The sequence below is a fragment of the Schistocerca piceifrons genome, unplaced genomic scaffold (assembly GCF_021461385.2).
Source record: "Schistocerca piceifrons isolate TAMUIC-IGC-003096 unplaced genomic scaffold, iqSchPice1.1 HiC_scaffold_1887, whole genome shotgun sequence".
NCBI lineage: Eukaryota > Metazoa > Arthropoda > Insecta > Orthoptera > Acrididae > Schistocerca > Schistocerca piceifrons.
This window is the reverse complement of record NW_025727775.1, coordinates 66346-210524: the sequence shown is the minus strand read 5'-3', so window position 1 is coordinate 210524 and position 144179 is coordinate 66346.

Sequence of the window (144179 nt, the reverse complement as noted above, 5' to 3'; positions counted from 1 at the left end):
TCCTCCCGCCCTGTGGTGCAACTGATGTCCCTTTCTCCAAAAATGTACTCAATGGGACCGTAATGTTGCAACCACACACAAGTTGACCTGCTGTGAGGAACTACCGAGTTAGTACATTTCAAACATGAAAAAGGTCATTGTAAAATCAACATGAAAAACCAAAATTCCAAAAGTATAAAACACAAAAAAATGCTTACCGAAGAGAGAAAATGTATCGTGCCCAGCACCCTTCTCCCGCCCTGTGGTGCAACTGATGTCCCTTTCTCCAAAAATGTACTCAATGGGACCGTAATGCTGCCACCACACACAAATTGACCTGCTGTGAGGAACAACCGAGTTAGTACATTTCAAACATGAAAAAGGTCATTTTAAAATCAACATGAAAAACCAAAATTCCAAAAGTATAAAACACAAAAAAATGCTTACCGAAGAGAGAAAATGTATCGTGCTCAGCACCCTCCTCCCGCCCTGTGGTGCAACTGATGTCCCTTTCTCCAACAATGTACTCAATGTGACCGTAATGTTGCAACCACACACAAGTTGACCTGCTGTGAGGAACAACCGAGTTAGTACATTTCAAACATGAAAAAGGTCATTTTAAAATCAACATGAAAAACCAAAATTCCAAAAGTATAAAACACAAAAAAATGCTTACCGAAGAGAGAAAATGTATCGTGCTCAGCACCCTCTTCCCGCATTGTGGTGCAACTGATGTCCCTTTCTCCAACAATGTACTCAATGTGACCGTAATGTTGCAACCACACACAAGTTGACCTGCTGTGAGGAACAACCGAGTTAGTACATTTCAAACATGAAAAAGGTCATTTTAATTTCAACATGAAAAACCAAAATTCCAAAAGTATAAAACACAAAAAAAAGCTTACCGAAGAGAGAAAATGTATCGCGCTCAGCACCTTCCTCCCGCCCTGTGGTGCAACTGATGTCCCTTTCTCCAAAAATGTACTCAATGGGACCGTAATGTTGCAACCACACACAAGTTGACCTGCTGTGAGGAACAACTGAGTTAGTACATTTCAAACATAAAAAAGGTCATTTTAAAATAAACATGAAAAACCAAAATTCCAAAAGTATAAAACACAAAAAAATGCTTACCGAAGAGAGAAAATGTATCGTGCTCAGCACCCTCCTCCCGCCCTGTGGTGCAACTGATGTCCCTTTCTCCAAAAATGTACTCAATGGGACCGTAATGTTGGAACCACACACAAGTTGACCTGCTGTGAGGAACAACTGAGTTAGTACATTTCAAACATGAAAAAGGTCATTTTAAAATCAACATGAAAAACCAAAATTCCAAAAGTATAAAACACAAAAAAATGCTTACCGAAGAGAGAAAATGTATCGTGCTCAGCACCCCCCTCCCGCCCTGTGGTGCAATTGATGTCCCTTTCTCCAAAAATGTACTCAATGGGGCCGTAATGTTGCAACCACACACAAGTTGACCTGCTGTGAGGAACAACCGAGTTAGTACATTTCAAACATGATAAAGGTCATTTTAAAATAAACATGAAAAACCAAAATTCCAAAAGTATAAAACACAAAAAAATGCTTACCGAAGAGAGAAAATGTATCGTGCTCAGCACCCTCCTCCCGCCCTGTGGTGCAACTGATGTCCCTTTCTCCAAAAATGTACTCAATGGGACCGTAATGTTGCAACCACACACAATGTGACCTGCTGTGAGGAACAACCGAGTTAGTACATTTCAAACATGAAAAAGGTCATTTTAAAATCAACATGAAAAACCAAAATTCCAAAAGTATAAAACACAAAAAAATGCTTACCGAAGAGAGAAAATGTATCGTGCTCAGCACCCTCCTCCCGCCCTGTGGTGCAACTGATGTCCCTTTCTCCAAAAATGTACTCAGTGGGACCGTAATGCTGCCACCACACACAAATTGACCTGCTGTGAGGAACAACCGAGTTAGTACATTTGAAACATGAAAAAGGTCATTTTAAAATCAACATGAGAAACCAAAATTCCAAAAGTATAAAACACAAAAAAATGCTTACCGAAGAGAGAAAATGTATCGTGCTCAGCACCCTCCTCCCGCCCTGTGGTGCAACTGATGTCCCTTTCTCCAAAAATGTACTCAATGGGACCGTAATGTTGCAACCACACACAATGTGACCTGCTGTGAGCAACAACCGAGTTAGTACATTTCAAACATGAAAAAGTTCATTTTAAAATCAACATGAAAAACCAAAATTCCAAAAGTATAAAACACAAAAAAATGCTTACCGAAGAGAGAAAATGTATCGTGCTCAGCACCCTCCTCCCGCCCTGTGGTGCAACTGATGTCCCTTTCTCCAAAAATGTACTCAATGGGACCGTAATGTTGCAACCACACACAAGTTGACCTGCTGTGAGGAACAACCGAGCTAGTACATTTCAAACATGAAAAAGGTCATTTTAAAATCAACATGAAAAACCAAAATTCCAAAAGTATAAAACACAAAAAAATGCTTACCGAAGAGAGAAAATGTATCGTGCTCAGCACGCTCCTCCCGCACTGTGGTGCAACTGATGTCCCTTTCTCCAAAAATGTACCCAATGGGACCGTAATGTTGCAACCACACACAATGTGACCTGCTGTGAGGAACAACCGAGTTAGTACATTTCAAACATGAAAAAGGTCATTTTAAAATAAACATGAAAAACCAAAATTCCAAAAGTATAAAACACAAAAAAATGCTTACCGAAGAGAGAAAATGTATCGTGCTCAGCACTCTCCTCCCGCCCTGTGGTGCAACTGATGTCCCATTCTCCAAAAATGTACTCAATGGGACCGTAATGTTGCAACCACACACAAGTTGACCTGCTGTGAGGAACAACCGAGTTAGTACATTTCAAACATGAAAAAGGTCATTTTAATTTCAACATGAAAAACCAAAATTCCAAAAGTATAAAACACAAAAAAATGCTTACCGAAGAGAGAAAATGTATCGTGCTCAGCACCTTCCTCCCGCCCTGTGGTGCAACTGATGTCCCTTTCTCCAAAAATGTACTCAATGGGACCGTAATGTTGCAACCACACACAAGTTGACCTGCTGTGAGGAACAACCGAGTTAGTACATTTCAAACATGAAAAAGGTCATTTTAAAATAAACATGAAAAACCAAAATTCCAAAAGTATAAAACACAAAAAAATGCTTACCGAAGAGAGAAAATGTATCGTGCTCACCACCCTCCTCCCGCCCTGTGGTGCAACTGATGTCCCTTTCTCCAAAAATGTACTCAATGGGACCGTAATGTTGGAACCACACACAAGTTGACCTGCTGTGAGGAACAACCGAGTTAGTACATTTCAAACATGAAAAAGTTCATTTTAAAATCAACATGAAAAACCAAAATTCCAGAAGTATAATACACAAAAAAATGCTTACCGAAGAGAGAAAATGTATCGTGCTCAGCACCCCCCTCCCGCCCTGTGGTGCAACTGATGTCCCTTTCTCCAAAAATGTACTCAATGGGACCGTAATGTTGCAACCACACACAAGTTGACCTGCTGTGAGGAACAACCGAGTTAGTACATTTCAAACATGAAAAAGGTCATTTTAAAATAAACATGAAAAACCGAAATTCCAAAAGAATAAAACACAAAAAAATGCTTACCGAAGAGGGAAAATGTATCGTGCTCAGCACCCTCCTCCCGCCCTGTGGTGCAACTGATGTCCCTTTCTCCAAAAATGTACTCAATGGGACCGTAATGTTGCAACCACACACAATGTGACCTGCTGTGAGGAACAACCGAGTTAGTACATTTCAAACATGAAATAGGTCATTTTAAAATCAACATGAAAAACCAAAATTCCAAAAGTATAAAACACAAAAAAATGCTTACCGAAGAGAGAAAATGTATCGTGCTCAGCACCCTCCTCCTGTCCTGTGGTGCAACTGATGTCCCTTTCTCCAAAAATGTACTCAATGGGACCGTAATGTTGCCACCACACACAAATTGACCTGCTGTGAGGAACAACCGAGTTAGTACATTTCAAACATGAAAAAGGTCATTTTAAAATCAACATGAAAAACCAAAATTCCAAAAGTATAAAACACAAAAAAATGCTTACCGAAGAGAGAAAATGTATCGTGCTCAGCACCCTCCTCCCGCACTGTGGTGCAACTGATGTCCCTTTCTCCAAAAATGTACTCAATGGGACCGTAATGTTGCAACCACACACAATGTGACCTGCTGTGAGGAACAACCGAGTTAGTACATTTCAAACATGAAAAAGGTCATTTTAAAATCAACATGAAATACCAAAATTCCAAAAGTATAAAACACAAAAAAATGCTTACCGAAGAGAGAAAATGTATCGAGCTCAGCACCCTCCTCCCGCCCTGTGGTGCAACTGATGTCCCTTTCTCCAAAAATGTAGTACGCAATGGGGCCGTAATGGTGCAACCACACACAAGTTGACCTGCTGTGAGGAACAACCGAGTTAGTACATTTCAAACATGAAAAAGGTCATTTTAAAATCAACATGAAAAACCAAAATTCCAAAAGTATAAAACACAAAAAAATGCTTAACGAAGAGAGAAAATGTATCGTGCTCAGAACCCTCCTCCCGCCCTGTGGTGCTACTGATGTCCCTTTCTCCAACAATGTACTCAATGTGACCGTAATGTTGCAACCACACACAAGTTGACCTGCTGTGAGGAACTACCGAGTTAGTACATTTCAAACATGAAAAAGGTCATTTTAAATTCAACATGAAAAACCAAAATTCCAAAAGTATAAAACACAAAAAAATGCTTACCGAAGAGAGAAAATGTATCGTGCTTAGCACCCCCCTCCCGCCCTGTGGTGCAACTGATGTCCCTTTCTCCAAAAATGTACTCAATGGGACCGTAATGTTGCAACCACACAAAAGTTGACCTGCTGTGAGGAACAACCGAGTTAGTACATTTCAAACATGAAAAAGGTCATTTTAAAATAAACATGACAAACCAAAATTCCAAAAGTATAAAACACAAAAAAATGCTTACCAAAGAGAGAAAATGTATCGTGCTCAGCACCCTCCTCCCGCCCTGTGGTGCAACTGATGTCCCTTTCTCCAAAAATGTACTCAATGGGACCGTAATGTTGCAACCACACACAATGTGACCTGCTGTGAGGAACAACCGAGTTAGTACATTTCAAACATGAAAAAGGTCATTTTAAAATCAACATGAGAAACCAAAATTCCAAAAGTATAAAACACAAAAAAATGCTTACCGAAGAGAGAAAATGTATCGTGCTCAGCACCCTCCTCCCGCCCTGTGGTGTAACTGATGTCCCTTTCTCCAAAAATGTACTCAATGGGACCGTAATGTTGGAACCACACACAAGTTGGCCTGCTGTGAGGAACAACCGAGTTAGTACATTTCAAACATGAAAAAGGTCATTTTAAAATCAACATGAAAAACCAAAATTCCAAAAGTATAAAACACAAAAAAATGCTTACCGAAGAGAGAAAATGTATCGTGCTCAGCACCCTCCTCCCGCCCTGTGTTGCAACTGATGTCCCTTTCTCCAAAAATGTACTCAATGGGACCGTAATGTTGCAACCACACACAAGTTGACCTGCTGTGAGGAACAACCGAGTTAGTACATTTCAAACATGAAAAAGGTCATTTTAAAATCAACATGAAAAACCAAAATTCCAAAAGTATAAAACACAAAAAAATGCTTACCGAAGAGAGAAAATGTATCGTGCTCAGCACCCTCCTCCCGCCCTGTGGTGCAACTGATGTCCCTTTCTCCTAAAATGTACTCAATGGGACCGTAATGTTGCAACCACACACAAGTTGACCTGCTGTGAGGAACAACCGAGTTAGTACATTTCAAACATGAAAAAGGTCATTTTAAAATCAACATGAAAAACCAAAATTCCAAAATTATAAAACACAAAAAAATGCTTACCGAAGAGAGAAAATGTATTGTGCTCAGCACCCTCCTCCCGCCCTGTGGTGCAACTGATGTCCCTTTCTCCAAAAATGTACTCAATGGGACCGTAATGTTGCAACCACACACAAGTTGACCTGCTGTGAGGAACAACCGAGTTAGTACATTTCAAACATGAAAAAGGTCATTTTAAAATCAACATGAAAAACCAAAATTCCAAAAGTATAAAACACAAAAAAATGCTTACCGAAGAGAGAAAATGTATCGTGCTCAGCACCCTCCTCCCGCCCTGTGGTGCAACTGATGTCCCTTTCTCCAAAAATGTACTCAATGGGACCGTAATGTTGGAACCACACACAAGTTGACCTGCTGTGAGGAACAACCGAGATAGTACATTTCAAACATGAATAAGGTCATTGTAAAATCAACATGAAATACCAAAATTCCAAAAGTATAAAACACAAAAAAATGATTACCGAAGAGAGAAAATGTATCGTGCTCAGCACCCTCCTCCCGCCCTGTGGTGCAACTGATGTCCCTTTCTCCTAAAATGTACTCAATGGGACCGTAATGTTGCAACCACACACAAGTTGACCTGCTGTGAGGAACAACCGAGTTAGTACATTTCAAACATGAAAAAGGTCATTTTAAAATCAACATGAAAAACCAAAATTCCAAAATTATAAAACACAAAAAAATGTTTACCGAAGAGAGAAAATGTATTGTGCTCAGCACCCTCCTCCCGCCCTGTGGTGCAACTGATGTCCCTTTCTCCAAAAATGTACTCAATGGGACCGTAATGTTGCAACCACACACAAGTTGACCTGCTGTGGGGAACAACCGAGTTAGTACATTTCAAACATGAAAAAGGTCATTTTAAAATCAACATGAAAAACCAAAATTCCAAAAGTATAAAACACAAAAAAATGCTTACCGAAGAGAGAAAATGTATCGTGCTCAGCACCCTCCTCCCGCCCTGTGGTGCAACTGATGTCCCTTTCTCCAAAAATGTACTCAATGGGACCGTAATGTTGCAACCACACACAAGTTGACCTGCTGTGAGGAACGACCGAGTTAGTACATTTAAACATGAAAAAGGTCATTTTAATATCTACATGAAAAACCAAAATTCCAAAAGTATAAAACACAAAAAAATGCTTACCGAAGAGAGAAAATGTATAGTGCTCAGCACCCTCCTCCCGCCCTGTGGTGCAACTGATGTCCCTTCCTCCCGCCCTGTGGTGCAACTGATGTCCCTTTCTCCAAAAATGTACTCAATGGGACCATAATGTTGCAACCACACACAAGTTGACCTGCTATGAGGAACAACCGAGTTAGTACATTTCAAACATGAAAAAGGTCATTTTAATATCAACATGAAAAACCAAAATTCCAAAAGTATAAAACACAAAAAAATGCTTACCGAAGAGAGAAAATGTATCGTGCTCAGCACCCTCCTCCCGCCCTGTGGTTCAACTGATGTCCCTTCTTCCCGCCCTGTGGTGCAACTGATGTCCCTTTCTCCAAAAATGTACTCAATGGGACCGTAATGTTGCAACCACACACAAGTTGACCTGCTGTGAGGACCAACCGAGTTAGTACATTTCAAACATGAAAAAGGTCATTTTAAAATCAGCATGAAAAACCAAAATTCCAAAAGGAAAAAAAAAAAAAAAAAATGCTTCCCGAAGAGAGAAAATGTATCGTGCTCAGCACCCTCCTCCCGCCCTGTGGTGCAACTGATGTCCCTTTCTCCAAAAATGTACTCAATGGGACAGTAATGTTGCAACCACACACAAGTTGACCTGATGTGAGGAACAACCGAGTTAGTAAATTTCAAACATGAAAAAGGTCATTTTAAAATCAGCATGAAAAACCAAAATTCCAAAAGTATAAACCACAAAAAAATGCTTACCGAAGAGAGAAAATGTATCGTGCTCAGCACCCTCCTCCCGCCCTGTGGTGCAACTGATGTCCCTTTCTCCAAAAATGTACTCAATGGGACCGTAATGTTGCAATCACACACAAGTTGACCTGCTGTGAGGAACAACCGAGTTAGTACATTTCAAACATGAAAAAGGTCATTTTAAAATCAGCATGAAAAACCAAAATTCCAAAAGTATAAACCATAAAAAAATGCTTACCGAAGAGAGAAAATGTATCGTGCTCAGCACCCTCCTCCCGCCCTGTGGTGCAACTGATGTCCCTTTCTCCAAAAATGTACTCAATGGGACCGTAATGTTGCAACAACACACAAGTTGACCTGCTGTGAGGAACAACCGAGTTACTACATTTCAAACATGAAAAAGGTCATTTTAATATCAACAGGAAAAACCAAAATTCCAAAAGTATAAAACACAAAAAAATGCTTACCGAAGAGAGAAAATGTATCGTGCTCAGCACCCTCCTCCCGCCCTGTGGTGCAACTGATATCCCTTCCTCCCGCCCTGTGGTGCAACTGATGTCCCTTTCTCCAAAAATGTACTCAATGGGACCGTAATGTTGCAACCACACACAAGTTGACCTGCTGTGAGGAACAACCGAGTTAGTACATTTCAAACATGAAAAAGGTCATTTTAAAATCAGCATGAAAAACCAAAATTCCAAAAGGAAAAAAAAAAAAAAAAATGCTTCCCGAAGAGAGAAAATGTATCGTGCTCAGCACCCTCCTCCTGCCCTGTGGTGCAACTGATGTCCCTTTCTCCAAAAATGTACTCAATGGGACCGTAATGTTGCAACCACACACAAGTTGACCTGCTGTGAGGAACAACCGAGTTAGTACATTTCAAACATGAAAAAGGTCATTTTAAAATCAGCATGAAAAACCAAAATTCCAAAAGTATAAACCACAAAAAAATGCTTACCGAAGAGAGAAAATGTATCGTGCTCAGCACCCTCCTCCCGCCCTGTGGTGCAACTGATGTCCCTTTCTCCAAAAATGTACTCAATGGGACCGTAATGTTGCCACCACACACAAATTGACCTGCTGTGAGGAACAACCGAGTTAGTACATTTCAAACATGAAAAAGGTCATTTTAAAATAAACATGAAAAACCAAAATTCCAAAAGTATAAAACACAAAAAAATGCTTACCAAAGAGAGAAAATGTATCGTGCTCAGCACCCTCCTCCCGCCCTGTGGTGCAACTGATGTCCCTTTTTCCAAAAATGTACTCAATGGGACCGTAATGTTGCAACCACACACAATGTGACCTGCTGTGAGGAACAACCGAGTTAGTACATTTCAAACATGAAAAAGGTCATTTTAAAATCAACATGAGAAACCAAAATTCCAAAAGTATAAAACACAAAAAAATGCTTACCGAAGAGAGAAAATGTATCGTGCTCAGCACCCTCCTCCCGCCCTGTGGTGCAACTGATGTCCCTTTCTCCAAAAATGTACTCAATGGGACCGTAATGTTGGAACCACACACAAGTTGACCTGCTGTGAGGAACAACCGAGTTAGTACATTTCAAACATGAAAAAGGTCATTTTAAAATCAACATGAAAAACCAAAATTCCAAAAGTATAAAACACAAAAAAATGCTTACCGAAGAGAGAAAATGTATCGTGCTCAGCACCCTCCTCCCGCCCTGTGTTGCAACTGATGTCCCTTTCTCCAAAAATGTACTCAATGGGACCGTAATGTTGCAACCACACACAAGTTGACCTGCTGTGAGGAACAACCGAGTTAGTACATTTCAAACATGAAAAAGGTCATTTTAAAATCAACATGAAAAACCAAAATTCCAAAAGTATAAAACACAAAAAAATGCTTACCGAAGAGAGAAAATGTATCGTGCTCAGCACCCTCCTCCCGCCCTGTGGTGCAACTGATGTCCCTTTCTCCAACAATGTACTCAATGTGACCGTAATGTTGCAACCACACACAAGTTGACCTGCTGTGAGGAACAACCGAGTTAGTACATTTCAAACATGAAAAAGGTCACTTTAAAATCAACATGAAAAACCAAAATTCCAAAAGTATAAAACACAAAAAAATGCTTACCGAAGAGAGAAAATGTATCGTGCGCAGCACCCTCTTCCCGCACTGTGGTGCAACTGATGTCCCTTTCTCCAAAAATGTACTCAATGGGACCATAATGTTGCAACCACACACAAGTTGACCTGCTGTGAGGAACAACCGAGTTAGTACATTTCAAACATGAAAAAGGTCATTTTAAAATCAACATGAAAAGCCAAAATTCCAAAAGTATAAAACACAAAAAAATGCTTACCGAAGAGAGAAAATGTATCGTGCTCAGCACCCTCCTCCCGCCCTGTGGTGCAACTGATGTCCCTTTCTCCAAAAATGTACTCAATGGGAACGTAATGTTGGAACCACACACAAGTTGACCTGCTGTGAGGAACAACCGAGTTAGTTCATTTCAAACATGAAAAAAGTCATTTTAAAATCAACATGAAACACCAAAATCCCAAAAGTATAAAACACAAAAAAATGCTTACCGAAGAGAGAAAATGTATCGTGCTCAGCACCCTCCTCCCGCCCGTTGGTGCAACTGATGTCCCTTTCTCCAAAAATGTACTCAATGGGACCGTAATGTTGCCACCACACACAAATTGACCTGTTGTGAGGAACAACCGAGTTAGTACATTTCAAACATGAAAAAGGTCATTTTAAAATCAACATGAAAAACCAAAATTCCAAAAGTATAAAACACAAAAAAATGCTTTCCGATGAGAGAAAATGTATCGTGCTCAGCACCCTCCTCCCGCCCTGTGGTGCAACTGATGTCCCTTTCTCCAAAAATGTACTCAATGGGACCGTAATGTTGCAACCACACACAATGTGACCTGCTGTGAGGAACAACCGAGTTAGTACATTTCAAACATGAAAAAGGTCATTTTAAAATCAACATGAAAAACCAAAATTCCAAAAGTATAAAACACAAAAAAATGCTTACCGAAGAGAGAAAATGTATCGTGCTCAGCACCCTCCTCCCGCCCTGTGGTGCAACTGATGTCCCTTTCTCCAAAAACGTACTCAATGGGACCGTAATGTTCGAACCACACACAAGTTGACCTGCTGTGAGGAACAACCGAGTTAGTACATTTCAAACATGAATAAGGTCATTGTAAAATCAACATGAAATACCAAAATTCCAAAAGTATAAAACACAAAAAAATGCTTACCGAAGAGAGAAAATGTATCGTGCTCAGCACCCTCCACCCGCCCTGTGGTGCAACTGATGTCCCTTTCTCCTAAAATGTACTCAATGGGACCGTAATGTTGCAACCACACACAAGTTGACCTGCTGTGAGGAACAACCGAGTTAGTACATTTCAAACATGAAAAAGGTCATTTTAAAATCAACATGAAAAACCAAAATTCCAAAATTATAAAACACAAAAAAATGCTTACCGAAGAGAGAAAATGTATTGTGCTCAGCACCCTCCTCCCGCCCAGTGAAAACTGATGTCCCTTTCTCCAAAAATGTACTCAATGGGACCGTAATGTTGCAACCACACACAAGTTGACCTGCTGTGAGGAATAACCGAGTTAGTACATTTCAAACATGAAAAAGGTCATTTTAAAATCAACATGAAAAACCAAAATTCCAAAAGTATAAAACACAAAAAAATGCTTACCGAAGAGAGAAAATGTATCGTGCTCAGCACCCTCCTCCCGCCCTGTGGTGCAACTGATGTCCCTTTCTCCAAAAATGTACTCAATGGGACCGTAATGTTGGAACCACACACAAGTTGACCTGCTGTGAGGAACAACCGAGTTAGTACATTTCAAACATGAAAAAGGTCATTTTAAAATCAACATGAAAAACCAAAATTCCAAAAGTATAAAACACAAAAAAATGCTTACCGAAGAGAGAAAATGTATCGTGCTCAGCACCCTCCTCCCGCCCTGTGGTGCAACTGATGTCCCTTTCTCCAAAAATGTACTCAATGGGACCGTAATGTTGCAACCACACACAAGTTGACCTGCTGTGAGGAACAACCGAGTTAGTACATTTAAACATGAAAAAGGTCATTTTAATATCAACATGAAAAACCAAAATTCCAAAAGTATAAAACACAAAAAAATGCTTACCGAAGAGAGAAAATGTATCGTGCTCAGCACCCTCCTCCCGCCCTGTGGTGCAACTGATGTCCCTTCCTCCCGCCCTGTGGTGCAACTGATGTCCCTTTCTCCAAAAATGTACTCAATGGGACCGTAATGTTGCAACCACACACAAGTTGACCTGCTATGAGGGACAACCGAGTTAGTACATTTCAAACATGAAAAAGTTCATTTTAATATCAACATGAAAAACCAAAATTCCAAAAGTATAAAACACAAAAAAATGCTTACCGAAGAGAGAAAATGTATCGTGCTCAGCACCCTCCTCCTGCCCTGTGGTTCAACTGATGTCCCTTCTTCCCGCCCTGTGGTGCAACTGATGTCCCTTTCTCCAAAAATGTACTCAATGGGACCGTAATGTTGCAACCACACACAAGTTGACCTGCTGTGAGGAACAACCGAGTTAGTACATTTCAAACATGAAAAAGGTCATTTTAAAATCAGCATGAAAAACCAAAATTCCAAAAGGAAAAAAAAAAAAAAAAATGCTTCCCGAAGAGAGAAAATGTATCGTGCTCAGCACCCTCCTCCTGCCCTGTGGTGCAACTGATGTCCCTTTCTCCAAAAATGTACTCAATGGGACAGTAATGTTGCAACCACACACAAGTTGACCTGATGTGAGGAACAACCGAGTTAGTAAATTTCAAACATGAAAAAGGTCATTTTAAAATCAGCATGAAAAACCAAAATTCCAAAAGTATAAACCACAAAAAAATGCTTACCGAAGAGAGAAAATGTATCGTGCTCAGCACCCTCCTCCCGCCCTGTGGTGCAACTGATGTCCCTTTCTCCAAAAATGTACTCAATGGGACCGTAATGTTGCAACCACACACAAGTTGACCTGCTGTGAGGAACAACCGAGTTAGTACATTTCAAACATGAAAAAGGTCATTTTAAAATCAGCATGAAAAACCAAAATTCCAAAAGTATAAACCATAAAAAAATGCTTACCGAAGAGAGAAAATGTATCGTGCTCAGCACCCTCCTCCCGCCCTGTGGTGCAACTGATGTCCCTTTCTCCAAAAATGTACTCAATGGGACCGTAATTTTGCAACAACACACAAGTTGACCTGCTGTGAGGAACAACCGAGTTAGTACATTTCAAACATGAAAAAGGTCATTTTAATATCAACAGGAAAAACCAAAATTACAAAAGTATAAAACACAAAAAAATGCTTACCGAAGAGAGAAAATGTATCGTGCTCAGCACCCTCCTCCCGCCCTGTGGTGCAACTGATATCCCTTCCTCCCGCCCTGTGGTGCAACTGATGTCCCTTTCTCCAAAAATGTACTCAATGGGACCGTAATGTTGCAACCACACACAAGTTGACCTGCTGTGAGGAACAACCGAGTTAGTACATTTCAAACATGAAAAAGGTCATTTTAAAATCAACATGAAAAACCAAAATTCCAAAAGTATAAAACACAAAAAAATGCTTACCGAAGAGAAAAAATGTATCGTGCTCAGCACCCCCCTCCCGCCCTGTGGTGCAACTGATGTCCCTTTCTCCAAAAATGTACTCAATGGGACCGTAATGTTGCAAACACACACAAGTTGACCTGCTGTGAGGAACAACCGAGTTAGTATATTTCAAACATGAAAAAGGTCATTTTAAAATCAACATGAAAAACCAAAATTCCAAATGTATAAAACACAAAAAAATGGTTCCCGAAGAGAGAAAATGTATCGTGCTCAGCACCGTCCTCCCGCCCTGTGGTGCAACTGATGTCCCTTTCTCCAAAAGTGTACTCAATGGGACCGTAATGTTGCAACCACACACAAGTTGACCAGCTGTGAGGAAAAACCGAGTTAGTACATTTCAAACATGAAAAAGGTCATTTTAAAGTCAACATGAAAAACCAAAATTCCAAAAGTATAAAACACAAAAAAATGCTTACCAAAGAGAGAAAATGAATCGAGCTCAGCACCCTCCTCCCGCCCTGTGGAGCAACTGATGTCCCTTTCTCCAAAAATGTACTCAATGGGACCGTAATGTTGCAACCACACACAAGTTGACCTGCTGTGAGGAACAACCGAGTTAGTACATTTCAAAGATGAAAAAGGTCATTTTAAAATCAACACGAAAAAACAAAATTCCAAAAGTATAAAACACAAAAAAATGCTTACCGAAGAGAGAAAATGTATTGTGCTCAGCACCCTCCTCCCGCCCTGTGGTGCAACTGATGTCCCTTTCTCCAAAAATGTACTCAATGGGACCGTAATGTTGCAACCACACACAAGTTGACCTGCTGTGAGGAACAACCGAGTTAGTACATTTCAAACATGAAAAAGTTCATTTTAAAATCAACATGAAAAACCAAAATTCCAAAAGTATAAAACACAAAAAAATGCTTACCGAAGAGAGAAAATGTATCGTGCTCAGCACCCTCCTCCCGCCCTGTGGTGCAACTGATGTCCCTTTCTCCAAATATGTACTCAATTGGACCGTAATGTTGCAACCACACACAAGTTGACCTGCTGTGAGGAACAACCGAGTTAGTACATTTCAAACATGAAAAAGGTCATTTTAAAATCAACATGAAAAACCAAAATTCCAAAAGTATAAAACACAAAAAAATGCTTACCGAAGAGAGAAAATGTATCGTGCTCAGCACCCTCCTCCCGGACTGTGGTGCAACTGATGTCCCTTTCTCCAAAAATGTACTCAATGGGACCATAATGTTGCAACCACACACAAGTTGACCTGCTGTGAGGAACAACTGAGTTAGTACATTTCAAACACGAAAAAGGTCATTTTAAAATCAACATGAAAAACCAAAATTCCAAAAGTATAAAACACAAAAAAATGCTTACCGAAGAGAGAAAATGTAACGTGCTCAGCACCCTCCTCCCGCCCTGTGGTGCAACTGATGTCCCTTTCTCCAAAAATGTTCTCAATGGGACCGTAATGTTGCAACCACACACAAGTTGACCTGCTGTGAGGAACAACCGAGTTAGTACATTTCAAAGATGAAAAAGGTCATTTTAAAATCAACACGAAAAACCAAAATTCCAAAAGTATAAAACACAAAAAAATGCTTACCGAAGAGAGAAAATGTATCGTGCTCAGCACCCTCCTCCCGCCCTGTGGTGCAACTGATGTCCCTTTCTCCAAAAATGTACTAAATGCGACCGTAATGTTGCAACCACACACAAGTTGACCTGCTGTGAAGAACAACCGAGTTAGTACATTTCAAACATGAAAAAGTTCATTTTAAAATCAACATGAAAAACCAAAATTCCAAAAGTATAAAAGACAAAAAAATGCTTACCGAAGAGAGAAAATGTATCGTGCTCAGCACCCTCCTCCCGCCCTGTGGTGCAACTGATGTCCCTTTCTCCAAATATGTACTCAATTGGACCGTAATGTTGCAACCACACACAAGTTGACCTGCTGTGAGGAACAACCGAGTTTGTACATTTCAAACATGAAAAAGGTCATTTTAAAATCAACATGAAAAACCAAAATTCCAAAAGTATAAAACACAAAAAAATGCTTACCGAAGAGAGAAAATGTATCGTGCTCAGCACCCTCCTCCCGCCCTGTGGTGCAACTGATGTCCCTTTCTCCAAAAATGTACTCAATGGGACCGTAATGTTGCAACCACACACAAGTTGACCTGCTCTGAGGAACAACTGAGTTAGTACATTTCAAACACGAAAAAGGTCATTTTAAAATCAACATGAAAAACCAAAATTCCAAAAGTATAAAACACAAAAAAATGCTTACCGAAGAGAGAAAATGTATCGTGCTCAGCACCCTCCTCCCGCCCTGTGGTGCAACTGATGTCCCTTTCTCCAAAAATGTACTCAATGGGACCGTAATGTTGCAACCACACACAATGTGACCTGCTGTGAGGAACAACCGAGTTAGTACATTTCAAACATGAAAAAGGTCATTTTAAAATCAACATGAAAAACCAAAATTCCAAAAGTATAAAACACAAAAAAATGCTTGCCGAAGAGAGAAAATGTATCGTTCTCGGCACCCTCCTCCGCCCTGTGGTGCAACTGATGTCCCTTTCTCCAAAAATGTACTCAATGGGACCGTAATGTTGCAACCACACACAAGTTGACCTGCTGTGAGGAACAACCGAGTTAGTACATTTCAAACATGAAAAAGGTCATTTTAAAATCAACATGAAAAACCAAAATTCCAAAAATATAAAACACAAAAAAATGCGTACCGAAGAGAGAAAATGTATCGTGCTCAGCACCCTCCTCCCGCCCTGTGGTGCAACTGATGTCCCTTTCTCCAAAAATGTACTCAATGGGACCGTAATGTTGCAACCATACACAAGTTGACCTGCTGTGAGGAACAACCGAGTTAGTACATTTCAAACATGAAAAAGGTCATTTTAAAATCAACATGAAAAACCAAAATTCCAAAAGTATAAAACACAAAAAAATGCTTACCGAAGAGAGAAAATGTATCATGCTCAGCACCCTCCTCCCGCCCTGTGGTGCAACTGATGTCCCTTTCTCCACAAATGTACTCAAAGGGACCGTAATGTTGCAACCACACACAAGTTGACCTGCTGTGAGGAGCAACTGAGTTAGTACATTTCAAACATGAAAAAGGTCATTTTAAAATCAACATGAAAAACCAAAATTCCAAAAGTATAAAACACAAAAAAATGATAACCGAAGAGAGAAAATGTATCGTGATCAGCACCCTCCTCCAGCCCTGTGGTGCAACTGATGTCCCTTTCTCCAAAAGTGTACTCAATGGGACCGTAATGTTGCAACCACACACAGGTTGACCTGTTGTGAGGAACAACCGAGTTAGTACATGTCAAACATGAAAAAGATCATTTTAAAATCAACATGAAAAACCAAAATTCCAAAAGTATAAAACACAAAAAAATGCTTACCGAAGAGAGAAAATCTATCGTGCTCAGCACCCTCCTCCCGCCCTGTGGTGCAACTGGTGTCCCTTTCTCCAAAAATGTACTCAATGGGACCGTAATGTTGCAACCACACACAAGTTGACCTGCTGTGAGGAACAACCGAGTTAGTACATTTCAAACATGAAAAAGGTAATTTTAAAATCAACATGAAAAAACAAAATTCCAAAGGTATAAAAAACAAAAAAATGCTTACCGAAGAGAGAAAATGTATCGTGCTCAGCACCCTCCTCCCGCCCTGTGGTGCAACTGATGTCCCTTTCTCCAAAAGTGTACTCAATGGGACCGTAATGTTGCAACCACACACAAGTTGACCTGCTGTGAGGAACAACCGAGTTAGTACATTTCAAACATGAAAAAGGTCATTTTAAAATCAACATGAAAAACCAAAATTCCAAAAGTATAAAACACAAAAAAAATGCTTACTGAAGAGAGAAAATGTATTGTGCTCAGCACCCTCCTCCCGCCCTGTGGTGCAACTGATGTCCCTTTCTCCAAAAATGTACTCAATGGGACCGTAATGTTGCAACCACACACAATGTAACCTGCTGTGAGGAACAACCGAGTTAGTACATTTCAAACATGAAAAAGGTCATTTTAAAATCAACATGAAAAACCAAAATTCCAAAAGTATAAAACACAAAAAAATGCTTACCGAAGAGAGAAAATGTATCGTGCTCAGCACCCTCCTCCCGCCCTGTGGTGCAACTGATGTCCCTTTCTCTAAAAATGTACTCAATGGGACCGTAATGTTGCAACCACACACAAGTTGACCCGCTGTGAGGAACAACCGAGTTAGTACATTTCAAACATGAAAAAGGTCATTTTAAAATCAACATGAAAAACCAAAATTTGAAAAAGTATAAAACACAAAAAAATGCTTACCGAAGAAAGAAAATGTATCGTGCTCAGCACCCTCCTCCCGCCCTGTGGTGCAACTGATGTCCCTTTCTACAAAAGTGTACTCAATGGGACTGTAATGTTGCAACCACACACAAGTTGACCAGCTGTGAGGAACAACTGAGTTAGTACATTTCAAACATGAAAAAGGTCATTTTAAAATCAACATGAAAAACCAAAATTCCAAAAGTATAAAACACAAAAAAATGCTTACCGAAGAGAGAAAATGTATCGTGCTCAGCACCCTCCTCCCGCCCTGTGGTGCAACTGATGTCCCTTTCTCCAAAAATGTACTCAATGCGATCGTAATGTTGCAACCACACACAAGTTGACCTGCTGTGAGGAACAACCGAGTTAGTACATTTCAAACACGAAAAAGGTCATTTTAAAATCAACATGAAAAACCAAAATTCCAAAAGTATAAAACACAAAAAAATGCTTACCGAAGAGAGAAAATGTATCGTGCTCAGCACCCTCCTCCCGCCCTGTGGTGCAACTGATGTCCCTTTCTCCACAAATGTATTCAATGGGACCGTAATGTTGCAACCACACACAAGTTGACCTGCTGTGAAGAACAACCTAGTTAGTACATTTCAAACATGAAAAAGGTCATTTTAAAATCAACATGAAAAACCAAAATTCCAAAAGTATAAAACACAAAAAAATGCTTACTGAAGAAAGAAAATGTATCGTGCTCAGCACCCTCCTCCCGCCCTGTGGTGCAACTGATGTCCCTTTCTCCAAAAATGTACTCAATGGGACCGTAATGTTGCAACCAAACACAAATTGACCTGCTGTGAGGAACAACCGAGTTAGTACATTTCAAACATGAAAAAGGTCATTTTAAAATCAACATGAAAAACCAAAATTCCAAAAGTATAAAACACAAAAAAATGCTTACCGAAGAGAGAAAATGTATCGTGCTCAGCACCCTCCTCCCGCCCTGTGGTGCAACTGATGTCCCTTTCTCCAAAAATGTACTCAATGGGACCGTAATGTTGCAACCACAGACAAGTTGACCTGCTGTGATGAACAACCGAGTTAGTACATTTCAAACATGAAAAAGGTCATTTTAAAATCAACATGAAAAACCAAAATTCCAAAAGTATAAAACACAAAAAAATGCTTACCGAAGAGAGAAAATGTATCGTGCTCAGCACCCTCCTCCCGCCCTGTGGTGCAACTGATGTCCCTTTCTCCAAAAATGTACTCAATGGGACCGTAATGTTGCAACCACACACAAGTTGACCTGCTGTGAGGAACAACCGAGTTAGTACATATCAAACATGAAAAAGGTCATTTTAAAATCAACATGAAAAACCATAATTCCAAAAGTATAAAACACAAAAAAATGCTTACCGAAGAGAGAAAATGTATCGTGCTCAGCACCCTCCTCCCGCCCAGTGGTGCAACTGATGTCCCTTTCTCCAAAAATGTACTCAATGGGACCGTAATGTTGCAACCACACACAAGTTGACCTGCTGTGATGAACAACCGAGTTAGTACATTTCAAACATGAAAAAGGTCATTTTAAAATCAACATGAAAAACCAAAATTCCAAAAGTATAAAACACAAAGAAATGCTTACCGAAGAGAGAAAATGTATCGTGCTCAGCACCCTCCTCCTGCCCTGTGGTGCAACTGATGTCCCTTTCTCCAAAAATGTACTCAATGGGACCGTAATGTTGCAACCACACACAAGTTGACCTGCTGTGAGGAACAACCGAGTTAGTACATATCAAACATGAAAAAGGTCATTTAGAATCAACATGAAAAACCAAAATTCCAAAAGTATAAAACACAAAAAAATGCTTACCGAAGAGAGAAAATGTATCGTGCTCAGCACCCTCCTCCCGCCCAGTGGTGCAACTGATGTCCCTTTCTCCAAAAATGTACTCAATGGGACCGTAATGTTGCAACCACACACAAGTTGACCTGCTGTGAGGAAAAACTGAGTTAGTACATTTCAAACATGAAAAAGGTCATTTTAAAATCAACATGAAAAACCAAAATTCCAAAAGTATAAAACACAAAAAAATGCTTACCGAAGAGAGAAAATGTATCGTGCTCAGCACCCCCCTCCCGCCCTGTGGTGCAACTGATGTCCCTTTCTCCAAAAATGTACTCAATGGGACCGTAATGTTGCAACCACACACAAGTTGACCTGCTGTGAGGAGCAACCGAGTTAGTACATTTCAAACATGAAAAAGGTCATTTTAAAATCAACATGAAAAACCAAAATTCCAAAAGTATAAAACACAAAAAAATGCTTACCGAAGAGAGAAAATGTATCGTGCTCAGCACCCTCCTCCCGCCCTGTGGTGCAACTGATGTCCCTTTCTCCAAAAATGTACTCAATGGGACCGTAATGTTGCCACCACACACAAATTGACCTGCTGTGAGGAACAACCGAGTTAGTACATTTCAAACATGAAAAAGGTCATTTTAAAATCAACATGAAAAACCAAAATTCCAAAAGTATAAAACACAAAAAAATGCTTACCGAAGAGAGAAAATGTATCGTGCTCAGCACCCTCCTCCCGCCCTGTGGTGCAACTGATGTCCCTTTATCCAAAAATGTACTCAATGGGACCGTAATGTTGCAACCACACACAATGTGACCTGCTGTGAGGAACAACCGAGTTAGTACATTTAAAACATGAAAAAGGTCATTTTAAAATCAACATGAAAAACCAAAATTCCAAAAGTATAAAACACAAAAAAATGCTTACCGAAGAGAGAAAATGTATCGTGCTCAGCACCCTCCTCCCGCCCTGTGGTGCAACTGATGTCCCTTTCTCCAAAAATGTACTCAATGGGACCGCAATGTTGCAACCACACACAAGTTGACCTGCTGTGAGGAACAACCGAGTTAGTACATTTCAAACATGAAAAAGGTCATTTTGAAAACAACATGAAAAACCAAAATTCCAAAAGTATAAAACACAAAAAAATGCTTACCGAAGAGAGAAAATGTATCGTGCTCAGCACCCTCCTCCCGCCCTGTGGTGCAACTGATGTCCCTTTCTCCAAAAATGTACTCAATGGGACCTTATAGTTGCAACCACACACAAGTTGACCTGCTGTGAGGAACAACCGAGATAGTACATTTCAAACATGAAAAAAGGTCATTTTAAAATCAACATGAAAAACCAAAATTCCAAAAGTATAAAACACAAAAAAATGCATACCGAAGAGAGAAAATGTATCGTGCTCAGCACCCTCCTCCCGCCCTGTGGTGCAACTGATGTCCCTTTCTCCAAAAATGTACTCAATGGGACCGTAATGTTGCAACCACATACAAGTTGACCTGCTGTGTGGAACAACCGAGTTAGTACATTTCAAACATGAAAAAGGTCATTTTAAAATCAACATGAAAAACCAAAATTCCAAAAGCATAAAACACAAAAACATGCTTACCGAAGAGAGAAAATGTATCGTGCTCAGCACCCTCCTCCCGCCCTGTGGTGCAACTGATGTCTCTTTCTCCAAAAATGTACTCAATGGGACCGTAATGTTCCAGCCACACAAAAGTTGACCTGCTGTGAGGAACAACCGAGTTAGTACATTTCAAACATGAAAAAGGTCATTTTAAAATCAACATGAAAAATCAAAATTCCAAAAGTATAAAACAAAAAAAAAATGGTTCCCGAAGCGAGAAAATGTATCGTGCTCAGCACCGTCCTCCCGCCCTGTGGTGCAACTGATGTCCCTTTCTCCAAAAATGTACTCAATGGGACTGTAATGTTGCAACCACACACAAGTTGACCTGCTGTGAGGAACAACCGAGTTAGTACATTTCAAACATGAAAAAGGTCATTTTAAAATCAACATGAAAAACCAAAATTCCAAAAGTATAAAACACAAAAAAATGCTTACCAAAGAGAGAAATTGTATCGTGCTCAGCACCCTCCTCCCGCCCTGTGGTGCAACTGATGTCCCTTTCTCCAAAAATGTACTCATTGGGACCGTAATGTTGCAACCACACACAAGTTGACCTGCTGTGAGGAACAACCGAGTTAGTACATTTCAAACATGAAAAAGGTCATTTTAAAATCAACATGAAAAACCAAAATTCCAAAAGTATAAAACACAAAAAAATGCTTACCGAAGAGAGAAAATGTATCGTGCTCAGCACCCTCCTCCCGCCCTGTGGTGCAACTGATGTCCCTTTCTCCAAAAATGTACTCAATGGGACCGTAATGTTGCCACCACACACAAATTGACCTGCTGTGAGGAACAACCGAGTTAGTACATTTCAAACATGAAAAAGGTCATTTTAAAATCAACATGAAAAACCAAAATTCCAAAAGTATAAAACACAAAAAAATGCATACCGAAGAGAGAAAATGTATCGTGTTCAGCACCCTCCTCCCGCCCTGTGGTGCAACTGATGTCCCTTTCTCCAAAAATGTACTCAATGGGACCGTAATGTTGCAACCACACACAATGTGACCTGCTGTGAGGAACAACCGAGTTAGTACATTTCAAACATGAAAAAGGTCATTTTAAAATCAACATGAAAAACCAAAATTCCAAAAGTATAAAACACAAAAAAATGCTTACCGAAGAGAGAAAATGTATCGTGCTCAGCACCCTCCTCCCGCCCTGTGGTGCAACTGATGTCCCTTTCTCCAAAAATGTACTCAATGGGACCGTAATGTTGCAACCACACACAATGTGACCTGCTGTGAGGAACAACCGAGTTAGTACATTTCAAACATGAAAAAGGTCATTTTAAAATCAACATGAAAAACCAAAATTCCAAAAGTATAAAACACAAAAAAATGCTTACCGAAGAGAGAAAATGTATCGTGCTCAGCACCCTCCTCCCGCCCTGTGGTGCAACTGATGTCCCTTTCTCCAAAAATGTACTCAATGGGACCGTAATGTTGCAACCACACACAAGTTGACCTGCTGTGAGGAACAACCGAGATAGTACATTTCAAACATGAAAAAAGGTCACTTTAAAATCAACATGAAAAACCAAAATTCCAAAAGTATAAAACACAAAAAAATGCATACCGAAGAGAGAAAATGTATCGTGCTCAGCACCCTCCTCCCGCCCTGTGGTGCAACTGATGTCCCTTTCTCCAAAAATGTACTCAATGGGACCGTAATGTTGCAACCACACACAAGTTGACCTGCTGTGAGGAACAACCGAGTTAGTACATTTCAAACATGAAAAAGGTCATTTTAAAATCAACATGAAAAACCAAAATTCCAAAAGTATAAAACACAAAAAAATGCTTACCAAAGAGAGAAATTGTATCGTGCTCAGCACCCTCCTCCCGCCCTGTGGTGCAACTGATGTCCCTTTCTCCAAAAATGTACTCATTGGGACCGTAATGTTGCAACCACACACAAGTTGACCTGCTGTGAGGAACAACCGAGTTAGTACATTTCAAACATGAAAAAGGTCATTTTAAAATCAACATGAAAAACCAAAATTCCAAAAGTATAAAACACAAAAAAATGCTTACCGAAGAGAGAAAACGTATCGTGCTCAGCACCCTCCTCCCGCCCTGTGGTGCAACTGATGTCCCTTTCTCCAAAAATGTACTCAATGGGACCGTAATGTTGCCACCACACACAAATTGACCTGCTGTGAGGAACAACCGAGTTAGTACATTTCAAACATGAAGAAGGTCATTTTAAAATCAACATGAAAAACCAAAATTCCAAAAGTATAAAACACAAAAAAATGCATACCGAAGAGAGAAAATGTATCGTGTTCAGCACCCTCCTCCCGCCCTGTGGTGCAACTGATGTCCCTTTCTCCAAAAATGTACTCAATGGGGCCGTAATGTTGCAACCACACACAATGTGACCTGCTGTGAGGAACAACCGAGTTAGTACATTTCAAACATGAAAAAGGTCATTTTAAAATCAACATGAAAAACCAAAATTCCAAAAGTATAAAACACAAAAACATGCTTACCGAAGAGAGAAAATGTATCGTGCTCAGCACCCTCCTCCCGCCCTGTGGTGCAACTGATGTCCCTTTCTCCAAAAATGTACTCAATGGGACCGTAATGTTGCAACCACACACAATGTGACCTGCTGTGAGGAACAACCGAGTTAGTACATTTCAAACATGAAAAAGGTCATTTTAAAATCAACATGAAAAACCAAAATTCCAAAAGTATAAAACACAAAAAAATGCTTACCGAAGAGAGAAAATGTATCGTGCTCAGCACCCTCCTCCCGCCCTGTGGTGCAACTGATGTCCCTTTCTCCAAAAATGTACTCAATGGGACCGTAATGTTGCAACCACACACAAGTTGACCTGCTGTGAGGAACAACCGAGATAGTACATTTCAAACATGAAAAAAGGTCATTTTAAAATCAACATGAAAAACCAAAATTCCAAAAGTATAAAACACAAAAAAATGCATACAGAAGAGAGAAAATGTATCGTGCTCAGCACCCTCCTCCCGCCCTGTGGTGCAACTGATGTCCCTTTCTCCAAAAATGTACTCAATGGGACCGTAATGTTGCAACCACACACAAGTTGACCTGCTGTGTGGAACAACCGAGTTAGTACATTTCAAACATGAAAAAGGTCATTTTAAAATCAACATGAAAAACCAAAATTCCAAAAGCATAAAACACAAAAACATGCTTACCGAAGAGAGAAAATGTATCGTGCTCAGCACCCTCCTCCCGCCCTGTGGTGCAACTGATGTCTCTTTCTCCAAAAATGTACTCAATGGGACCGTAATGTTCCAGCCACACACAAGTTGACCTGCTGTGAGGAACAACCGAGTTAGTACATTTCAAACATGAAAAAGGTCATTTTAAAATCAACATGAAAAATCAAAATTCCAAAAGTATAAAACAAAAAAAAAATGGTTCCCGAAGAGAGAAAATGTATCGTGCTCAGCACCGTCCTCCCGCCCTGTGGTGCAACTGATGTCCCTTTCTCCAAAAATGTACTCAATGGGACCGTAATGTTGCAACCACACACAAGTTGACCTGCTGTGAGGAACAACCGAGTTAGTACATTTCAAACATGAAAAAGGTCATTTTAAAATCAACATGAAAAACCAAAATTCCAAAAGTATAAAACACAAAAAAATGCTTACCAAAGAGAGAAATTGTATCGTGCTCAGCACCCTCCTCCCGCCCTGTGGTGCAACTGATGTCCCTTTCTCCAAAAATGTACTCATTGGGACCATAATGTTGCAACCACACACAAGTTGACCTGCTGTGAGGAACAACCGAGTTAGTACATTTCAAACAAGAAAAAGGTCATTTTAAAATCAACATGAAAAACCAAAATTCCAAAAGTATAAAACACAAAAAAATGCTTACCGAAGAGAGAAAATGTATCGTGCTCAGCACCCTCCTCCCGCCCTGTGGTGCAACTGATGTCCCTTTCTCCAAAAATGTACTCAATGGGACCGTAATGTTGCCACCACACACAAATTGACCTGCTGTGAGGAACAACCGAGTTAGTACATTTCAAACATGAAAAAGGTCATTTTAAAATCAACATGAAAAACCAAAATTCCAAAAGTATAAAACACAAAAAAATGCATACCGAAGAGAGAAAATGTATCGTGTTCAGCACCCTCCTCCCGCCCTGTGGTGCAACTGATGTCCCTTTCTCCAAAAATGTACTCAATGGGACCGTAATGTTGCAACCACACACAATGTGACCTGCTGTGAGGAACAACCGAGTTAGTACATTTCAAACATGAAAAAGGTCATTTTAAAATCAACATGAAAAACCAAAATTCCAAAAGTATAAAACACAAAAAAATGCTTACCGAAGAGAGAAAATGTATCGTGCTCAGCACCCTCCTCCCGCCCTGTGGTGCAACTGATGTCCCTTTCTCCAAAAATGTACTCAATGGGACCGTAATGTTGCAACCACACACAAGTTGACCTGCTGTGAGGAACAACCGAGTTAGTACATTTCAAACATGAAAAAGGTCATTTTAAAAACAACATGAAAAACCAAAATTCCAAAAGTATAAAACACAAAAAAATGCTTACCGAAGAGAGAAAATGTATCGTGCTCAGCACCCTCCCCCCGCCCTGTGGTGCAACTGATGTCCCTTTCTCCAAAAATGTACTCAATGGGACCGTAATGTTGCAACCACACACAAGTTGACCTGCTGTGAGGAACAACCGAGTTAGTACATTTCAAACATGAAAAAGGTCATTTTAAAATCAACATGAAAAACCAAAATTCCAAAATTATAAAACACATAGAAATACTTACCGAAGAGAGAAAATGTATCGTTCTCAGCACCCTCCTCCCGCCCTGTGGTGCAACTGATGTCCCTTTCTCCAAAAATGTACTCAATGGGACCGTAATGTTGCAACCACACACAAGTTGACCTGCTGTGAGGAACAACCGAGTTAGTACATTTCAAACATGAAAAAGATCATTTTAAAATCAACATGAAAAACCAAAATTCCAAAAGTATAAAACACAAAAAAATGCTTACCGAAGAGAGAAAATGTATCGTGCTCAGCACCCTCCTCCCGCCCTGTGGTGCAACTGATGTCCCTTTCTCTAAAAATGTACTCAATGGGACCGTAATGTTGCAACCACACACAAGTTGACCTGCTGTGTGGAACAACCGAGTTAGTACATTTCAAACATGAAAAAGGTCATTTTAAAATCAACATGAAAAACCAAAATTCCAAAAATATAAAAAACAAAAAAATGCTTACCGAAGAGAGAAAATGTATCGTGCTCAGCACCATCCTCCCGCACTGTGGTGCAACTGATGTCCCTTTCTCCAAAAGTGTACTCAATGGGACCGTAATGTTGCAACCACACACAAGTTGACCTGCTGTGAGGAACAACCGAGATAGTACATTTCAAACATGAAAAAGGTCATTTTAAAATCAACATGAAAAACCTAAATTCCAAAAGTATAAAACACAAAAAAATGCTTACCGAAGAGAGAAAATGTATCGTGCTCAGCACCCTCCTCCCGCCCTGTGGTGCAACTGATGTCCCTTTCTCCAAAAATGTACTCAATGGGACCGTAATGTTGCAACCACACACAAGTTGACCAGCTGTGAGGAATAACCGAGTTAGTACATTTCAAACATGAAAAAGGTCATTTTAAAATCAACATGAAAAACCAAAATTCCAAAATTATAAAACACAAAAAAATGCTTACCGAAGAGAGAAAATGTATCGTGCTCAGATCCCTCCTTCTGCACTGTGGTGCAACTGATGTCCCTTTCTCCAAAAATATACTCAATGGGACTGTAATGTTGCAACCACACACAAGTTGACCTGCTGTGAGGAACAACCGAATTAGTACATTTCAAACATGAAAAAGGTCATTTTAAAATCAACATGAAAAACGAAAAATCCAAAAGTATAAAACACAAAAAAATGCTTACCGAAGAGAGAAAATGTATCGTGCTCAGCACCCTCCTCCCGCCCTGTGGTGCAACTGATGTCCCTTTATCCAAAAATGTACTCAATGGGACCGTAATGTTGCAACCACACACAAGTTGACCTGCTGTGAGGAACAACCGAGTTAGTACATTTCAAACATGAAAAAGGTCATTTTACAATCAACATGAAAAACCAAAATTCCAAAAGTATAAAACACAAAAAAATGCTTACCGAAGAGAGAAAATGTATCGTGCTCAGCACCCTCCTTCCGCCCTGTGGTGCAACTGACGTCCCTTTCTCCAAAAATGTACTCAATGGGACCGTAATGTTGCAACCACACACAAGTTGACCTGCTGTGAGGAACAACCGAGTTAGTACATTTCAAACATGAAAAAGGTCATTTTAAAATCAACATGAAAAACCAAAATTCCAAAAGTATAAAACACAAAAAATGCTTACCGAAGAGAGAAAATGTATCGTGCTCAGCACCCTCCTCCCGCCCAGTGGTGCAACTGATGTCCCTTACTCCAAAAATGTACTCAATGGGACCGTAATGTTGCAACCACACACAAGTTGACCTGCTGTGAGCAACAACCGAGTTAGTACATTTCAAACATGAAAAAGGACATTTTAAAATCAACATGAAAAACCAAAATTCCAAAAGTATAAAACACAAAAAAATGCTTACCGAAGAGAGAAAATGTATCGTGCTCAGCACCCTCCTCCCGCCCTGTGGTGCAACTGATGTCCCTTTCTCCAAAAATGTACTCAATGGGACCGTAATGTTGCAACCACACACAAGTTGACCTGCTGTGAGGAACAACCGAGTTAGTACATTTCAAACATGAAAAAGGTCATTTTAAAATCAACATGAAAAACCAAAATTCCAAAAGTATAAAACACAAAAAAATGCTTACCGAAGAGAGAAAATGTATCGTGTTCAGCACCCTCCTCCCGCCCTGTGGTGCAACTGATGTCCCTTTCTCCAAAAATGTACTCAATGGGACCGTAATGTTGCAACCACAACCAAGTTGACTTGCTGTGAGGAACAACCGAGTTAGTACATTTCTAACATGAAAAAGGTCATTTTAAAATCAACATGAAAAACCAAAATTCCAAAAGTATAAAACACAAAAAAATGCTTACCGAAGAGAGAAAATGTATCGTGCTCAGCACCCTCCTCCCGCCCTGTGGTGCAACTGATGTCCCTTTCTCCAAAAATGTACTCAATGGGACCGTAATGTTGCAACCACACACAAGTTGACCTGCTGTGAGGAACAAACGAGTTAGTACATTTCAAACATGAAAAAGGTCATTTTAAAATCAACATGAAAAACCAAAATTCCAAAAGTATAAAACACAAAAAAATGCTTACCGAACAGAGAAAATGTATCCTGCTCAGCACCCTCCTCCCGCCCTGTGGTGCAACTGATGTCCCTTTCTCCACAAATGTACTCAATGGGACCGTAATGTTGCAACCACACACAAGTTGACCTGCTGTGAGGAACAACCGAGTTAGTACATTTCAAACATGAAAAAGGTCATTTTAAAATCAACATGAAAAACCAAAATTCCAAAAGTATAAAACACAAAAAAATGCTTACCGAAGAGAGAAAATGTATCGTGCTCAGCACCCTCCTCCCGCCCTGTGGTGCAACTGATGTCCCTTTCTCCAAAAGTGTACTCAATGGGACCGTAATGTTGCAACCACACACAAGTTGACCTGCTGTGAGGAACAACCGAGTTAGTACATTTCAAACATGAAAAAGGTCATTTTAAAATCAACATGAAAAACCAAAATTCCAAAAGTATAAAACACAAAAAAATGCTTACCAAAGAGAGAAAATGTATCTTGCTCAGCACCCTCCTCCCGCCCTGTGGTGCAACTGGTGTCCCTTTCTCCAAAAATGTACTCAATGGGACCGTAATGTTGCAACCACACACAAGTTGACCTGCTGTGAGGAACAACCGAGTTAGTACATTTCAAACATGAAAAAGGTCATTTTAAAATCAACATGAAAAACCAAAATTCCAAAGGTATAAAACACAAAAAGATGCTTACCGAAGAGAGAAAATATATCGTGCTCAGCACCCTCCTCCCGCCCTGTGGTGCAACTGATGTCCCTTTCTCCAAAAATGTACTCAATGGGACCGTAATGTTCCAGCCACACACAAGTTGACCTGCTGTGAGGAACAACCTAGTTAGTACATTTCAAACATGAAAAAGGTCATTTTAAAAAAAACATGAAAAACCAAAATTCCAAAAGTATAAAACACAAAAAAATGCTTACCGAAGAGAGAAAATGTATCGTGCTCAGATCATTCCTCCTGCTCTGTGGTGCAACTGATGTCCCTTTCTCCAAAACTGTACTTAATGGGACCGTAATGTTGCAACCACACACAAGCTGACCCGCTGTGAGGAAAAACCGAGTTAGTACATTTCAAACATGAAACAGGTCATTTTAAAATCAACATGAAAAACCAAAATTCCAAAAGTATAAAACACAAAAAAATGCTTACCGAAGAGAGAAAATGTATCGTGCTCAGATCCCTCCTCCTGCTCTGTGGTGCAACTGATGTCCCTTTCTCCACAAATGTACTCAATTGGACCGTAATGTTGCAACCACACACAAGTTGGCCTGCTGTGAGGAACAACCGAGTTAGTACATTTCAAACATGAAAAAGGTCATTTTAAAATCAACATGAAAAACCAAAATTCCAAAAGTATAAAACGCAAAAAAATGCTTACCAAAGAGAGAAAATGTATCGTGCTCAGCACCCTCCTCCCGCCCTGTGGTGCAACTGATGTGCCTTTCTCCACAAATGTACTCAATGGGACCGTAATGTTGCAACCACACACAACTTGACCTGCTGTGAGGAACAACCGAGTTAGTACATTTCAAACATGAAAAAGGTCATTTTAAAATCAACATGAAAAACCAAAATTCCAAAAGTATAAAAAACCAAAAAATGGTTACCGAAGAGAGAAAATGTATCGTGCTCAGCACCCTCCTCCCGCCCTGTGGTGGTTAACTGATGTCCCTTTCTCCAAAAGTGTACTCAATGGGACCGTAATGTTGCAACCACACACAAGTTGACCTGCTGTGAGGAACAACCGAGTTAGTACATTTCAAACATGAAAAAGGTCATTTTAAAATCAACATGAAAAACCAAAATTCCAAAAGTATAAAACACAAAAAAATGCTTACCGAAGAGAGAAAATGTATCGTGCTCAGCACCCTCCTCCCGCCCTGTGGTGCACCTGATGTCCCTTTCTCCAAAAATGTACTCAATGGGACCGTAATGTTGCAACCACACACAAGTTGACCAGCTGTGAGGAAAAACCGAGTTAGTACATTTCAAACATGAAAAAGGTCATTTTAAAATCAACATGAAAAACCAAAATTCCAAAAGTATAAAACACAAAAAAATGCTTACCGAAGAGAGAAAATGTATCGTGCTCAGATCCCTCCTCCTGCTCTGTGGTGCAACTGATGTCCCTTTCTCCAAAAATATACTCAATGGGACCGTAATGTTGCAACCACACACAAGTTGACCTGCTGTGAGGAACAACCGAGTTAGTACATTTCAAACATGAAAAAGGTCATTTTAAAATCAACATGAAAAACCAAAATTCCAAAAGTATAAAACACAAAAAAATGCTTACCGAAGAGAGAAAATGTATCGTGCTCAGCACCCTCCTCCCGCCCTGTGGTGCAACTGATGTCCCTTTCTCCAAAAATGTACTCAATGGGACCGTAATGTTGCAACCACACACAAGTTGACCTGCTGTGAGGAACAACCGAGTTAGTACATTTCAAACATGAAAAAGGTCATTTTAAAATCAACATGAAAAACCAAAATTCCAAAAGTATAAAACACAAAAAAATGCTTACCGAAGAGAGAAAATGTATCGTGCTCAGCACCCTCCTCCCGCCCTGTGGTGCAACTGATGTCCCTTTCTCCAAAAATGTACTCAATGGGACCGTAATGTTGCAACCACACACAAGTTGACCTGCTGTGTGGAACAACCGAGTTAGTACATTTCAAAGATGAAAAAGGTCATTTTAAAATCAACACGAAAAACCAAAATTCCAAAAGTATAAAACACAAAAAAATGCTTACCGAAGAGAGAAAATGTATCGTGCTCAGCACCCTCCTGCCGCCCTGTGCTGCAACTGATGTCCCTTTCTCCAAAAATGTACTCAATGGGACTGTAATTTTGCAACCACACACAAGTTGACCTGCTGTGAGGAACAACCGAGTTAGTACATTTCTAACATGAAAAAGGTCATTTTAAAATCAACATGAAAAACCAAAATTCCAAAAGTATAAAACACAAAAAAAATGCTTACCGAAGAGAGAAAATGTATCGTGCTCAGCACCCTCCTCCCGCCCTGTGGTGCAACTGATGTCCCTTTCTCCACAAATGTACTCAATGGGACCGTAATGTTGCAACCACACACAAGTTGACCTGCTGTGAGGAACAACCGAGTTAGTACATTTCAAACATGAAAAAGGTCATTTTAAAATCAACATGAAAAACCAAAATTCCAAAAGTATAAAACACAAAAAAATGCTTACCGAAGAGAGAAAATGTATCGTGCTCAGCACCCTCCTCCCGCCCTGTGGTGCAACTGATGTCCCTTTCTCCAAAAATGTACTCAATGGGACCGTAATGTTGCAACCACACACAAGTTGACCAGCTGTGAGGAAAAACCGAGTTAGTACATTCCAAACATGAAAAAGGTCATTTTAAAATCAACATGAAAAACCAAAATTCCAAAAGTATAAAACTCAAAAAAATGCTTACCGAAGAAAGAAAATGTATCGTGCTCAGCACCCTCCTCCCGCCCTGTGGTGCAACTGATGTCCCTTTCTACAAAAGTGTACTCAATGGGACCGTAATGTTGCAACCACACACAAGTTGACCTGCTGTGAGGAACAACCGAGTTAGTACATTTCAAACATGAAAAAGGTCATTTTAAAATCAACATGAAAAACCAGAATTCCAAAAGTATAAAACACAAAAAAATGCTTACCGAAGAGAGAAAATGTATCGTGCTCAGCACCCTCCTCCCGCCCTGTGGTGCAACTGATGTCCCTTTCTCCAAAAATGTACTCAATTGGACCGTAATGTTGCAACCACACACAAGTTGACCTGCTGTGAGGAACAACCGAGTTAGTACATTTCAAAAACGAAAAAGGTCATTTTAAAATCAACATGAAAAACCAAAATTCCAAAAGTATAAAACACAAAAAAATGCTTACCGAAGATAGAAAATGTATCGTGCTCAGATCCCTCCTCCTGCTCTGTGGTGCAACTGATGTCCCTTTCTCCAAAAATGTACTCAATGGGACCGTAATGTTGCAACCACACACAAGTTGACCAGCTGTGAGGAAAAACCGAGTTAGTACATTTCAAACATGAAAAAGGTCATTTTAAAATCAACATGAAAAACCAAAATTCAAAAGTATAAAACACAAAAAAATGCTTACCGAAGAGAGAAAATGTATCGTGCTCAGATCCCTCCTCCTGCTCTGTGGTGCAACTGATGTCCCTTTCTCCAAAAATGTACTCAATGGGACCGTAATATTGCAACCACACACAAGTTGGCCTGCTGTGAGGAACAACCGAGTTAGTACAATTCAAACATGAAAAAGGTCATTTTAAAATCAACATGAAAAACCAAAATTCCAAAAGTATAAAACACAAATAAATGCTTACCGAAGAGAGAAAATGTATCGTGCTCAGCACCCTCCTTCCGCCCTGTGGTGCAACTGAAGTCCCTTTCTCCAAAAATGTACTCAATGGGACCGTAATGTTGCAACCACACACAAGTTGACCTGCTGTGAGGAAAAACCGAGTTAGTACATTTCAAACATGAAAAAGTTCATTTTAAAATCAACATGAAAAATCAAAATTTCAAAAGTATAAAACACAAAAAATGCTTACCGAAGAGAGAAAATGTATCGTGCTCAGCACCCTCCTCCCGCCCTGTGGTGCATCTGATGTCCCTTTCTCCAAAAATGTACTCAATGGGACCGTAATGTTGCAACCACACACAAGTTGACCTGCTGTGAGGAACAACCGAGTTAGTACATTTCAAACATGAAAAAGGTCATTTTAAAATCAACATGAAAAACCAAAATTCCAAAAATATAAAACACAAAAAAATGCTTTTCGAAGAAAGAAAAAGTATCGTGCTCAGCACCCTCCTCCCGCCCTGTGGTGCAACTGATGTCCCTTTCTCCAAAAATGTACTCAATGGGACCGTAATGTTGCAACCACACACAAGTTGACCTGCTGTGAGGAGCAACCGAGTTAGTACATTTCAAACATGAAAAAGGTCATTTTAAAATCAACATGAAGAACCAAAATTCCAAAAGTATAAAACTCAAAAAAATGCTTACCGAAGAGAGAAAATGTATCGTGCTCAGCACCCTCCTCCCGCCCTGTGGTGCAACTGATGTCCCTTTCTCCAAAAATGTACTCAATGGGAACGTAATGTTGCAACCACACACAAGTTGACCAGCTGTGAGGAAAATCTGAGTTAGTACATTTCAAACATGAAAAAGGTCATTTTAAAATGAACATGAAAAACCAAAATTCCAAAAGTATAAAACACAAAAAAATGCTTACCGAAGAGAGAAAATGTATCGTGCTCAGATCCCTCCTCCTGCTCTGTGGTGCAACTGATGTCCCTTTCTCCAAAAATATACTCAATGGGACCGTAATGTTGCAACCACACACAAGTTGACCTGCTGTGAGGAACAACCGAGTTAGTACATTTCAGACATGAAAAAGGTCATTTTAAAATCAACATGAAAAACCAAAATTCCAAAAGTATAAAACACAAAAAAATGCTTACCGAAGAGAGAAAATGTATCGTGCTCAGCACCCTCCTCCCGCCCTGTGGTGCAACTGATGTCCCTTTCTCCAAAAATGTACTCAATGGGACCGTAATGTTGCAACCACACACAAGTTGACCTGCTGTGAGGAACAACCGAGTTAGAACATTTCAAACATGAAAAAGGTCATTTTAAAATCATCATGAAAAACCAAAATTCCAAAAGTATAAAACACAAAAAAATGCTTACCGAAGAGAGAAAATGTATCGTGCTCAACACCCTCCTCCCGCCCTGTGGTGCAACTGATGCCCCTTTCTCCAAAAGTGTACTCAATGGGACCGTAATGTTGCAACCACACACAAGTTGCCTGCTGTGAGGAACAACCGAGTTAGTACATTTCAAAGATGAAAAAGGTCATTTTAAAATCAACATGAAAAACCAAAATTCCAAAAGTATAAAACACAAAAAAATGCTTACCGAAGAGAGAAAATGTATCGTGCTCAGCACCCTCCTCCCGCCCTGTGGTGCAACTGATGTCGCTTTCTCCACAAATGTACTCAATTGGACTGTAATGTTGCAACCACACACAAGTTGACCTGCTGTGAGGAACAACCGAGTTAGTACATTTCAAACATGAAAAAGGTCATTTTAAAATCAACATGAAAACCAAAATTCCAAAAGTATCAAACACAAAAAAATGCTTACCGAAGAGAGAAAATGTATCGTGCTCAGCACCCTCCTCCTGCCCTGTGGTGCAACTGATGTCCCTTTCTCCAAAAATGTACTCAATGGGACCGTAATGTTGCAACCACACACAAGTTGACCTGCTGTGAGGAAAAACCGAGTTAGTACATTTCAAACATGAGAAAGGTCATTTTAAAATCAACATGATAAACCAAACTTCCAAAAGTATAAAACACAAAAAAATGCTTACTGAAGAGAGAAAAAGTGTACCGTGCTCTGCACCCAACTCCCGCCCTGTGGTGCAACTGATGTCCCTTTCACCAAAATTGTAGTCAATGGGACCGCAATGTTGCAACCACACACAAGTTGACCTGCTATGAGGAAAAAACGAGTTAGTACATTTCAAACATGAAAAAGGTCATTTTAAAATCAACATGAAAAACCAAAATTCCAAAAGTGTAAAACACAAGGAAATGCTTACCGAAGAGAGAAAATGTATCGTGCTCTGCACCCTCCTCCCGCCCTGTGGTACAACTGATGTCCCTTTCTCCAAAAATGTACTCAATGGGACCGTAATGTTGCAACCACACAGAAGTTGACCTGCTGTGAGGAAAAAACGAGTTAGTACAATTCAAACATGAAAAACGTCATTTTAAAATCAACATGAAGAACCAAACTGCCAAAAGCTTTCAAGCAAAAAAAAATGTTTACCGTAGAAACGAAATGTATCGTGCTCTGCACTCTCCACCCGCCCTGTGGTGCAACTGATGTCCCTTTCTCCAAAAATGTACTCAATTGGACCGTAATGTTGCAACCACACACAAGTTGACCTGCTGTGAGGAACAACCGAGTTAGTACATTTCAAAAACGAAAAAGGTCATTTTAAAATCAACATGAAAAACCAAAATTCCAAAAGTATAAAACACAAAAAAATGCTTACCGAAGAGAGAAAATGTATCGTGCTCAGATCCCTCCTCCTGCTCTGTGGTGCAACTGATGTCCCTTTCTCCAAAAATGTACTCAATGGGACCGTAATGTTGCAACCACACACAAGTTGACCAGCTGTGAGGAAAAACCGAGTTAGTACATTTCAAACATGAAAAAGTTCATTTTAAAATCAACATGAAAAACCAAAATTCAAAAGTATAAAACACAAAAAAATGCTTACCGAAGAGAGAAAATGTATCGTGCTCAGATCCCTCCTCCTGCTCTGTGGTGCAACTGATGTCCCTTTCTCCAAAAATGTACTCAATGGGACTGTAATATTGCAACCACACACAAGTTGACCTGCTGTGAGGAACAACCGAGTTAGTACATTTCAAACATGAAAAAGGTCATTTTAAAATCAACATGAAAAACCAAATTCCAAAAATATAAAACACAAAAAAATGCTTTTCGAAGAGAGAAAATGTATCGTGCTCAGCACCCTCCTCCCGCCCTGTGGTGCAACTGACGTCCCTTTCTCCACAAATGTACTCAATGGGTCCGTAATGTTGCAACCACACACAAGTTGACCTGCTGTGAGGAACAACCGAGTTAGTACATTTCAAACATGAAAAAAGTCATTTTAAAATCAACATGAAAAACAAATATTCCAAAAGTATAAAACACGAAAAAAATGCTTACCGAAGAGAGAAAATGTATCGTGCTCAGCACCCTCCTCCCGCCCTGTGGTGCAACTGATGTCCCTTTCTCCACAAATGTACTCAATGGGACCGTAATGTTGCAACCACACACAAGTTGACCTGCTGTGAGGAACAACCGAGTTAGTACATTTCAAACATGAAAAAGGTCATTTTAAAATCAACATGAAAAACAAATATTCCAAAAGTATAAAACACAAAAAAAATGCTTACCGAAGAGAGAAAATGTATCGTGCTCAGCACCCTCCTCCCGCCCTGTGGTGCAACTGATGTTCCTTTCTCCAAAAATGTACTCAATGGGACCGTAATGTTGCAACCACACACAAGTTGACCTGCTGTGAGGAACAACCGAGTTAGAACATTTCAAACATGAAAAAGGTCATTTTAAAATCATCATGAAAAACCAAAATTCCAAAAGTATAAAACACAAAAAAATGCTTACCGAAGAGAGAAAATGTATCGTGCTCAACACCCTCCTCCTGCTCTGTGGTGCAACTGATGCCCCTTTCTCCAAAAGTGTACTCAATGGGACCGTAATGTTGCAACCACACACAAGTTGCCTGCTGTGAGGAACAACCGAGTTAGTACATTTCAAAGATGAAAAAGGTCATTTTAAAATCAACATGAAAAACCAAAATTCCAAAAGTATAAAACACAAAAAAATGCTTACCGAAGAGAGAAAATGTATCGTGCTCAGCACCCTCCTCCCGCCCTGTGGTGCAACTGATGTCGCTTTCTCCACAAATGTACTCAATGGGACTGTAATGTTGCAACCACACACAAGTTGACCTGCTGTGAGGAACAACCGAGTTAGTACATTTCAAACATGAAAAAGGTCATTTAAAAATCAACATGAAAAACCAAAATTCCAAAAGTATCAAACACAAAAAAATGCTTACCGAAGAGAGAAAATGTATCGTGCTCAGCACCCTCCTCCTGCCCTGTGGTGCAACTGATGTCCCTTTCTCCAAAAATGTACTCAATGGGACCGTAATGTTGCAACCACACACAAGTTGACCTGCTGTGAGGAAAAACCGAGTTAGTACATTTCAAACATGAGAAAGGTCATTTTAAAATCAACATGAAAAACCAAACTTCCAAAAGTATAAAACACAAAAAAATGCTTACTGAAGAGAGAAAATGTACCGTGCTCTGCACCCAACTCCCGCCCTGTGGTGCAACTGATGTCCCTTTCACCAAAATTGTAGTCAATGGGACCGCAATGTTGCAACCGCACACAAGTTGACCTGCTATGAGGAAAAAACGAGTTAGTACATTTCAAACATGAAAAAGGTCATTTTAAAATCAACATGAAAAACCAAAATTCCAAAAGTGTAAAACACAAGGAAATGCTTACCGAAGAGAGAAAATGTATCGTGCTCTGCACCCTCCTCCCGCCCTGTGGTACAACTGATGTCCCTTTCTCCAAAAATGTACTCAATGGGACCGTAATGTTGCAACCACACACAAGTTGACCTGCTGTGAGGAAAAAACGAGTTAGTACAATTCAAACATGAAAAACGTCATTTTAAAATCAACATGAAGAACCAAACTGCCAAAAGCTTTCAAGCAAAAAAAAATGTTTACCGTAGAAACGAAATGTATTGTGCTCTGCACTCTCCACCCGCCCTGTGGTGCAACTGATGTCCCTTTCTCCAAAAATGTACTCAATTGGACCGTAATGTTGCAACCACACACAAGTTGACCTGCTGTGAGGAACAACCGAGTTAGTACATTTCAAAAACGAAAAAGGTCATTTTAAAATCAACATGAAAAACCAAAATTCCAAAAGTATAAAACACAAAAAAATGCTTACCAAAGAGAGAAAATGTATCGTGCTCAGATCCCTCCTCCTGCTCTGTGGTGCAACTGATGTCCCTTTCTCCAAAAATGTACTCAATGGGACCGTAATGTTGCAACCACACACAAGTTGACCAGCTGTGAGGAAAAACCGAGTTAGTACATTTCAAACATGAAAAAGTTCATTTTAAAATCAACATGAAAAACCAAAATTCAAAAGTATAAAACACAAAAAAATGCTTACCGAAGAGAGAAAATGTATCGTGTTCAGATCCCTCCTCCTGCTCTGTGGTGCAACTGATGTCCCTTTCTCCAAAAATGTACTCAATGGGACTGTAATATTGCAACCACACACAAGTTGACCTGCTGTGAGGAACAACCGAGTTAGTACATTTCAAACATGAAAAAGGTCATTTTAAAATCAACATGAAAAACCAAATTCCAAAAATATAAAACACAAAAAAATGCTTTTCGAAGAGAGAAAATGTATCGTGCTCAGCACCCTCCTCCCGCCCTGTGGTGCAACTGATGTCCCTTTCTCCACAAATGTACTCAATGGGACCGTAATGTTGCAACCACACACAAGTTGACCTGCTGTGAGGAACAACCGAGTTAGTACATTTCAAACATGAAAAAGGTCATTTTAAAATCAACATGAAAAACAAATATTCCAAAAGTATAAAACACGAAAAAAATGCTTACCGAAGAGAGAAAATGTATCGTGCTCAGCACCCTCCTCCCGCCCTGTGGTGCAACTGATGTCCCTTTCTCCACAAATGTACTCAATGGGACCGTAATGTTGCAACCACACACAAGTTGACCTGCTGTGAGGAACAACCGAGTTAGTACATTTCAAACATGAAAAAGGTCATTTTAAAATCAACATGAAAAACAAATATTCCAAAAGTATAAAACACAAAAAAAATGCTTACCGAAGAGAGAAAATGTATCGTGCTCAGCACCCTCCTCCCGCCCTGTGGTGCAACTGATGTTCCTTTCTCCAAAAATGTACTCAATGGGACCGTAATGTTGCAACCACACACAAGTTGACCTGCTGTGAGGAACAACCGAGTTAGTACATTTCAAACATAAAAAAGGTCATTTTAAAATCAACATGAAAAACCAAAATTCCAAAAGCATAAAACACAAAAAAATGCTTACCGAAGAGAGAAAATGTATCGTGCTCAGCACCCTCCTCCCGTCCTGTGGTGCAACTTAAGTCCCTTGCTCCACAAATGTACTCAATGGGACCGTAATGTTGCAACCACACACAAGTTGACCTGCTGTGAGGAACAACCGAGTTAGAACATTTCAAACATGAAAAAGGTCATTTTAGAATCATCATGAAAAACCAAAATTCCAAAAGTATAAAACACAAAAAAATGCTTACCGAAGAGAGAAAATGTATCGTGCTCAACACCCTCCTCCCGCCCTGTGGTGCAACTGATACCCCTTTCTCCAAAAGTGTACTCAATGGGACCGTAATGTTGCAACCACACACAAGTTGCCTGCTGTGAGGAACAACCGAGTTAGTACATTTCAAAGATGAAAAAGGTCATTTTAAAATCAACATGAAAAACCAAAATTCCAAAAGTATAAAACACAAAAAAATGCTTACCGAAGAGAGAAAATGTATCGTGCTCAGCACCCTGCTCCCGCCCTGTGGTGCAACTGATGTCGCTTTCTCCACAAATGTACTCAATGGGACTGTAATGTTGCAACCACACACAAGTTGACCTGCTGTGAGGAACAACCGAGTTAGTACATTTCAAACATGAAAAAGGTCATTTTAAAATCAACATGAAAAACCAAAATTCCAAAAGTATCAAACACAAAAAAATGCTTACCGAAGAGAGAAAATGTATCGTGCTCAGCACCCTCCTCCTGCCCTGTGGTGCAACTGATGTCCCTTTCTCCAAAAATGTACTCAATGGGACCGTAATGTTGCAACCACACACAAGTTGACCTGCTGTGAGGAAAAACCGAGTTAGTACATTTCAAACATGAGAAAGGTCATTTTAAAATCAACATGAAAAACCAAACTTCCAAAAGTATAAAACACAAAAAAATGCTTACTGAAGAGAGAAAATGTAGCGTGCTCTGCACCCAACTCCCGCCCTGTGGTGCAACTGATGTCCCTTTCACCAAAATTCTAGTCAATGGGACCGCAATGTTGCAACCGCACACAAGTTGACCTGCTATGAGGAAAAAACGAGTTAGTACATTTCCAACATGAAAAAGGTCATTTTAAAATCAACATGAAAAACCAAAATTCCAAAAGTGTAAAACACAAGGAAATGCTTACCGAAGAGAGAAAATGTATCGTGCTCTGCACCCTCCTCCCGCCCTGTGGTACAACTGATGTCCCTTTCTCCAAAAATGTACTCAATGGGACCGTAATGTTGCAACCACACACAAGTTGACCTGCTGTGAGGAAAAAACGAGTTAGTACAATTCAAACATGAAAAACGTCATTTTAAAATCAACATGAAGAACCAAACTGCCAAAAGCTTTCAAGCAAAAAAAAATGCTTACCGTAGAAACGAAATGTATCGTGCTCTGCACTCTCCTCCCGCCCTGTGGTGCAACAGATGTCCCTTTCTCCAAAAATGTACTCAATGGGACCGTAATGTTGCAACCACACACAAGTTGACCTGCTGTGAAGAAAAAACGAGTTAGTACATTTCAAACATGAAAAACGTCATTTTAAATCAACATGGATTACCAAAATTCCAAAAGTATAAAACACAAAAAAATGCTTACCGAAGAGACAAAATGTATCGTGCTCTGCACTCTCGTCCCGCCCTGTGGTGCAACTGATGTCCCTTTCTCCAAAATTGTACTCAATGGGACCGCAATGTTGCAACCACACACAAGTTGACCTCCTGTGAGGAAAAAACGAGCTAGTACATTTCAAACATGAGAAAGGTCATTTTAAAATCAACATGAAAAACCAAACTTCCGAATGTATAAAACACAAAAAAATGCTTACTGAAGAGAGAAAATGTACCGTGCTCTGCACCCACCTCCCGCCCTGTGGTGCAACTGATGTCCCTTTCTCCAAAATTGTACTCAATGGGACCGCAATGTTGCAACCACACACAAGTTGACCTGCTATGTGAGAAAAACGAGTTAGTACATTTCAAACATGAAAAAGGTCATTTTAAAATCAACATGAAAAACCAAAATTCCAGAAGTGTAACAGACAAGGAAATGCTTACCGAAGAGAGAAAATGTATCGTGCTCTGCACCCTCCTCCCGCCCTGTGGTGCAACTGAAGTCCCTTTCTCCAAAAATGTACTCAATGGGACCGTAATGTTGCAACCACACACAAGTTGACCAGCTGTGAGGTAAAAACGAGTTAGTACATTTCAAACATAATAAAGGTCATTTCAAAATCAACATGAAAAACCAAAATTCCTAAAGCATAAAACACAAAAAATGCTTACCTAAGAGAGAAAATGTATCGTGCTCTGCACCCTCCACCCACCCTGTTGTGCAACTGATGTCCCCTTCTCAAAAAATGTACTCAATGGGACCATAATGTTGCAACCACACACAAGTTGACCTGCTGTGAGGAAAAAACGAGTTAGTACATTTCAAAGTTGAAAAAGATCATTTTAAAATCAACATGAACAATCAAAATTCCGAAAGTATAAAACACAAAAAAATGCTTACCGAAGAGAGAAAATGTATCGTGCTCTGCACCCTCCTCCCGCCCTGTGGTGCAACTGATGTCCCTTTCTCCAAAATTGTACTCAATGGGGCTGTAATGTTGCAACCACACACAAGTTGACCTGCTATGAGGAAAAAACGAGTTAGTACATTTCAAACATGAGAAAGGTCATTTTAAAATCAACATGAAAAACCAAAATTCCAAAAGTATCATACAAAAAAAAATGCTTACCGTAGAATCGAAATGTATCGTGCTAGGCACCCTCCTCCCGCCCTGTGGTGCAAAAGATGTCCCTTTCTCCAAAAATGTACTCAATGGGACCGTAATGTTGCAACCACACACAAGTTGACCTGCTGTGAGGAAAAAACGAGTTAGTACATTTCAAACATGAAAAAGATCATTTTAAAATCAACATGAACAATCAAAATTCCGAAAGTATAAAACACAAAAAAATGCTTACCGAAGAGAGAAAATGTATCGTGCTCTGCACCCTCCTCCCGCCCTGTGTGCAACTGATGTCCCTTTCTCCAAAATTGTACTCAATGGGGCTGTAATGTTGCAACCACACACAAGTTGACCTGCTGTGAGGAAAAAACGAGTTAGAACATTTCAGAGTTGAAAAAGGTCATTTTAAAATCAACATGAAAAACCAAAATTCCGAAAGTATAAAACACAAAAAAATGATTACCGAAGAGAGAAAATGTATCGTGCTCTGCACCCTTCTCCTGCCCTGTGGTGCAACTGATGTCCCTCTCTCCAAAAATGTACTCAATGGGACCGTAATTTTGCAACCACACACAAGTTGACCAGCCGTGAGAAAAAAACAAGTTAGTACATTTCAAACATGAAAAAGGTCATTTCAAAATCAACATGAATAACCCAACTTCCAAAAGTATCAAACACATAAAAATGCTTATAGTAGAATCGAAATGTATCGTGCTAGGCACCCTCCTCCCGCCCTGTGGTGCAAAAGATGTCCCTTTCTCCAAAAATGTACTCAATGGGACTGTCAAGTTGCAACCACACACATGTTGACCTGCTGTGAAAAAAAAACGAGTTAGTACATTTCAAAGTTGAAAAAGGTCATTTTAAAATCAACATGATAATCCAAACTGCCAAAAGTATGAAACACAAAAAAATGCTTACCGAAGAAAGAAAATGTATCGAGCTCTGCACCCTCCTCCCGCCCTGTGGTGCAACTGATGTCCCTTTCTTCAAAAATGTACTCAATGGGACCGTAATGTTGCAACCACACACAAGTTGACCAGCCATGAAAAAAAAACAAGTTAGTACATTTCAAACATGAAAAAGGTCATTTCAAAATCAACATGAATAACCCAACTTCCAAAAGTATCAAACACATAAAAATGCTTACCGTAGAATCGAAATGTATCATGCTAGGCACCCTCCTCCCGCCCTGTGGTGCAAAAGATGTCCCTTTCTTCAAAAATGTACTCAATGGGACCGTAATGTTGCAACCACACATAAGTTGACCTGCTGTGAGGAAAAAACGAGTTAGTACATTTCATACGTGAAAAAGGTCTTTTTAAAATCAACATGAAATACCAAAATTCCAAAAGTATAAAACACAAAAAAATGCTTACTGAAGAGAGAAAATGTACCGTGCTCTGCACCCACCTCCCGCCCTGTGGTGCAACTGATGTCCGCTTCTCCAAAATTGTACTCAATGGGGCTGTAATGTTGCAACCACACATAAGTTGACCTGCTATGAGGAAAAAACGAGTTAGTACATTTCAAACATGAGAAAGGTCATTTTAAAATCAACATGAAAAACCAAAATTCCAAAAGTATCAAACAAAAAAAAATGCTTACCGTAGAATCGAAATGTATCGTGCTAGGCACCCTCCTCCCGCCCTGTGGTGCAACTGATGTCCCTTTCTCCAAAAATGTACTCAATGGGACCGTAATGTTGCAACCACACACAAGTTGACCTGCTGTGAGGAAAAAACGAGTTAGTACATTTCAAACATGAAAAAGATCATTTTAAAATCAACATGAACAATCAAAATTCCGAAAGTATAAAACACAAAAAAATGCTTACCGAAGAGAGAAAATGTATCGTGCTCTGCACCCTCCTCCCGCCCTGTGGTGCAACTGATGTCCCTTTCTCCAAAATTGTACTCAATGGGGCTGTAATGTTGCAACCACACACAAGTTGACCTGCTGTGAGGAAAAAACGAGTTAGAACATTTCAGAGTTGAAAAAGGTCATTTTAAAATCAACATGAAAAACCAAAATTCCGAAAGTATAAAACACAAAAAAATGATTACCGAAGAGAGAAAATGTATCGTGCTCTGCACCCTTCTCCTGCCCTGTGGTGCAACTGATGTCCCTTTCTCCAAAAATGTACTCAATGGGACCGTAATTTTGCAACCACACACAAGTTGACCAGCCGTGAGAAAAAAACAAGTTAGTACATTTCAAACATGAAAAAGGTCATTTCAAAATCAAAATGAATAACCCAACTTCCAAAAGTATCAAACACATAAAAATGCTTACCGTAGAATCGAAATGTATCGTGCTAGGCACCCTCCTCCCGCCCTGTGGTGCAAAAGATGTCCCTTTCTTCAAAAATGTACTCAATGGGACCGTAATATTGCAACCAAACACAAGTTGACCTGCTGTGAGGAAAAAACAAGTTAGTACATTTGAAACATGAAAAAGGTCATTTTAAAATCAACATGAAATACCAAAATTCCAAAAGTATAAAACACAAAAAAATGCTTACCGCAGAGAGAAAAAGTATCGTGATCTGCACCCTCCTCCTGCCCCGTGGTGCAACTGATTTTCCTTTCTCCAAAAATGTACTCAATGGCACCGTAATGTTGCAACCACACACAAGTTGACCTGCTGTGTGGAAAAAACGATTTAGTACATTTTAAACATGAAAAAGGTAATTTTAAAATCTACATGAAAGACCAATATTCCAAAAGTATAAAACACAAAAAAATGCTTACCGAAGAGAGAAAATGTATTGTGCTCTGCACCCTCCTCCCGCCCTGTGGTGCAACTGATGTCCCTTTCTCCGAAAATGTACTCAATGGGACCGTAATGTTGCAACCACACACAAGTTGACTCGCTGTGAGGAAAAAGCGAGTTAATACATTTCAAACATGGAAAAGGTCATTTTAAAAACAACATGAAAGACCAAACTTCCAAAAGTGTAAAACACAAGGAAATGCTTACCGAAGAGAGAAAATGTATCATTCTCTGCACCCTCCTCCCGCCCTGTGGTGCAACTGATGTCCCTTTCTCCAAAAATGTACTCAATGGGACCGTAATGTTGCAACCACACACAAGTTGTCCTGCTGTGAGGAAAATACGAGTTAGTACATTTTAAAATTGAAAAACATCATTTTAAAATCAACATGAAAAACCAAAATTCAGAAAGCATAAAACACAAAAAAATTCGTTCCGAAGAGAGAAAATGTATCGTGCTCCGCACCCTCCTCCCGCCCTGTCGTGCAACTGATGTCCCTTTCTCCAAAAATGTACTCAATGGGCATGTAATGTTGCAACCACACACAAGTTGACCTGCTGTGAGGAAAAAACTAGTTAGTACATTTCAAAGTTGAAAACGATCATTTTAAAATCAACATGAACAACCAAAATTCCGAAAGTATGAAACACAAAAAAATGCTTACCGAAGAGAGACAATGTATCGTGCTCCGCACCCTCCTCCCGCCCTGTGGTGCAACTGATGTCCCTTTCTCCAAAAATATACTCAATGGGCATGTAATGTTGCAACCACACACAAGTTGACCTCCTGTGAGGAAAAAACTAGTTAGTACATTTCAAAGTTGAAAAAGAACATTTCAAAATCAACATGAAAAACAAAAATTCCAAGAGTATAAAACACAAAAAAATGCTTACCGAAGAGAGAAAATGTATCGTGCTCCGCACCCTCCTCCCGCCCTGTCGTGCAACTGATGTCCCTTTCTCCAAAATTGTACACAATGGGACCGTAATGATGCAACCACACACAAGTTTACCTGCTGTGAGGAAAAAACGAGTTAGTACATTTCAAGCATGATAAAGGTCATTTTAAAATCAACATGAAAAACCAAAATTCCAAAAGTATAATACACAAAAAAATGCTTACCGAAGAGAGAAAATGTATCGTGCTCTGCACCCTCCTGCAGCCCTGTATTGTAATTGATGTATCTGTCTCCAAAAGTGTACTCAATGGGACCGTAATGCTGCAACCACACACAAGTTGACCTGCTGTGAGGAGAGAACGAGTTTTAACATTTCCAACATGTGAAAGGTCATTTTACAATCAACACGAGAAATCAAAATTCCAAAAGTATAAAACACAAAAAAATGCTTACCGAAGAGAGAAAATGTATCATGCTCAGCACCCTCTTCCGGCCCTCTGGTGCAACTGATGTCCCTTTCTCCAAAAATGTACTCAATGGGACCGTAATGTTGCAACCACACACATATTGACCTGCTGTGAGGAAAAAACGAGTTAGTGCAATTCAAACATGAAAAATGTCATTTTAAAATCAACATGAAAAATCAAACTTCGAAAAGTATCAAACACAAAAAAATGCTTACCGTAGAAACGAAATGTATCGTGCTAGGCACCCTCCTCCCGCCCTGTGGTGCAACTGATGTCCCTTTCTCCAAAAATGTATTCAATGGGACTGTAATGTTGCAACCTGACACAAGTTGACCTGCTGTGAGGAAAAAACGAGTTAGTACATTTCAAACATGAAAAAGGTCATTTTTAAATCAACATGAAAAACCAAAATTCTAAATGTATAAATCACAAAAAAATGCTTACCGAAGAGAGAAAATGTATCGTGCTCTGCACCTTCCCCGCGCCCTGTGGGTTAACTGATGTCCCTTTCTTCAAAAATGTACTCAATCGGATCGTAATGTTGCAACCACACACAATTTGACCTGCTGTGAGGAAAAAACGAGTTTTAACATTTCCAACATGTGAAAGGTCATTTTAAAATCAACACGAGAAATCAAAATTCCAAAAGTATAAAACACAAAAAAATGCTTACCGAAGAGAGAAAATGTATCGTGCTCCGCGACTTCCTCCCACCCTGTGGTGCAACTGATGTCCCTTTCTCCAAAAATGTACTCAATGGGACCGTAATGTTGCAACCACACACAAGTTGACCTGCTGTGAGGTAAAAACGAGTTAGTACATTTCAAACATGAAAAAGGTCATTCTTAAAAATCAACATGAAAAACCAAAATTTAAAAGTATAAAACACAATAAAATGCTTTCCGAAGAGAGAAAATGTATCGTGCTCTGCACCCTCCTCCCGCCCTGTGGTGCAACTGATGCCCCTTTCTCCAAAAATGTACTCAATGGGAGCGTAATGTAGCAACCACACACAAGTTGACCTGCTGTGAGGAAAAAACGAGTTAGTACATTTCAAACATGAAAAACGTCATTTTAAAATCAACATGAAAAAACAAAATTCCAAAAGTATAAAACACAAAAAAATGCTTACCGAAGAGAGAAAATGTATCGTGCTCAGCACCCTCCTCCGGCCCTGTGGTGCAACTGATGTCCCTTTCTCCAAAAATGTACTCAATGGGACCGTAATGTTGCAACCACACACTAGTTGAACTGCTGTGAGGAAAAAACGAGTTAGTACATTTCAAAGTTGAAAAACATCATTTTAAAACAACATGAAAAACCAAAATTCCGAAAGTATAAAATACAAAAAAATGCTTTCCGTACAGACAAAATGTATCGTGCTCTGCACCCTCCTCCCGCCCTGTGGTGCAACTGATCTCCCTTTCTCCAAAAATGTACTCAATGGGAGCGTAATGTAGCAACCACACACAAGTTGACCTGCTGTGAGGAAAAAACGAGTTAGTACATTTCAAACATGAAAAACGTCAATCTAAAATCAACATGAAAGAACAAAATTCCAAAAGTATAAAACACAAAAAAATGCTTACCGAAGAGAGAAAATGTATCGTGCTCTGCACCCTCCTCCCGCCCTGTGGTGCAACTGATGTCCCTTTCTCCAAAAATGTACTCAATGGGACCATAATGTTGCAACCACACACAAGTTGACCTGCTGTAAGGAAAAAACGACTCAGTACAATTCAAACATGAAGAAGGTCATTTTAAAATCAACATGAAAAAACAAAATTCCAACAGTATAAAACACAAAGAAATGCTTACCGAAGAGAGAAAATTTATCGTGCTCTGCACCCTCCCCCCGCACTGTGGGGCAACTGATGTCCCTTTCTTCAAAAATGTACTCAATCTAATCGTAATGTTGCAACCACACACAAGTTGACCTGCTGTGAGGAAAAAACGAGTTATAACATTTCCAACATGAGAAAGGTCATTTTAAAATCAACATGAAAAACCAAAATTCCAAAAGTGTAAAACACTGAAAAATGCTTACCGAAGAGAGAAAATGTATCGTGCTCTGCGACTTCCTGCCACCGTGTGGTGCAACTGATGTCCCTTTCTCCAAAAATGTACTCAATGCGACCAAAATGTTGCAACCACACACAAGTTGACCTGCTTTGAGGAAAAAACGAGTTAGAACATTTCAAACATGAAAAAGGTCATTTTAAAATCAACATGAAAAACCAAAATTTAAAAGTATAAAACACAATAAAATGCTTTCCGAAGAAAAAAAATGTATCGTGCTCTGCACCCTCCTCCCGCCCTGTGGTGCAACTGATGTCCCTTTCTCCAAAAATGTACTCAACGGGACCTTAATGTTGCAACCACACACAAGTTGACCTGCTGTGAGGAAAAAACGAGTTAGTACATTTCAAACATGATAAAGGTCATTTTAAAATCAACATGAAAAACCAAAATTCCAAATGTATAAAACACAAAGAATGCTTACCTAAGAGAGAAATTGTATCGTGCTCTGCATCCTCCTCCCACCCTGTGGTGCAACTGATGTCCCTTTCTCAAAAAATGTACTCAATGGGACCGTAATGTTGCAACCACACACAAGTTGACCTGCTGTGAGGAAAATACGAGTTAGTACATTTCGAAGTTGAAAAACATCATTTTAAAATCAACATGAAAAACCAAAATTCCGAAAGTATAAAGCACAAAAAAATGCTTACTGAAGAATGAAAATGTATCGTGCTCAGCACCCTCCTCCCGCCCTGTGGTGCAACTGATGTCCCTTTCTCCAAATATGTACTCAATAGGACCGTAATGTTGCAGCCACACACAAGTTGACCTGTTGTGAGGGAAAAACGAGTTAGTACATTTCAAAGTTGAAAAAGATCATTTTAAAATCAACATGAACAACCAAAATTCCGAAAGTATAAAACACAAAAAATTGCTTACCGAAGAGAGAAAATGTATCGTGCTCGGCACCCTCCTCCTGCCCTGTGGTGCAACTGATGTCCCTTTCTCCAAAAATGTACTCAATGGGACTCTTATGTTGCAACCACACACAAGTTGACTTGCTGTGAGGAAAAAACGAGTTAGTACATTTCAAAGTTGAAAAAGATCATTTTAAACTCAACATGAAAAACCAAAATTCCGAAAGTACAAAACACAAAAAAATGCTTACCGAAGAGAGAAAATGTATCGTGCTCTGCACCCTCCTCCCGCCCTGTGGTGCCACTGACGTCGCTTTCTCCAAAAATGTACGCAATGAAGCAGAAATGTTGCAACCACACACAGGTTGACCTGCTGTGAGGAAAAAACTAGTTAGTGTATTTCAAACATGAAAAAAGTCACATTAATATCAACATGAAAAACCAAACTTCCAAAAGTGTCACACACATAAAAAATGTTTACCCAAGAAAGAAAATGTGTCGTGCTCTGCACTCTCCTCCCGCCCTGTTGTGCAACTGATGTCCCTTTCTCCAAAAATGTACTCAATGGGACCGTAATGTTGCAACCACACACAAGTTGACGTGCTGTGAGGAAAAAACGAGTTAGTACATTTCAAACATAAAAATGGTCATTTTAAAATCAACATGAAAAACCAAAAATCCAAAAGTATCAAACACAAAAAAATGCTTACCGAAGAGAGAAAATGTATCGTGCTCAGCACCCTCCTCCCGCCCTGTGGTGCAACTGATGTTCCTTTCTCCAAAAATGTACGCAATAGGACCGTAATGTTGCAACCAGAAACAAGTTGACCTGCTGTGTGGAAAAAACGAGTTAGTACATTTCAAATAGGAAAATGGTCATTTTAAAATCAACATGAAAAACAAAAAATCCAAAAGGATCAAACACAAAAAAATAGGCCGAAGAGAGAAAATGTACCGTGCTCAGCACCCACCTTCCGCCCTGTGGTGCAACTGATGTCCCTTTCTCCAAAAATGTACTCAATGGCACCAAAATGTTGCAACCACACACAAAATGACCGGCTGTGAGGAAAAAACGAGTTAGTACATTTCAAACATGAAAATGGTCATTTTAAAATCAAAATGAAAACCAAAATTCCAAAAGTACAGAACACAAAAAAATGCTTACTGTAGTAAGGAAATGAATCGTGCTCAGCACACTCCTCCCGCTCTGTGGTGCAACTGATGTCCCTTTTCTCCAAAAATGTTTTCAATGGGACCGTAATGATGCAACCACACACAAGTTGACCTGCTGTGAGGAAAAAACGAGTTAGCACATTTCAAACATAAAAATGGTCATTTTAAAATCAACATGAAAAACCAAAAATCCAAAAGTATCGAACACAAAAAAATGCTTACCGAAGAAAGAAAATGTATCGTGCTCAGCACCCTCCTCCCGCCCTGTGGTGCAACTGATGTTCCTTTCTCCAAAAATGTACGCAATAGGACCGTAATGTTGCAACCAGCCACAAGTTGACCTGCTGTGTAGAAAAAACGAGTTAGTACATTTCAAACAGGAAAATGGTCATTTTAAATTAACATGAAAAACCAAAAATCCAAAAGGATCAAACACAAAAAAATAAGCCGAAGAGAGGAAATGTACCGTGCTCAGCACCCACCTACCGCCCTGTGGTGCAACTGATGTCCCTTTCTCCAAAAATGTACTCAATGGGATCGTAATGTTGCAACCACACACAAGTTGACCTGCTGTGAGGAAAAAACGAGTTAGTACATTTCAAACATGAAAAAGGTCATTTTAAAATCAACATGAAAAACCAAAATTCCAAAAGTATAAAACACAGAAAGATACATACCGAAATGAGAAAATGTATCATGCTCAGCACCCTGCTCCCGCCCTGTGGTGCAACTGATGTCCCTTTCTCCAAAAATGTACTCAATGGGACCATAATGTTGAAACCACACACAAGTTGAACTGCTGTGAGGAAAAAACCAGTTAGTACATTTCAAACATGAAAAAGGACATTTTCAAATCAACATGGAAAACCAAAATTCCAACAGTCTAAAACACAAAAAAATGCTTACCGAAGAGCGAAAATGTATCGTGCTCTGCACCCCCCTCCCGCCCTGTGGTGCAACTGATGTCCCTTTCTCCAAAAATGTAGTCAACTGGACCGTAATGTTGCAACCACACACAAGTTGACCTGCTGTGAGGAAAAAACGAGTTATAACATTTTAAACATGAAAAAGGTCATTTTAAAATCAACATGAAAAAACAAAATTCCAACAGTATAAAACACAAAAAAATGCTTACCGAAGAGAGAAAATTTATCGTGCTCTGCACCCTCCCACCGCACTGTGGGGCAACTGATGTCCCTTTCTTCAAAAATGTACTCAATCTAATCGTAATGTTGCAACCACACACAAGTTGACCTGCTGTGAGGAAAAAACGAGTTATAACATTTCCAACATGAGAAAGGTCATTTTAAAATCAACATGAAAAACCAAAATTCCAAAAGTATAAAACACAAAAAATGCTTACATAAGAGAGAAATTGTATCGTGCTCTGCACCCTCCTCCCACCCTGTGGTGCAACTGATGTCCCTTTCTCAAAAAATGTACTCAATGGGACCGTAATGTTGCAAACACACACAAGTTGACGTGCTGTGAGGAAAATACGAGTTAGTACATTTCAAAGTTGAAAAACATCATTTTAAAATCAACATGAAAAACCAAAATTTCGAAAGTATAAAGCACAAAAAAATGCTTACCGAAGAGAGAAAATGTATCGTGCTCAGCACCCTCCTCCCCCTCTGTGGTGCAACTGATGTCCCTTTCTCCAAAAATGTACTCAATGGGACCGTAATGTTGCAACCACACACAAGTTGACCTGCTGTGAGGAAAAAACAAGTTAGTACATTTCAAACGTGAAAAAGGTCAATTTAATATCAACATGAAAAACCAAAATTCCAAAAGTATCAAACACAAAAAAATGATTACCAATGAGAGAAAATGTATCGTGCTCAGCACCCACCTCCAGCCCTATGGTGCAACTGAAGACCCTTTCTCCAAATATGTACTCAATGGGACCGTAATGATGCAACCACACACAAGTTGACCTGCTGTGAGGAAAAAACGAGTTAGTGCATTTCAAACATGAAAAAGCTCATTTTAAAATCAACATGAAAAACCAAAATTCCAAAAGTATAAAACACAAACAAATGCTTACCGAAGAGAGAAAATGTATCGTACTCTCCACCCTCCTCCCGCCCTGTGGTGCAACTGATGTCCCTTTCGCCAAAAATGTACTCTATGGATCCGTAATGTTGCAACCACACACAAGTTGACCTGCTGTGAGGAAGAGACAAGTTAGTACACTTCAAACATGAAGATGGTCATTTTAAAATCAACATGAAATACCAAAATTCCAAAAGTATCAAACACCAAAAAATGCTTACCGAAAAAAGAAAATGTATCGTGCTCTGCACCCTCCTCCCACCCTGTGGTGCAACTGATGTCCCTAACTCCAAAAATGCACGCAATGCGACCGTAATGTTGCAACCACACACAAGTTGACCGGTTCCGAGGAAAAAACGAGTTAGTACATTTCAAACATGAAAAAGGACATTTTAAAAATCAACATGAAAAACCAAAATTAAGAAAGTATCAAACACAAAAAAATGCATACCAAAGAAAGAAAATGTATCGTGCTCTGCACAATCCTCCCGCCTTTGGTGCAACTGATGTCCCTTTCTCCTAAAATGTACTCAATGGGACCGAAATGTTGCAACCTGACACAAGTTGACATGCTGTGAGGAAAAAACGAGTTAGTACATTTCAAACAAGAAAAAGGTCACTTTAAAATCAACATCAAAAACCAAAATTCTTAAAGTATCAAACACAAAAAATGCTTACCGAAGAGAGAAAATGTATCGTGCTCTGCACCCTCCTCGCGCCCTGTGGTGCAACTGATGTCCCTTTCTCCAAAAATGTAATCAATGGGACCGTAATGTTACAACCACACACAAGTTGACCTGCTGTGAGGAAAAAACGAGTTAGTACATTTCACCCATAAGTCCAACCCCTCGTCCAAGTCGTGGGAGATGGGCAACGGCACAAAGTAGGGGATTGCCTTTAGGGGCGATGTACAGCGGGGACTTCGTGTGCCCCAGGACCGCTACGGTAGCTGAGAAGGCCCTATGGGAACCCTGAAACGTGACGGCTAACGGGGCTCTGGCGAAGCTGCGATAGGCCTAGCAAGCCAGTAGTGGATAAATCAACTGCTTTCAAAAAGGGAACATGCCTCGGATCACGGAATGGATTTAAAGGAAACGGACCAAGCAGTGGAAAAGGATTACGAGATGGTTTACGGCTGGGCACCTTAAACGTAAGGACTCTAACTGGGAAGTTAGAAGAAATTGTAGAAATGATGGAAAGGAGGAAATTGGACATCTTGGGACTTGCTGAGACTAGGTGGAGAGGAGTTGGTGAAAAACCACTACGTAAAGGATGTAAACTGTACTGGATAGGGAATGAGAGGGGAAGAAATGGAGTGGCAATAGTGGTCAGAGAGGGTCTGCAGGAGGAGGTGGAAGGTATCAATGATCGAATGATAAAAGCCAGAGTACGGGTGAAAGGAAAAAGCATTGAAATCATCCATGCATATGCCCCACAGGTGGGGTGTACAAAAAAGGAGAAGGAGGAATTTGAAGATGACATGCAAAAGCAGCTAAATGGAGGAAATCAGATTATAATAGGGGACCTCAATGCACATGTTGGCACAGACAGGAAAGGATTCGAGGAGATAATGGGACCAGAGGGCTGGGGGAACCGAAATAGAGAAGGAAAATTGTTGCTGGAATTCTGCAAGAGGAATGGGCTGGCGATCGCAAATTCGTGGTACAAGAAGAGGAGTAGTCACAAAATAACTTGGTACAGTGGGGACTGGTCCCAAACTTCAGTAGTAGACTATGTACTAGTGGATAGGCAGATGATGAGCAGCCTCACAGATGTTAAGGTCATACCATCTGAGGCCTTAGACAGCGACCATCGGCTGTTGGTAGCCACCCTAAGAGAGAAAAAAGATAGGAGGGCAACAGATATACAGGAGAAAAGGTTGAAGACATGGATGCTGAAAGAGGATGAACGGAGGACCCAGTACCAGACACTGATCAGGAAGAAGCTGCCAAAGGAAGATCAGAGAACAGTGGAAGAAGAATGGGGCGATTTTAAGAGGGCTCTAGTTGAGGCAGCTGAGACTGTGTGCGGAAGAACTAGCACAAAGAGGAGAAGTAGGGAAACCCCATGGTGGAACAACATATGTAAAGAGGCAGTACTTCGAAAGAACAAAGCCTTCAGAGAATGGTTCCAGACCCGAACAGAGGAAGCTAGGGTAAAATATAAGGAAAGCAAGAAAGCGGCACAGACCATAGTAAGGGCGGAGAAGAAGAAGTGGATGGAAAAATGGACAAGAATGTTAGAAGAGGACAGTGAAGGGAACAAAAAAGTACTTTACACCATGGTAAGAAATAAGAGGAATGACAGAAGCGAGTGCCTGAGGATCATGGATAATAATGGAAGAGTTGTGGAGGAAATGCATGAGCTCAAAAAGATTTGGAAGGAGTACTTTGAAGATCTGTTGAATGCTGCCAAGCAGGTAACTAACAGCGATGGAGAGCCTAAGGCAGCAGACGATTATAATAGTGGGGAAATTGATGATCTAACTTGGAATGAAGTGGAAGAAGCCATAAAGAGGATGAAAGGGGGCAAGGCACCAGGTTGGGACGAAGTAACAGTGGATATGATACGAGCAGCAGGAGAAGTAGGAACCCAGTGGCTATACAGAGTGCTGAGGGTGGTGTGGAAGGAGAACAGAATTCCTGAGGATTGGAAGAAAGGAATTATAGTCCCGATCTTCAAGAAAGGGGATAAAAGGAGATGTGAGAACTACAGAGGAATCACCCTGCTATGCCACTGTGGAAAAATCTATGAAAAGATGCTGGAGAAGAGAATAAGAAGCAGTATTGAAAGTAGACTGCAAGAGGAGCAGTACGGTTTCAGACCGGGAAGATCAACAACGGACCTCATATTTGCGGTAAGGCAACTGCAGGAAAGGCACTATGAGTACGGGAAGGACTTAATCATGGCCTTTTTGGATATTGAGAAGGCGTATGACAGTATCTGTAGGGACAAGCTCTGGGATGTGCTGAACGCAAAAGGGATAGATGAAGAGATTACACGAAAAGTCAGAAAAATGTATGAGGGAAGTGAGAGTTGTGTGAAAGTGGGGAGGGAACGTACTGCATGGTTCAAGCTGGAAAATGGGCTGCGACAGGGAAGTGCACTTTCGCCTTTATTGTTTATTATTGTTATGGATGAAATCCTACAGCAAGTATCAGATGCAATTGGAGATCATAAAATGAAAGCAGTGCTTTTTGCCGATGACCTGATGTTATGGGGAAATTGCGTGAAGGAGGTGCAAGAGCAGTTAGATGCATGGGAGGCAACGGCAGCACAATATGGAATGCATTTCTCTGCAAAGAAAAGTGAAATAATCGTCACAACAAGGAAGAAGAATAGGCCAAATGTGGATATAACTTGTGGAGGGGAAAAACTACAAGTGGTAGAGAACTTCAAGTACCTGGGAAGCGTGATTGAAAGTAAGGGGGGAAATGCAATGGAAATAAATGAAAGATGCAGAAAAGCAGGGCAGTTCTACAAATGCATTAGGGGGCTTATTTGGAGCAAGGAGGTGCCACAGAAATCCAAGGGAATTATATACCGAACCCACTTTGTCCCCATATTGACATACGGAAGTGAGACATGGGTAATGCACAAAAGCGACAAAAGTAGAATACAGGCTAGTGAAATGAAGTTCCAGAGGAGCAGGATGGGTGTAACAAGACGAGACAGATTGCGAAATTTGTATGTGAGGGAAAGACTAAAGGAGGAACCAGTACAGGACAGGATAGAAAAATCAAGACTGCAGTGGTATGGACACATGAAGAGAATGGATGAGGGAAGAATTCCAAAGAGGATGTTTGATTTGCAACTGGAGGGGAAGAGGCCCAGAGGAAGACCAAGAGATAGATGGGTGAAGGGAGTGAAGGAATGTGTGATGAGAAGAGGAGAGAACTGGACGAAGGTGGAAGAGGGGGAATGGTGGAAAGACAGAACACGGTGGAGAGGCTTGTGTTCCCGACAGACCCAGCCAGTGGCTGGAAACTGTCCAAGATGATGATGATGACATTTCAAACATGAAAAAGTTCATTTTAAAATTAACATGATAAACCAAAATTCCAAAAGTATAAAACACAAAAAAATGCTTGCCGAATGGAGAAAATGTATTGTGCTCAGCACACTCCTCCCGCCCTGTGGTGCAACTGATGTCCCCTTCTCCAAAAAATGTACTCAATGGGACCGTAATGTTGCAACCTCACACAAGTTGACCTGCTGTGAGGAAAAAACGAATTAGTACATTTCAAACATGTAAAAGGTCATTTTAAAATCAACATGAAAAACCAAAATTCCAAAAGTATCAAAAACAAAAAAATTCTTACCGAAGAGAGAAAATGTATCGTGCTCTGCATCCTCCTGCCGCCCTGTGGTGCTACTGATGTCCCTTTCTCCAAAAATGTACTCAATGGGACCGTAATGTTGCAACCACACACAAGATGACCTGCTGTGAGGAAAACACAAGTTAGTACATTTCAAACATGAAAAGTGTCATTTTAAAATCAACATGAAAAACCATAAATCCAAAAGTATAAATCACAAAAGAATGCTTACCGAAGAAAGAAATTGTATCGTGCTCTGCACTCTCCTTGCGCTCTGTGGTGCAACTGATGTCCCTTTCTCCAAAAATGTACTCAATGGGACCATAATGTTGCAACACACACAAGTTGACCTGCTGCGAGGAAAAAACGAGTTAGTATAATTCAAACACGAAGAAGGTCATTTCAAAATCAACATGAAAAATCAACATTCCAAATGTATCAAACACAAATAATGCTTACCGAGGGAAGAAAATGTATCGAGCTCTGCACCCTCGTCCCGCCCTGTGGTGCAACTGATGTCCCTTTCTCCAAAAATGTAGTCAGTGGGACCGTAATGTTGCAACCACACACAAGTTGAGCTGCTGTGAGGAAAAAACGATTTAGTACATTTCAAACATGAAAAAGATCATTTTAAAATCAACATGAAAAACCATAATTCCAAAAGTATCAAACACAAAAAAATGCTTAATGAAGAGAGAAAATGTATCGTGCTCAGCACCCTCCTCCCGACCTGTGGTGCAACTGATGTCCCTTTCTCCAAAAATTTACTCAATTGGACCGTAAAGTTGCAACCACACACAAGTTGACCTGCTGTGAGGAAAAAACGATTTAGTACATTTCAAACATGAAAAGTGTCATTTTAAAATCACCATGAAAAACCAAAATTCCAAAAGTATCAAACACAAAAAAATGCTTACCGAAGAGAGAAAATGTATCGTGCTCAGCATCCTCGTCCCGCCCTGTGGTGCAACTGATGTCCCTTTCTCCAAAAATGTACTCAATGGGACCGTAATGTTGCAACCACACACAAATTGACGTGCTGAGAGGAAAAAACGAGTCAGTACATTTGAAACATGAAAAAGGTCATTTTAAAAATCAACAAGAAAAAACAAAAATTCCAAAAGTATCAAACACAAAAGAACGCTTACTGAAGAAACAAAATGTATCGTGCTGAGCACCCTCCTCCCGCCCTGTGGTGCAACTGATGTCCCTTTCTCCAAAAATGTACTCAATGGGAGCGAAATGATGCAACCACACACAAATTGACCTGCTGTGAGCAAATAACGAGTTAGTACATTTCAAACATGAGAAAGGTCATTTTAAAATCAACATAAAAAACCAAAATTCCAAAAGAATAAAACACAAAAAAATGCTTCACGAAGAAAGAAAATGTATCGTGCTTAGCACCCTCCTCCCGCCCTGCGGTGCAACTGATGTCCCTTTCTCCAAACATGTACTCTATGGGACTGTAACTTTGCAACCACACACAAGTTGACCTGCTGTGAGGAAAAAAGGAGTTAGTACATTTCAAACATGGAAAAGGTCATTTTAAAATCAACATGAAAAACCAAAATTCCAAAAGTATCAAACACAAAAGAATGCTTACCGAAGAAAGAAATTGTATAGTGCTCTGCACTCTCCTTCCGCCCTGTGGTGCAACTGATGTCCTTTTCTCCAAAAATGTACTCAATGGGACCGTAATGTTGCAACCACACACAAGTTGACCTGCTGTGAGGAAAAAACGAGTTAGTACATTTCAAACATGAAAAAGGTCATTTTAAAATCTACATGAAAAACCAAAATTCCAAAAGTATAAAACACAAAAAAACGCTTCCTGAAGAAAGAAAATGTATCGTGCTCAGCACCCTCCTCCCGCCTTGTGGTGCAACTGTTGTCCCTTTCTCCAAAAATGTACTCAATGGGACCGTAATGTTGCAACCACACACAAGTTGACCTGCTGTGAGAAAAAACGGGTTACTACATTTCAAACATGAAAAAGGTCATTTTAAAATCAACATGAAAAACCAAAAATTCCAAAAGTATCAAACACAAAAGAATGCTTACCAAAGAAAAAAATTGAATCTTGCTCAGCACTACCCTCCCGCCCTGTGGTGCAACTGATGTCCTTTTCTCCAAAAATGTACTCAATGGGACCATAATGTTGCAACCACACACAAGTTGACCTGCTGTGCGGAAAAAACGAGTTAGTACATTTCAAACATGAAAAAGGTCATTTTAAAATCAACATCAAAAACCAAAATTCCAAAAGTATAAAACACAAATAATGCTTACCGAGGGAAGAAAATGTATCGTGCGCAGCATCCTCGTCCCGCCCTGTGGTGCAACTGATGTCCCTTTCCCCAAAAATGTACTCAATGGGACCGTAATGTTGCAACCACACACAAGTTGATCTGCTGTGAGGAAAAAACGAGTCAGTACATTTGAAACATAAAAAAGGTCATTTTTAAATTCAACATGAAAAACCAAAATTCATAAAGTATCAAACATAAAAAAATGCTTACCGAAGGAAGAAAATATGTCGTGCTCTGCACCCTCCTCCCGCCCTGTGGTGCAACTGATGTCCCTTTCTCCAAAAATGTAGTCAGTGGGACCGTAATGTGGCAACCACATACAAGTTGACCTGCTGTAAGGAAAAAACGAGTTTGTATATTTCAATTATGAATAAGGACATTTTAAAATCTACATGAATAACCAAACTTCCAAAAGTATAAAACACAAAAAAACGCTTACTGAAGAAAGAAAATGTATCGTGCTGAGCACCCTCCTCCCGCCCTGTGGTGCAACTGATGTCCCTTTCTCCAAAAATGTACTCAATCGGCGCGTAATGTTGCAACCACACACAAGTTGACCTGCTGTCAGCAAATAACGAGTTAGTACATTTCAAACATGAAAAAGGTCATTTTAAAATCAACATGAAAAACCAAAATTCCAAATGTGTAAAACACAAAAAAATGCTTACCGAAGAAAGAAAATGTATCGTGCTCAGCACCCTCCTCCCGCCCTGTGGTGCACCTGATGTCCCTTTCTCCAAAAATGTACTCAATGGGACTGTAATGTTGCAACCACACACAAGTTGACCCGCTGTGAGAAAAAACGGGTTAGTACATTTCAAACATGAAAAAGGTCATTTTAAAATCAACATGAAAAACCAAAATTCCAAAAGTATCAAACAGAAAAGAATGCTTACCGAAGAAAGAAACTGTATAGTGCTCTGCACTCTCCTTCCGCCCTGTGGTGCAACTGGTGTCCTTTTCTCCAAAAATGTACTCAATGGTACCGTAATGTTGCAACCACACACAAGTTGGCCTGTCGTAAGGAAAAAACGAGATAGTACATTTCAAACATGAAAAAGGTCATATTAAAATCGACATGAAAAACCAAAATTCCAAAAGTATAAAACACAAAAAAATGCTTACCGAAGAGAGTAAATGTAATGTGCTCAACACCCTCCTCCGACCCTGTGGTGCAACTGATGTCCCTTTCTCCAAAAATGTACTCAATGGGACCGTAATGTTGCAACCACACATAAGTTGACCTGCTGTGAGGAAAAAACAAGTTAGTACATTTCAAACATGAAAAAGGTAATTTTAAAATCAACATGAGAAACAAAAATTCCAAAAGTATAAAACACGAAAAAATGCTTACCGAAGAGAGAAAATGTATCGTGCTCAGCACCCTCCTCCCGCCCCGTGGTGCAACTGATATACCTTTCTCCAAAAAAGTACTCAATGGGATCGTAATGTTGCAACCACAAATAAGTTTGCCTGTCGTGAGGAAAAAACGAGTTAGTACAGTTCAAACATCAAAAAGGTCATTTTAAAATCAACATGAAAAAACAAAAATCCAAAAGTATAAAACACAAAAAAATGCTTACCGAAGAGAGAAAATGTATCGTGCTCTGCACCCTACTCCTGCCCTGTGGTGCAACTGATGTCCCTTTCTCCAAAAATGTACTCAATGGGACCGTAACATTACAACCACACATAAGTCGACCTGCTGTGAGGAAAAAACGAGTTAGTGCACTTCAAACATGAAAAGTGTCATTTTAAAATCAACATGAAAAACCAAAATTCCAAAAGTACAAAACACAAAAAAATGCTTACCGAAGAGAGAAAATGTATCGTGCTCAGCACCCTCCTCTCGCCCTGTGGAGCAACTGATGTCCCTTTCTCCAAAAATGTACTCAATGGGACCGTATAGTTGCATCCAAACACAACTTGACCTGCTGTGTGGAAAAAACGAGTTAGTACATTTCAAACATGAAAAAGGTCATTTTAAAATCAACATGAAAAACCAAAATTCCAAAAGTATCAAACACAAAAAAAATGCTTACCGAAGAGAGAGAATGTATCTTGCTCAGCACCCTCCTCCCGCACTGTGGTGCAACTGATGTCCCCTTCTCCAAAAATGTACTCAATTGGACCGTAATGTTGCAACCACACACAAGTTGACCTGCTGTGAGGAAAAAACGAGTTAGTACATTTCATACAAGAAAAAGCCATTTTAAAAACAACATGAAAAACGATAATTCCAAAAGTATAAAACACAAAAAAATGATTACCGAAGAGGGAAAATGTATCATGCTCAGCACCCTCCTCCCGCCCTGTGGTGCAACTGATGTCCTTTTATCCAAAAATGTACTCAATGGGACCATAATGTTGCAACCACACACAAGTTGACCTGCTGTGAGGAAAAACCGAAACAGTACATTTCATACATGAAGAATGTCAATTTAAAATCAACATGAATTACAAAAATTACAAAAGCATCGAACACAAAAAAATGCTTACCGAAGAAAGAAAATATATAGTGCTCTGCACCCTACTCCCGCCCTGTGGTGCAACTGATGTCCCCTTCTCCAAAAATGTACACAATGGGACCGTAATGTAGCAACCACACACAAGTTGACCTGCTGTGAGGAAAAAACGAGTTAGTACATTTCAAACATGAAAAAGGTCATTTTAAAATCAACATGAAAAACCAAAATTCCAAAAGTATCAAAAACAAAAAAATGCTTACCGAAGAGAGAAAATGTATCGTGCTCAGCACCCTCCTCCCGCCCTGTGGTGCAACTGATGTCCCTTTCTCCAAAAATGTACTCAATGGGAACGTAATGTTGCAACCACACGAAAGTTGACCTGCTGTGAGGAAAAAACAAGTTAGTACATTTCAAACATGAAAAAGGTCATTTTAAAATCAACATGAAAAACCAAAATTCCAAAACTATCAAACACAAAAAAATGCTTACTGAAGAAAGAAAATGTATCGTGCTCTGCACCCTTCTCCCGCCCTGTGGTGCAACTGATGTCCCTTTCTCCAAAAATGTACTCAATGGGACCGTAATGTTGCAACCACACACAAGTTGACCTGCTGTGAGGAAAAACCGAGTTAGTACATTTCAAACATGAAAAAGATCATTTTAAAATCAACATGAAAAACCAAAATTCCAAAAGTATAAAACACAAATAAATGCTTACCGAAGAGAGAAAATGTATCGTGCTCAGCACCCTCCTCCCGCCCTGTGGTGCAACTGATATCCCTTTCTCCAAAAAAGTACTCAATGGGACCGTAATGTTGCAACCACACACAAGTTGGCCTGTCGTGTGCAAAAAACGAGTAAGTACAGTTCAAACATGAAAAAGGTCATTTTAAAATGAACATGAAAACCCAAAATTAAAAAAGTATCAAACGCTAAAAAATGCTTACCGAAGAAAGAAATATATTGTGCTCAGCACCCTCCTCCCACCCTGTGGTTCAGCTGATGTCCCTTTCTCCAAATATGTACTCAATGGGACCGTAATGTTGCAACCACACATAAGTTGACCTGCTGTGAGGAAAAAACGAGTTAGTACATTTCAAACATGAAAAAGGTAATTTAAAATCAACATGAAAAACCAAAATTCCAAAAGTATAAGACACAAATAAATGCTTACCGAAGAGAGAAAATGTATCGTGCTCAGCACCCTCCTCCCGCCCTGTGGTAAAACTGATGTTCCTTTCTCCAAAAATGTACTCAATGGGACCGTAATGTTGCAACCACACACAAGTTGACCTGCCGTGAGGAAAAAACGAGTTAGTACATTTCAAACATGACATAGGTCATTTTAAAACCAACATGAAAAACCAAAATTCCAAAAGTATCAAACGCAAAAAAATGATTACCGAGGAGAGAAAATGTATCGTGCTCTGCACCCTACTCCCGCCCTGTGGTGCAACTGATGTTCCTTCCTCCAATAAAGTACTCAATGGGTCCGAAATATTGCAACCACACACAAGTTGACCTGCTGTGAGGAAAAAACGAGTTAGTACATTTCAAACATGAAAAAGGTCATTTTAAAATCAACATGAATTACAAAAATTCCAAAAGCATCGAACACAAAAAAATGCTTACCGAAGAGAGAAAATGTATCTAGCTCAGCACCCTCCTCCCGCACTGTGGTGCAACTGATGTCCCCTTCTCCAAAAATGTACTCAATTGGACCGTAATGTTGCAACCACACACAAGTTGACCTGCTGTGAGGAAAAAACGAGTTAGTACATTTCATACATGAAAAAGCCATTTTAAAAACAACATGAAAAACGATAATTCCAAAAGTATAAAACACAAAAAAATGATTACCGAAGAGGGAAAATGTATCATGCTCAGCACCCTCCTCCCGCCCTGTGGTGCAACTGATGTCCCTTTCTCCAAAAATGTACTCAATGGGACCATAATGTTGCAACCACACACAAGTTGACCTGCTGTGAGGAAAAACCGAAACAGTACATTTCATACATGAAGAATGTCAATTTAAAATCAACATGAATTACAAAAATTACAAAAGCATCGAACACAAAAAAATGCTTACCGAAGAAAGAAAATGTATAGTGCTCTGCACCCTACTCCCGCCCTGTGGTGCAACTGATGTCCCTTTCTCCAAAAATGTACTCAATGGGTCCGTAATGTTGCAACCACACACAAGTTGACCTGCTGTGAGGAAAAAACGAGTTAGTACATTTCAAACATGAAAAAGGTCATTTTAAAATCAACATGAAAAACCAAAATTCCAAAAGTATCAAAAACAAAAAATGCTTACCGAAGAAAGAAAATATATCGTGCTCAGCACCCTCCTCCCGCCCTGTGGTGCAACTGATGTCCCTTTCTCCAAAAATGTACTCAATGGGACCGTAATGTTGCAACCACACGAAAGTTGACCTGCTGTGAGGAAAAAACAAGTTAGTACATTTCAAACATGAAAAAGGTCATTTTAAAATCAACATGAAAAACAAAAATTCCAAAGGTATAAAACACAAAAAAATGCTTACCGAAGAGGGAAAATGTATCGTGCTCAGCACCCTCCTCCCGCCCTGTGGTGCAACTGATATCCCTTTCTCCGAAAATGTACTCAATGGGTCCGTAATGTTGCAACCACACACAAGTTGACCTGCTGTGAGGAAAAAACGAGTTAGTTCATTTCAAACATGAAAAGGGGCATTTTAAAATCAACATGAAAAACCAAAATTCCAAAACTATCAAACACAAAAAAATGCTTACTGAAGAAAGAAAATGTATCGTGCTCTGCACCCTTCTCCCGCCCTGTGGTGCAACTGATGTCCCTTTCTCCAAAAATGTACTCAATGGGACCGTAATGTTGCAACCACACACAAGTTGACCTGCTGTGAGGAAAAATCGAGTTAGTACATTTCAAACATGAAAAAGGTCATTTTAAAATCAACATGAAAAACCAAAATTCCAAAAGTATAAAACACAAATAAATGCTTACCGAAGAGAGAAAATGTATCGTGCTCAGCACCCTCTTCCCGCCCTGTGGTGCAACTGATATCCCTTTCTCCAAAAAGTACTCAATGGGACCGTAATGTTGCAACCACACACAAGTTGGCCTGTCGTGTGGAAAAAGCGATTAAGTACAGTTCAAACATGAAAAAGGTCATTTTAAAATCAACATGAAAACCCAAAATTCCAAAAGTATCAAACGCTAAAAAATGCTTACCGAAGAAAGAAATATATTGTGCTCAGCACCCTCCTCCCACCCTGTGGTTCAGCTGATGTCCCTTTCTCCAAATATGTACTCAATGGGACCGTAATGTTGCAACCACACATAAGTTGACCTGCTGTGAGGAAAAAACGAGTTAGTACATTTCAAACATGAAAAAGGTAATTTAAAATCAACATGAAAAACCAAAATTCCAAAAGTATAAGACACAAATAAATGCTTACCGAAGAGAGAAAATGTATCGTGCTCAGCAGCCTCCTCCCGCCCTGTGGTGCAACTGATGTTCCTTTCTCCAAAAATGTACTCAATGGGACCGTAATGTTGCAACCACACACAAGTTGACCTGCTGTGAGGAAAAAACGAGTTAGTACATTTCAAACATGACATAGGTCATTTTAAAACCAACATGAAAAACCAAAATTCCAAAAGTATCAAACGCAAAAAAATGCTTACCGAAGAGAGAAAATGTATCGTGCTCTGCACCCTACTCACGCCCTGTGGTGCAACTGATGTTCCTTCCTCCAATAAAGTATTCAATGGGACCGAAATGTTGCAACCACCCACAAGTTGACCTGCTGTGAGGAAAAAACGAGTTAGTACATTTCAAACATGAAAAAGGTCATTTTAAAATCAACATGAATTACCAAAATTCCAAAAGTATCAAACACAAAAAAATGTTTACCGAAGAAAGAAAACGTATCGTGCTCAGCACGCACCTTCCACCCTGTGGTGCAACTGATGTCCCTCTCCTTAAAAATGTACTCAATGGGAACGTAATGTTGCAACCACACACTAGTTGACCTGCTGTGAGGAAAAAACGAGTTAGTACATTTCAAACATAAAAAAGGTCATTTTAAAATCAACACAAAAACCAAAATTCCATAAGTATAAAACACAAATAAATGCTTACCGAAGAGAGGAAATGTATCGAGCTCAGCACCATCGTCACGCCCTGTGGTGCAACTGATGTCCCTTTCTCCAAAAATGTACTCAATGGGACCGTAATGTTGCAACCACACACAAGTTGACCTGCTGTGAGGAAAAAACGAGTTAGTACATTTCAAACATGGAAAAGGTCATTTTAAAATCTACATGAAAAAACCAAAATTCCAAAAGTACCAAACACAAAAGAATGCTTACCGAAGAGAGAAAATGGATCGTGCACAGCACCCTCCTCCCGCCTTGTCGTGCAACAGATGTCCCTTTCTCCAAAAATGTACTCAATGGGACATTAATGTTGATACCACACACAAGTTGACCTGCTGTGAGGAAAAAACGAGTTAGTACATTTCAAACATGAAAAAGGTCATTTTAAAATCAACATGAAAAACCAAAATTAAAAAAGTATAAAACACGAAAAATGTTTACCGAAGGGAGAAAATGTATCATGCTAGGGACACTCCTCCCGCCCTGTGGTGCAACTGATGTCAATTTCTCCGAATATGTACTCAATGGGACCGTAATGTTGAAACCACACACAAGTTGACCTGCTGTGAGGAAAAAACGAGTTAGTACATTTCAAACATAAAAAAGGTCATTTTAAAATCAACACAAAAACCAAAATTCCAAAAGTATAAAACACAAATAAATGCTTACCGAAGAGAGAAAATGTATCGAGCTCAGCACCATCGTCACGCCCTGTGGTGCAACTGATGTCCCTTTCTCCAAAAATGTACTCAATGGGACCGTAATGTTGCAACCACACACAAGTTGACCTGCTGTGAGGAAAAATCGACTTAGTACATTTCATACATGAAAAAGGTCATTTTAGAATCAACATGAAAAATCAAAATTCCAAAAGTATCAAACACAAAAAAATGCTTACCGAAGAGAGAGAATGTATCGTGCTCAGCACCCTCCTCCCGCCCTGTGGTGCAACTGATGTCCCTTTCTCCAAAAACGTACTCAATGGGACCGTAATGTTGCAACCACACACAAGATGACCTGCTGTAAAGAAAAAACGATTTAGTACATTTCAAAGATGTAAAAGGTCATTTCAAAATCAACATGAAAAACCAAATTTCCAAAAGTATGAAACACAAAAAAATGCTAACCGAAGAGAGAAAATGTATCGTGCTCAGCACCCTCCTCCCGCCCTGTGGTGCAACTGATGTCCCTTTCTCCAAAAATGTACTCAATGGGACATTAATGTTGATACCACACACAAGTTGACCTGCTGTGAGGAAAAAACGAGTTAGTACATTTCAAACATGAAAAAGGTCATTTTAAAATCAACATGAAAAACCAAAATTCCAAAGGTATAAAACACAAAAAAATGCTTACCGAAGAGAGAGAATGTATCGCGCTCAACACCCTCCTCCCGCCCTGTGGTGCAACTGATGTCCCTTTCTACAAAACTGTACTCAATGGGACCGTAATGTTGAAACCTCACACTAGTTGACCTGCTGTGAGGAAAAAAAGAGTTAGTACATTTCAAACAAGAAAAAGGTCATTTTAAAATCAACATGAAAAACCAAACTTCCAAAAGTATCAAACACAAAAAAATGCTTACAGTAGAAAGGAAATGTATTGTGCTCAGCACCCTCCTCCCGCACTGTGGAGCAACTGATGTCCCTTTCTCCAAAAATGTACTCAATGGGACCGTAATGTTGAAACCTCACACTAATTGACCTGCTGGGAGGAAAAAACGAGTTAGTACATCTCAAACATGAAAAAGGTCATTTTAAAATCAACATGAAAAACATAAATTCCAAAATTATAAAATACAAAAAAATGCTTACCGAAGAGAGAAAATGTATCGTGTTCAGCACCCTCCTCCCACCCTGTGGTGCAACTGATGTCCCTTTCTCCAAAAATGTACTCACAGGGACCATAATGTAGCAACCACACACAAGTTTACCTGCTGTGAGGAAAAAACGAGTTAGTACATTTCAAACATGAAAAAGGTCATTTTAAAATCAACATGAAAAACCAAAATACCAAAAGTATCAAACACAAAAAAATGATTAACGAAGAGAGAAAATGTATCGTGCTCAGCACCCTACTCCCGCCCTATGGTGCAACTGATGTCCCTTTCTCCAAATATGTACTCAATGGGACCCTAATGTTGGAACCACACACAAGTTGACCTGCTGTGAGGAAAAAACGAGTTACTACATTTCAAACATGAAAAAGGTCATTTTATATTCAACTTGAAAAATGCAAATTCCAAAAGTATCAAACACAAAAAAATGATTACCGAAGAGAGAGAATGCATCGTGCTCAGCAGCCTCCTCCCGCCCTGTGGTGCAACTGATGTCCTTTTCTCCAAAAATGTACTCAATGGGACCATAATGTTGCAACCACACACAAGGTGACCTGCTGTGAGGAAAAACCGAAACAGTACATTTCATACATGAAGAATGTCAATTTAAAATCAACATGAATTACAAAAATTCCAAAAGCATCGAACACAAAAAAATGCTTACCGAAGAAAGAAAATGTATAGTGCTCTGCACCCTACTCCCGCCCTGTGGTGCAACTGATGTCCCCTTCTCCAAAAATGTACACAATGGGACCGTAATGTTGCAACCACACACAAGTTGACCTGCTGTGAGGAAAAAACGAGTTAGTACATTTCAAACATGAAAAAGGTCATTTTAAAATCAACATGAAAAACCAAAATTCCAAAAGTATCAAAAACAAAAAAATGCTTACCGAAGAGAGAAAATGTATCGTGCTCTGCACCCTCCTCCCGCCCTGTGGTGCAACTGATGGCCCTTTCCCCAAAAATGTACTCAATGGGACCGTAATGTTGCAACCACATGAAAGTTGACCTGCTGTGAGGAAAAAACAAGTTAGTACATTTCAAACATGAAAAAGGTCATTTTAAAATCAACATGAAAAACAAAAATTCCAAAAGTATAAAACACAAAAAAATGCTTACCGAAGAGAGAAAATGTATCGTGCTCAGCACCCTCCTCCCGCCCTGTGGTGCAACTGATCTCCCTTTCTCCAAAAATGTACTCAATGGGACCGTAATGTTGCAACCACACACAAGTTGACCTGCAGTGAGGAAAAAACGAGTTAGTACATTTCAAACATGAAAAAGGGCATTTTAAAATCAACATGAAAAACCAAAGTTCCAAAAGTATCAAACACAAAAAAATGCTTACTGAAGAAAGAAAATGTATCGTGCTCTGCACCCTTCTCCCGCCCTGTGGTGCAACTGATGTCCCTTTCTCCAAAAATGTACTCAATGGGACCGTAATGTTGCAACCACTCACAAGTTGACCTACTGTGAGGAGTAAACGAGTTAGTACATTTCAAACATGAAAAAGGTCATTTTAAAATCAACATCAAGAACCAAAATTCCAAAAGTATCAAACACAAAAAAATGCATACCGAAGAGAGAAAATGTATCGTGCTCAGCACGCACCTCCCACCCTGTGGTGCAACTCATGTCCCTCTCCTTAAAAATGTACTCAATGGGAACGTAATGTTGCAACCACACACTAGTTGACCTGATGTGAGGAAAAAACGAGTTAGTACATTTCAAACATAAAAAAGGTCATTTTAAAATCAACACAAAAACCAAAATTCCATAAGTATAAAACACGAATAAATGCTTACCGAAGAGAGAAAATGAATCGAGCTCAGCACCATCGTCACGCCCTGTGGTGCAACTGATGTCCCTTTCTCCAAAAATGTGCTCAATGGGACCGTAATGTTGCAACCACACACATGTTGACCTGCTGTGAGGAAAAAACGAGTTAGTACATTTCAAACATGGAAAAGGTCATTTTAAAATCTACATGAAAAAACCAAAATTCCAAAAGTACCAAACACAAAAGAATGCTTACCGAAGAGAGAAAATGTATCGTGCACAGCACCCTCCTCCCGCCTTGTCGTGCAACAGATGTCCCTTTCTCCAAAAATGTACTCAATGGGACATTAATGTTGATACCACACACAAGTTGACCTGCTGTGAGGAAAAAACGAGTTAGTACATTTCAAACATGAAAAAGGTCATTTTAAAATCAACATGAAAAACCAAAATTAAAAAAGTATAAAACACGAAAAATGTTTACCGAAGGGAGAAAATGTATCATGCTAGGGACACTCCTCCTGCCCTGTGGTGCAACTGATGTCCCTTTCTCCGAATATGTACTCAATGGGACCGTAATGTTGAAACCACACACAAGTTGACCTGCTGTGAGGAAAAAACGAGTTAGTACATTTCAAACATAAAAAAGGTCATTTTAAAATCAACACAAATACCAAAATTCCAAAAGTATAAAACACAAATAAATGCTTACCGAAGAGAGAAAATGTATCGAGCTCAGCACCATCGTCACGCCCTGTGGTGCAACTGATGTCCCTTTCTCCAAAAATGTACTCAATGGGACCGTAATGTTGCAACCACACACAAGTTGACCTGCTGTGAGGAAAAATCGACTTAGTACATTTCATACATGAAAAAGGTCATTTTAGAATCAACATGAAAAACCAAAATTCCAAAAGTATCAAACACAAAAAAATGCTTACCGAAGAGAGAGAATGTATCGTGCTCAGCACCCTCCTCCCGCCCTGTGGTGCAACTGATGTCCCTTTCTCCAAAAACGTACTCAATGGGACCGTAATGTTGCAACCACACACAAGATGACCTGCTGTAAAGAAAAAACGATTTAGTACATTTCAAAGATGTAAAAGGTCATTTCAAAATCAACATGAAAAACCAAATTTCCAAAAGTATGAAACACAAAAAAATGCTAACCGAAGAGAGAAAATGTATCGTGCTCAGCACCCTCCTCCCGCCCTGTGGTGCAACTGATGTCCCTTTCTCCAAAAATGTACTCAATGCGGAAGAAATGTTGCAACCACACACAAGTTGACCTGCTGTGAGGAAATAACAAGTTAGTACATTTCAAACATGAAAAAGGTCATTTTAAAGTCAACATGAAAAACCAAAATTCCAAAGGTATAAAACACAAAAAAATGCTTACCGAAGAGAGAGAATGTATCGTGCTCAACACCCTCCTCCCGCCCTGTGGTGCAACTGATGTCCCTTTCTACAAAACTGTACTCAATGGGACCGTAATGTTGAAACCTCACACTAGTTGACCTGCTGTGAGGAAAAAAAGAGTTAGTACATTTCAAACAAGAAAAAGGTCATTTTAAAATCAACATGAAAAACCAAACTTCCAAAAGTATCAAACACAAAAAAATGCTTACAGTAGAAAGGAAATGTATTGTGCTCAGCACCCTCCTCCCGCACTGTGGAGCAACTGATGTCCCTTTCTCCAAAAATGTACTCAATGGGACCGTAATGTTGAAACCTCACACTAGTTGACCTGCTGTGAGGAAAAAACGAGTTAGTACATTTCAAACATGAAAAAGGTCATTTTAAAATCAACATGAAAAACATAAATTCCAAAATTATAAAATACAAAAAAATGCTTACCGAAGAGAGAAAATGTATCGTGTTCAGCACCCTCCTCCCACCCTGTGGTGCAACTGATGTCCCTTTCTCCAAAAATGTACTCACAGGGACCATAATGTAGCAACCACACACAAGTTTACCTGCTGTGAGGAAAAAAGGAGTTAGTACATTTCAAACATGAAAAAGGTCATTTTAAAATCAACATGAAAAACCAAAATACCAAAAGTATCAAACACAAAAAAATGATTAACGAAGAGAGAAAATCTATCGTGCTCAGCACCCTACTCCTGCCCTATGGTGCAACTGATGTCCCTTTCTCCAAATATGTACTCAATGGGACCCTAATGTTGGAACCACACACAAGTTGACCTGCTGTGAGGAAAAAACGAGTTAGTACATTTCAAACATGAAAAAGGTCATTTTATATTCAACTTGAAAAATGCAAATTCCAAAAGTATCAAACACAAAAAAATGATTACCGAAGAGAGAGAATGCATCGTGCTCAGCAGCCTCCTCCCGCTCTGTGGTGCAACTGATGTCCTTTTCTCCAAAAATGTACTCAATGGGACCATAATGTTGCAACCACACACAAGGTGACCTGCTGTGAGGAAAAACCGAAACAGTACATTTCATACATGAAGAATGTCAATTTAAAATCAACATGAATTACAAAAATTCCAAAAGCATCGAACACAAAAAAATGCTTACCGAAGAAAGAAAATGTATAGTGCTCTGCACCCTACTCCCGCCCTGTGGTGCAACTGATGTCCCCTTCTCCAAAAATGTACACAATGGGACCGTAATGTTGCAACCACACACAAGTTGACCTGCTGTGAGGAATAAACGAGTTAGTACATTTCAAACATGAAAAAGGTCATTTTAAAATCAACATGAAAAACCAAAATTCCAAAAGTATCAAAAACAAAAAAATGCTTACCGAAGAGAGAAAATGTATCGTGCTCTGCACCCTCCTCCCGCCCTGTGGTGCAACTGATGGCCCTTTCTCCAAAAATGTACTCAATGGGACCGTAATGTTGCAACCACACACAAGTTGACCTGCAGTGAGGAAAAAACGAGTTAGTACATTTCAAACATGAAAAAGGGCATTTTAAAATCAACATGAAAAACCAAAGTTCCAAAAGTATCAAACACAAAAAAATGCTTACTGAAGAAAGAAAATGTATCGTGCTCTGCACCCTTCCCCGCCCTGTGGTGCAACTGATGTCCCTTTCTCCAAAAATGTTTTCAATGGAACCGTAATGTTGCAACCACACACAAGTTGACCTGCTGTGAGGAGAAAACGAGTTAGTACTTTTCAAACATGAAAAAGGTCATTTTAAAATCAACATGAAAAACCAAAATTCCAAAAGTATTAAACACAAATAAATGCTTACCGAAGAGAGAAAATGTATCGTGCTCAGCACCCTCCTCCCGCCCTGTGGTGCAACTGATATCCCTTTCTCCAAAAAAGTACTCAATGGGACCGTAATGTTGCAACCACACACAAGTTGGCCTGTCGTGTGGAAAAAACGAGTAAGTACAGTTCAAACATGAAAACGGTCATTTTAAAATCAACATGAAAACCCAAAATTCCAAAAGTATAAAACACAAAAAAATGCTTACCGAAGAGAGAAAATGTATCGTGCTCTGCACCCTACTCCTGCCCTGTGGTGCAACTGATGTCCCTTTCTCCAAAAATGTACTCAATGGGACCGTAATGTTGCAACCACACGCAAGTTGACCTGCTGTGAGAGAAAAACGAGTTAGTACATTTCAAACATGAAAAAGGTCATTTTAAAATCAACATGAAAACCAAGATTGTAAAAGTATAAAGCACAAAAAAATGCTTACCGAAGAGAAAAAATGTATCGTGCTCAGTACCCTCCTCCGGCCCTGTGGTGCAACTGATGTCGCTTTCTCCAAAAATGTACTCAATGGGACCGTAATGTTACAACCACACATAAGTTGACCTGCTGTGAGGAAAAAACGAGTTAGTACATTTCAAACAAGAAAATAATCATTTTAAAATCAACATGAAAAACCAAAATTCCAAAAGTATCAAACACAAAAAAATGCTTACCGAAGAGAGAAAATGTATCGTGCTCAGCACCCTCCTCCCACCCTGTGGTGCAACTGATGTCCCTTTCTCCACAAATGTACTCACAGGGACCATAATGTAGCAACCACACACAAGTTTACCTGCTGTGAGGAAAAAACGAGTTAGTACATTTCAAACATGAAAAAGGTCATTTTAAAATCAACATGAAAAACCAAAATACCAAAAGTATCAAACACAAAAAAATGATTAACGAAGAGAGAAAATCTATCGTGCTCAGCACCCTACTCCCGCCCTATGGTGCAACTGATGTCCCTTTCTCCAAATATGTACTCAATGGGACCCTAATGTTGGAACCACACACAAGTTGACCTGCTGTGAGGAAAAAACGAGTTACTACATTTCAAACATGAAAAAGGTCATTTTATATTCAACTTGAAAAATGCAAATTCCAAAAGTATCAAACACAAAAAAATGATTACCGAAGAGAGAGAATGCATCGTGCTCAGCAGCCTCCTCCCGCCCTGTGGTGCAACTGATGTCCTTTTCTCCAAAAATGTACTCAATGGGACCATAATGTTGCAACCACACACAAGGTGACCTGCTGTGAGGAAAAACCGAAACAGTACATTTCATACATGAAGAATGTCAATTTAAAATCAACATGAATTACAAAAATTCCAAAAGCATCGAACACAAAAAAATGCTTACCGAAGAAAGAAAATGTATAGTGCTCTGCACCCTACTCCCGCCCTGTGGTGCAACTGATGTCCCCTTCTCCAAAAATGTACACAATGGGACCGTAATGTTGCAACCACACACAAGTTGACCTGCTGTGAGGAAAAAACGAGTTAGTACATTTCAAACATGAAAAAGGTCATTTTAAAATCAACATGAAAAACCAAAATTCCAAAAGTATCAAAAACAAAAAAATGCTTACCGAAGAGAGAAAATGTATCGTGCTCTGCACCCTCCTCCCGCCCTGTGGTGCAACTGATGGCCCTTTCTCCGAAAATGTACTCAATGGGTCCGTAATGTTGCAACCACACACAAGTTGACCTGCTGTGAGGAAAAAACGAGTTAGTTCATTTCAAACATGAAAAGGGGCATTTTAAAATCAACATGAAAAACCAAAATTCCAAAACTATCAAACACAAAAAAATGCTTACTGAAGAAAGAAAATGTATCGTGCTCTGCACCCTTCTCCCGCCCTGTGGTGCAACTGATGTCCCTTTCTCCAAAAATGTACTCAATGGGACCGTAATGTTGCAACCACACACAAGTTGACCTGCTGTGAGGAAAAATCGAGTTAGTACATTTCAAACATGAAAAAGGTCATTTTAAAATCAACATGAAAAACCAAAATTCCAAAAGTATAAAACACAAATAAATGCTTACCGAAGAGAGAAAATGTATCGTGCTCAGCACCCTCTTCCCGCCCTGTGGTGCAACTGATATCCCTTTCTCCAAAAAGTACTCAATGGGACCGTAATGTTGCAACCACACACAAGTTGGCCTGTCGTGTGGAAAAAGCGATTAAGTACAGTTCAAACATGAAAAAGGTCATTTTAAAATCAACATGAAAACCCAAAATTCCAAAAGTATCAAACGCTAAAAAATGCTTACCGAAGAAAGAAATATATTGTGCTCAGCACCCTCCTCCCACCCTGTGGTTCAGCTGATGTCCCTTTCTCCAAATATGTACTCAATGGGACCGTAATGTTGCAACCACACATAAGTTGACCTGCTGTGAGGAAAAAACGAGTTAGTACATTTCAAACATGAAAAAGGTAATTTAAAATCAACATGAAAAACCAAAATTCCAAAAGTATAAGACACAAATAAATGCTTACCGAAGAGAGAAAATGTATCGTGCTCAGCAGCCTCCTCCCGCCCTGTGGTGCAACTGATGTTCCTTTCTCCAAAAATGTACTCAATGGGATCGTAATGTTGCAACCACACACAAGTTGACCTGCTGTGAGGAAAAAACGAGTTAGTACATTTCAAACATGACATAGGTCATTTTAAAACCAACATGAAAAACCAAAATTCCAAAAGTATCAAACGCAAAAAAATGCTTACCGAAGAGAGAAAATGTATCGTGCTCTGCACCCTACTCACGCCCTGTGGTGCAACTGATGTTCCTTCCTCCAATAAAGTATTCAATGGGACCGAAATGTTGCAACCACCCACAAGTTGACCTGCTGTGAGGAAAAAACGAGTTAGTACATTTCAAACATGAAAAAGGTCATTTTAAAATCAACATGAATTACCAAAATTCCAAAAGTATCAAACACAAAAAAATGTTTACCGAAGAAAGAAAACGTATCGTGCTCAGCACGCACCTTCCACCCTGTGGTGCAACTGATGTCCCTCTCCTTAAAAATGTACTCAATGGGAACGTAATGTTGCAACCACACACTAGTTGAACTGCTGTGAGGAAAAAACGAGTTAGTACATTTCAAACATAAAAAAGGTCATTTTAAAATCAACACAAAAACCAAAATTCCATAAGTATAAAACACAAATAAATGCTTACCGAAGAGAGGAAATGTATCGAGCTCAGCACCATCGTCACGCCCTGTGGTGCAACTGATGTCCCTTTCTCCAAAAATGTACTCAATGGGACCGTAATGTTGCAACCACACACAAGTTGACCTGCTGTGAGGAAAAAACGAGTTAGTACATTTCAAACATGGAAAAGGTCATTTTAAAATCTACATGAAAAAACCAAAATTCCAAAAGTACCAAACACAAAAGAATGCTTACCGAAGAGAGAAAATGGATCGTGCACAGCACCCTCCTCCCGCCTTGTCGTGCAACAGATGTCCCTTTCTCCAAAAATGTACTCAATGGGACATTAATGTTGATACCACACACAAGTTGACCTGCTGTGAGGAAAAAACGAGTTAGTACATTTCAAACATGAAAAAGGTCATTTTAAAATCAACATGAAAAACCAAAATTAAAAAAGTATAAAACACGAAAAATGTTTACCGAAGGGAGAAAATGTATCATGCTAGGGACACTCCTCCCGCCCTGTGGTGCAACTGATGTCAATTTCTCCGAATATGTACTCAATGGGACCGTAATGTTGAAACCACACACAAGTTGACCTGCTGTGAGGAAAAAACGAGTTAGTACATTTCAAACATAAAAAAGGTCATTTTAAAATCAACACAAAAACCAAAATTCCAAAAGTATAAAACACAAATAAATGCTTACCGAAGAGAGAAAATGTATCGAGCTCAGCACCATCGTCACGCCCTGTGGTGCAACTGATGTCCCTTTCTCCAAAAATGTACTCAATGGGACCGTAATGTTGCAACCACACACAAGTTGACCTGCTGTGAGGAAAAATCGACTTAGTACATTTCATACATGAAAAAGGTCATTTTAGAATCAACATGAAAAATCAAAATTCCAAAAGTATCAAACACAAAAAAATGCTTACCGAAGAGAGAGAATGTATCGTGCTCAGCACCCTCCTCCCGCCCTGTGGTGCAACTGATGTCCCTTTCTCCAAAAACGTACTCAATGGGACCGTAATGTTGCAACCACACACAAGATGACCTGCTGTAAAGAAAAAACGATTTAGTACATTTCAAAGATGTAAAAGGTCATTTCAAAATCAACATGAAAAACCAAATTTCCAAAAGTATGAAACACAAAAAAATGCTAACCGAAGAGAGAAAATGTATCGTGCTCAGCACCCTCCTCCCGCCCTGTGGTGCAACTGATGTCCCTTTCTCCAAAAATGTACTCAATGGGACATTAATGTTGATACCACACACAAGTTGACCTGCTGTGAGGAAAAAACGAGTTAGTACATTTCAAACATGAAAAAGGTCATTTTAAAATCAACATGAAAAACCAAAATTCCAAAGGTATAAAACACAAAAAAATGCTTACCGAAGAGAGAGAATGTATCGCGCTCAACACCCTCCTCCCGCCCTGTGGTGCAACTGATGTCCCTTTCTACAAAACTGTACTCAATGGGACCGTAATGTTGAAACCTCACACTAGTTGACCTGCTGTGAGGAAAAAAAGAGTTAGTACATTTCAAACAAGAAAAAGGTCATTTTAAAATCAACATGAAAAACCAAACTTCCAAAAGTATCAAACACAAAAAAATGCTTACAGTAGAAAGGAAATGTATTGTGCTCAGCACCCTCCTCCCGCACTGTGGAGCAACTGATGTCCCTTTCTCCAAAAATGTACTCAATGGGACCGTAATGTTGAAACCTCACACTAATTGACCTGCTGGGAGGAAAAAACGAGTTAGTACATCTCAAACATGAAAAAGGTCATTTTAAAATCAACATGAAAAACATAAATTCCAAAATTATAAAATACAAAAAAATGCTTACCGAAGAGAGAAAATGTATCGTGTTCAGCACCCTCCTCCCACCCTGTGGTGCAACTGATGTCCCTTTCTCCAAAAATGTACTCACAGGGACCATAATGTAGCAACCACACACAAGTTTACCTGCTGTGAGGAAAAAACGAGTTAGTACATTTCAAACATGAAAAAGGTCATTTTAAAATCAACATGAAAAACCAAAATACCAAAAGTATCAAACACAAAAAAATGATTAACGAAGAGAGAAAATGTATCGTGCTCAGCACCCTACTCCCGCCCTATGGTGCAACTGATGTCCCTTTCTCCAAATATGTACTCAATGGGACCCTAATGTTGGAACCACACACAAGTTGACCTGCTGTGAGGAAAAAACGAGTTAGTACATTTCAAACATGAAAAAGGTCATTTTATATTCAACTTGAAAAATGCAAATTCCAAAAGTATCAAACACAAAAAAATGATTACCGAAGAGAGAGAATGCATCGTGCTCAGCAGCCTCCTCCTGCTCTGTGGTGCAACTGATGTCCTTTTCTCCAAAAATGTACTCAATGGGACCATAATGTTGCAACCACACACAAGGTGACCTGCTGTGAGGAAAAACCGAAACAGTACATTTCATACATGAAGAATGTCAATTTAAAATCAACATGAATTACAAAAATTCCAAAAGCATCGAACACAAAAAAATGCTTACCGAAGAAAGAAAATGTATAGTGCTCTGCACCCTACTCCCGCCCTGTGGTGCAACTGATGTCCCCTTCTCCAAAAATGTACACAATGGGACCGTAATGTTGCAACCACACACAAGTTGACCTGCTGTGAGGAAAAAACGAGTTAGTACATTTCAAACATGAAAAAGGTCATTTTAAAATCAACATGAAAAACCAAAATTCCAAAAGTATCAAAAACAAAAAAATGCTTACCGAAGAGAGAAAATGTATCGTGCTCTGCACCCTCCTCCCGCCCTGTGGTGCAACTGATGGCCCTTTCCCCAAAAATGTACTCAATGGGACCGTAATGTTGCAACCACATGAAAGTTGACCTGCTGTGAGGAAAAAACAAGTTAGTACATTTCAAACATGAAAAAGGTCATTTTAAAATCAACATGAAAAACAAAAATTCCAAAAGTATAAAACACAAAAAAATGCTTACCGAAGAGAGAAAATGTATCGTGCTCAGCACCCTCCTCCCGCCCTGTGGTGCAACTGATCTCCCTTTCTCCAAAAATGTACTCAATGGGACCGTAATGTTGCAACCACACACAAGTTGACCTGCAGTGAGGAAAAAACGAGTTAGTACATTTCAAACATGAAAAAGGGCATTTTAAAATCAACATGAAAAACCAAAGTTCCAAAAGTATCAAACACAAAAAAATGCTTACTGAAGAAAGAAAATGTATCGTGCTCTGCACCCTTCTCCCGCCCTGTGGTGCAACTGATGTCCCTTTCTCCAAAAATGTACTCAATGGGACCGTAATGTTGCAACCACTCACAAGTTGACCTACTGTGAGGAGTAAACGAGTTAGTACATTTCAAACATGAAAAAGGTCATTTTAAAATCAACATCAAGAACCAAAATTCCAAAAGTATCAAACACAAAAAAATGCATACCGAAGAGAGAAAATGTATCGTGCTCAGCACGCACCTCCCACCCTGTGGTGCAACTGATGTCCCTCTCCTTAAAAATGTACTCAATGGGAACGTAATGTTGCAACCACACACTAGTTGACCTGATGTGAGGAAAAAACGAGTTAGTACATTTCAAACATAAAAAAGGTCATTTTAAAATCAACACAAAAACCAAAATTCCATAAGTATAAAACACGAATAAATGCTTACCGAAGAGAGAAAATGTATCGAGCTCAGCACCATCGTCACGCCCTGTGGTGCAACTGATGTCCCTTTCTCCAAAAATGTGCTCAATGGGACCGTAATGTTGCAACCACACACATGTTGACCTGCTGTGAGGAAAAAACGAGTTAGTACATTTCAAACATGGAAAAGGTCATTTTAAAATCTACATGAAAAAACCAAAATTCCAAAAGTACCAAACACAAAAGAATGCTTACCGAAGAGAGAAAATGTATCGTGCACAGCACCCTCCTCCCGCCTTGTCGTGCAACAGATGTCCCTTTCTCCAAAAATGTACTCAATGGGACATTAATGTTGATACCACACACAAGTTGACCTGCTGTGAGGAAAAAACGAGTTAGTACATTTCAAACATGAAAAAGGTCATTTTAAAATCAACATGAAAAACCAAAATTAAAAAAGTATAAAACACGAAAAATGTTTACCGAAGGGAGAAAATGTATCATGCTAGGGACACTCCTCCTGCCCTGTGGTGCAACTGATGTCCCTTTCTCCGAATATGTACTCAATGGGACCGTAATGTTGAAACCACACACAAGTTGACCTGCTGTGAGGAAAAAACGAGTTAGTACATTTCAAACATAAAAAAGGTCATTTTAAAATCAACACAAATACCAAAATTCCAAAAGTATAAAACACAAATAAATGCTTACCGAAGAGAGAAAATGTATCGAGCTCAGCACCATCGTCACGCCCTGTGGTGCAACTGATGTCCCTTTCTCCAAAAATGTACTCAATGGGACCGTAATGTTGCAACCACACACAAGTTGACCTGCTGTGAGGAAAAATCGACTTAGTACATTTCATACATGAAAAAGGTCATTTTAGAATCAACATGAAAAACCAAAATTCCAAAAGTATCAAACACAAAAAAATGCTTACCGAAGAGAGAGAATGTATCGTGCTCAGCACCCTCCTCCCGCCCTGTGGTGCAACTGATGTCCCTTTCTCCAAAAACGTACTCAATGGGACCGTAATGTTGCAACCACACACAAGATGACCTGCTGTAAAGAAAAAACGATTTAGTACATTTCAAAGATGTAAAAGGTCATTTCAAAATCAACATGAAAAACCAAATTTCCAAAAGTATGAAACACAAAAAAATGCTAACCGAAGAGAGAAAATGTATCGTGCTCAGCACCCTCCTCCCGCCCTGTGGTGCAACTGATGTCCCTTTCTCCAAAAATGTACTCAATGCGGAAGAAATGTTGCAACCACACACAAGTTGACCTGCTGTGAGGAAATAACAAGTTAGTACATTTCAAACATGAAAAAGGTCATTTTAAAGTCAACATGAAAAACCAAAATTCCAAAGGTATAAAACACAAAAAAATGCTTACCGAAGAGAGAGAATGTATCGTGCTCAACACCCTCCTCCCGCCCTGTGGTGCAACTGATGTCCCTTTCTACAAAACTGTACTCAATGGGACCGTAATGTTGAAACCTCACACTAGTTGACCTGCTGTGAGGAAAAAAAGAGTTAGTACATTTCAAACAAGAAAAAGGTCATTTTAAAATCAACATGAAAAACCAAACTTCCAAAAGTATCAAACACAAAAAAATGCTTACAGTAGAAAGGAAATGTATTGTGCTCAGCACCCTCCTCCCGCACTGTGGAGCAACTGATGTCCCTTTCTCCAAAAATGTACTCAATGGGACCGTAATGTTGAAACCTCACACTAGTTGACCTGCTGTGAGGAAAAAACGAGTTAGTACATTTCAAACATGAAAAAGGTCATTTTAAAATCAACATGAAAAACATAAATTCCAAAATTATAAAATACAAAAAAATGCTTACCGAAGAGAGAAAATGTATCGTGTTCAGCACCCTCCTCCCACCCTGTGGTGCAACTGATGTCCCTTTCTCCAAAAATGTACTCACAGGGACCATAATGTAGCAACCACACACAAGTTTACCTGCTGTGAGGAAAAAAGGAGTTAGTACATTTCAAACATGAAAAAGGTCATTTTAAAATCAACATGAAAAACCAAAATACCAAAAGTATCAAACACAAAAAAATGATTAACGAAGAGAGAAAATCTATCGTGCTCAGCACCCTACTCCCGCCCTATGGTGCAACTGATGTCCCTTTCTCCAAATATGTACTCAATGGGACCCTAATGTTGGAACCACACACAAGTTGACCTGCTGTGAGGAAAAAACGAGTTAGTACATTTCAAACATGAAAAAGGTCATTTTATATTCAACTTGAAAAATGCAAATTCCAAAAGTATCAAACACAAAAAAATGATTACCGAAGAGAGAGAATGCATCGTGCTCAGCAGCCTCCTCCCGCCCTGTGGTGCAACTGATGTCCTTTTCTCCAAAAATGTACTCAATGGGACCATAATGTTGCAACCACACACAAGGTGACCTGCTGTGAGGAAAAACCGAAACAGTACATTTCATACATGAAGAATGTCAATTTAAAATCAACATGAATTACAAAAATTCCAAAAGCATCGAACACAAAAAAATGCTTACCGAAGAAAGAAAATGTATAGTGCTCTGCACCCTACTCCCGCCCTGTGGTGCAACTGATGTCCCCTTCTCCAAAAATGTACACAATGGGACCGTAATGTTGCAACCACACACAAGTTGACCTGCTGTGAGGAATAAACGAGTTAGTACATTTCAAACATGAAAAAGGTCATTTTAAAATCAACATGAAAAACCAAAATTCCAAAAGTATCAAAAACAAAAAAATGCTTACCGAAGAGAGAAAATGTATCGTGCTCTGCACCCTCCTCCCGCCCTGTGGTGCAACTGATGGCCCTTTCTCCAAAAATGTACTCAATGGGACCGTAATGTTGCAACCACACACAAGTTGACCTGCAGTGAGGAAAAAACGAGTTAGTACATTTCAAACATGAAAAAGGGCATTTTAAAATCAACATGAAAAACCAAAGTTCCAAAAGTATCAAACACAAAAAAATGCTTACTGAAGAAAGAAAATGTATCGTGCTCTGCACCCTTCCCCGCCCTGTGGTGCAACTGATGTCCCTTTCTCCAAAAATGTTTTCAATGGAACCGTAATGTTGCAACCACACACAAGTTGACCTGCTGTGAGGAAAAAACGAGTTAGTACTTTTCAAACATGAAAAAGGTCATTTTAAAATCAACATGAAAAACCAAAATTCCAAAAGTATTAAACACAAATAAATGCTTACCGAAGAGAGAAAATGTATCGTGCTCAGCACCCTCCTCCCGCCCTGTGGTGCAACTGATATCCCTTTCTCCAAAAAAGTACTCAATGGGACCGTAATGTTGCAACCACACACAAGTTGGCCTGTCGTGTGGAAAAAACGAGTAAGTACAGTTCAAACATGAAAACGGTCATTTTAAAATCAACATGAAAACCCAAAATTCCAAAAGTATAAAACACAAAAAAATGCTTACCGAAGAGAGAAAATGTATCGTGCTCTGCACCCTACTCCTGCCCTGTGGTGCAACTGATGTCCCTTTCTCCAAAAATGTACTCAATGGGACCGTAATGTTGCAACCACACGCAAGTTGACCTGCTGTGAGAGAAAAACGAGTTAGTACATTTCAAACATGAAAAAGGTCATTTTAAAATCAACATGAAAACCAAGATTGTAAAAGTATAAAGCACAAAAAAATGCTTACCGAAGAGAAAAAATGTATCGTGCTCAGTACCCTCCTCCGGCCCTGTGGTGCAACTGATGTCGCTTTCTCCAAAAATGTACTCAATGGGACCGTAATGTTACAACCACACATAAGTTGACCTGCTGTGAGGAAAAAACGAGTTAGTACATTTCAAACAAGAAAATAATCATTTTAAAATCAACATGAAAAACCAAAATTCCAAAAGTATCAAACACAAAAAAATGCTTACCGAAGAGAGAAAATGTATCGTGCTCAGCACCCTCCTCCCACCCTGTGGTGCAACTGATGTCCCTTTCTCCACAAATGTACTCACAGGGACCATAATGTAGCAACCACACACAAGTTTACCTGCTGTGAGGAAAAAACGAGTTAGTACATTTCAAACATGAAAAAGGTCATTTTAAAATCAACATGAAAAACCAAAATTCCAAAAGTATCAAACACAAAAAAATGATTAACGAAGAGAGAAAATGTATCGTGCTCAGCACCCTACTCCCGCCCTGTGGTGCAACTGATGTCCCTTTCTCCAAATATGTACTCAATGGGACCCTAATGTTGCAACCACACACAAGTTGACCTGCTGTGAGGAAAAAACGAGTTAGTACATTTCAAACAAGAAAAGGTCATTTTATATTCAACTTGAAAAATGCAAATTCCAAAAGTATCAAACACAAAAAAATGATTACCGAAGAGAGAGAATGCATCGTGCTCAGCAGCCTCCTCCCGCCCTGTGGTGCAACTGATGTCCCTTTCTCCAAAAATGTACTCAATGGGACCGTAATGTTGCAACCACACACAAGTTGACCTGCTGTGAGGAAAAAACGAGTTAGTACATTTCAAACATGAAAAAGGTCATTTTAAAATCAACATGAAAAAACAAAATTCCAAAAGTATCAAACACAAAAAAATGCTTACCGAAGAGAGAAAATGTATCGTGCTCAGCACCCTCCTCCCGCCCTGTGGTGTAACTGATGTCCCTTTCTCCAAAAACGTACTCAATGGGACCGTAATGTTGCAACCACACACAAGTTGACCTGCTGTGAGGAAAAAACGAGTTAGTACATTTCAAACATGAAAAAAGTCATTTTAAAATCAACATGAAAAAACAATATTCCAAAAGTATCAAACACAAAAAAATGCTTACCGAAGAGAGAAAATGTGTCGTGCTCAGCAGCCTCCTCCCGCCCTGTGGTGTAACTGATGTCCCTTTCTCCAAAAACGTACTCAATGGGACCGTAATGTTGCAACCACACACAAGTTGACCTGCTGTGAGGAAAAAACGAGTTAGTACATTTCAAACATGAAAAAGGTCATTTTAAAATCAACATGAAAAAACAAAATTCCAAAAGTATCAAACACAAAAAAATGCTTACCGAAGAGAGAAAATGTATCGTGCTCAGCAGCCTCCTCCCGCCCTGTGGTGCAACTGATGTCCCTTTCTCCAAAAACGTACTCAATGGGACCGTAATGTTGCAACCACACACAAGTTGACCTGCTGTGAGGAAAAAACGAGTTAGTACATTTCAAACATGAAAAAGGTCATTTTAAAATCAACATGAAAAAACAAAATTCCAAAAGTATCAAACACAAAAAAATGCTTACCGAAGAGAGAAAATGTATCGTGCTCAGCAGCCTCCTCCCGCCCTGTGGTGCAACTGATGTCCCTTTCTCCAAAAACGTACTCAATGGGACCGTAATGTTGCAACCACACACAAGTTGACCTGCTGTGAGGAAAAAACGAGTTAGTACATTTCAAACATGAAAAAGGTCATTTTAAAATCAACATGAAAAAACAAAATTCCAAAAGTATCAAACACAAAAAAATGCTTACCGAAGAGAGAAAATGTATCGTGCTCAGTAGCCTCCTCCCGCCCTGTGGTGCAACTGATGTCCCTTTCTCCAAAAACGTACTCAATGGGACCGTAATGTTGCAACCACACACAAGTTGACCTGCTGTGAGGAAAAAACGAGTTAGTACATTTCAAACATGAAAAAGGTCATTTTAAAATCAACATGAAAAAACAAAATTCCAAAAGTATCAAACACAAATAAAGGCTTACCGAAGAGAGAAAATGTATCGTGCTCAGCACCCTCCTCCCGCCCTGTGGTGTAACTGATGTCCCTTTCTCCAAAAACGTACTCAATGGGACCGTAATGTTGCAACCACACACAAGTTGACCAACTGTGAGGAAAAAACGAGTTAGTACATTTCAAACATGAAAAAGGTCATTTTAAAATCAACATGAAAAAACAAAATTCCAAAAGTATCAAACACAAAAAAATGCTTACCGAAGAGAGAAAATGTATCGTGCTCAGCAGCCTCCTCCCGCCCTGTGGTGCAACTGATGTCCCTTTCTCCAAAAACGTACTCAATGGGACCGTAATGTTGCAACCACACACAAGTTGACCTGCTGTGAGGAAAAAACGAGTTAGTACATTTCAAACATGAAAAAGGTCATTTTAAAATCAACATGAAAAAACAAAATTCCAAAAGTATCAAACACAAAAAAATGCTTACCGAAGAGAGAAAATGTATCGTGCTCAGCAGCCTCCTCCCGCCCTGTGGTGCAACTGATGTCCCTTTCTCCAAAAACGTACTCAATGGGACCGTAATGTTGCAACCACACACAAGTTGACCTGCTGTGAGGAAAAAACGAGTTAGTACATTTCAAACATGAAAAAGGTCATTTTAAAATCAACATGAAAAAACAAAATTCCAAAAGTATCAAACACAAAAAAATGCTTACCGAAGAGAGAAAATGTATCGTGCTCAGCACCCTCCTCCCGCCCTGTGGTGCAACTGATGTCCCTTTCTCCAAAAACGTACTCAATGGGACCGTAATGTTGCAACCACACACAAGTTGACCTGCTGTGAGGAAAAAACGAGTTAGTACATTTCAAACATGAAAAAGGTCATTTTAAAATCAACATGAAAAAACAAACTCCAAAAGTATCAAACACAAAGAATGCTTACCGAAGAGAGAAAATGTATCGTGCTCAGCAGCCTCCTCCCGCCCTGTGGTGCAACTGATGTCCCTTTCTCCAAAAACGTACTCAATGGGACCGTAATGTTGCAACCACACACAAGTTGACCTGCTGTGAGGAAAAAACGAGTTAGTACATTTCAAACATGAAAAAGGTCATTTTAAAATCAACATGAAAAAACAAAATTCCAAAAGTATCAAACACAAAAAAATGCTTACCGAAGAGAGAAAATGTATCGTGCTCAGCAGCCTCCTCCCGCCCTGTGGTGCAACTGATGTCCCTTTCTCCAAAAACATACTCAATGGGACCGTAATGTTGCAACCACACACAAGTTGACCTGCTGTGAGGAAAAAACGAGTTAGTACATTTCAAACATGAAAATGGTCATTTTAAAATCAACATGAAAAACAAAAATTCCAAAAGTATAAAACACAAAAAATGCTTACCGAAGAGAGAGAATGTATCGTGCTCAGAACCCTCCTCCCGCCCTGTGGTGCAACTGATGTCCCTTTCTGCAAAAATATACTCAATGGGACCGTAATGTTGCAACCACACACTAATTGACCTACTGTGAGGAAAGAATGAGTTAGTACATTTCAAACATGAAAAAGGTCATTTTAAAATCAACATGAAAAACCAAAATTCCAAACGTATCAAACACAAAAAAATTGCTTACCGAAGAGAGAAAATATATCGTGCTCAGCACCCTCCTGATGTCCTTTCTCCAAAAATGTACTCAATGGGACCATAATGTTGTAACCACACACAAGTTGACCTGCTGTGAGGAGAAAACGAGTTAGTGCATTTCAAACATGTAAAAGGTCATTTTAAAACCAACATGAAAAACCAAAATTCCAAAAGTATAAAACACAAAAAAATGCTTACCAAAGAGATAAAATGTATCGTGCTCAGCACCCTCCTCCCGCCCTGTGGTGCAACTGATGTCCCTTTCTCCAAAAATGTCATCAATGGGACCGTAATGTTGCAACCACATACAAGTTGACCTGCTGTAAGGAAAAAACGAGTTAGTGCATTTCAAACATGAAAAAGGTCATTTTAAAATCAACAGGAAAAACCAAAATTCCAAAAGTATCAAACACAAAAAAATGCTTACCGAAGAGAGGAAATGTATCATGCTCAGCACCCTTCTCCCGCCCTGTGGTGCAACTGATGTCCCTTTCTCCAAAAATGTACTCAATGGTACCGTAATGTTGCAACCACACATAAATTGACCTGCTGTGAGGACAAAACGAGTTAGTACATTTGAAACATGAAAAAGGTCATATTAAACTCAACACGAAAAACCAAAATTCCAAAAGTATAAAACACAAAAAAATGCTTACCGAAGAGAGAAAATGTATAGTGCTCAGCACTCTCCTCCCGCCCTGTGGTGCAACTGATGTCCCTTTCTCCAAAAATGTACTCAATGGGAGTGTAATGTTAAAACCACACACAAGTTGACCTGCTGTGAGGAAGGAACGAGTTGGTACATTTCAAACATGAAAAAGGCCATTTTAAAATCAACATGGAAAACCAAACTTCCAAAAGTATCAAACACAAAAAAATGCTTACCGTTGAAAGAAATGTATCGTGCTCAGCACCCTCCTCGCGGCCTGTGGTGCAACTGATGTCCCTTTCTCCAAAAATGTACTCACAGGGACCATAATGTAGCAACCACACACAAGTTGACGTGCTGTGAGGAAAAAACGAGTTAGTACATTTGAAACATAAAAAAAGTCATTTCAATTTCAACAAGAAAAAGCAAACTTCCAAAAGTATCAAACACAAAAAAATGCTTGCCGTAGAATGGAAATGTATCGTGCTAGGCACCCTCCTCCCGCACTGTGATGCAACTGATGTCTCTTTCTCCAAAGATGTACTCATCTGCAGATGTAGAGGTAATTTCGGGAGTACCGCAGGGAAGCGTGATAGGACCTTTATTGTTTACAATATACATAAATGACTTAGTTGACAACATCGGTAGCTCCGTGAGGCTATTTGCAGATGACACGGTTGTCTACAAGAAAGTAGCAACATCAGAAGACTCGTACGTACTCCAGGAGGACCTGCAGAGGATTAATGCATGGTGCGACAGCTGGCAGCTTTCCCTAAACGTAGATAAATGTAATATAATGCGCATAAATAGGGGCAGAAATCCATTCCAGTACGATTATGCCATAGGTGGTAAATCATTGGAAGCGGTAACGACCGTAAAATACTTAGGAGTTACTATCCGGAGCGATCTGAAGTGGAATGATCACATAAAACAAATAGTGGGAAAAGCAGGCGCAAGGTTGAGATTCATAGGAAGAATTCTAAGAAAATGTGACTCATCGACGAAAGAAGTAGCTTACAAAACGCTTGTTCGTCCGATTCTTGAGTATTGCTCATCAGTATGGGACCCTTACCAGGTTGGATTAATAGAAGAGATAGACATGATCCAGCGAAAAGCAGCGCGATTCGTCATGGGGACATTTAGTCAGCGCGAGAGCGTTACGGAGATGCTGAACAAGCTCCAGTGGCGGACACTTCAAGAAAGGCGTTACGCAATACGGAGAGGTTTATTATCGAAATTACGAGAGAGCACATTCCGGGAAGAGATGGGCAACATATTACTACCGCCCACATATATCTCGCGTAATGATCACAACGAAAAGATCCGAGAAATTAGAGCAAATACGGAGACTTACAAGCAGTCGTTCTTCCCACGCACAATTCGTGAATGGAACAGGGAAGGGGGGATCAGATAGTGGTACAATAAGTACCCTCCGCCACACACCGTAAGGTGGCTCGCGGAGTATAGATGTAGATGTAGATGTAGAATGGGACCCTAATGTTGCAACCACACACAAGTTGACCTGCTGTGAGGAAAAAATGAGTTAGTACATTTCAAACATGAAAATAGTCATTTTAGAATCAACATGAAAAACCAAAATTCCAAAAGTCTCACACACGAAAAAATGCTTACCGTAGAGAGAAAATGTATCGTGCTCAGCACCCTCCTCCCGCCCTGTGGTGCAACTGGTGTCCCTCTCTCCAAAAATGTACTCAATGGGACTGTAATGTTACAACCACACACAAGTTGACCTGCTGTGAGGAAAAAACGAGTTAGTACATTTCAAACAATAAAAAAGTCATTTTAAAATCAATATGTAAAACCAAAATTCCAAAAGTATCAAACACAAAAGAATGCTTACCGAAGAAAGAAAATGTATCGTGCTCTGCACTCTCCTCCCGCCCTGTGGTGCAACTGATGTCCTTTTCTCCAAAAATGTACTCAATGGGACCGTAATGTTGCAACCACACACAAGTTGACCTGCTGTGAGGAAAAAACGAGTTAGTACATTTCAAACATGAAAAAGGTCATTTTAAAATCAACTTGAAAAACCAAAATTCCAAAAGTATCAAACACAAAAAAATTCTTACCGTAGAAAGGAACTGTATCGTGCTAGGCACCCTCCTCCTGCCCTGTGGTGCAACTGATGTCCCTTTCTCCAAAAATGTACTCAATGGGACCGTAATGTTGCAACCACACACAAGTTGACCTGCTGTGAGGAAAAAAGAAGTTAGTACATTTCAAACATCAAAAAGGTCATCTTAAAATCAACATGAAAAACCAAAATTCCAAAAGTATAAAACACAAAAAAATGCTTACCGAAGAGGGAAAATGTATCATGCTCTGCACCCTCCTCCCGCCCTGTGGTGCAACTGATGTCCCTTTCTCCAAAAATGTACTCAATGGGACCATAATGTTGCAACCACACACAAGTTGACCTGCTGTGAGGATAAACGAGTTAGTACATTTCAAACATGAAAAAGGTCATTTTAAAATCAACATGAAAAACCAAAATTCCAAAAGTATCAAACACAAAGAAATGCTTACCGAAGAGAGAGAATGTATCAGGCTCAGCACCCTCCTCCCGCCCTGTGGTGCAACTGTTGTCCCTTTCTCCAAAAATGTACTCAATGGGACCGTAATGTTGCAACCACACACAAGTTCACCTGCTGTGAGGAAAAAACGAGTTGGTACATTTCAAACATGAAAAAGGTCATTTTGAAATCAACATGAAAAACCAAAATTCCAAGAGTATAAAAACCAAAAAAATGCTTACCGAAGAGAGAAAATGTATCGTGCTCTGCACCCTCCTCCCGCCCTGTGGTGCAAATGATGTCCTTTTCTCCAAAAATGTACTCAATGGGACCGTAATGTTGCAACCACACACAAGTTGACCCGCTGTGAGGAAAAAACGAGTTAGTACATTTCAAACATGAAAAAGGTCATTTTAAAGTCAACTTGAAAAACAAAACTTCCTAAAGTATCAAACACAAAAAAATGCTTACCGTAGAATGGAATTGTATCATGCTAGGCACCCTCCTCCCGCGCTGTGGTGCAACTGATGTCCCATTCTCCAAAAATGTACTCAATGGAACCGTAATGTTGCAACCACACACAAGTTGACCTGCTGCGAGGAAAAAACGAGTTAGTTCATTTCAAACATGAAAAAGGTCATTTTAAAATCAACTTGAAAAACCAAAATTCCAAAAGTATCAAACACAAAAAAATTCTTACCGTAGAAAGGAACTGTATCGTGCTAGGCACCCTCCTCCTGCCCTGTGGTGCAACTGATGTCCCTTTCTCCAAAAATGCACTCAATGGGACCGTAATGTTGCAACCACACACAAGTTGACCTGCTGTGAGGAAAAAAGAAGTTAGTACATTTCAAACATCAAAAAGGTGATTTTAAAATCAACATGAAAAACCAAAATTCCAAAAGTATAAAACACAAAAAAATGCTTACCGAAGAGGGAAAATGTATCATGCTCTGCACCCTCCTCCCGCCCTGTGGTGCAACTGATGTCCCTTTCTCCAAAAATGTACTCAATGGGGCCGTAATGTTGCAACCACACACAAGTTGACCTGCTGTGAGGATAAACGAGTTACTACATTTCAAACATGAAAAAGGTCATTTTAAAATCAACATGAAAAACCAAAATTCCAAAAGTATCAAACACAAAGAAATGCTTACCGAAGACAGAGAATGTATCAGGCTCAGCACCGTCCTCCCGCCCTGTGGTGCAACTGTTGTCCCTTTCTCCAAAAATGTACTCAATGGGACCGTAATGTTGCAACCACACACAAGTTGACCTGCTGTGAGGAAAAAACGACTTAGTACATTTCAAACATGAAAAAGGTCATTTTAAAATCAACATGAAAATACAAAATTCCAAAAGTTGCAAACTCAAAAAAATGCTTACCGAAGAAAGAAAATGTAACTTGCTCAGCACCCTCCTCCCGCCCTGTGGTGCAACTGATGTCCCTGTCTCCAAAAATGTACTCAATGGGACTGTAATGTTTCAACCACACACAAGTTCACCTGCTGTGAGGAAAAAACGAGTTAGTACTTTTCAAACATGAAAAAGGTCATTTTAAAATAACATGAAAAACCAAACTTCCAAAAGTATCAAACACAAAAAAATGCTTACCGAAGAAAGAAAATGTATCGTGCTCTGCACCCTCCTCCCGCCCTGTGGTGCAACTGATGTCCCTTTCTCCAAAAATGTACTCAATGGGACCGTAATGTTGCAACCACACTCAAGTTGACCTGCTGTTTGGAAAAAACGAGTTGGTACATTTCAAACATGAAAAAGGTCATTTTAAAATCAACATGAAAAGCCAAAATTCCAAAAGTATAAAACACAACAAAATGCTTACGGAAGAGAGAAAATGTATCGTGCTCAGCACCCTCCTCCCGCCCTGTGGTACAACTGATGTCCCTTTCTCCAAAAATGTGTTCAATGGGACCGTAATGTTGCAACCACACACAAGTTAACCTGCTGTGAGGAAAAAACGAGTTAGTACATTTCAAACATGAAAAAGGTCATTTTAAAATCAACATGAAAAACCAAACTTCCAAAAATATCAAACACAAAAAAATGCTTACCTTAGAAAGGAAATGTATCGTGCTAGGCACCCTTCACCCGCCCAGTGGTGCAACTGATGTCCCTTTCTCCGAAAATGTACTCAATGGGACCGTAATGTTGCAACCACACACAAGTTGACCTGCTGTGAGGAAAAAGCGAGTTAGTACATTTTAAACATGAAAAAGGTCATTTTACATTCAACATGAAAAACCAAAATTCCAAAAGTATATAACACAAAAAAAAATGCGTACCGAAGAGAGAAAATGTATCATGCTCAGCACCCTCCTCCCGCCCTGTGGTACAACTGATGTCCCTTTCTCCGAAAATGTGTTCAATGGGACCGTAATGTTGCAACCACACACAAGTTAACCTGCTGTTAGGAAAAAACGAGTTGGTACATTTCAAACATGAAAAAGGTCATTTTAAAATCAACATGAAAAACCAAACTTCCTAAAATATCAAACACAAAAAAATGCTTACCCTAGAAAGGAAATGTATCGTGCTAGGCACCCTCCTCCCGCACTGTGGTGCAACTGATGTCCCTTTCTCCAAAACTGTACTCAATGGGACCGTAATGTTGCAACCACATACAAGTTGAACTGCTGTTTGGAAAAAACGAGTTGGTACATTTCAAACATGAAAATGGTCATTCTAAAATCAACATGAAAAACCAAAATTCCAAAAGTATAAAACACAAAAAAAAATGCTTACCGAAGAGAGAAAATGTATCGTGCTCTGCACCCTCCTCCCGCCCTGTGGTGCAACTGATGTCCCTTTCTCCAAAAATGTACTCAATGGGACTGTAATGTTGCAACCACACACAAGTTGACCTGCTGTGAGGAAAAAACGAGTTAGTACATTTCGAACATGAAAAAGGTCATTTTAAAATCAACATGAAAAACCAAACTTCAAAATGTATCAAACACAACAAAATGCTTACCGAAGAGAGAAATTGTATCGTGCTCAGCACCCTCCTCCCGCCCTGTGGTGCAACTAATGTCCCTTTCTCCAAAAATGTACTCAATGGGACCGTAATGTTGCAACCACACACAAGTTGACCTGCTGTGAGGAATAAACGAGTTAGTACATTTCAAACATGAAAAAGGTCATTTTAAAATCAACATGAAAAATCAAACTTCCAAAAGTATCAAACACAAAAAAATGCTTACCGAAGAGAGGAAATGTATCGTGCCTAGCACCCTCCGCCCGCCCTGTTGTGCAACTGATGTCCCTCTCTCCAGAAATGTACTCAATGGGACCGTAATGTTGCAAGCACACACAATTCGACCTGCTGTGAGGAAAAAACGAGTTAGTACATTTCAAAAATGAAAAAGGCCATTTTAAAATCAACATGAAAAACCAAACTTCCAAAGGTATCAAACACAAAAAAATACTTACCGAAGAGAGAAAATGTATCGTGCTCTGCATCCTCCTCCCGCCCTTTGGTGCAACTGATGTCCCTTTCTCCAAATATGTACTCAATGGGACCGTAATGTTTCAAACACACACAAGTTGACCTGCTGTGCGGAAAAAACGTGTTAGTACATTTCAAACATGAAAAAGGTCATTTTAATATCAACATGTAAAACCAAACTTCCAAAGAATCAAACAAAAAAAAATGCTTCCCGTAGAAAGGAATTGTATCGTGCAAGGCACCCTCCTCCCGCCCTGTGATGCCACTGTTTTTCTCTTTTTTCAAAAATGTACTCAATGAGACGGTAATGCTGCAACAACACACAAGTTGACCTGCTGTGAGGAAAAAACGAGTTAGTACATTCCAAACATGAAAAAGGTCATTTTGAAATCAACATGAAAAACCAAACTTCCAAAAGTATCAAACACCAAAAAATGCATACCGTAGAAAGGAAATGGTTCGTGCTAGGCACCCTCCTCCCGCCCTGTGGTGCAACCGATGTCCCTTTCTCCAAAAATGTACTCCATTGGACCGTAATGTTGCAACCACACACAAGTTGACCTGCTGTGAGGAAAAAACGAGTTAGTACATTTCAAACATGAAGAAGGTCAATTTAAAATCAACATGAAAAACCAAACTTCCAAAAGTATCAAACACAAAAAAATGCTTACCGTGAAAGGAAATGTATGGTGCTCACCACCCTCCTCCCGCCCTGTGGTGCAACTGATGTCCCTCTCTCCAGAAATGTACTCAATGGGACCGTAATGTTGCAACCACACACAATTCGACCTGCTGTGAGGAAAAAACGAGTTAGTACATTTCAAACATGAAAAAGGTCATTTTATAATCAACATGAAAAACCAAAATTCCAAAAGTATAAAACACAAAAAAATGCTTACCGAAGAAAGAAAATGTATCATGCTAGGGACCATCCTCCCGCCCAGTGGTGCAACTGATGTCCCTTTCTCCAAAAATGTACACAATGGTACCATAATGGTGCAACCATTCACAAGTTGACCTGCTGTGAGGAAAAAACGAGTTAGTACATTTCAAACATGAAAATAGTCATTTTAAAATCAACATGAAAAACCAAAATTCCAAAAGTATCGAACACAAAAAATGCTTACCAAAGAAGGAAAATGTATCGTTCTCGGGACCCTCCTCCCACCCTGTGGTGCAACTGATATCCCTTTCTCCAAAAATGTACTCAAAGGGACCGTAATGTTGCAACCACACACAAGATGACCTGCTGTGAGGAAAAAAATGAGTTAGCACATTTCAAACATGAAAAAGGTCATTTTAAAATCAACATGAAAAACCAAAATTCCAAAAGTATCAATCACAAAAAAATGCTTACCGAATAAAGAAAATGTATCGTGCTAGGCACCCTCCTCCCGCCCTGTGGTGCAACTGATGTCCCTTTCTCCAAAAATTTACTCAATGGGACCGTAATATTGCAACCACACACAAGCTGACCTGCTGTGAGGAAAAAACGAGTTAGTACATTTCAAACATGAAAAAGGTCATTTTAAAATCAACATGAAAAACCAAAATTCCAAAAGTATCAAACACAAAAAAATGCTTACCGAAGAAAGAAAATGTATCGTGCTAGGCACCCTCCTCTTGCCCTGTGGTGCAACTGATGTCCCTTTCTCCAAAAATGTGCTCAATGGGACCGTAGTCTTGCAACCACTCACAAGTTGACCTGCTGTGTGGAAAAAACGAGTTAGTACATTTCAAACATGAAAAAATGTCATTTTAAAATCAACATGAAAAACCAAAATTCCAAAAGTATGAAACACGAAAAAAGCTTACCGAAGGAAGAAAATGTATCGTTCTCTGCACTGTCCTCCCGCCCTGTGGTGCAACTGATGTCCCTTTCTCCAAAAATGTACTCAATGGGACCGTAATGCTGCAACCACAAACAAGTTGACCTGCTGTGAGGAAAAAACGAGTTAGTACATTTCAAACATGAAAAAGGTCATTTTAGAATCAACATGAAAAACCAAAATTCCAAATGTATCAAACACAAAAAAATGCTTACCGAAGAAAGAAAATGTATCGTGCTAGGCACCCTCCTCCCGCCCTGTGGTGCAACTGGTGTCCCTTTCTCCAAAAATGTACTCAATGGGACCGTAATGTTGCAACCACACACAAGTTGACCTGCTGTGAGGAAAAAACGAGTTAGTACATTTCAAACATGAAAAGGGTCATTTTATAATCAACATGAAAAACCAACATTCCAAAAGAATTAAACACAAAAAAATGATTACTGAAGAAAGAAAATGTATTGTGTTAGGCACCCTCCTCCCGCCCTGTGGTTCAACTGATGTTCCTTTCTCCAAAAATGTACTCAATGGGAGTGTAATGTTGGAACCACACACACAAGTTGACCTGCTGTGAGGAAAAAACGAGTTAGTACATTTCGAACATGAAAAAGGTCATTTTAAAATCAACATCAAAAACCAACATTCTAAAAGTATCAAACACAAAAAATGCTTACCAAAGAAAGAAAATGTATCATGCTCCGCACCCTCCTCTCTGCCCAGTGGTGCAACAGATGTCCCTTTCTCCTAAAATGTACTCAATGGGAGCGTAGTGTTGCAACCACACACACAAGTTGACCTGCTGTGAAGAAAAAACGAGGTAGCACATTTCAAACATGAAAAAAGTCATTTTAAAACCAACATCAAAAATCAAAATTCCAAAAGCGTCAAACACAAAAAATGCTTAGCAAAGAAAGAAAATGTATCATGCTCCGCACCCTTCTACCTGCCCAGTGGTGCAACAGATGTCCCTTTCTCCAAAAATGTACTCAGTGGGAGCGTAATGTTGCAACCTCACACACAAGTTGACCTGCTGTGAGGAAAAAACGAGTTGGTGCATTTCAAACATGAAGTAGGTCATTTTTAAATCAACACGAAAAAACCAAAATTCCAAAAGTATAAAACAGAAAAAATGCTTACCAAAAGAAAGAATATGCATCATGCTCTGCAGCTGCCTCTCTTGCGTGTGGGACAATAATTGTTCCTTTCTTCTAAAATGTACTCAATGGGAACATAAATGCTGCAACCATTCACAGAAGTTGACTTGCTATGAAGAATAAGTCGGTTACTACATTTATTACATCAATTAGGTCATGTTAAAGTCAATATGAGAAAACTAAATTTGAAAAAGTATAAAACTGTAAGATATGCTTTCCAAAAGAATGGGAACGTTTAATGCTCTGTAGCTCTGGCAGTGACCTATGTTGCAACAGATGGCCCTTTCTCCAAAAATGTAAATTGGAGAATAAATGTGGCAACCACACATACAGGTCAACCGCTGTGAAGTTCGAAAGTGTTATTAAATTTGGTATGTCAAATTGGTCGTTCATACGTCAACATAAAAAATCAATTTTCTAAAAATATAAAACTGTAATATATGTTTACCAAAGGAAGGAGAACATATCAAGTTCCGCACATCCCATATTGTGCTGTGCTGCACCAGATGTTCCTTTCACCAAAAATTTCAGTCTTTCGGAGCAAAAATGTTGCAACCACACCCACAAGTCAACATGCTGTGAACAATGAGTGTTCAACTACATTTTGTGCATCAGATAGGTCTTTCATATATCAATATAAAATATCTAATTTCGAAAATGTATTAAGAAGTATTAAATGCTTACCATAAGAAAGAAAATCTATGAAGTTCTGCATCTTGGATACTGAGCTGTGCTGCAACAGATGTCCCTTTCGCCAAAAAATGCAGTCAATGGGAGCAGAAATGTTGCAACCACACATACAAGTCAACCTGCTGTGGAGAAAAAATGTTTTACAACATATTGTACATCAAATAGGTGATTCAAATTTCGACATAATAATTCTGATTTCTAAAAGTTCAAAACAGGAATATATGCTTGCTTCAAAAAAAAATTTATCTTATTCTGCAAAACCCATATTGAGCTGTGGTGCATCAAATGTTCCTTTCGCCCAAAAATGCAGTCGATGGGAGCCGAAATGTTGCAATCATGCGCACAACTCAACCTGCTGTGAAGGATGGGTGTTTTAGTACATTTTGTACCTCAATATGTCAACATAAAAACCTGATTTCTGGATGTATAAAATAGGAAAATATGCTTACCAAAAGAATGAAAATGTATCAAGTTCTGCTCCTCTCTTATTGAACTGTGTTGCAGGAGATGTCATTCTCGCCAAAAATGAAGTCAATGGGAGCCGAAATGTTGCAACCACACACACAAGTCTACCTGCTTTCAAGAACGAGTGCATTACTACATTCTGAACATCAAATTGGTCATTCATATGTCAACATAAAAAGTGTAATTTTGAAAAATATAAAACAGGATGACATGCTTACTTAAAGAATGAAAACATATCACACCTCTCATATTTAACTGTGGTGCAAGAAATATCTCATTTGCCAAAAAATGTAGTTGATAGGAGCAGAGATGTTGCAGTCACCCACACATCAACCTGGTGTGAAGGAGGGACCAGTTGCTATATTTTGTACATCAGATATATTATTATTTTTATGTCAATTTGAGGAATAGTTTTTAAAAATTTAAAAGAGCAAGATACACTTATCAAACGGAAGTCTGTGTACTAATTTCCACACATCTGTCATTTAACTATAATGCAACAGATATCAAATTTGTCAAAAACGCAGTTGATATGGACATAATTGTTCGCAGCTTTGCACCCGAGTCAGTCTGCTGTGAAAGATGAGCATGTTTTTTTGTGTAAGGTCTTGTGGGATGAAACTACTGAGGTTATCAGTCCCTAAGCTTAGGCACTATTTAACCTAACTTAAACTAAGTCACGCTAAGGACAGCACACACACCCATGCCTGACGGTGTAATCGAATCTCTGAAGCAGGGAGCCACGTGGACCATGACAAGGCACCCTATTCCGTGTGGCTACTGGGCATGGCAATGTATCAATTGAAATTTCCTGGCAGATTAAAACTGTGGGCCGGACCGAGACTCGAACTCGGGATCTTTGCCTTTCATGGGCAAGGGCTCTACCATCTGAGCTACCGAAGCACGATTCACGCCACGTCCTCACAGCTTTATTCCTGCCAGTACCTTGTCTCCTACCTTCCAAACTTTACGGAAGGTCTCCTGCAAACCTTGCAGAACTAGCACTCCCCAGGCTGTGGCTAAGCCATGTCTCCGCAATATCCTTTCTTTTAGGAGTGCTAGTTCTGCAAGGTTCGCAGGAGGGCTTCTGTAAAGTTTGGAAGGTAGGAGACGAGGTACTGGCAGGAATAAAGCTGTGAGGATGGGGCGTGAATCGTGCTTGGGTAGCTCAGGTGGTAGAGCACTTGTCCACGAAAGGCAAAGGTCCCGAGTTCGAGTCTCGGTCCGGCACACAGTTTTAATCTGCCAGGAAGTTTCATGTCAGCGCACACTCCACTGCAGAGTGAAAATCTCATTCTGGGAATATATCAATTCCTGTACTTTGATTATGGTGAAACTGATGTCTCATTTGCCACAAAGATGTATTCCATTGGTGCATAAATGTTGAACCACACACCCAAGTCATGCTTCTGTGAAGGAAGACCCTGCTGTTACATTTCATATATCTAATGGTTCATTTTTATCTCAACTCAATAATTAGATATTTCTAATGTAGGTGTGAATAACTAAGCAAAGAAGATGTATCAAGTTCTGCAACTCACATAGTTAACTATGTTGTAACTGAGAAGTCATTTGCAACAAAATCACAGTCGATAAGAGCATAAATGTTCAACCATACATGCAAGTCCACCTGTTGCTAAGGATGAGACTGTTACTACAGTTGGTACACTAAATTAAAAATTTTTAAAAGTACAATACAATCAGTAGTGTTTTCCAAAAGAAGGAGGGTTATTGTGTTCCAAATGTCTCACAGTTAACTATGGTGCAACTGATATCTCATTTGCAGTAAAACCTTATTGGATAGAAGTTTAAATATTGCAACCACACATGCAAATCAACCTGTTTTGAAGGAGTCAGTTACTCTGGTTGAGTCAGTTACTTCATTTGGTGTAACAAGTATGCCATATTTATGTCACCTTGAAGAACCTATTTCTTAAAAGGATAGAGTATAGAAACACTTACCAAAAGAAAGAACATGCATTAAGTTCTGCAAATGTCACAATTATCTGCAGTGCATCTGATGTCTCATTTGCAGCATAAATGCAGTTGATGGGAGCATAAATGTTGCAACTACACAGTCAAATCAACCTGCTGGGATTTATGAGACTGTTACTACATTCAGTATATCAAATACTTCATTTCTAAGTCAACTTGAGGAATTTAATTTTTAAAAGTGTAAATCAATAGGAAGTCCTTACCAAAAGAAAGGGTACGTATTAATATCCGCACTTCACATTGTTAACAGTGGTGAAACTGATGTCTCATTTGCAGCAAAAATGCTGTCGATGAGAGCATAAATGTTGCAGCCACACTCTCCAGATTAGATTAGATTAGATTCAGTTTTCGTTTCACAGACAAAAAGTGAAATGATTCTCGTGGGTGTGGTACAAGTCAGAAAATGTAAAATAAAAAACATAAAACATCTGAATATAGTAATCACTACCCTGATTCTTTGTCAGGAGATTGTCAAAACATGTGAAATATTACAGTGAAGTGGAACTCCTAATATTTACAGAATTAATATGGTGTCAAACTGAAACATAGTTATGCACTTTTAATAAATTTATTATACACAGTATACCTGATCTTGACTGTTGTAAACAACTGATGTCAAAGCTGAAATCTAACAGACATTTTTATTTCAGTTGGCCTAATAGTTTCTGTTAAGATATACAGATGTAGAGCAGAAGGAGTTGCCTATGAAAAAGTCTTTCAGTCTCTGTTTAATCTGTGCTGTGTCTGGAACAAAGTTTTTTATGGTTGCTGGCAATTTATTGGGAATTTGTGTTCCTGAATATTGGACCCCTTTTTGGACCAAGGTAAGTGATTTTAGGTCTTTACGTAGCTATTAGTTGGAAATAGAGACATATTACTTGCAACAAATTTCGTTAAGGAATAAAGATCCTGAGAAGCAGTGGTTAGAGCACAAAGTTCCTTGAACATATTTCTACACGGTGTTTTTCAATTTACACCACAAATGAGTCATATTACATGCTTTTGCATAATAAAAACCTTTCCTTGATTTGATGAGTTACTCCAGAACATGATTCCATATGACACAATAGAATGAAAGTAAGCAAAGTGTGTAAGTTTTTTATATTTATATTTCCTACATCTGACCTCATTCATACTGCAAATACCGACTTGTTAGGCACTTCAGCAATCCTGTGGTATGCTCTTCCCAACTAAATTTAAAATTGAGTTTCAATCCCAGAAATATTTAACACTGTACACCTCTTGGATCTGCATCTCTTCATATGTTATAAATATGCTGGAGGGAAATCTGTTACAGGTTCCGAACTGCATACAGTGGGTCTTTTGAAAGTGTAATGACAGTGAGTTAGCTTTAAACCATTTATTAATGTCAGTGAAAATTTGATTAACAGCCATTTTTAAATCTGTACTTGACTTGTTATTTATTGTTATGTTTGTACCATCTGCAAGCAGAACTAACTTTGCATCTGGCAATGTAGCAGACAAGAGATCATCAATGATACAAGAAAAGGCAATGAATTCAATATGGAAACTTGATGAATACTGCATGTAATTAATTCCCAAACAGAGGAAGACTGGTTGCATTACTCCACAGGTATTTTGCAATGACACCCTTTGTTTCTTATTAGTTAGATAAGACTCCAACAATTTTGCAGCCCTGCCAGTGACACCATAATATTCTAATTTACTTAAAAAGATGCTATGATCCACGCAGTCAAAGGCTTTTCGTGGGTCACAGAAAATGCCGGCAGCCTTTAATTTGATATCTAATGAATTAAGTACATCTCAGTATATGTTTAAAAAGCCTTCCCTATATTTGAACAACTAGGAAACACAAATTGTGACTAGGACAATATATTCTTAGCAGTCAGATGTTTAAGAAGAGGCTTGAACACAACCTTTTCAAATGTTTTTGAAAAAGCGGGATGAAGCATTTAACAAAAGAAAGATGTATCAAGTTCCACAGCTCTCATAGTTAACTATGGTGCAACTGGTGTCTCATTTGAAGCAAAAATGTGGTTGATGGGAGCATAAATGTTGCAACCACACACCCAAGTCAATCTACTGGGAGGACAAGACTGTTGCTACATTTGTTATTTGAAATGGATCATTTTTATGGGAATTTTACAGTATAATTCTGAAAAGTGAAAAGCAATAGAAAATGGTTACCAAAAGAAAGAAGCTGTATTAAGTTCTGCCCTCTCATAGTTAACTATGAGGCAAGTGATGTTTCATTTGCCCCAAAAATGTAGTCAGTTCGATCATAAATGTCGCAGTGAAACGTCCGAGTCGACCTGCTGGGTAGGATGAGCCCGTTACTACATTTCGTATATCAAATAGGTCATTTTTACATCAACTTGAAAAATCTAATTTTTAAAAGTATAAAACAGGAATATGCACTTAGCAAAGAAACAAAATGTATCAAGTTGCGCACCCCTCATTACTTACCAAAATAAAGAAGATGTATTACATTTCGCTCCTCTCATTTGCAGGAAAAGCAGTCAGTGGGAGAATAACACATACCACATCAACCTGCTGAAAAATAAACTGTACTGTGCTATTCGGTGCTAATATACATATGCAACAGCTATGGCTTAGGCATTATCAGCCACTTTACTACAATTATGTACATGTATCTTTAGATGAGAAACTAGATAAATGGTTGGTTGACACTGAAAAGAGTAATTTAAAGTGACTAGTTGAGTGACCTTCAAAAGTAGTTGAAATTAGGTATTTGGAAGTACAGTCTGGTGGTTGGAGTGGTGGGGAAAAATCCTTCTTTTGGCATATTAAATCATCATAATTTGATTATAAATTGTTGCCAACCACTAACTAATCAATAAGCACAGTGATAAAAGTGACGGTTAATAAATAATAGTAATTTACTTGTAGAGGACAACGGACACTCCAGGACATTGGAGATGAGGGCAAATGCCTCAGGGATTTGATAATTGACCTGTGGCTGCCTCAGGACACATTGATCAAGGAGGGCAATGACACTTTTGGAAGGTCTGCAATAGTGCAGAGTGGGCTGTACTGGTACAGCACCCTTGCTCATACCCTTAAGCATCTAACATTTCCTTACGTGCAATCGGAGGTTGACTCCCTAACCATGATGAACACCCGTCGACTGTAAGACATCCTTCTCCGTACTTCACAGATGGGACTACACGTGATGCAATGTAATGCTCTCGAGGCATTCGTCAAATCCAAAGCCTTCCAATGGACTGTCACACTGTAGCGTTCTACATCACTGCAAATCACTCGTTTCCCTTCATTGACTGTTCAGTGGTGTTACTCTTTACATTATCTCATGGGTCGCTCCAAACTGACTGCAGAAAAAGTGTGGCTTTCAAGGAGCTCCTCGACAGTTATACCCCAGTATTTTTAACTCTCTATACACAGTCAGTATGCAAGCTGGAGTGCTGGAACTCATGAATGATTCCTTTGGCAATTTCAAGTGATTCTTTACAACTATCCTATGCAGTGCTCGATTGTCCCTGTCCATCAGTATGTGAGGTCTGTTTGGTCTCGGTTTAGCTGTGATTTTTCCTTTGCTTTTCCAGTTTACAATCACGCCACCATTAGTTGACTTGGGGTGCTTGAGATGGGTTCAAATGCCCTGATGAATTAGTAACTTAGTGATTAGTTGACAATGGAAGTCACAGAATTCTCCTGAGTGACCAGTTCTGTAATTACTGCTTTTCTACTGACAACACAAACTCTTTGCCTCTTTTATAACAGCGGTTCCACTGCTCATTGGTACTATAATGAGGTTTCTGCACTCTTCATACAAGATATATATACACAGGTATATCTCTGTATTTAACTATAGCCTACCTGAATGCAATGCAGATAGTGTACAAGTGATTTCAGTTTCTGGTTGTACCTGTCTCAATATGTCATTAGTCTATCAACATTGTTCATCAGATGCGATGTGTGTGAGAATTGTACATTAGGTAATGTTGTAATATGTCCCTTGCCACTAATATTGTTTAATAGTCACAAACATCTATACAGTGATGTTTGATGGCGGTTTTTTCAACTTTTGGAAAGCATTTTCAGCAGCATAAGGACAGTGATGATCGTTAAAAGACTTGTGATGCTAACGTGCCAAGTTCCTTATATTACATTTGTTCTATACTGGCTTAATCATGCTCGTGTTTCACTGCACTGTTGTTCCCATAAACATGATATGTAATTCGAAATTTGTGTAGAACGTTGTTGCAGTGTAGTTCATATGTACAAAGGACGTTCAAAACGTTTTGCACATTCGTCTCTAACTTTTTTATTTTTTGCAGGAGGAGAATGAAATTTTTTGTGAACATACTTGGAACATTTAGCTATATATTGAGTCTCCTCAATGTAGCCTCCGTCAGCTGTGACACATCTGGCCCAACGTTCTTTCCATGATGTAAATGAACTTTGGTAAAACTTTTACACCATTTCTTGACACAGGAAATACAGTCTTTCTCACTATCAAACCACACAGGTGGGCCTTCAGTTGACCAAAGAGGTAAAAATCAGACGGAGCCAAATCTGGACTGTAGGGAGAATGAGGAACAATTTTCCAACCCATTTTCCTGATTTTCTCCTGCGTCATAAGGGCTGAATGGGGTTTGGCATTGTCATGGTGTAGTCTGATGAGCTGACCCTGAAGTTGTGGTCTGTGAGTCTCGATGGCACATCACAGCTTGTCCAATTGCAAACAGTGATGGTCCCGGTTAATTGTGAAGCCAGGTTCCAAAAAGTCAATGAAAATGACACCACACTGATCCCAGAGGAAGGAGGCCTCACTTTCGGCCTACTGTTCATGAAAGTCTTGGTTTCTTCTTCCGAGGGGCACCCAGATGACGCCACTCCATGGATTGGGTTTTGCTCTCAGGTTCGGACAAAAACAATCGTATTTCATCCTGGGTAACGACGCTGTCAAAACACTGTTTCCACTCTTCAGTAAAGGTATCATGAGACCCTTGCACACATTCTTCCTCATTGTTTTCATTTCTCTTATCAATAATCTAGGCACCCAACGCGCACAGATTTTTCTGTACCCTAGTGACTGACTGTATCAGAGATACCACACTACCCATTGACAAACGAGTCATTTCAGCAAGCTGTCATGTCGTCACACATCTGTCATTTTGGATGATTTGATCAATGTTCTCCTTATTCACATCACTCACTGCCATCGATTGTCTACCGCTTTGAGGATTGTCCAGCAGAGAGAAATCACCTTCTTTAAACCTCTGCAACCACCGCTGGATACTGCTGCGATCCACTGTGTCCTCTACATAAACAGGGAGCAACTTCCTGTGAATCTATGTAGCAGAGTCATTGCCAGTCTTGAAGAGGAACTCCATCACCGAACGTTGTCGCAACCTGCCATCTACTTCATGGTCCATTATGGCTCAAGTGTATATAAAAGAAAATACTTTTATATACCAACTTATAGCTAAATTTTGCAAGTATGTTCACAAAAAATTTCATTCTACTTCTGCAAAAAATAAAAAAATTAGAGACGGATGTGCAAAACTTTTTGAACGTCTTTTGTACATCAGGCTACTGAAAGTACACTGACGGAAGGAAACTGTAACACCAAAAAATAATTAATGTAGGATCACAAGTAAGTGAATTGCAAGATAAGCCACTGAAAAGCTGAAATGTTGGTACATTAATAATGGTGTAAAGGCCAGAATGTTGCATACAAGCAAGCAAATGTGCATGCATTGTGTTGTAGAGGTGCGGCATGTCAGTTTATGGGATGGAGTCCCATGCCTGTTGCACTTGGTCGGTCAATACAGGGACGGTTAATGCTGGTTGTGGTGACTCTGGAGTTATCGTCTGATGATGTCCCATATGTGCTCGATTGAAGACAGATCTCGTTATAGCGCGGATCAAGGCAACATGTCAACACTTTGTAGATCATTTTGAGTTACAACATCGGTATGTGAACGAGCGCTAGCCAGTTGGAAAATAGCTCCTGGAATGCTAGTCACAGCCATCGGAGTGGCCAAGCGGTTGTAGGCGCTACAGTCTGGAACCGTGCGACTGGTACGGTCACAGGTTCAAATCCTGCCTCGGGCATGGATGTGTGTGATGTCCTTAGGTTAGTTAGGTTTAAGGCACTGATGACCTCAGAAGTTAAGTCCCATAGTGCTCAGAGCCAATGCTGTGCACAAATGGCAGTGCAACTAATCTAATCACCAGGCTGACACACAGATTTGCTGTCAGAGCGCATAGGATAACCACGAGAGTGTTTCTGTTGTCATATGAAATCGGACCCCATGCCGTAATTCCAGGTGTAGGTCCAGTGTGTCTAACAAGCAGACAGGTTGGTTGCAGGCCCTGTCAACTGGCCTCCTTCTAACACACGGTCATCACTGGCACCGAGCCAGAACCAGCTTTAACCAGAAAACACCATGGACTTCCACCCTGACCTCCAGTCAGCTCTCACTGGACATCACCAAAGTTGCAAATGGCGCTGGTTTGGGGCCAGTGGAATGCACACTACAGGACGTCTGTCTCAGAGGTGCCCTTGAAGTAACCGATTTGTAAAAGTTCGTTGTGTCACTGCAGTGCCAACTGCTGCTCAAATTGCTACTGCATATGCTCTGCAGGAATCAGCATGGGTTTCAAAAAAGACGATTGTGTGAAACCCATCTCGCGCTATTCGTCCACGAGACTCGGAGGGCCATAGACACGGGTTCCCAGGTAGATGCCGTGTTTCTTGACTTCTGCAAGGCGTTTGATGCAGTTCCCAACAGTCGTTTAATGAACAAAGTAAGAGCATATGGACTACCAGACCAATTGTGTGATAGGATAGAAGAAATCCTAGATAACAGAACGCAGCATGTCATTCTCAATGGAGAGAAGTCTTCCGAAGTAAGAGTGATTTCAGGTGTGCCGCAGGCGAGTGTCGTAGGACTGATACTTTTCACAATATATATAAATGACCTTGTGGATAACATCGGAAGTTCACTGAGGCTTTTTGCGGATGATGCTGTAGTATATCAAAGGTTGTAACAATGGAAAATTGTACTTAAATGCAGGAAGATCTGCAACGAATTGACGCATGGTGCAGGGAAGGGTAATTGAATTTCAATGTAGACAAGTGTAATGTGCTGCGAATACATAGAAAGAAAGATCCCTTATCATTTAGCTACAATATAGCAGGTCAGCAACTGGAAGCACTTAATTCCATAAATTATCTGGGAGTAGGCATTAGGAGTGATCTAAAATGGAATAACCATATGAAATTAATCGTCAGTAAAGCAGATGCCGCGCTGAGATTCATTGGAAGAATCCTAAGGAAATGCAGTCCGAAAACAAAGGAAGTAGGTTACAGTATACTTGTTCGCCCACTGCTTGAATACTGCTCAGCAGTGTGGGATCCGTACCAGATAGGGTTGATAGAAGAGATGGAGAAGATCCAGCACAGAGCAGCACACTTCGTTACAGGATCATTTAGTAATCGCGAAAGCGTTACGGAGATGACAGAGAGACTCCAGTGGAAGACTCTGCAAGAGAGATGCTCAGTAGCTCGGTACGGGCTTTTGTTGAAGTTTCTGGAACATACCTTCACCGAGGAGTCAAGCAGTGTATTGCTCCCTCCTACGTATATCTCGCGAAGAGAGCATGAGGATAAAATCAGAGAGATTAGAGCCCAGACAGAGGCGTACCGACGATCTTTCTTTCCACGAACAATACTAGACTGTAATAGTGGGGAGAAGCGATAGAGGTACTCAAGGTACCCTCCGCCACACACCGTCGGGTGGATTGCAGAGTATAGATGTAGATGATGCGACAGAAACAAGACACTCAACACGATGGTCTTCCCTGTTGGTAATACCACATAGTCCTCCGGAGCCCGGTCTTCTTGTGACCGTACGTCTCATGACCACCGTTGCCAACAATCATGCACAGTGACTACAGTCCTGCCAACTCTTTCTGTAATATCTCAGAAGGAACATCCATCTTCCTGTAGCCCTCTTAAACGACCTCATTCAGACTCAGTGGGGTGTTGATATTGTCGTGTTTGTCACCTTCAAGCGATTCTCGACTAACTACTATCGCCGCTGTTGTGTGAATGACGCGAAATTGGAATATACATCATTTTTCAGATGTAAGAACACGCTTACCAACTTTCGTTTATGTTGTGCAACTCCTTCCCGAAAAGGGGCAAAAACTTGACAGTGACGCCTCCCCCCCTTCGCATCGAGCGTTTGAGACAAGACGTCAAAAACGTAAAAAAAAAAAAAATAATTTTTCAAAAGTATGTTTATCTTGTAGCGCACATCAATCTCAAGAGTTTGGTATATAAAACATACATGTTCGAGGATATGTAAGACATGTTATTTTGTCGTAAGTGTTCTATAGCGTGTCACTCCATTTCTCTCTGTGGAATTCAAATGTGCATATTTTGTAATGGAAGTCATCAAACCTACAATCAGGACAGTGGAAATTAAAATGTTCTGCGGTGCTTCTCCTGCCAATCAGTCGGTTTGACGTCCTAACCCACTTTTAAAAAAACTCACAGTCAATACTGGGTAGGATTATTTGTAACGAAAGAATACGAACTCCTCAGAAAAACTGCACTTCTTATTTAACATTCTCTTTTGTGTGACATAAAATTAAATATAGGAAACATCAAACAAGTAAAGACAAGTGACAAACGAGACAGGACACCTTCCTTCAATCCTTAGGTCCCAGCATTATTCTCTCTCTAGTCTTTCTACAGCTTTACAGAGCGTTTTTCCTTTCTGTGAAAGAACGTATTACCTCATCAAAGTTAGTCAAACGTTTTGCTACATGAAAAATCAAAATGTCGTTGTCTAACGCCGAAAAAGTTGTTGATACGAATAGTACCGAAGACTGGTATCATTTCTCGATTTGGATACGTATATTTTGGCACTGTATGTTCGATAAAACTTTCTAACATTGTAGCAATTGTAATACACGCCAAATAAGCGAAACTGTTTTGGTGTAGATAGTCATTTTTGACATAATATAATTCACAAAGTACCTATTTCAAATGCCTATTAGGTCTACTACAAGCAAAAAACTTTATGTTAGGAAATAGTTTACATTTCATTCATATACTCCAGTTTCTCAAGCATGAGATGGAAAAATAGTAGTAGTACGAAATTTTTATATAAATTTAGAATCGTCATATTATTCCATATAATTTGTGTCATGTCCCCGTTTCTTCTCCTTCCTCGATCTTACAATCTTGTCATCACAAATTCTGTAAATATTCCTGCTATTGTCAAAACGTATTCTCTGGTTAACTTCACTAACCCTGCCAGAATCACCAGTTCAGTTATCCCGTCTTTATCCTCCGGTGAGGCGTTATTATCTATTCGTACAACACGTTTTCTGCGCTATTCCGAGAACAGAACTTACGCAGCTGCTAACCTTTAGTAGTACAGCGTTCTGGCAATTTCTCTGTCAAAATTTCATTTCCTTAGAAACACCGAGAAGATAATACGCAATCTTTATTTCCTGTCGTTACTGTTCATCGTTCATTTCCACTCTGGTAGTCTGAATCTAGGGATTTCGCTGATTATTATAACAACGCGTATCATTGGCACACCCAGTCAACAAAAAAATATATATATAACCGTCTGGCATTCACCCATTAGGGTTTATTGATCAGCTAGTGTAGCCCCGTCCCCTTTTGTCTACAAGAAAGTTTATATTTCTAGATGCGACAGGTTTCCCCTTGCAGAGACATCACGTACACTATGCACGCATTCAATAACCAACTTGCGATTCGTTCAGAAATCAACTTAGAATGTTTCAAAAATGTTCAAAAACCAGCAGGGATGCTTTTCAAAATCATATGAGCAATCGACAGACTAACGTGCGCTGGACACTAGGCGCTTGCTTTGTGAAACATGTTCTTTAAGAATATGAAATTGGTGCCCACTGAAATTTCCACCCGGGCAGATACCTCCGTTTGCCCCCCCCCCCCCCTCCCCCGCCAACCCCCACCACCCCTCTAGATTCAGGCGTATTCGTTCCTGAAAGATCGCTGCTTCTTGCGCCGCCTCATTCTTTTCTGCGATCTTGATTTTCTTGCCTGGTTTTTATAGGCCCCTACTGCGTCTGCTGTAAAGACAGGAGTTCCTAGAGTTCCTAAGGTTTCTAGATTTGTGATAACCTGTCGAATAAAATTATTATGAAGAAGCTCTTCTACGTGCATGAGATTACATAAGAGGTTTTGCTACAATTGTGATGAGCAAATTCTGAAATGAACGTTTTGCATTGTGTTGCAACAATAAGGGTATAGGCGCGCTCTGCGTGTGTTAAGAACTATTGCTGGAAGCCGAAATACGAACTCCGCTATATCTGTATAGAAAGATTCAATTTCTCTTTCAACACAGATTGGGTGTATTTGAATAGCTGTTGAGAATGGTTGTATGGATCACTGGACAACCGTTAAGAAAAAACGGTCACTAAATCAAAATGAATAAACAGAGTAGGCAGTTTTGATGGAGACTAAGCAGAATTTGTGGGCCACTAATTCTCAGGTTGCAATCTACACCGCGACGTAAAAAATTTAATTGCAGTAACGCATTATCATATATAATCTCAGAAATGATCACTAAACATAAGACATCTACTACTTATTATATTATAAGAAGAAATTACGTAAGTGATAGAAATCTGCGTTCTATTTCAGACATGAAACTTAGAACAGAATAATCAGAATTTTGTACTTAAATGGCATTGGAGTCGAAGCTAACCTTACACCATGAAGAAGGGGAGGTGGGAAGCGCAGTTAACATATTTCGACCTTGATAAAAACACACACACGGACATTCACGCGGGCGGGCGTATGCGCGTGCGCCATCGCGTGCGCTCGTACACATTGTCAAAAGTGCACGCATGAAACTTTTACGCAACCTACTAACAAATAATTTAGATTGATTTCACATAGTGCCAGGATTGAGTAAACGCATTCCATAAGAAACGGTTCGAGAAAATACTGCACCAGCTGAGTGCTACTAAACGTACAAGGCAGTCAGTACCATCAACAGAGTGTTTGCAAGTTACGATCATTAGCTTGTCACACAGTAAATTATGAACGTAAAACTGACCGGATACTATGGCGCACCGACATGTAAGACACAGAGCTAGTTTGTTATTTATTCCAGGTCGCTGACAATCAAAAGAAAAACAATTTCACTTACCGTAGGAAATCCTGGATGATCGTGAAGGTAATGACTCTCGCAGAAGCGGCAGAACACGAGAAACTGCGTACAATGCGCCCGCATAAGTTTTTCATGTAAAAAATGTCTAATACAAACCCAACAAACTTAACACTCTCGAAGAACAGAAACATGACAAATTTTTGCAAGTACCTGTAAGCACAGCCGCTAATGATTATACGTCAGTCTCATCCTGGGCTACAAAAGAGGAGTATCTCTTACCTTCATGCCGAGTAGATTTCTGCTGGACGGTGGAAAAAGAAAATAAAATCTTCTGTTACAGAAGTCCTTTATAGAATACTGGAAGCTTCGAATTCGCCTTGTACGTAACTGTCGAAGGCGGAGCAAAAAAGACAAGTCTTGCGAAGTGACAGCTGCTCGTATACATACACCATTCAAAGAGCAGTTATCCCTTGCGGGAAAACAGAGAGTAATTAATACGTGGCGGGAAAACAATCAGAGAGTAAATATACGTAGCGGGAAAAACAATCTCGTAGCGAACATGACTAAAAGCTACGTATCAGTCGTTCAGATTTTTGACATGAGCTCAAAATATAATATATGAATTAGAGTAATGTACTGTTTTGTAAATAGCAACGTCGATTGCAGTAGCCCTCTGTCGACCTGTATGTTTACAGAAATTATGCCCAAAATTCTTCCAGCCATTTATAAAGACCAGCTATTTATAAAGACCAAAGATTCGAAATTCGTTTTTGCTTGACTCAGTGCTGCAACTTTAAATTTTTAGCCGACAGTTCGTTACACCGATAGCTAAACATGTACCCGAAAGAGCTGTCAAATTTTACTTTTCCTTTGTTTGTTACAGACTTGCGTAACAAAGAAATAAACTTTTGCAAAACCCTGTGTTTATTCTCATAAAACGCAACCTTTACACATGATTCATGTGATTCTGGACTATTAACGATTTATTCCTTTTGAGTATGTTGCTTTTAAAAGTAGTCTCACAACAAGAGGTGCTACCAGGAACTAGGATATGTGTCAAAGACAAAATAGAAAAGACAAAATAGAAAACTCAGCATACCACATTATTCATAACCGACATTTGTTTGCACAGTCGTACCTCAACAAGTTTTAACGATAACATAGTGAACGGTCTGCTACGAGCTCACATTGATTTCATGTCTCAGAGTATGTGCTCTATTGTGGTTAACCGACATCAACAAGAACGAGAAACACCCCACTTGTCTACATCTACATGATTACTCTGCAATTCACAATTAAATGCGTGGCAGAGGATTCATCGAACCACCTTCAAGCTATTTCTGTACGGTTCCACTGTCTAACAGAGCACTGTGCGAGCTCTGATCATGATTATGATTTCTCGCTATGTGGGTGGGTGCCAACAAAATATTTTCGCATTCGGAGGAGAATGTTGGTGATCGAAATTTCACGAGAAGATTCTACCGCAACGGAAAGCGCCTTTTAATGACTATCACCCTAATTCGGGCATCATGTGCGCTGCACTCTCTCCCCTATTTCGCAGCAATAAAAAACGAGCTGCCCTTCTTTGAACGTTTTCTATGTCCTGCGTCAGTCCCACCTGATGCGGATCACACACCGCACATCAATACTCCAGAAGAGGGCGCACAAGCAAGGTGTACGCAGTCTCTTTAGTCGGTCTGTTGCATTTTCTACATTCTCTACCAATAGATCGCAGTCTTTAGTTTGCTTTACCCACAGCATTATCTATATGATCATTCCACCTGAAGTTATTCGTAACTGTAATCCCCAAGAATTTACTTGAGTTTACAGCCTTTAGATTCGTGTGATTCATAGCGTAACCGAAATTAGCGCATTTCTTTTAGTGCTCGTGTGAATAACTTCTCACTTCTCTTTATTCAGTATCAACTGCCACTTTTTGCACCGTACAGATATTTTATCGAATTCCTTTTGGTCATCTTTTGACTTTACAAGACGGTAAATGTAAGTATTTTCTGCAAACAATCTACGCGGGCTACTCAGATTGTCTCCTATGTCGTTAATAGAACAATAGAGGGCCTAAACACTTCCTTGGGAAACACCATACATTACTTCTATTTTACTAGATGATTTTACATTAATTACTACGAACTGTGACTTGTCTAACAGGAACTCACGAATCGAGTCGCACAACTGACACAATACTTCATAGGCATGCGAGTTGATTAGAAGACGCTTGTGAGGAACGGTGTCGAAAGCCTTCTAGAAATATAAAAATACGGAATCAATTTAACAACCCCTGTCGCCAGCACTCGTTACTTCATGAGAACAGAGAGCTAGTTGCGTTTCACAAGAACGATGTTTCCTGAATCCGTGCTATTAGTCAGCAAATCGTTTTCTTCGACATAACTGATTATGTTTGAACACAAGAGAACGTTTCAAAACCCTACTGCAAATGGACGTTAGTGATAGGGATGTTATTAGTCAGTAAATCGTTTTCTTCGATATAATTGATTATGTTTGAACACAAGAGTACGTTCCAAAACCCTACTGCAAATGGACGATAGTGATAGGGGTCTGTAATTCAGCGGATTACTCATGTTTCCTTTCTTGATGCGACGTGTGCTACTTTCCAGTCCTTAGGTACAGATCTTTCAATGAGCGAGCGTTTGTGTATCATTGTTAGATGCGGAACTATTGTTGAAAGGAACCCGACTGGTATGCAATTTGGACCGGATACCTTTCCTTTATTAAGTGATTTAAGATGCTTCATTACACCGATGATATCTACTTCTAAGTAACTCATGTTGGCATGTGTTCTGGATTCGAATTCTGGAAGATTTACTTCGCCCCATTTGATGAACGAGTTTCTGAAAACCGTGTTTAATAACTCTGCTTTAGAGGCACTGTCATCAGTGGCATAGCCATTGTTATTGCGCAGAAAATTATTACACACGCTATGTGATCAAAAGAATCCTGCGGCGCATTGTCACGGTCCGTGCGGCTCCCCCCGTCGGTGGTTCGAGTCCTCACTCGGGCATGGGTGTGTGTGTTGTCAATAGCGTAAGTTAGTTTAAGTTAGATTAAGTGGTATGTAGGCTTAGGGACCGATGACCAAAGTAGTTTGGTCCCATAAGACATTACCACGAATGTTTTTAATAGTATCCTGACACCCCCCAAAAAAATACTTTTTTATGTTAGGGGCATTGTGCTGCCACCTACTGCCAGGTACTCCACATCAGCCACCTCAGTAGTCATTAGACACTGTGAGAGAACAAAAAGCGGAACTCACGGACTTCGATCGCGGTCAGGTGTATGGGAGTTACTTGTGTCATACGTCTGTATGCGAGATTTCCGCAATCCTAAACATCCATAGATCCACTGTTTCCGATGTGATAGTGAAGTGGAAACGTGAAGGGACATGTATAGCACAAAAGCGTAGAGGCTGACCTCGTCTGTTGACTGACAGAGACCGCCGACTGTTGAAGAGGGTCGTAATGTGTCATAGGCCGACATCTATCCAGACCGTCAAACAGGAATTCCAAACTGCATCAGGATCCACTGCAAGTACTATGACAGTTACGTGGGAGTTCTAGCGGACTGATGGCCTCAGATGTTAAGTCCCATAGTGCTCAGAGCCATTTGAGCCATTTATTCGAAGAAGGAAATTTGATGATGATAAAGTGAAAGCTGCTGTAATGAGACATTTTGCCGATACAGTATAAGATTATTTTTTGAAAGGCATGGAGGTGTGAAAAGTATATTGACATAAAGAGTGGTTACGTTGAAAAGTAGTACCATTATATGTAGTCAGGCAAGAGAGTTGTGGGACCTACCCCGTATAAGCAAACACCGTCGAAATAGTTTTTGATTAACTACTGCTCATTTGGTATAGAGTTCCATTCGTAATCCATCTCTGTTTATGCATAAAGAATACGTTATTCCGAAACATGAGATACTTTGTCTCTGTTGTGGCTATACCGAGTATGTAGAGACGCGCAGGGCGTGGAACAATGAGTACAACGCAATATCATGTACGTCTCCGAGAAAATGTTTCGTGTTGAATGCAGGGTGAATGATTGACGAGGGTGAGAATTTTCATTTAAATCTGGTTAACGTCACCCATAGCAAACTAACAAAACATGGTAACATACGTGTACGTAACTGTGTGTTAATGAGGATGAAGCCATGTTCAAAATACAGTTTCGATTATCGAACGTTTTTTCTTCATAAGTGGCGAAACGACAGTAACTGGATAAAACTGGAGGCCCATTTCTCTAAATATACTGGATAAAGACGTAGTTGTTTTCAAATCGGTAATCCACATATTTATTGTCTGTCTTATTTCTGATTATGATATAATCATACGAATTTTTAAAAAAATGTAATCGATGCAGACGACTGACAGCAAACATTTAATGGCCTTCGCTACAAGATTATTTTTTCCGCCACTCGTTATTTACTATTCTCTGATGTTTTGTTGCAACACAGCAGCTCCACAGGCAGACCAAGATAAACACCCCCTAACTTCGAGAAATTAATGTTTGCTTTTGATTGTATTTCTGCTTAACTAAGACATGAATGATCGTGAAATAAATGTAAAAAGAGCCAAATCTCACTGATCCAGTGAACAGCTTATTCAGTGAAGAAATACTTTCGTATACGGAATAACAGTAGCTTACTCCGCTGAAAGCAATATAACGTAAACACAGTGTTTCATGCATAAGAAGCATGTAGTAGGTACTTATGCTGCTGCCTGTTCTTACTATGATTGCCATTTTTCTTGACACGTCTAATGATTAGCACTTTCGTACACGTTACTCGACTTTCTAATACGCAAATATTACGTAAATGTAATTAATTTTTCTTCAAAAGACGACTGTGCTGAAGATCATTGATTTTTTTTAGCAAAAACTGTAGCATTCGTTTCTTCTGTGCCGGGAAACTGTTTTATAGCTTTTGACGTTTTATTATCACGTCTGTGTGGTGTCCTCTTCAGCCAAAGTTGTTGTGTTGGCTTGTTTGGTACGTTAAATAAGGCAGATATTGCATTCCATGTAAGTTTCCTGTGTTCTGCGTTCACTTATATGGCTGGAAGTGTAACGAATAAAACTTCACGTAGTTGGGTAGTTACACGAGATCCTTCCGCAAAAGGTCAGGTCTCTTACTGTTTACCAGTCACTTTTTGTTCTTAAAGGAAAGCGACATTCTTCAGTAAATATCTACAAGTTAAAAAAAAATTTAAAATGCGTATGGAAGTACTGGCGGGGATTGGGGATTTTCCGCTGCCTGGTGCAGATCTTTTTAGTTGACGCCACTTCGGCGACTTGCGCGTTGATGATGACGAAATGATGGTGAGTACAACACACACGCCCAGTCCCGAACGGAGAAATTTTCCTGAGGTGTCTTCCAGACTCTTTTAAGTTACTCATCGTAGTAGAAGACGAGCTTCTTCACGAAGAACTTCGAAATAACTTCTTCATGTACATGAATAAAATAACCTCTCCATTGAAAGAAAAATAAACAAATCTGCTCTAGGAAAATTAAGTAATTTCATTATAGGAAGAAGAGACGTTATGCCAAATTAGTCTGGAAGACACTGAAAAGAAAACGCTTCTAAAAGAAACAGTTGCCACTCCCCTTAAAGAAATAACTGAAACATGTTGGGAAGAAACACAGCGCAAAGACTCTCTATCGGAGATGGTGGAAATTTTTCTTGAGAGAAAACAATAGGGCTTTCCTCGAAGAGTAAGAGAAGATCCCTTGTATAAACCCTCAATCTACTTGAGAGAGTTGCAAAAAATTGCAGATAAATTCTTTATATTCCTCTTATGACTTCTTGTTTAATAGCTTTGCAGTCGTTTAGCAGTGCCAGTCTGGTTGTAATAAATTTTATTGGTATTGATAAAGGTGCTGTGCAGGTAATATGGGCCATTCTTTTGTGAACCCTCGCCCACATTTTCTTTTGATTGACGCACACGGAACGGTGTTCCTGGATGTGTTATAGAGTACACTTAGTGAAATATGGATCCGGTGCCACTCCAACTCGGAACAGGTTCCCTCGCGTAACCACTTTGTCGACAACATCACACTACCATGACTGATGTTGGTGGGGAGAACACTGGGAGTATCACTGATGTTGGTGAGGAATTTTGTCTTTTCTAGTGACAATTGAAGTCCTACCTTGGCAGCTTGGAGTTTGAGCATATAGAGCTGCTTTACTGCTACTTCCACTCAGCTTGCTATAAGTGCCAGATCATCTGTGAAAGCTAAACAGTCTACTACCAGTCCCTTCCGTTTGTGTCCAAGTAAATACCACTCGGTACATATTGTTCTTCCATTTCTTTTCGCCACTCTATGTTCCATAGGATCTCGGTCAACTTGCTAATTGCTTTGTCTCCAGCCTGCTTCCACAGCTCTGCAACTATAGCGACTTCTCCTGTAGCTTTGTTATTCTTCATGGACTGAATGATGTTTTTCACTTCTTCTTGTGTTGGAGGGCGAGAGATTGGTTGTCTGGGACTATCTCGATATATAAAGGAGGTTTTAGGGGACTCACAGTTGAGGAGATTCTCAAAATATTTGACGAAATATGTGGCCAATGTGAGGCAGATGTCTTTGTCATTATAGGCTATGTTTCCATCTGGTCGTCTGAAGTGTAAGCTGTGTGGGGCATAGCTTCTAATGTTTCGCTTGGAAGTTTGGTAAAAGTTTCTAGAGTTATTCTCCTTGATATCTTCATCTAATTGAGTCAATTGGTCCTGAGTGTACTGATGTTTAACCTGCCTGATTGTTTTGGCAGTTAGCCGGGGCTGTTCTATGAACTTCTCCATATTTGTTTCGGACTTCTGTGAGCTCCATCTTAGCCAAGCTGCTTGTCTCTTTGTGATCGCTTGGTCGCAGGTAATTGGTCCCTTCATTGGTCCCAGTTGTTGCATTCATGATCTAGTGTTTGCATTATCTCTGTAAGCATATTGCAGGTTTTCGGTTTTTCCAAGTCAAACTTGGTGAGTTTGGGAGTTTGAGACTTTCTTGTATTCCTAGACAGAAATCGGAGAGGTAGTGGTGTGATTCCAAGTTAAGCTATCTTAACACTCTCACATTCTGGATTCTCTACAGGACTTTCTTGAAATGGCCACATGAACTATTTGAAACTCTCCTAGAAGTTTATTGGGTGAAGTCCATGTCTTCTGCTTTCTTGGTAGATGCTTAAGGGCTGTTGATTTCATTACTAGGTTAAATGGTTTACAGAGTCCCACAAGCCATTCTCCATTTCTGTTAGTGCGCATGTGAGCTGGGTATTCCCCCACTACGGGCATGTGCTACGTATGCTGCTCGGTGTCCTGAATGGCATCATCCAAGTGTCCGGACCGTTCGCCGGATAGTTACGTTATTTAAGGAAACAGGAATTGTTCAGCCACTTATACTTCCGCTCTTTCCCTAACTGGTCGTTAAAATCATGCAATAATATGACTGTGTTCCTCTCTGGGATCTTGCCAATAGTGTCCTCGAGTTTATTTATTTTTTATTATTATTGAAAAGTTTATTTATTTATTTAAAGAGTTTTTCAGGAAATCGATCACCACCCCCACCACCCCATCACCGCCCCTCTCGCCCCCTTCACTCTCTCCCTTCCCTCTGCTACCTGGAAATTACCGGCTCTGCAGTGGAGAGGAAGGATCTCACGAAGGTAAATTCAAGGGTATATTGTTTTTTATAAAATAAAAGAGTTTGTGGGGCTTGGATTTCACTTGCTCATCATTCTCTGCTGTTCGGAAAGATGCAGGTCTTGTGAGAAGTAATTATATCGATCTCATTTCTTTTTCTATTCAGATTGCGCGAGGAATACCGTCATGACACACCCATCACATGTAATTACACACAGTTAAAGATCCTTCGATCGTGAAGCACGCACTGCCCACTGTACCCTGTCCACTGGACCAGACAGGACGCTACCGCACATGCTCCTAGGAGTCGGGATGCACCGCAAAGTATCGATGTGGCCATCAGCGGCTGAACCACACAGTTCGAGTCCCGCAAGGATGAGATGATGGCATCCCTTTGATACATGATAGCTGAGAAATACTTGTCGCAATATGTGCTCACCTAGACATCGTTGCTGGTGCAATGATGCAGAGCTGTGGGTCTAGCGCTTTAGAAATCTGTTCCAATGATCTATCTGCAAGATCATTTTCTAGTTACTCGGTGGTTTACAGCAAGCTCCACCTCATTAAGGTTTAAAGTTTCTAGAGAAATAATTTCCGGTCTATATCTTCGAAATTATGCTGCATGAGCGATACTACTAAGCACGCATTATTGCTATGTACTAGATATCGAGAAGTATCACGAAAATGGTATGATTTCTGGCAAGCCATGTGAAATTACATATGATCTTATAATCCCAGAGTCTGGAGACTGGTGTAGAAAACAAGCAAAGCAAGCAGGCTGGGACCATGAACAGTGACGCCTTTGTGCCAAGGGGAACCGACGCGGCCTTTGTACAATGATTCTTCACGGTATATGTACGAGTGTCTGGTGGTCGATAGCTGTATGAATGATGCGAAAGGGGCGATTTTGTATGGCGCAGGATACGAATTGTATGTTTACTACATCGACACAGTACGCGGTGACATATTTTTGGGTTGGAGATTGGTTTTATGCTCTTATGTTCAAGCTTTCGTCCTCATTGGCAGAGCAGTGTAATTGAGTAAGAGTCTTTCCATACTTGACGATCTGTAGGTCACTTTTGCAGGGCTTAACTGTCAGTGCAATATAGCGATCTGTACAAAATAGTTTCGGGACTGAAAGTCTTGTCTGCAGAAAGAAAAAGGCAGACAGTGCTTCTATACTGACATCATCAGTAGTTTAGCAGGTAAATTCAGTAAGTGCTGATCATAATGCTCCATTCACTCACAAGACATCCAGTGTGCCAGTACATAGGAGCCTCTATACAGGGTGGTCCATTGATAGTGACCGGGCCAAATATCTCACGAAATTAGCATCAAATGGAAAAACTACAAAGAATGAAACTCGTCTAGTTTGAAGGTGGAAACCAGATGGCGCTATGGTTGGCCCGCTAGATGGCGCTGCCATAGGTCAAATGGATATCAACTGCGTTTTTTTTTTTAAATAGGAACCCCCATTTTTATTATGTATTCGTGTAGTGCGTAAAGAAAAATAAACATTTTAGTTGGACTACTTTTTTTGCTTTGTGATAGATGGCACTGTAATAGTCACAAACATATAAGTACATGGTATCACGTAACATTCCGCCAGTGAGGACAGTATTTGCTTTGTGATGCATTACCTGTGTTAAAATGGACTGTTTACCAATTGCGGAAAAGGTCGATATTGTGTTGAGGTGTGGCTATTGTGATCAAAATGCCCAACGGGCATGTGCTACGTATGCTGCTCGGTGTCCTGAATGGCATCATCCAAGTGTCCGGACCGTTCGCCGGATAGTTACGTTATTTAAGGAAACAGGAATTGTTCAGCCACATGTGAAACGTGATGATGCCCAAGTAGGTGTTTTACCTGTTGTCACGGCTAATCCGCACATCAGTAACAAACAAATTGCGCGAGAATCGGGAATCTCAAAAACGTATGTTGAGAATGCTACATCAACATCGATTGCACCTGTACCATATTTCTATGCACCAGGAATTGCATGGCGATGACTGTGAACATCGTGTACAGTTCTGCCACTGGGCACAAGAGGAATTATGGGACAATGACAGATTTTTTGCATGCGTTCTATTTAGTGACGAAGCGTCATTCACCAACAGTGGTAACGTAAACCGGCATAATATGCACTATTGGGCAACGGAAAATCCACGATGGCTGCGACAAGTGTAACATTAGCGACCTTGGCGGGTTAATGTATGGTGTGTCATTATGGGAGGAAGGATAATTGGCCCCCATTGTATCTATGGCAATCTAAATGGTGCAATGTATGCTGATTTCCTACATAATGTTCTACCGATGTTATTATAAGATGTTTCACTGCGTGACAGAATGGCGATGTACTTCCAACATGATGGATGTCCGGCACATAGCTCGCGTGCGGTTGAAGCGGTATTGAATAGCATATTTTGTGACAGGTGGATTGGTCATCAAAGCACCATACCATGGCTCACACATTCACCGGATCTGACGTCCCAGGATTTCTTTCTGTGCGGAAAGTTGAAGGATATTTGCTATAGTGATCCACTGACAACGCCTGACTACATGATCAGCACACTGTAAATGCATGTGCGAACGTTACAGAAGGTGGACTACTCGCTCTTGAGAGGAATGTTGTTACACATATTGCCAAATGCATTGAGGTTGACAGACATCATTTTGAGCAATTATTGCATTAATGTGGTATTTACAGGTAATCACGCTGTAACAGCATGTTCACAAAGGTACATGTATCACGTTGGAACAACCGAAATAAAATGTTCAAATGTACCTGCGCTCTGTATTTTAATTTAAAAAACATACCTGTTACCAACTGTTCATCTAAAATTGTGAGCCATTTGTTTGGGACTATTACAGCGCCATCTATCACAAAGTTAAAACATTGGCCCAACTAAAACATTCATACTTCTTTACGTGTTACACGAAAATGCAAAAAAATGTGGGGGTTCCTATTTAAAAGACGCAATTGATATCCATTTGACCTATGGTAGTGCCATCTAGCGGGCCAACCGTAGCGCCATCTGGTTTCCCCCTTCAAGCTAGACGAGTTTCGTTCTTTGTAGTTTTTTCGTTTGATGCCTATTTCGTGAGATATTTGGTCCGGTCACGATCAATGGACCACCCTGTATAGCAGTGAGAACATTTGTGTTTCAGAGATGTTTGTTGAAAGCAGGACTTAACGATTTCCCGGAAGGGTGCCACGTTAGGAGCATCAGGAGGAATATATTCAGCGTTATTCTAGGCTATTTTCGTAAACAGGTTCTGTCAGGACAGGAACTTCCATGCGGACAAGCTGAGACATCATGAAAGCTCCTACAGAAGCGACCGTTAACTCTTTCTGTGACACTTTACAATTTCCGAGAGGCTATTTACATAGCCATGTGACGTCAGTACAACATTGAGAACTTTTAGATGGTGAGTCAGTATGCTAACATTTTGCAGTGATGCATCAGCCACGTTGGGCAGGTAAACACGCGTGCACAGCTAGACACAGCTTGCACATCCCATTAGGATCACTAGGAACACTGCACCCTGAGCTATTCTGGTAAGCATTGGAACAGATTTCTAAAGCACTAGACCTGCAGCTCTGCATCATCGTGCCGGAATTAGTGCCTAGGTGAACACGTATTTTGACATATATTTCTCAGGTGTCATGTATCACAGGGATGCAACCGCCTCATCCTTGCAGGACCCGAACTGACACCTGCGTTTGGTTTGGCTGCTGACGGCCACGTTGTCACTTTGTGGGGGCCACCGGTGCACCCTGACTCCTGGGAGCACGTGCGGTAGTGTCCTGTGCAGTCCAGTGGACAGGGCACGGTGGGCGGAGCGTGCTTCGCGATCGAAAGATTTTTAACTGTGTGCAATTACGTGTGACGTGTGTTTCATGACGGCATTCCTCGCGCAATCAGGAATAAAAAAAGAAATGTGATCGATGTAATTACTTCTCACAAGACCTGCACCTTTCCAAACAGCAGAGAATGATGAGAAAGTGAAATCCAAGCCCAGCAAACTGATTTTTTTTTTTTTTTGTAGAAAGAACAATGTACCCTTGAATTTCCCTTCGCGAGATCCTTCCTCTCTACCGCAGAGCCGCCAGTTTCCAGGTAGAGGAGGGGAGGGGGAGAGGGGAGGGGCGAGAGAGGTGAGGATGGGGTGACAGTGCTGGTGATCATTTTCCTGAAAAATTCTTTAAATAAATAAATAAACTATATTACATACACTGCCTTGAATCCCCTAAATTGTTTAAATAGAAAATATTCCACACATTGTCTAGTTTGTTTAAACAATATTCCATACACAGCAATCTATTTCCAGACATATTCTTTAACTGAACAAATAAACTATATTCCATACACTGCCATAAATAACTAAACAATATTCTATACAGAGTTTAAATTTTTTAAACAATATTCCATCCACTACAATCGAATTCCCTCCAAATGACAGACCAACTGAGTCTGAGGGTGGGAAGAGAGGTGGTTTACCAGAGGGGGAGAGGTTAATTAGTTGATCAATTTAATTCAGTAGTCAATCGAATTGATAAGAATGAGAGGGGCTATTACGATAACTCAGACCTGAAATTCTGCCTGTAGCAGCGAGGGGGGGGGGAGCTTTCCTGGGAGGTGGGGGAGGGGGGGGAGGGGGAGGAGGCGAGGAACAATAAGTTAAGGACCTGTCAATCAAAAGGAAGGATCCCTTTAGCAGAACAATAGGTTAAGGGACTGTCAGTCAAAGGAGAACGATAGGTTAATGACCTGTCAATCAAAAGAGAACAATAGATTTGCCTCTGAGTGCATACCTGCGCCTTATGTAGGGAGCTGGCACTAGCAGAATGCGCTGGTGGCTGCTTTGTCCCACTACTCACAAGCTGCTAAGTGAGCGTTACAAGAGAATCGTAAATGATCTATCCTATGACTTACCAGTTGACAGCAATAGAAAAGCTGAATCGCAAGTAACTAGTTTTGTTTTAAGGAGATCAGTAACACAAAATTTGAATTTCTTATTTCAGTCTGGACGAGGAAGTTTCCTTGGCATAAAGGTTAGAATATATTACCAGTAAGAGAGTGTGGACAGCTGTGATTGCGTTTTTTTATGGTTTTAGGGCGCAAAACTGCTACGGTCATTAGCGCCCGGTCTGTGACTTAGGAAAAGATAAAAAGCGAAACTGGAAACCAGCAGCAATGGGAACGAAACTCAAAAAATTGGAGAAACTAAAAACAGAAGGAAAGCTTAAAAAACCACTATAGAAGGGGGTTGGTTGTCCCCAAAAAGAGATTCAGGTGACTGACGTCATCTCACTGGCACTAATAAACTCGAGAACGCGATCGGCTGAGCGCGTGTCATCTGCTAAAATGGAAGATATATCAGGCGACAGCTGTAGACGGGCGCGTAACGGAGTAAAATAGGGGCACTCAAGTAAAAGCTGTCTTACCGTCCACAGCTGAGAGCAGTGGGGATAGAGTGGGGGAGGATCGCCGCTTAAAAGATGTCGATGGCTAAAAAGACAGTGCCCTATCCTGAGTCGAGTTAAAATTACCTCCTCCCAACGGCGCGTTCGGGAGGAAGAGGTCCAAGCACAGGGAAGAGCTTTCACGTCCCGCAATTTATTATGGGGAAGTGTCGACCAATGTGCGTGCCATAAAAGAACAACTCGACGACATAAAACGCTCCGTAGATCGGCGAAGGGAATCGATTGAATAGCTGGACGAAGAAGAGAGACTGCAGCCTTGGCCGCAATATCGGCCGCCTCATTTCCACAGATAACAACGTGTCCCGGGAGCCATAGGAACGCCACCGAGACGCCCCCCAGGTGGAGCAAGCGCAGACAGTCCTGAATCCGGTGGACCAGAGGGTGGACAGGGTAGAGAGCTTGGAGACTGAGGAGAGAGCTGAGAGAATCTGAGCAGATAACATACTGTATCCGCTGATGGCGACGGATGTATTGGACAGCCTGGAGAACAGCGTAAAGCTCCGCAGTATAAACCGAACACTGGTCGGGAAGCCGAAATCGATTTGGGGTGTCGCCAACAATATAGGCACTCCCTACACCAAACGATGTTTTTGAGCCATCAGTGTAAATAAATGTGGCTTCCTTCATTTGTGCACATAGAGCAGAAAATGCCCGACGATAAACAAGTGAAGGGTACCATCCTTGGGAAACTCACAAAGGTCACGGGGCGGGCAGGTCCGGGGACGGAGCCAAGGCGGTGCTGTACCCCAAGTTGCCAAGAAAGTTTTAGGAAAGCGGAAGGAAAGAGAATGGAGCAGTTGACGGAAGCGGACTGCCGGCCCAGTAAGAACTGCAGGTCTTTGAGATGTGTGTTACTTCCATCCAGATGAGCTACGATATGTGATGAAATTCTCGCATGTAGGGTGTGTAGCATGTATGAGTGACACATATACTCGAAATGCTGACATTTCAAGAGTTGAAACTCTGGATTTCAAGAGTTCTCGTTCTTTCACGGCAATCGTTATCCATCACGTTAACCCATGGGCAAAACCTATATAGTAAGTGAAATTGCTTTTATATTTATTGATTGTGCGTCGGAACAGGTAAAAAAGTTAGATGTGTTGTTATTAATGACCTAACAGCATTCCGTTACAGTCATTTCGAATATTTCTTGTCGCTTTCGTTCTTCCGATGTGAGAATCAGGAAATACACGTCACGAATCTGATGACGTCTATTTTGACGCAGACGGCAGTTTTACGTTCATCTTACGATACATTGTGTGACACGTTAATGATCTGCATTCGAAAACGCTATGGTGAACGAAATGACCACTTTGAAGTCGTGTTGGTGATGCCCACTTGGTGCAATAATACCTTACAGTATATTCCACAGCGTGAACTGACTCCGTCAGGCTGTTGTTTACGTTAGAACTTTACACTGGAATATATCTGACATACGCAGGTGTGCAGTCGAGTGAAATTAATGATCCGTGATCGTAATCATCTCTGTAGTTCCAGTTTTTTTATTGTGTAGCGTGCACTGGCCTCCTGTTATAAATTCCAAATCTCGTCGTTGGAGCGCATGTGTGCATTCGGCCATGTTTGAGCTAACCAGCCGAAATCATGGCAAAATCCTTTTCCCCGACATTTCTCCCGTCCAATGAAATTTCGGTTAAAATAGCCTGAATAAATTTTGTAGATGATAAAACTTACGACAAAGTTGTGTGTACAATTCTTTTAGTCCTTGCGTGTTTCTAGATATCACGCTTTAAAAATGCGTATGAGTTTGCCAAAACACGTATTTTGCACTAATAGGTTTGATTTGTCTTGAGTACTTCGTTCCCAGGGCAATTTTGAGAAAAATCAACTGATAAAAAAGTAGCACAGCATAAAAGTTGATATAAGCAGTACCGAGGTAATCCTGCGCCCTTGATACATCTGCCAAAACTGTACCCAAAGAAGGTTGGTGGTGGAGGGGGGGGGGGGGAAGAGTTGGCAACAGGAAGGGGCATCGTGCTTCCTGTACTACTAACAAATTAACATACTGACCCCGTGAAGATACGGGATACAGGCTAGGTAAAGAAGAAGAAGAGCAGATAATTTAAATCTGAACACCATCTTAGTTGATGTGTTACGGTTTCCAACTGGAAAGTCAAAGCTTTGAAACTGGTGGTTTCCCTATAAATTTGGTTTTCACAAACATCTACTTTTTCTCAAAACTTTGTGTACGTTATTCGGGCCCTTATGGTTCTCAATGCCTCAATTATGGTCAGAGTTTACGTGAGTAGTCGTGAAAGAACCATATACGATATTTACAGTTCACTACAATATTACCCATAGTAAACACGTAATGTTATGGAATAGTGGTACTTCTTAGTAATAGGTATTGAACCTAACGGGATTAACATGGGAAGGTGGGGGTTTTGGGCGGGGGCAACTAACATCTAACACAACACCTGCAAAACAGAAAATATACAGAAAACGTAACAAGGAAATAAGCAGGAAATAAGGAGAAAAAAATACTGAATTCCATAGAGTAAGGGCACTACACAGGTAACGAAAATACACAAACAAATCTTGGAATCGATAACTAGAATGGAGCTGTATAGGACAGTTCTACTTATCGATTCCTACATTCATTATTTTCAGCGTTGTTTTCGTAGTAGGTATGTGCAGTTCTTTGCTACAGGATTTCTGTTTTTGGTGTCGCTTTCTGTACTACCGTGATAAATAAAATATCTAGGAACCGGTAACTAGATTTGACCTACATAGGTCAATTCCAGTCAACGATTCCATGGTTTGTTATTTATAGCGTTTTTGTAGTAGTACAGGAAGCAATATCATAAGTTGAATCCTAAAGGAATTAGCAACCCTCACGTAAAGAAAATGACGTAATAAAGGAACGCAGAATCGGCAATTAGAGCGGAATCACATACGAAAACTCTAAAAGAATGCCCTGTAGACTATGCTTTCTTGGTGTTGCTTTCTGTGCTGCTGTTGTTACAGTAGGTGTGTATTGTGCATTCTTTGAGAATTGTCATCCATGCTATCACACTAATTGTTGATTCCACATTCCGTTATTCTTCATTTTTACTGGCTATTAATTATTTCGTTAAGGATTTGACTTGTTCGTATCGCTCGCTAAGCTACTGGTAAAACGCTAAAAATAACAAATGTTTGAATCGACAACTAGACTCGTATAGAGACACAAAAAAAGTCGCAGCAGAAATAAACACAAACACTCTATGAAAAATCACGACTTGACTCGTATAGAGACACAAAAAAAAGTCGCAGCAGAAATAAACACAAACACTCTATGAAAAATCACGACTTGACTCGTATAGAGACACAAAAAAGTCGTAGCAGAAATAAACATAAACACTAAGAAAAATCAGGAAAAATAATCAACCGTGAAATGGAGAACTGAAATTAAGCTATTAGGTTGCTGCGTAACCACACGTTCGGCGATCGTGCGACATACCAAAAAAAGAAAAACAGCCAAATTTTTGTAAGAACCAAGATTATAAATATAGCTACAAATCGTTTCACATGTAGCAATTTAAGCTTTGCTCTTAGGTTCTTACTTAAAGTCACCTTCGGAAATCATGCCATATTCGGAAAAAAGTAGCCATATATATTTAGGAGAACCAAGATTATAAATACGAGTGCTACTTGATTCACTCACAGCAATTCGGGCTGTTCACTTAGGTTCCTGCCTAGCCACACCCTCGAAAATAGCGACATATTTGCAAAAAAACAGCATATTTTACGTCAGTTACTAAGAGAACCACAGATAACATTTAATAACAACGCCAGTACATCATGCAGTACATTCTTCAGATCGTGAACTCACGGCGTCACACAGGATGTCACTGGTAAAAGCTGACAGTTGGAATCACAAATAGCACTTAATACTAGAAATTCATCTGCAACCCGTTAGAAATTCTTTTAACAGTATATTATTTCTTACGATAGGACCCTAGAAAGCGTGTGTTTCAAGACAGCTTGGCGATGTACCAAACTTCTCGAACGTTATTTAAACGAGCGAATACGACAAGCACTTGGCACGGGTAGTTCCATATGAGCATTTATAATTTGTAGTATTCCTATCTCACTCTAATTACAAGATTTATAAAATTAATTTGTCTCCAATACAAACTGCTTTAGACTAACTGCGATAAACAGTCTGGACGATTGGTTTGCACAATTAAATCACCCTGAATACAATTGCTGTGTCGAAGGTCTCCATATTCATTAAACATATCTGACGTGAGAATTTGTGTTATGCGTCCGCAGAAAAGTACAATTGATTCAACGCTTCTAGTTTTGGCTGCTAAGGATTCGCAGAAGTAAGATGCTGGTTCGTGACTTACCAGACACCGCCATTCTTGCCCGTGCCCCTACTGCATTCCACGAATTTTGAAGGTTTTGCTGAATGCGGTCAGGAACACTCGTGTCGCTCGCCATTCGAATCGTCTCAGACTGTTGCTAAGATACGGCACGGGGCGTTAAAGAGACCGCAGTATTGTTGAAAACTGCGTCACATCGCGATTTGTGTTGTTTACTCTAAGAGGGTACGCGGACAATTATCACCGTACAATTAAAGAAACTGCAAGCGATAATGACAGGGGCAATGCCCCCGAGAATGAGGTCTGCCTGGTGCCCGAACGAAGGAAAGAAAGAAAACATATAATGAAACATTAAAAGAGGAGGGAAAGATGGATAAAAATGGTAAAATGAATCAGCCAAAACAAATCTTCGCTACGTCAACGTAATCAAAATAATTTATTGAAACTTCTCGGCAGATTAAAAATTGTTTTCGGGATCGAAAACCGAAATCGGAGCCTTTGCATTTCACTGAAAAGTGCACTACCAACAGAGCTACCCAAGCGAGACTTACAGCCGCATCTCACAGCTGTACTTCCGCCAGTATCTCATCCAGTACTTCTTAAACTTCACAGCTCTCCTGCGAAACATACAACACTAACACGCCTGGAAGAAAGAATATTGAGGAGAGACGGCTTAGCCCCAGGCTATGGATAATCCGTGCCACCGCCATATTCTTTATCCCAGGAGTGCTAATCTTGCCTAATGAGGCAATGAAGGGAGTGAAGTTGTGAGGACGTGCTTAGGATAGCTGACTAGCGCATTTGGCCCCGGCAGCTGTGGCAAGGAAAGCGGGTTGTGTTTATGTCTCCGCTGCTGGTAGCCGTGTGGCGTAGGTGAGTTTAACGCCGTTGAACTTTCGTAACTTATTGCCACAGATCAGACAGCATTTTTGATGGCAGAACCTGTAAGGAAGGACACTTTGAAGTTTATATTTGACAATAACTATGCACGACCTAAGCCGTTTGTGGTAGAGGACTTTATGGAAGAAGCACTTAACAGCTGAGGATATAACTGGAATTCTTCCGTCGTGGAACCGCGCGACCGCTACGGTCGCAGGTTCGAATCCTGCCTCGGGCATGGATGTGTGTAATTTCCTTAGGTTAGTTACGTTTAAGTAGTTCTAAGTTCTAGGGGACTGATGACCTCAGAAGTTAAGTCCCATAGTGCTCAGAGCTATTTTTTTCTTCCTTCGACCAGTAGTAGACCGTCTATCTTAAGCTAAAGAATCCAGAAAAATGTGATCTAATTGTGGAATTATACACTATTTGATCAAAAGTATCCGGACACCTGGCTGAAAATGACCTACACGTTCGTGGCGCACTTCATCGGTAATGCTGGAATTTAGTATGGTGTTGGACCACCCTTAGCCTTGATGACAGCTTCCACTCTCGCAGGTATACGTTCAGTCAGGTGCTGAAAGATTTCTTGAGGAATGGCAGCCCATTCTTCACGGAGTGCTGCACTGAGGAGAGGTATCGATGTCGGTCGGTGAGGCCTGGCACGAAGTCGGTGTTCCAAACCATCCCAATGGTGTTCTGTAGGATTCAGGTGAGGACTCTGTGCAGGCCAGTCCATTACAGGGGTATTATTGTCGTGTAACCTCTCCGCCACAGGCCGTGCATTATGAACAGGCGCTCGGTCGTGTTGAAAGATGCAATCGCAATCCCCGAAATGCTCTTCAACAGGGGAAGCAAGAAGATGCTTCAGACATCAGTGTAGGCCTGTGCTGTGATAGTGCCACGCATAACAACAAGGGGTGCAAACCCCCTCCATGAAAAACACGACCACACCATGACACAAATGCCCCCGAATTTTACTGTTGGCACTACACACGCTGGCAGATGACGTTCACGAGGAATTCGCCATACCTACAAAAAAAAATGGTTCAAATGGCTCTGAGCACTATGGGACTCACCTTCTGAGGTCATTAGTCCCCTAGAACTTAGATCTAGTTAAACCTAACTAACCTAAGGACATCACACACATCCATGCCCGAGGCAGGATTCGAACCTGCGACAGTAGCGGTCTCGCGGTTCCAGACTGCTGCGCCTAGAACCGCACGGCCACTTCGGCCGGCGCCATACCTACACCCTGCCATCGGATCGTCACATTGCGTACCCTGATTCGTCAATCCACACAACGTTTTTCCGCTGTTCAGCCGTCCAATCTTTACGCTCCTTACACCAAGCGAGGCGTCGCTTGGCATTTATCGGCGTGATGTGTGGCTTATGAGCAGCCGCTCGACCATGAAATCCAAGTTATCTCACCTCCCGCCTACCTGTCTGAGTACTTGCAGTGGATCCTGATGCAGTTTGGAATTCCTGTCTGATGATCTGGATAGATGTCTGCCTATTACACATTACGACCCTCTTCAACTGTCGGCGGTCTCTTAGTCAACAGACGAGGTCTGCCTTACGCTTTTGTGCTGTACCTGTCCCATCACGTTTCCACTTCACTATCACATCGGAAACAGTGGACCTAGGGATGTTTGGGAGTGTGGAAATCTCGCGTACAGGCGTATGGCACAAGTGACACCCAATCACCTGACCACGTTCGAAGTCCGTGAGTTCAGCGGAGCGGCCCATTCTCGTCTCTCACGATGTCTAGTGACTACTGAGGTCACTCATATTGAGTACCTGGCAGTAGGTGGCAGCATAATGCACCTAATATGAAAAAACGTATGTTTTCGGGGATGTCAGGATACTTTTGATCACATAGTGTAACAGGAATTCATCCGTCGACTGGTAGTAGTCCGTCTATTTTAAGTTAAAGAATCCCGAAAAATGTGACCTAATTGTGGAATCCTATTGAAACAATTTAGAGTTCAAACATTCTGACGGCAATGTCGGAGATGTTAGTGTTATGAAAACAAGACTTGGAATGTCCCCTATCTGTGGATACAGGGCTATTGTTATTTATGATGGTCAGTCTAGAACGCACGAGGGATGTGGTTCCACGGGGTATGTACGCAGCGCCGAGAGACACAACTACGGACGAGGGAGGCAGCTGTCCCACCCACTATATCACAACTACCGACAACTGATAACGTACGTCCCAGCAGTTCTTGGAACCCTAGCTAAGACATCAGAGGAAGTTACTGATGACCCTGCGGGCCACGTCGAAGAGGACACACGGATGGAAAAGGTCAAAGCAGAAAATGCAGACATGCGGCCCCACGACAATGAACGAGGCTGTGGTGCAGATATTGCGCACAACAGCGCAAACGACGACGACATGGCCGCAGCTCCAAATACTCAGCAGAAGTCCGCACATGAGACTGTATCACAGATGACAAACGACGAAACGACAGAAAGCTCCACCACAGAAAACAAAAAACGGAGGACTGCCCATCACGGAATTGAAAAAAAAGTGTGCCTTCCTGAGAGAAAAAGCGAAGCAAGTGCGACAGAAACTACATGACACACCATCGGAAAGCCAATAATATCACGAATAAATGGCGAAGAAATCATGGGTAGCAGAACTGTCAGACCGTGAAATAGGAAAATTAGAGGAATACAAAAACACCATAAAAATGTAAAAAAAAGTTCAGCAAATGTGAACAACCAACCTACGGAGGCACGAAATGAAAAAAAAGGAACACGGGAAGCCAACCATCCACAGGCATCGGAAGACGATAAGGAAGAAAGTGATCATAACCAAGCAATGGCGGCGACTCTAGAATCGGAAAAAATTTCTGGGGAAACCCCAAAGCAAAGAATGCCAATGGCTGGCGTAGAACACAGGGACGTATTGAAAATCTCACTCCGTACAGCAAGGACGTGTCTGCAACATTACACAACAACACACCTAGGCATGAAGAAATGGCAGAGTGTAATCTGCCAGCAACATACGGTGGCGGACGCGATACAGGGACGCTCGGTGGCATGGGTGCAGACATGAAAGACAACTTCTATTAACGCACAGCTGTGAATCGAGGACTGACCGAAATGAGTACTGGCACTGATTTACAATCATATAGAACAGCTTGTGAGACCTGAGTTTCTCCTGGCGTATACAACTTTCAAATAACTTCCGGGAATTCAGCCAGGTAACACTTTCAGCGACCGCCGATATTTCGGTGGGAGAACACCCCGCCATTTTCAAGGCAAACTGCAACGGACAGGCGACGTACATGCAAATTATGTTATATAATAACACAGAGATATTGACTTGTACGTCCAGCTATTGGAGGCAGTTGAGATTAAATTAGCGAGCAACCTCGGTAACAGGGATGTAGGTTTTTGTTTAAACTCTATTTGGAATGCGGCTCTCCTCCTTGTCAAAAAAACAGAGGGACAGAGTCAATGCTACCTCACCTGCGAGTTCGTAGTCTCACTATCGACAGATCTGACTTTGATCATCTTTGGTGGCACTAATGTTCAGTGTGTGTGTTATCTTTCCTGCATCAGTCCGAGAACCGAGGTTTTAAATTTGCATATACGTCGCCTGTCCGTTGTAGTTTGCCTTGAAAATGGTGGGGGTGTTCTCCCGCCGAAATATCGACGGTCGCTGAAAGTGTTACCTGGCTGAATTCCCGGAAGTTATTTGAAATATAGAACAGCTACCGTTAACATTAACAGAACCTCCAATCTGACTAAAATAGAGTGCATACGAGATTTTATATATACCTTCGGTAAGACAGTCATGTTGCACGAAGTGTGCGTAAACAAGGTGGAACATATCGCGATATACAATGCTATCCTCAATAGAGGACCTAAAAGCGGTACCCCCACGTTATTCAAGGATGGAACTATACCTAGACGTGTTAAAAAGTTAGGAAGTGGACGAGGAATTTCTGACGAAACAGACACAGCTCGGTTCGCAAGCCACACTGGCTGAAACTATCTTCTTTCAGGAAAACATAGTTGAATTAATCAATTCCGCGAAACAAAACTCCAACCAAGCTGTTTCTTTTCGCCGCCGACCAATCACCCGATCCCAACATAGGATTAGATCTGGGAGACTTAGTGAAGGAATTGCATCTCGTTGACATCTTGCACAGCTAGCCAAGAGGGAAACCAGGGTTCACCTATATTATTAGCCACTCTATGAGCAGAATAGACCAAATCTACGCCTCTAGTACCCTGAAAAAGAGTTTATTCAGCGCAGAAACTTGTCCTGTCAGTTTTTCTGCTCTTTTGGCAGTTGTGTCTAATATTAACATGCCAAGGCAAAGGACATTTAGGGGTAGGAGTGTGTGGAAATTCAATATCTCACACCTGATGGGCACAGCTTGAGCACGAGTTAAATTGAGGTTGGTAAATGTGCTTAAGGAACATAAGGCGCTGAAGAACTAAGCTGGAATGGTGGGTAACACACACATAACCTAATATACGAATTTTTGCTAAAAAGTTATGCGCTTGAAAAGAAATGGTGGGAAACACACACAATGGAATTCTACTTCCGGTGTCTAAGAGAATTACATGGAGATGCTGGAAATATGCCACGTCACATCATGAAAATGAAACGGATCAAAGCCAAAATAACGTCAACAAGTATAGGGAGTTAAAATAAGATCGAGAGACAAAAGCGGCGTCGAGCATGAAATGGTGATTGGTGACAACTTATCCACCTACAGTACATCAAAAATTTTGTCCAACAAGACTATATTCTGCAGAAGACACTGACGACAACGACAATTTTGAGGGTTTTTTAAACTGCACTGAACCAACTACGACGGAAGCAGAAAATGCAAATCTGTACTCTCAGATTACTGAAGAGAAATGTGCGAAGCGTTGAAAGGAACCCCGGGAAACAAACACGCTGAACCTGATGGATTACGGGTAGGGTTTTACTTAAAGTACTGGAATTTGATCGGCAGTATGTTGACAGCCGTGCTCAACGAAAAATGTACGTCTGCGGCCGGCCGGGTTGGCCGAGCGGCTCTAGGCGCTACAGTCTGGAACCGCGCGACCGCTACGGTCGCAGGTTCGAATCCTGCCTCGGGCATGGATGTGTGTGATGTCCTTAGGTTATTTGGGTTTCATTAGTTCTAAGTTCTAGGGGACTGATGCCCTCAGAAGTTAAGTCCCATAGTCCTCAGAGCCATTTTGTACGTCTGCCACAATTCCTTGTGAGTTTCTAGAAGAGCTCATAATGTTGATCCCTAAAGAGAACTGCGCTAATGATTAGCAAATCACTCGTCCTAAATCGCTTCTAAACGCTGACTACGAAACTAGCTTATATCGTATTGCTTCATCGACTGAACACCATTGTTGGTCTCCTCACAGGTCAGTATCAGACGCTTACCGTCCCTAGGACAATACAGCAAGCGCTGTAGGAATACCGTGATCTAACGGCTGTCGCTTCGGCATCCAACTGCAGAGTGACCATCATGTTGTTAGACATAGACAAAGCGTTTGACAGGGTCCATCACAACTACCTGCTACGTGTCATGTCGAAAATGAAATTGAAGCCGTTTTTTGTAAATATTATCAGGAGATTACACATTCATGTAACTTCAAGAATTTTTGTAAATGGACAATTAACATAAAGAATTCCCATTCTAGCGTCGATACGACAAGGCTGCCCCCTCTCGATGCTACTGTTCTCAACATCAATCGAGCAAGTTCTACGACCACTATTTGAGAAGCTTAATGGAAATGAAACTGGAGGCAACAAATATGTTTGTAAATGTTACAGTGATGACTTGGCGGTGTACATGTCTGATCCAACCGATGTTATGAAGATACAAGACGTGATTCAAATATGTAGTTACTATTCTGGAGCTAAAATCAATGTAAGTAAATCCAGCATTTTTCAGTTAGGTCAAGGGATATGATTCATTGAAACTAGACCAGTAGAAAAGCAGATAGCATCAAACTTCTAGGGATGTGGTTTAGCAAATGTCCTACCAAGACAACAGCCATGAATTTGAAAATGAAGCTCAGTAATATCTGAGTGATATTAAGAAATAATTCCACTCGTCTTCTAGTTATCACGCTGGTAAATCTGGCTATGTTACCTAAAGTGTACTCCCTCGTAAGTATTTTCACCTTGCCTCCAACAATACGGAAACGCAGTGAATCTGTTCCAACGTGGCTCATTTGGACATGGCGTGTCCTTGTGGTTAATTACCATATCATGGCTCTACCTGAAACAAATGGAGGCTTAAGGCTCACCAACGTTAGAGATAAATGCAGAGTTCTGTTGATATCAAGGGCAGCAAAGGTCCTAGCAACAAGTGACGGAAATCTCACAGCATACGTTGTGAACTCAGCGTCTCCTCCAGATAGGATGGTGCCAGTTATGGTCGGTCATATTAATTACAGGTTGTTCCATATTAAAACATATACTATTAAGAAAAGCTTCGTCAGACAAAGGGTAAGGAACTACACAATCAAGGAAGTCTATAAAGTGCTGACAGAAATAAGTGTGTAAGCAGATTAGCGAAGAACTTTTCCACAATCACGTGGAGTAAAGTTTGGCAAAATATTCATGTTACAACCTTACTGTCACACGTGTGAGCTACGTGGTATTCCACTTTATACAACACCACAAGCACAAATGAGCGTCTGTTCAGGATCGACTTGTCAAATACTGGCCAATGCTTGGACTGTCAGAAGACAGATACACTGCTCCACCGTTTTACTTGCAGCGCTGCCAACGAGATATGGAAATGGATACGACATACACTTGCCATCACGATCTGTACGATTGACAATATACACTACTGGCCATTAAAATTGCTACACCAAAAAGAAATGCAGATGATAAACGGGTATTCATTGGACAAATATATTATACTAGAACTGACATGTGATTACATTTTCACGCAATTTGGGTGCATAGATCCTGAGAAATCAGTACCCAGAACAACCACCTCTGGCCGTAATAACGGCCTTGATACGCCTGGGCATTGAGTCAAACAGAGCTTGGATGACATGTACAGGTACAGCTGCCCATGCAGCTTCAACACGATACCACAGTTCATCAAGAGTAGTAACTGGCTTATTGTGACGAGCCAGTTTTCAGTTGGTGATAGATCTGGAGAATGTGCTGGCCAGGGCAGCAGTCGAACATTTTCTGTATCCAGAAAGGCCCGTGCAGGACCTGCAACAAGCAGTCGTGCATTATCCTGCTGAAATGTCGGGTTTCACAGGGATCGAATGAAGGGTAGAGCCACGGGTCGTAACACATCTGAAATGTTCAAAGTGCCGTGAATGCAAACAAGAGGTGGCCGAGATGAGTAACCAATGGCACCGCATTCCATCAGGCCGGGTGATGCGCCACTATGGCGATGACGAATACACGCTTCCAATGTGCGTTCACCGCGATGTCGCCAAACACGGATGCGACCATCACGATGTTGTAAACAGAACCTGGATTCATCCGAAAACATGACGTTTTGCCGTTCGTGCACCCAGGTTCGTAGTTGAGTACACCATCACAGGCGCTCCTGTCTATGATGCAGCGTCAAGGGTAACCGCAGCCATGGTGTCCGAACTGATAGTCCATGCTCCTGCAAACGTCGACGAACTGTTCGTGCAGATGGTTGTTGTCTTGCAAACATCCCCATCTGTTGACTCAGGGATCGACACGTGGCTGCATGATCCGTTACAGCCATGCGGATTAGATGCCTGTCATCTCGACTGCTAGTGATACGAGGCCATTGGGATCCAGCACAGCGTTCCGTATCATCCTCCTGAACCCACCGATTCCATATTCTGCTAACAGTCAGTGGATCTCGACCAACGCGAGCAGCAATGTCGCGATATGATAAACCGCAATCGCGATAGGCTACAATCCGACCTTTATCAAAGTCGGAAACGTGATGGTACGCATTTCTCCTCCTCACACGAGGCATCACAACAACGTTACACCAGGCAACGCCGGTCAACTGTTGTTTGTGTATGAGAAATCGGATGGAAACTTTCCTCATGTCAGCCCGTTGCAGGTGTCCCCCCGGCGGCATCCTTGTGTGAATGCTCTGAAAAGCTAATCATTTGCACATCACAGCATCTTCTTCCTGTCGGTTAAATTTCGCGTCTGTAGCACGTCATCTTCGTGGTGTAGCAATTTTAATGGCCGGTAGTGTATGTGCTGGTGTAAGCTATCGCTAGCGCACCAAATGGCAAAGAGGTTGCGAGAAGATCGATAATAAACACAAGTAATGCGCCTATGAAGAGAGAGGCCAAAAACAGACTTGCAGGCGATGCGCCACCAACGGTCTCTTGACCACCAGTATTTAGATAGCCGCCGCGGACCGCAGGTCCTGGTCAATCCTGGGCAGTCATCCAGTGGTCAACGAGTCGAGTCATCAGTCGCAGCCCAAAGGGAATTGCATTCGCAGTTAGCTCAGCCTCTAACTCAGAGTCAGTCAGTACCTAGCGACCAGGGTAGTGTGCATAGCGGGACGTGTACTTCACCAGCAGTGAGGCTAACGTGGACTGTTACAGAAGAACTGGTACCACAGAACCTGGACTGTCTTAAATAACTTCTTGTTATTATGAATAAAGAACCTTGTTAATACCAACGTGCAGTTTGTGTTATAGAAGAAGATCCCGGTCACCAAACAACATTGTCTCCTTGCTTCCCAGGGTAAAAGCCCGCAGTGACAACGAGGCGACACAAAAACTGGCGACGAGTATAATTCAGTGCAGATTTACTTGGTTTTCTTGTGTTTTTACTTGTAGGGGTGCTCGTATTCAAGTGTTGCTAATCTCTTATTGTATTCTTACATGTATTCCAGGAGGGGAGCCGCAGAACTAATCAAATTTCTCTTTTCAGAGGCTTTGATTGCTTTTTTGGTATAACATATTTGTGTAACCCATGGTTACCCCACCCCCCTCTACCCCAGCCCCAGCGCCTCAGCCGCAGACGGGCAATGTGGTGGATCTAACGTAAGTTTTCCAGTTGCAGAACCAACAAATTGTTGCTTTTATGACGACAGCACAACAACTTGTGGCTGCACAAGCCACGTCGGCCACACAACAGCAACCGACCGCTTGACTAGCACAACAAGTGCCGCTGACCGGCATACCAGCGTTCCGGCAATTTAACGACACGGAAGAGGAATAACTCGAATACCTGATACAGTTCCCAGCACATTATCAAGTTCATAGTGTAGAAGGTTCTGTATAGCTACAATACTTTCTTCTGATTGAGGGGTCCCCATTGTTCAGGTTAATACAAAAACTATTCCCAATTGTATCTCCCTCTTGCACTACGGAAGAAATTTGATTTAATACGAGCATTCTTATCTTAAAAGAAAGATATGTATCCTAAATATTGTATTGTATGTTAACCGGGGGTGTAGAAACGACGGAGGGGCTCTGTCCCCGCCGTGGCCGCAGTGGTCCACAACCCCACAACGACCACCACAGTCCACTTCACCCCTCCGCCGCCACGCACCGAACTACTCTTTCAGGGTTACTGTGCGGTTCGGCCCCCGGTGGACCCTCCCCCCCCACCTCCCCCCATTCAACGTCTCACATCAGACGAGTGTGTAACCCCTATGTTTGCGTGGCAGAGTAATGGTGGTGTATGCGTATGTGGAAAACTTGTTTGCACAGCGATTGCAGACATAGTGTAGCTGAGGTGGAATAAGGGGAACCAGCCTGCATTCGCCGAGGCAGATGGGAATCCGCCTAAAAACCATCCACAGACTGGCCGGCTCACCGGACCTCGACACAAGTCTGCCAGGCGGATTTGTGCCGGGGACCAGGCGCTCCTTCCCAGTCCGGAAAGCCGTGGGGTCTACCGACGCACGGCTAACCGGGCGGGCATCCTTAGCATTCTTTTATATACACGTAAGGAATACGTTTAAATTTTCAGGAAGTCTGTTCATTTATGAGTGCATAACTCATTGTAAGTGTACTTAGAACATGTTTTATTTTTCGAGGAATGTAAGAATGCATTTCAGCTCTCAGGCAACAGAGATACCTGAAACTACCATTTCTGTTTGATTGGTGTAGTATCATCTGAGTTTATTTCTCTGTTGAAGATCACATATGGAAAAAAAAAGAAAAAAGTTCTAGCAGAGACGTTCGTCATTATCAGCGCCAACGAAGATGGAAATGTGCACCTCCTGGCGAGTGACGCCCTCCAAGTTAGGAGCAGTGTGCGATTTGTGCTTTTACCAGTGGCGGGGATGTCTTAGGGGGTTAGTATAATTACATATGTTACTTGCTTGGATCGTGGCGTTACCCATGGTTAAACAGTTATTTATAAATAGATGTTAGTGCCGAAACTCACTATTCACTCGAATGCACTGTCAGAAAAGCCATCCCTTGTTATATCTTTAAAAGTACATTATAGGTAAAGTTGTTGTTGTTGTGGTCTTCAGTCCTGAGACTGGTTTGATGCAGCTCTCCATGCTACTCTATCCTGTGCAAGCTTCTTCATCTCCCAGTAACTACTGCAACCTACATCATTCTGAATCTGCTTAGTGTATTCATCTCTTGGTCTCCCTCTACGATTTTTACTCTCCACGCTGCCCTCCAATACTAAATTGGTGATCCTTCGATGTCTCAGAACATGTCCTACCAACCGATCCCTTCTACTGGTCAAGTTGTGCCACAAGCTCCTCTTCTCCCCAATTCTATTTAATACCTTCTCATTAGTTATGTGATCTACCCATCTAATCTTCAGCATTCTTCTGTAGCACCACATTTCAAAAGCTTCTATTCTCTTCTTGTCCGAACTATTTATCGTCCATGTTTCACTTCCATACATGGCTACAGTCCATACAAATACTTTCAGAAACGACTTCCTGACACTTAAATCTATACTCGATGTTAACAAATTTCTCTTCTTCAGAAACGCTTTCCTTGCCATTGCCAGTCTACATTTTATGTCCTATCTACTTCCACTATCATCAGTTATTTTGCTCCCCAAATAGCAAAACTCCTTTACTACTTTAAGTGTCTCATTTCCTAATCTAATTCCCTCAGCATCACCTGACCTAATTCGACTACATTCCATTATCCTCGTTTTGTTTTTGTCGATGTTCATCTTATATCCTCCTTTCAAGACGCTATCCATTCCATTCAACTGCTCTTCCAAGTCCTTTGCTGTCTCTGACAGAATTACAATGTCATCGGCAAACCTCAAAGTTTTTATTTCTTCTCCATGGATTTTAATACCTACTCCGAATTTTTCTTTTGTTTCCTTCACTGCTTGCTCAATATACAGATTGAATAACATCGGGGAGACGCTACAACCCTGTCTCACTCCCTTCCCAACCACTGGTTCCCCTTCACTTCCCTCGACTCTTATAACTGCCATCTGGTTTCTGTACAAATTGTAAATAGCCTTTCGCTCCCTGTATTTTACCCCTGCCACCTTCAAAATTCGAAAGAGAGTATTCCAGTCAACATTGTCAAAAGCTTTCTCTAAGTCTACAAATGCTAGAAACGTAGGTTTGCCTTTCCTTAATCTAGCTTCTAAGATAAGTCGTAGGGTCAGTATTGCCTTACGTGTTCCAGTATTTCTACGGAGTCCAAACTGATCTTCCCCGAGGTAAAGCTTATTTACAAAATCATCTATATACAGGTATACGAGGGAAATTCAAAAAGTAAAGGCACATTTGTGAAAAGCTGTACTTATTCTGATAATATAAAACTGAAACATGCGTTATTTTTCTACGTAACCTCCCTGGACTTCAATGCAGTTTTCCCGACGTTTTACGAGTTTTTTTTTTTTTATTTAATCAGAAAATACGTTTTTCGGTTGCATCTGTAATCAATTTTGCACCGCAGAAATGACGTCTTCATCACTTTCAAATCTCCTTCCCTGTAGTGCTTCCGTTAAGGGTCCAAACATGTGAAAATCGCTTGGCCAGGTCTGGACTGTATAGTGGATGTTCCAGCACATCGAATCTCAACTCCTTTATTGCGTCGGCTGTCCGTTTGGCAGAATGTGGGCGAGCGTTATCTTGCTGCAGGATGACACCTCTTCACAGTTTTCCATGACGTTTGGATCTGATTGCAGGTTTTAGTTTCGTACGCAACACATCACATCCACCATACAATACAGACCTGGCTCTAAAGCCTCGTTTACGCTGGGGCAACGTCTTGCAACATTGTGGCATGCTACGGAAATGTGGCGTGCGTCGTCTTGTCATTTAGTTCCAAATGTTTTGAAATGCTCAACTACTGCATAACACTTTTTCAAAATTAATAAGCAAACATATTAATAGTATTAATAGTAAGACTGTATTAAAAACTTTCAGTGTTCGGCTCCACAAATTTAAATTATGTGTAAATTTTTACTCCAGTGCGTGGGAAATAAACATCCCAGGTTGGGATGCATAAACTAAAACCAGAGGAGGGGATGGTCTGATGCAGAGGGGGGGAAATCCCTCCCATCCCCCCCTGCAAATCGCACACTGGTTAGGAGAAGTGGAATTAGTAAACAAAGGAAGAATAGTCCTTAGCACATGTCAATTAATTGTTATTGAAAACAAGTGATTGAAGCCGGGTGTGTGTGTGTGTGTGTGTGTGTGTGTGTGTGTGTGTGTGTATGTGTGTGTGTGTGTGTGTGCGTGCGTGCGTGTGTATAAAATATGGTATAATGGTTAGCACTCTGAATCCAAAGGAAACAAAAGTCGGTAGAGCACATGCCTGCAAAAGGCAACGGTTCCGATTCAATTATCAGTCCGGCATATAGTTTTAACCTGAAAAGAAGTTTCTTATCAGCGAACACTCCGATGCTGTATGAAAATTTCATCTTGGAAACATCCTACAAGCTGTGGTTAAGCCATAACTCCGCAGTATTGCATGTTTCGCAGCAGAGCTTCTATGAACTTTGGAAAGTAGGAAATGGGGTATCTACGCAAGCAAATCTGTGAGAAGGGGACGTGAGTCGTGCTTGGGTAGCTCAACTCCAAGAAAACAAGACTGGATCCCTCAACTACTTCCAAAGAGTGCAGTTTATAAATATGTATGTTCTTAGTAGAAAGTGTTACCGAAACCCACTGACACTGGTCACAAGCTTCTTGTTGCCATATATTGTTTTTTTTTTTTTTTTTGGAGGGGAAATATCTTCAAAACTCCAGTTCAAACGATAACACTGGCTCGCCATGCAGGCAGGTTAGGTATAGGGATGTACGCACTCAGCGTCTTGCGGTCTTCATGCATAGAACATCCAAAATAATCAGCAGCAACCAGACTGAGATATCCGAGAGACTGTTCACCTCCTTAGTACCTCAGGATGTGAGGCCGCCAATCAACGTTGGGCACACCAACCAACGACTGGGATACGTCAGCGTCTACTTCACGGAAACCAACTGCCTGCACCTGTCACCTCATCATTTTAGTACCTCTACACTTTACTTTGAACTGACAAAGAGACAACAACGGATTCCGATCGAAAAGAAAAATCCGGGTAAAACACGGAAACGTATATAGGCGAACATCACCAACCCCGTTCTTATGTCGGTCATAGCTGCTGTATGGTATGACATTGTAAATAAAAAGATCTCTACAGGCGAAAAGATGCATAAAATTAAACTACGCCCTATACTATACCATACTGTAACCAATGTCACTTTATAGACACAATGGCTCACGCCTTCGTTTGTGGAGAGAACATCGTGATATGGAACTGGACGAGGAAAAAGTTATCGATTATTAACAGGACGACAGAGAATGCGATCACTGTGGACGATGTGTTATACCCGGACTAGCACCTGTTCCCTGCCGCGAAGAACAATAGTTATACCTGGCCCTCGGACAACGTACGTACTACATTGTCACCCAACAGCATGCACGCCTCAAAGCATTTATTTTGTAAGTTCGGGAGCAACATCGTAACTTGAAAAGAACATTCTAAGTATAAACAGTTGTTCCAAAACTTTTTTATTTGCGTTTTAACTCAGAATTGAGAGTCATTCCACATTGTATTACTTCATGTTCGGAAAAGCAACTTACATATAGCTGACGACCGCAAACGCGACCAAGTCACATGTATACACGCCATTCGAGGAAACTGTAAATAGTCAAACGAGAAATGTTATACAATTTGCTGGATAAATCTTTTTTTGCTTTTAGTTTCTTTATTTTAAACTGACGGTTATATATTGCTGCGGAGTAAATTTCATTTCCAAATGGTGAGAAGTTACCACCACAGGAGAAGCAACTTTCCTTCCGTTTCTTAACGTTTATCTGTTGTGAATAGCATTCATCCACAACATTCATTTGGATATTAGGAGAAGAAACCCATTACATGAATGTGATACCCTCCTCATATTCTGATGTGCCCAAGCTGGGAGAAAGGATCTTTCATAGTGAGACGGTGAGAGTTCAGAGAAGATAAACAAAGAAATCCAAACTCGGGAAACCAGAGTGTGGATACATACCTGCCACGAAATGGAAAAATGAGAAACTACCCTTCGAGAAGACCAACTTGAAGCAGTCACTGAGCTGGGATTTCTCGTGCAGCGAAGGAGAGCGTAGACGGCTGCGGCTACACTTCCCGCGGATACAACATTCACCTGTCCGCCACCGGTAGCTGAGTGGTACACAGGCACCGTAGCTCAGCGTGTTCGGTCAGAGGGTTAGCTACCCTCTGTAATAAAAAAAAAAAAAAGTTAGTGAACGGATCAACGAACAACCAGAACGGGTTCATGATACGACCGCCCCGAACGTATACAACGAACAAAACAGAACAAAATGAGATCAACAAAGGTCAGCGCGACACAATGTCAATCCTAAGAGCCCGGGTTCGATTCCCGGCTGGGTCAGTGATTTTCTCCGCTCAGGGTGTCGTGTTGTCCCAATTATAATAATTTCATCCTCATCGGCGCGCAAGTCGCCGAAGTGGCGTCAACTCGAAAGACTTGCACCCGGCGAACGGTCTACCCGACGGGAGGCCCCAGCCACACGACATTTATTTAACACCCACCTGGTCGACGGCTGTCCTTGGTAAGAAGAAGCCTGAAGCTGTACGTCTCCCGCAGCGACTGCGATCTTACAGTGAAATAATGAAATGAATACTGAATGTCATGTACGTCTTTAAAACTGTAGTCAGTCTGCTGTTGGCCACTCTTGAACGACTTTCACTTTCAGGGGAGTTGGAACGCCCTATCCCGAT